The sequence below is a fragment of the Aedes aegypti genome, chromosome 1, assembly GCF_002204515.2.
Source record: "Aedes aegypti strain LVP_AGWG chromosome 1, AaegL5.0 Primary Assembly, whole genome shotgun sequence".
NCBI classification, from domain to species: domain Eukaryota; kingdom Metazoa; phylum Arthropoda; class Insecta; order Diptera; family Culicidae; genus Aedes; species Aedes aegypti.
In genome coordinates, this window is record NC_035107.1 from 102263738 (window position 1) to 102407916 (window position 144179).

Genomic DNA, 144179 nt, shown 5'->3' on the forward strand with positions numbered 1-144179 from the left:
CATCCTTACAAACTTTACTTACAGTGACCCCACAGTTATGGATCAACTAAGGGTCATTTTTTCAGAACAAAATATGATTAAAACACATGGTGATACTGTACAAATTAAAATTACCTTCCTGACCATGCAGAAAATAGTTGTTTTCGAGAATACAGCTCAAAATTCTCGGTTATTTACCAAAAAGTGTCGATTTCAATAGAAATTCCAAACGATGTCCACCCCACAGATGTGGATCAGTGGGAGAGGAGGATTCTATTATGGATCAAATCGACTCATATTATGGATCAAAACACTATAACAGCAATTTATCTGCGAAGTAAACGAATGGTGTGTTAGTGAAAGCATACGTTTTGGCGTTTCTTTCGGAATCGTCTTATCTTTGATTCATAACTGTGGTATGGGTTTCAATGCCCCAAAGATATGAATCAACGCTTCTGGGAATACGGTTGACATTTTATTTCATACGGACGGAAAAAATATACTTAAGCATATTATGATTGATTACGATGCTGTACAGATTTATGGTTAACGTAGGTAAAATGTGTTCTGCTAAATTGCACCTGTATTTGATGAGATATTCCCGTTTTATTCCAACTCTGATCCATACCTGTGTGCTATCCATAATTGTGGGGTGACTGTACTTTGAAAAATTCCGTTGTCATCGTCGCTACCTACATGCAAATGCATGCTAGAGCGATCAGAGTATCAATTTGTCAAACAAAGAGCTAAAACTAATCAGCAACAGCTAACTAGAAAACTAATCAACCAACATTATAATTGATAAATGAATTAATAAATCAATTAATAGTTATAGATGAAGTGTCTCTGGTTGTAACTCTATTACATCGAATGACCCGTTTTGTTTGAAATTGTGCTGCAATTTAATTTAAGCGCGTTCTCCACGGATACGACGAGTCAGTTGGATGTCCTTCGGTATGATGCTGACACGCTTGGCTTGGATCGCGCACAGGTTGGTAATCCTAAACAAACCGATCAGATAGGCCATTCGCTTCCTGCAGGACCATGACGGCCGAGCTCTGGAATCGCAGATTTGTCTCTACATTTCTCCGGATACCACTACGAAGCAGAAAAAGTTCTTCATGGTGCGGAACTTCTTCGAGTATAACGGTCTATCGGTGTTGAAGTGTTATCCGAACCAAACTTACACGACAGATTTTCTGTGCTAACACACAATGTCCACAATAGGACGGAATTGACATGCAACAAATAATATGAAAATTGATTGGATTTTTATCAGTAGAAATCTCTCATAAGTTTGTGCCGGTCTCGAGCCAGGAAATAGATGAAGCTAACGTTATCCAACGTCAACTTGGCGGTTGTATCTCGGAAACAACCTCTTACTTTTCGAATCTCATCTGTGTTTTGAGTTGAAAAAATCTTTTTTATCTCTAGCCGACCTACAAAAATCTTGGTAAAAATCTGTGTTGCAAAAAAAATAAAATTTCAACTTTATAGATCAAAAAGAACATTTGCAAACGTATGTTGGGTGTTCTTGGCATGTTAACAATTCTAAATTTGAACATACTCTACTAAAAGCGAGAAACAGATGCACAATAGGGTCCTAAAGCCCTGTCTCAATTTTGGTACCGAACGCTTGAGTTTAGACCAGAAACACATGTTTACGCAATTTGTAAATAATTATCGTTTGTTTAAGCCCAAAAATCGATTTTTGAGATTTTTTCATACCCCTTGGTTTAAACTCAAATTTTGGATATATTTTGTTTTCCATGTCCCTTCCGAAATGTCAGATAACAACAATCCCAGTGGTGAAACTAAAACCCCTGTGGCATTTTTGTCGACAAAGTGAACGTCAAACATGGTCAAAAGTGTCAAGGTTCATATTTGGAACTATTTTTAAAATTAAAGTTTAAAGATGTTATAGCAGTTATTTGAGCTGGAAAAATTGCTAAAGTGGCTGAAAGAACATGCTCTTTCATATTATTAAATAAAAACAAGAATTCATTTAAAGTTTTAGGACCCAATTGTTTCAAAATATTTAAAATACTTTAGAATTTTAGAAAATTAAACAGAGTAATGGCATTTCTTTTTATATCTTTCCACATCCATGTCCTAAACTCGTATTATATCCTAAAATCTTAAAAATCTTTTTGAACTCAAAATTCTGTGATCTGTGATCACAGATATCTGTAGGCAAGAACAAGAAAAAATCTGTGTAATTAGAGATAAATCTGTGTATATGGCATCACTGGTCAGAGGTTGCTACAGGTGCTTCGAGATGGCGGAATCGAATGGAATAATTTACATTTGAGTAATTTTTTTTTTAATTGGAAAAGGATATGAGTTTTGATATTTCGGAAGGTTTTTTGAGCTTTGCTTAGGAATTCTGAGGTTACGAAAATATTCGCCCCGCCAATTCTTAGATTCCGGTAAGATTACCGGTCCTAGCAATTTGTAATATCTGTGTGAATTCTGGCTTTACGATAATTATGTGATTTTCTAGGAATTTTGGGATGTCGGTGGGAATACATATATTTATAAAATAATTCTGAATTTTACGTATAAATTTTGACATCTCAGATTTCCTTTGGAATTCCGGGATTCCTTTAGAAACTTTGGGATTCCGATAGGGATGTCGGATTTTCAATGATAATTCTGGAATTTTAAAAGCCATTCTAGGAATATTGCGGAAATATTAGAAATCTGGTAAAAACTTCAGAATTCTGGTGGAAATGGGGATTCCGGTATTTCTGTAACAATCTATGAGATTTAGGTGGGATTCCTGCGAATTATTGTGTGAACAGTTGGAATTCTGAAAATTAATCTTTATAATTATTGTAAAAATCTTTAATATTCCGTTGATCTCCAGTTCCGTTGGAATTTCAAAGCAAAGCTTTAATATAAACCTTTTGAATGTCGGTAAATATTTCCTAGATTCTAATCGATTTTTTTGTGAAATGGATAAGAATTTTAATAATTTCAAATGGAAGCCTGGTGTTTTAGGGGAGATCCTCATCAAATTTTATCGACTACTATCGGAGTCACTACAATCTTCATAAAAATCGCTACATTCTATAAATTATAAGAAAAGGGTCACGTATATAATTTGGACAGGCTAGTCGTTCTATGCCTATTTCCAATGAGATGATGAAGAATATATGTACGGGAAATCATGTAATGCATTGTTAATACACTTTGCTACTTATTAATGATGACCATTTTCATAACAATTACAAATTGGCTTCAAAAATGTCAAAATTGTAAATTGTATCCACAGAACATCTAAGAAACCTACGAATGCAAGAGGATGTGCATTTCAAGAACATACATTAAATGCAACAATAGCGCTCAGAATTAGCATTCAAAAAAGTTTAAAAGGGGCAAAATGATAAAATATGTTTAAAATTTAAGCTAAGTTCATTTAAAATCTTAACATGAGTATATAAGGCATAGATCAGGTGATGTCCAAAATGGGTTATGGTTTTTGTTCAGTTGATATAATTTGGCCATCTGATGAAACACACTGGAATGTCACATGCATGCATACTTGCAGGCTAGGGCGGTTCAACATTTAAAAATGTTTGAAAATCCAATCTCGCATATCTCCCTTACCATCCTTACCATAAAAATAGTTTTCAATATGGGATGATAAGTTTCTACGTACATTAGGCAGCGTCCATTAATTATGTAACGCTAAAATTGGAAATTTTCGACCCCCTCCCCCCCTCCGTAACGCTTTTTGTATGAACAATTTTAAATTTTTGTATGAGTCGTAACGCTTGAGCCTACTCCCCCCCTCCCCCTAGAGCGTTACGTAATTTATGGATGCCGCCTTACAGTACTAGCGTGCTTGGGACATTTCTCAAAATTTCTCCATGGTAATTTCCATATAAACCTACATCATCTTTGGGCCACCTTTAAATCACCACCTAGAAAGCTGAGAATTTAACAGAACACTATTTTTATGGTAAGGATGGTAGAGAGCATATTGGAGATTGGATTTTCAAACATTTTTAAAATTTGAATCGCCCTATTGCTGGCGTTTTCGTGGATCTGATGATATATGCTTGCATTAAATGAAATTATTGATTATCACTAATATACATATCAAAGAAGCGAAAAAAATGCATAAGTCACATGTAAACTCTTAAAATTTTATGATATGATCGTCTTTTTAAGAAACCATTGTATGGATAATGGGTTCATTCACAAATTTCATAACGCCAAAAATGGGCATTTTTGATACCCACCCACCCCCTCGTAACGCTTTTTTTATGGATGCTTTACAAATTTTGTATGAGCTGTAACATTTTGAAGACACCCACCCATCCCCTTCAGCGTTATGAAATTTGTGAACAGGCCCAATGAGATAATGCACCTGTCCAAATTATATTCACATGAGGGTGCCCATAATGTATATTTGGTGTCCGAAATGTATAACAGACAGGCCGCCAAAAACGCTATTTTGGAAGATAATACTACTGTTCGTAAGCTTTTTCTCACCAGAAACTCAAAGCACAATGGACCACTAAGCATATCCAGCTTTTTACGAGCGCTAATAGCTGCCGCAAACTGGCTCGCTTTCTGGTAGGGGTTAAACGATTTGAAGTTTAGCTTGGGTCCGTTCAATAGAAAACGACTCAAGCCAGACGTCAAATCGACATATCCCTACCAGAAAACGAGCCTGTTTTCGGCAGCCATTAGCGCTTTTAAAAGCCTGGATAAGTGACATTACGTTATAAAATATTTGAATCTAATGCACTTAATCGATCGCCTTTTCCAGACGTATCGTTAGCCTGTCCAAAATACATGATTTACCCTATATCAGGAACCCCACCAAAATAACGAGAATATCTTAGAAACACTTAGAATTTCCGGAATTCAACACGCTGTTAAGAAAACACACGGGGAGCCTCAAAATTTGTTTGATAGCTGTAATCTCAAGATTTCTTCATAGGATCAAAGCTAAAATTAAAAAAATCGTCAAACACGGGCGTTGGCAAAGACCAAAAACCACCCAAAAAATTATTTGATACCGTCATCATAAAATCACACACACATAAAGAGAATACCAGATTAATCACAAAATTACACTACAAATCTTGTCAAATTACAGTACCTTCATGATTTTTTTTGCAAATTGCCACGTAATCGATTAGATTCCATGCATTTCCTTCATATGCATGATTGTATTTATTTTAAGCGTGGGTGTTTTGCTAGATGCTAAGTGAAAAAATATCCTGTAAACGATTAAAAATTTTCAATCACAATTCATACGGGTAAACATACAATCTAACTTACCATCCTTCTGCCTTTTCATTGCTTTCAATCGCATCCTCTTTCTGGAGGATCCTGACTCTTTAGTTTGGAAAATAAATTGTCCTTCCGGGCGGCGAAAAATGTGTCTGGCGTTTCTCACATGTTTTTGGTTACACTCTCAGGACTATATTAGCACAGACAAACAGACATAACACTTAGAACAAATCTCGATCAAAATCATAGTCACGAGAACATGTACGCCCAATGCTATAATTAGTGTGTTTGGCCGACGGGTCAACAGATGGCGGTAGTGTGTAAACGTCAAGCGCGAACAAAAACGATGCGAGCGCTGCGGGTGGCGGATTGGCCACCTATCATATTTTCGAATCGACCGTTAAAAAGGTGGTCGATGGACAATGATGAGAGTGTGACGTCTGTTTGTCTGTGATATTAGTTTCATCGCGGCTATTTTCATGTATTTCTCACTGTCGGATCAAGAAGGAAAACTTAATATTGCAGGTATGTATTTTCGGTGCACTTCGTTGATCACACCTATTTTCTTGCTCGGAGGCGGTTGCCAATAATAATTTAACAAATTAATTAAAAAACACACTTTTTCGACGCTATTCATGAAAAAGATCACATAACTGGCAACCTTGCTCGCCCTTCGGTTGTGGTGATAGACCAAAAACCAAAACAAAACAATGAAAGACAAAGGCAAAATTGGTAGCACGTGGCTTTGCATGACATTTCTCTTTGTCAAAATGCTGGTTGCACTTTGCCGTCACACTTCTAAGTGTCACACTTTCAAAGTGTGCTGTTCGATTTGGTGTGAACAGCGCAATATTCGCGAACACACATAAGGTTTTATTCACAAATTTCATAACGCCAAAAATCGTCATTTTTGACACCCACCCACCCCCTAGTACCGCTTTTTGTATGAATAATTTACAAATTTTGTATGAGCTGTAACACTTGTAAGACACCCACCCACCCCCTTCAGCGTTATGAAATTTGTGAATGGGCCCTAAACATTGTTCCTCCGGTCATTATGATATACCGAAACTGCAACAAAAAAACAAGTTTTTTGCTGAGATGGCCATGTGAGAGTTTGAACGACTTGCGCAAGATTGATGTAAACACTGAGTGGAATAAGAAAAATCCCAGCAATCGCAGAAAAAGAAGACCGTCTCCGCGAGTCTCGTCTCAGGTTTTAGCCATTTGACTATGCAATGTGTAAAAATATTTGACTGTGCAATCACAATGAATGAATTTGCCGCATCGTCCAAACGCAGGTGAGCTCATCTCGATTTCAGCTAGCGAGCGGTAGGTGGCGCTAGCAGCAGAACCCACGTAACGAATTTGAACACGCTGAACTCTTTCTACAGGGACCTTCCTTAGCCGAGTGGCTATGGGCTACAAAGCAAAACCATGCTGAAGGTGTCTGGGTAAGATTCCCGGCCGGTCCAGGATCTTTTCGTAATGGAAACTTCCTTGAATTCCCTGGGCATAGAGTATCATCGTACCTGTCGTTCTGTCACACGATAAACGAATGCGAAAAAAGGCAACTTTGGCAAACAAAGCTCTCAGTTAATAACTGCGGAAAGTGCTCATTGAACACTAATCTGAGTAGCAGGCTCCGTCCCAGTGAGGACGTAATGCCAAGAAGAAGAAGAAACTATTTCTACACATTCAATGAAATTTTCAGGGGAATCATTCTCGAAAGAACAACAAAGCGCATAATAAATATTTTTACAGATCGGATTACGACGTTTGTAATAAAAATGGAATCTTTAAACTATTTGCTTGAAATTTTATGCCTATCCTATTCATCGCATTGATTTTCCACGTACTGACAGCTTTCTTCTCCAATTGACACGTGTATCGTGTAACAATCATGAATACATTCTATGCCCTACGATGTCAAGGAAATTTCCAATCCAATGCAGTGCTGTTAAATGTCAAAATTTTGGAAAAATTAAAATGCTTGTAGCACTCTTGCTTGCGAAATATCTCATTAGAAAATATTGGCAACCGATAGTAATTTAGAAAAGGTCATCAGGAAAAACATTTTCCGATGACTTTTTCCACTAGGAGCGATGATATTAGCAATATTCAAATGTCAAAATCACGTGAAATTCATGACATTTTACAGCTAATAAGTCCTTCGATCATTGAAAAATCATTCACGACCAGTTTATTCTTGCTGAATAGATCAGTGTTACTCGCAACAGCTCTTTGAGCCCCACACTGAATACATATGGCATAAATAACTACCAGGTTTTGGTTAGGGAAAGATCGAAGCATTGAGTTGAACAGATCAGTATGATCAGTATAAGCAGATACACGAACGAATAATTTATTATTTATCTTATTTTTTAAACACTTCACAATATTGTCCTACCAGCAAAGATGTTTTTTATCTGATGTGTGTATGCATGGCAGAAGTGCATATATTGAATGTAACGATCGCTTCCTGGACTGCTTTTTCAAAAAAATAACATAAGATGATCTTCTCGCATAGCTTCAACTCGTCACACACACCTCTTCTCTAATGCGACTGGGGTAGAAACATTTGCGAGTAGAATATCATATTCAAGTAGAGCAGAATAGCAATCACCGTGGCTATTTTATCGTATCACTTTTTCTTGGGATCCTTCAGACCCGCGCCAGCGTTAAACTTGAAGAAGATGATGTCACCATCCTCGACAACGTAGTTCCGGCCCTGCTGTCGATACTTGCCGGCGGACTTGGCGGCCGCTTCGCTACCTTCCTCCTTGAAGTCCTTGTAGTGCATGACTTCGGCCATGATGAAGCCCTTCTCGAAATCGGTATGGATGCGACCGGCCGCCTGTGGGGCTTTGGTGCCCTTCTGGATTGTCCAGGCCTTGACCTCATCCGGACCAGCGGTGAAGAAGTACTCCAACTGCAGAGCCTTGTACCCGGTGGTAATGATCCGGTCCAACATGCTGGTGCACTTGGTTTCTTCTTCGTAGGCCTTACGCTCGGTGTCCGATTCCATTTCTGCCAGTTTATGCTCGAACAGGCCCGAGAAGGGAATGAGCGACGCTCCGGGATCGTGCTTGTCGATCCATTCCTTAACCTTCGGCAGCCACTTGTTCTTCTTGCGGATGAAGTCCTTCTCGGAGAGATTGGCCAGATAGATGCACGGCTTGGACGTCAGGAACAGATATTTATTCAGGACTTCGATGTCATGTGCGCTCCAGTCGGCGAACCGCAGATGCTTCTTTTCGTCCACCAACACTTCCTTGACCTTGAGAAGCGTTTCCTAAAATGACATGATGGGTGAAGATTAATTAGGTACGGAAGTCATTTTTTGGAGTTTTTCAAGGGTCTGGGTCATTTGGCATAAAAGGCATTTGGAATAAAAAACTTTCATCCAGAACAGGCACATTTCGAAAGAAGAGATATTATTCTGGTTATGCCAAATGGCCATTAATACCAAACGGCGTTATGCCAAGTTAGTTTGCTTGAATTTTCACATGATTCTTATTTCAAAATACCCTAGGTACCACAACAAATTCGGACCTAAGTCCAAATTTGCAATACATGAATCAACAAAATAACTCATTTGTGGCTTTTCCTGAAAAGAAAATATCAAAATCGATCGAACGATTGCGAAGTTACAGAATTTTAAAAATTCGATGTCAGTAAAGGTTAATAACTGTGGAAGTGCTAATAACACTAAGCTGAGAAGCCGTCTCTGTACCAGTTTGAACGTGAAGCCAGAAATAAGACAAGATTAATAGATTCAATAGATTTTTCAATTAAATCAATTCAATTTTTGAACGAGCGAAGAATTATTTCAAAAATCTATTGATAAACGATGAAGTTATTCAAGTTAAACACCAATCGCACAGGCCCCAAAATTTGAATTTTCGATCTATACCGATTATTTGCCGTAACACGTAGTTACGGAAAAATTAAAAAAAATGTTCATTCTTGAACTCAAGTCAAATTGCTGCTCAATTCATCAGAGCAGGAAGTCATAGTAAAAGAACCAACGCCAGGCAGGAAGTATCCCCGACTGTTGTCGATCTTTTCCCCCCCGAAGGCCCAATGGGCTGGGTTGAATGACTCTCTAGTTTATTATAATGATCAAGTCCAAACGATACTGCACCAGTTGTTGCTGATGTCTGGTGGTGACCGACCGACAAGAAGCATGCACACTTTATGAAACGTTTAATAACAATAATAACGCTGCCACACAATTTGGCCAACGGGCTTGCAGCACCACTTTGCGCAGATCGCAATCACCAATGGCGGAGTTGAGAGACGCGATCATCATCATATCTATAAAAAGATGCAAATTTCACCACTCGGCTGGAGTAGTTGGTATAGATAGACTATCGACGGCAGCGCCCCCATAATGATAACGACGTGACTTGAACCTAGCGATGGCCAATAAAGACAAGTACACGGAGGAAAGGGGGGGGGCCCGGATAACCGTAGCGGTGAACGTGCAGCTATTCAGCAAGATCAGCCAGAGCGTCGTGGGTTCGAGGCCCGCCGGTCGACTTCCTAACAGGGCATAAGTATCTTCGTACCAGTCACACGACATACACATGCAAAAATGGTCAATTGGCAAAGCAAGCTCTCAGTTGATAACTGTAGAAGTGCTAAAAATAACATTAAGCTGAGAACTCAGGCTCTGTACCAGTAGGAACGAAATGCCAGAAAAAAAAGAAGAACAGGGCAAAGAGGTAATGCGACGATAAAACAGTCCCTCGGGGTACAGTCGTAGTGCAATGAAAAATAAAAACGGGATGCAGTTATTTCAGTTCAAGGTTTTTGCGATGTACCTACGGTCTAGTATTCAAGGCTGGAGAGATCTGCAAACGTCTCGTTATCGAAATCGGCTATTCTAGTTTACTTTCCAATACAAAGCTGTTATCGTGACAATGAAAGTTGGTAACGATTTTCGCCTAAATTTATTGATAATTTTATTTGATATTCGCTCCAATGATTCAATATTTGATATTCCCTGGCCTGGATCATGGGGATTGACGGTGCCAAAGTGAAGGTGCACCATAAAATAATATCCGTCTGTATAACATATCACCTTTCCAATACTTTGGCACACCTCTAACGGATCAGATTTATCATGGAACGGCTGCTTGCAGACTGAGGATCTTTTAAAATGTTTCTGCATATTATCAGGTACTCTTCGAATGGAGGGACTGCCAGGGCTCAGTATGCACCACTGTTTGTTTTTGCAGTTTGTTAGATGAACTGTAGCATCCTTTGTACTAATCGGCAATGGTGGATAAGTTTCGAAGCTAACGCATGATCCAACTTTCTATGATATGACTTAAAAGTGAATATTCAATGAGTTTCTGTGTAACACTCGTCGTTACAAAATTAATGATTGTGAGGGTGATAATGATAATTGAAGAATTGCATAGTGCTGATAAACTGTTTAAATTGCATTTGAAGTGATTGTGATGGTTAATAACACAGAATAACAGTATGCATTTCGCACTTATTTCGTTGAACAAAAACACTAGTGCATGTTCTTTACACCTTTACATTGACAGTGTTCATAATAACATCGAGTGCGATAGAACTGCTCGAAGTGATATTGACAATTCGAGTGACAATTAGAAGTTCGGCAGTCAAAACTTCGGCGAAGTTCGGCGTCGGCATTCTAATTTGGTGCTTCGCCGACGCATAAGGATTGCCTTTGTCGGCGTAGCACTTCGGTAGAATGCCGACGCCGAACTTCGACGAACTTTCGGTGATATTTCATTTCTCTTATGGACTTCGGTCTAAAGTTAATCTGAATTGCAATAATTCGTAGTCTAAATAAACAGTAAAAAAATGAAATTAAACATGCTTCAATTATTGGTAATAAAATAAATTGGTATGGAAGTGGTATAACTTGTAGCTGAGGGATTCCACGGAGGCATGCAAGTCGATTCTGATCGACCATTTCAAAAATATCTGAAACTTTGCACTGTTTTTCAGTTCCATCTGAATCGTCATTTCCGATATCAAATCTTCAAGTTGAGTCACGACTAACTTTTCAAAAGGGTGTATGTGAAAATGGTTCAAAAATATTCAAAAAGCTGCACAGCAAAAACGGTTCGTTCGATTGTTAGACAACTAAAGAAACAAAGATAGACAACTAAATAAAGATTCCAAAAAAAATACACACGGTAAAAAAATTTTTTTTTTTGCATTAAAAAACATCATTTTTGTCACAAAAACTCAAATATCTCAAAACCCTATCGGAATACCAACGTAATTTTTTGAGGGAAAACGGTCCATTATATTAGCTATCTACCATAAAAATTTGGTGATGGTAAACCAATAAACAAAAAAGTTATGACATTTCAAACATGTCACAATTTTCACATTTAGTAGAAAAAAAAAATTTTTTTCGGTGTAAATTATTACGGGAACCGCAGTTTGTTGCTGAATTTTTTGTTAAGGGTACCACATGAGGTTAACAAGTTGTTTTCATGATATTTTATTTAATTATTCATAACTATTATAGCATCTATTAGAAAGTTAGACGCGATCCAGTGTTGTGATCTAAAGTCTTGATAGTGTCATATTTTTTATTGTACGTAACTGAAGAAAAATTCTCTCAATAGTGTTGAAACCTTTTGATAAAAGAAACCTATAAGAAATCTAATATTGAAGACAAAAGCTACAAAAAAAGTTTTCTATACAGGTATACGACTAGTTTACCTGCAAAAAGTTTACCTCGTAGAGAACAAGGCGGGTCTATACCCAGGTGATCTAGTATACGTAAAGCAGGTCGGTTTTCTCGGCGCTGGTTTTCTCCACAAAGTTAAAATCTGATTACACCTGGGTATAGACCCGCCTTGGTAGAGAATAGACTTTGTTAATCATATTTGGGAGAAAGCGAGTAACTTCAACAACATCAAAAACATGATAGGTACATACCATGAACATACTCACGAAAAAGCTAAAAATATACTACCACTATGGTTATAAAAGATTTAATTGTAAAATTTTTCTTCAGTCAAGCAAACGACACCAAACTAGTCAGTAAAAACTTAAAAGTGATTTTGTTTATTAAAATCTAACGAGCAACATAAGTAGTCGCTTTCTCAACTGTTGCAGGCCGTTTGCAGAAAAAAAGTGTTCGAAAGAGCTACGAAATCTCACCGAAAGCACCATAGATAAACTGAAAGCGGCTGGTTATGCTCCAATGTCTACATTGAATACAAATTTACGCATTTGTACGTCCTGCCGTTTAAACGTTGACAAACGGGCAATCTGTACATCATCGGTGGATCAGGTTGCAGGAAGTTCGAAAACAACAACAACTGAGGAATTACTAGATGCACCGACAACAACTGAGGAGTTACCAGAAGTACCAAGTGCAGATAGTCTTGCCACGGTACCATCAGCGACATCTGTTTCAACAAATCAATCAGAAGATGAGTGCATCCAGAAGGTCAACATCGAACGCTTCAACGAAGGGATAGCTGGAATAAAAGTGACTCCGATTAAATGGACGAAGATGGGTTACGTCAATTATCCCGAGAAAAAATACCGTGAAATCAACGAAGCTGTACGAACCTCTTCAAATTAGGACCTGAGGATGTGGAAAATACAGACTACGATGAGGTAATTATGAATATGAAGGAAAGGTTCTCGAATCTAGCCACGACAAGGAAAGAAAAATTATTGATTTTGTCGATGCTGCCAAGCTCGTGGTCTATTCAAGACGCCATTGATGAGTTCAAAACCAATAGAAATACAGCAAAAGAGGCAAAACAATTCAAAAATAACTGTCTTGCAATCAAAAATGCTAGGTCGAGTACTTCATTAACAGATGAGACAAAAGAAAAAATAATTCAATATTTTGAAGACGATGACGTAAGTAGAGCTATGCCTGGCCAAAAAGATTATGTATCTGTAAAAAAAAATGGAAAGCGTCAAGCAATCCAAAAACGATTAATGATGACTACTTTGAAAGAAGCGTATACACGCTTCAAGGAAATTAACGAAAATATTAAGGTAGGTTTTTCCTCATTTGCAAGCCTTCGTCCAAGGCAATGCAAGCTTCTATCCAATTCAGGAACACATAATGTTTGTGTGTGCACAACACACGAAAAGATTAACCTAATCTTACATAGTTTGAAAAGAATCAATTTATCAAAGGATATTAAAATGTTAACTGGTAGTCTTTTGTGTGAAAATACAACATCAAATTGCTATCTACGATCTTGTTCGGATTGTCCAGATTCTTCATCATTGGAAAATACTTTATTCGCTGAGTTTGAAGAAAATTATATTGATCAGTTATCATTTGAGCAATGGGTGACCACGGATAGGTGTGACCTAGAAACTATTGTTAAACCTGTAGATGAGTTTGTGTCATTTTTTTGCTTGAAATTAGAAAGTTTAATTCCTCACGACTTTATTAAAACAGAGCAATCCCGCTTTTTAAAAAATACGAAAAATACATTACAAGATGGTGAATGTTTAGTCATTTGTGATTTTTCTGAAAACTATAGCTTTGTATTGCAAGATGAAGTGCAGTCCCATCACTGGAACGTACAACAAGCTACAATTCATCCATTCGTTATTTATTTCAATGGAAGTACGCAAATTGAACATTTTAGTTTTATTGTAATTTCCGAAGATTTAAGACACGACTCAGTATCTGAAAATTTGTTCATTGCCAAAATGATTAACTTTTTACGCGTTGATAAGGATAAAGAAATCAGAAAGATATATTTCATGTCTGATGGAGCAGCATCGCAGTACAAAAACCGTAAGAATTTTTCGAGCCTATGTCAATTTAAATCAAAGTACGGAATTGATGCAGAACCATAAAGCGCATGGCCACAAGAGCAAGTTTAGCCAAAGAACGTGAGCATCCAATTAAAACTGCAAAAGAACTATTTGATTGGGCGAATCGCAGAAAAGAAGAAGATTTACCAAAATTATCATTTTGTTTTACTACTACTGAAGAGTACGAATTAACGGCATCAGAGCTCAGCGAGCAATATAATAACGCGAAAACGATCCAAGGAACCCAAAAATTTCACTGTTTCATTCCATTGTCAGAAAATAAAATTAAAGCAAAACTATACTCGAACTGTACTGATAATGATGCTATTGTAAAAAAAATGAATAACAATAAATAAATAAATAAGTATTAATAAAATGTTTTCATGATCTCATAACGCATACCCAAATCCAAAACTTTTAAAGTTTATATATAACATTTAGAAACTCATCGATCATACTCTAAAAAAAAATATCCTGGTAAAAAAAAAAATTATTTTTGTGTAATCTGTTAATTCATTTTAATTTATACATATATACATATACATATAATATTTATACATATACATAATATTTATACATATAATATACATAATACTAATGAATATATGAAAACGACTTGTTTAATTCACGCAAGGCCCTTAACAATAAAATCAGCAACAAACTGCGGTTCCCGTAATAATTTACACCGAAAAAAAATTTTTTTTTTCTACTAAATGTGAAAATTGTGACATGTTTGAAATGTCATAACTTTTTTGTTTATTGGTTTACCATCTCCAAATTTTTATGGTAGATAGCTAATATAATGGACCGTTTTCCCTCAAAAAATTACGTTGGTATTCCGATAGGGTTTTGAGATATTTGAGTTTTTGTGTCAAAAATTATGTTTTTTAATGCAAAAAAAAATTTTTTTTACTGTGTGTATTTTTTTTGGAATCTTTATTTACTTGTCTAACTTTGTTTCTTTAGTTGTCTAACAATCGAACGAACCGTTTTTGCTGTGCAGCTTTTTGAATATTTTTGAACCATTTTCACATACACCCTTTTGAAAAGTTAGTCGTGACTCAACTTGAAGATTTGATATCGGAAAATGACGATTTAGATGGAACTGGAAAACTGTGCAAAGTTTCAGCTCAATAGAAAAAAATGAATTAAAAAATTTACCAAATTTTGGTGCTGTTGCTTGGAATCACTCAGCTGTGATAGTGGAAAGTGATAACGAAAGATCATGAATGATAATCGGTTATAGAAGTGATAGTGTCAAAAACAAAAGTATCGACAGCATATGTGTGGCAATTATGTGACAGGGAATGATAAAATGAAATGGGGAATGAGGACGTTTTAATGAAACTATTTCGTTCTTCACTTTAACCATTTAGTAGCATTTCAGGCCTTATCATAGTTTGATAGTAGTCTGAACTACTAGACTGCAAAAGAGAGTAGAGTAGAGTTGTTTTGCGGTATTATAACAGTTAGTCCAGATTGGTACACCATACAACATGACCGGCCGGAAAATTAGTTTGAAGTTCAAAAGCTTATTCTTACGACAAAGTTTTGATGTTTTGTCAATAAGTGAGTACAGATGTTGAAATTTTTGAAAGTTATTTTTTATCTAGCATTATTCCTAGATACTCTACTACATCAATTTATTGGAACCCCTCTTATCGTGACAACATGTCTACTAGAAGGTTTCAAATAAAGAGGTTTATGTGGCAATATTATTAGTTGAGTTTTGGAAGCATTAGGAGAAATCTTCACCAAAACTCTTTTGCAATCTACTACAGATGACACGCAGGCTTCGTTTTTGGGCGGAGAGGCCTGTGTCATCCGAAAACAAAGATTTTTGACATCCCTGAGGTAACTCAGGTTAGTTAGATGTGAAAATATTATATAATATTGGTCCCAAAATGCTCTTACAGGAAGTCTTTCAGACCTGGAGTTCTGATAATTAACCTGAAGTGTAGATTTGACAGATAACTTTGTATAATTCCAACAATGTATGTTGGAAACTATTTTTTATTTTACAATCCAGCCTTCATACCAAACACTGTCGAATGCTTTTTCTATGTCAAATGTCCATGTATATGAATCAAATTTGTTACACGTAAAATTGGTGAGTGGTCAAATATCTATGTCGTAATCCGAACTGTTTGAAATGACCTTTTCAAAAAGTTTACTTATGGAGGAAATCAAGCAGATAAGACGATAGCTGGAAGCTTCTGCAGGATTTTTGTTTGGTTTTAAAGTTTGTACAACCTGGTTGGTTGGTTGGTTTGTTGGTACAACAATTTTTCATATGTTACGAAAATACGCCAAATGGAAACATTTGTTAAATATATCAACTAAGAATAATAAGCTACTTTCTGGAAGTTTCTTGATAAGGATGTAGAAAATTCCCTCATCGCCCTTAGGCTTTCATATATTTGTTTTTTTTAGTTCTCACTTATTCCAAATCGGTCTCCCAGGAATTTTCGAAAACGTTCCTTGCTTGAGAATATTTTTGAAGTCCTGGGTAACTTGTTTTCCTCTTTCAATGCCGATATTGGCTTCTGAGGGCTTTTTTTCAAAATTTTAGATATTTCCTAAAGGGCTTAGAGCCAGGGTCCAATTGAGAAATTTTTGTTTCTTAATTGTGAAAATCGTTTTTTAATTTCTTTCTGCAAATCCTGCCATATAATTTTCATAGCAGGACCGCGAGTGCGTTTAAGTTGCCTTCAGCTCACGTTTTTAAGCCAGATCAAGACTTTAAGATCACCGTCTATAATCACGGATTCAAATTTTACTTCACATTTTGGAATTGCAATCCTGGCTTTAACAATGGAATTTGTTAAAGTTTTAAGATCATTTGTCAATATCAAGTTTTATTTTTAAAGAAATGTTAAGATCAAGATTAGTGTCGATATATGTTTCATATATAGTCCAGTCGGCTCGAAAATAATTAAAAGTGGATCTGATAGGATTGAGAATCGCTTCATGGGATATTTGAAATGTAACAGGGACATGATCAGAATCAAAATCAGCATGAGTAATCAGTTGGATGGGCATCTTATTTTTTTTCGAAAGAGGTGCGTTTTGCGAAAGAGGACCACGTGATTATTGAGTTGAAATCGGATCCAGGTTAACATCTGCGTCTATGAGTCCTCTACCGACGTAGGGGTAACGCGCCCTATCTAGTGAACAGGGAGTCGCGAGTTTGATTCTCACCGAGAAAACGTGAAACCTTTTCGTAAATTTCACATCAATTTTTCCATTTAATCCAATTGCAAAGTATATGTAATGTTTAATTATTCGGTAGTTGTTAAAATGTCCACTCGGCTGGTTAGCCGTAAACCACGAATCATAATTACAGGGTGTCCATTCAAAATTAGTTTTCCAATTCCCGGATTTTTCCCGGGTGTCTAAAAGTTTAAAACCGGTTGAAATCATGGTACAGTGCCTTCATATTTTCAGACATTTTTAATGGAAAGTTTTCAAATTTGATTTGACTTTCAAAATATTCGTTTTTAAACCATGGTTTGGAGCAAAAGGTTTTTTTTTACCGATCAAAAACTCTATTTTGTTTAATAACATCAAAATATCATTTAATTTTTATCCTATAAATTGTCAAACATTGGACTATCACAAACACCATTGCAGTTTCATAAATAGTAAATTAAATAGTGTAGAGGATTATTTGATTTTAATCACTAAATCTCAGACGCATTTAAAAAAATCCAAGTTGCTTTTGAATGTCAAATTTTAAGTTCTCAATACAGAACATAGAGAAAGTATCGACCGTGATTGTTATATATTATTTCGTTAGCCGGTTAGAAGATTTATGCAAATGATGAAAAAAATAGATGTGTAGGCTTAGAGACTTACTGGTTCCCCGATGGCTTGTTAAATTTTCACCACCTAATAAAATATCAATCTTTCCTTGCGACGCCTATTCATTTGATCAATTGCAAAAATTCTACAGACTCCCTTTATATTTGAGTCGCATGACCGATATAGTCATAACAAAATAATCAAAACAGGTGCCATTTTTTGGTTTTGTTATACAAAATAGCCAACTTTTAAAAATCGATCTCTATGAAAAAAATAATTAAGAAAATCTTGAAATTCTGTGATTGAAACAGCTAAAAGCCCAACACTAAAGATCCTGTACTATCTAAACTGCCATGGATTGTCAGAACTGCAAGTTTGCTAATGTTTCCCTTAGATCAGATTTTTGACTATTTAAATATACCAATCCATTTTTTTTGTCAAAAAATCGCATTTGCTTTTGGAATCCGTCAAACCTATATAAGGTATAAAGTATATATTTTCAATCGAAAGGGTTAAAATAAGTTGGATGCCATGCACTCACTAGAATTCATAGAAATTTGGAAAAATGTTGGAATTGTACCTATCTTAATTCAGATCTCAAATCGACAATGCTCCTTATGGCTAAGCCAACCTATCTCCGGGTGTAATTTTCGTTGAATACAAGTACAGATCTTTATGGCAGAAACGAAATCTCACCAATATCATTTGACATAACTCCAAAGAAGATTCTTCCCAGGAATCCATCAAAGATTTTGCCAGGAATGTCGTCAAGAAACAAACAAAAGAATGCCCAAAAGAACTTGCCATTTATTCATCCATAAAAAAAACTATCCATGAGGATCCCACAAGCAATACGCTGCGAATGACAGGAAGAATTCGTTGTAATTCTGTAGAATTCCATTCAAAATCTCATCAGGGACCTCATGATCATAGAACATGGATTCAGGCTAAAAATCCAAATAAAGCTTCTTCAAAATCCGAATCAGTTCATCCGGAAATCCGCCAAAAAAAACAATCCTTATTGATTGTGTCCAAAATGTTTCAGCTCAGCTTTTTACCAATTGTTAGGAATTTTCCCAAAATTTCAAGAACAATCCGCCAAAACTCTTCCAAATCTCATGAAAAATGTGCTACTAATCATAATAGAAATTCATAAAGCATCTCATTAAGAACCTTGTCAACAATCCCAGATTACTTAAACACTTTTCAAGGATCTCGATTATATAAACTAACAGGAATCTATCTATTTAGCAACTTTTTTTGCATTTCTTATCGAAATTATCTAGCGGTTTTTCCCGGTGTGTTCTACAATTTCCCGGGTATTTCCCAGCCTTTTGTAATTCCCGGGTTTTTCCCGCTTTTCCCGGATTTCCCGGATGGATGGATACCCTGTAATTAAAATAGTATACCGTCGGACGGGGCTACTTTTGATTCCGGGGGCTACTTTGGACACTCATCTTTTGTATTTATTTGCAGCGTAAATATTATTCTGAGCAATTTTGTGTCTTCAGCACTTTTATTAACCAATGTATGCTTTATTACTAAGCATGATTTATTTTTGGAACAACATCAACAATAACAGGATAAACAAGAAAACATTTCTAAAAAGTCCGAATAAATATTCACAAGCTATAAAACATTTGGCTAGGCAAACAATTTTTAAATTTTACCCATGTCTTGGAAACTTATTGGGAGCATCAGAAAACTATCGAATCGTCATGTTTCAACAAATCTTGTGATTTGTTTTGCTTAAAATTGTTGTTTTATTAAAATAAATAATCAAAGGTCTTATTTTTACGACTTTTATTTTCTTATAATGTTTTGGTTTGTATATTTACAACATTAATGATACACCCCAACCTATTTTTACGACCGTTAAAAATCAGGGTTATAATTATGTTTTTGGATAATGCAACGTCTAGATGTGGAAATACTGATCCGAGATGGCCAGTCAAGTTTTCATATTTTGGTAATAGATGGCAACACTGCTCGATTGATATCAAAAGAGCCAATTATATAGGATTGTGATATGCAGATAACGATACGGAAGGTTCACCAAAGTTTAAGGTAGTGTTGAGTGCCATACAGTCAGTCGGAGCACAAATGTTCATGTGGCTGGCAACACTGTTTAAGAGTAATAGAGAAAACATCAAAATCATACAACTTGAATAATGAATAGAATGCTTAGCAACATAGCAATATTTTTCAACTGTAATCCAATTTTTCATGAAGGGTTCAAAATTTCATCGTAGCTGGCAACACTGCTCAAGTAATATTTCACCACCAGGCAGTGCTAGTAAGCATGCAACTTTTGTTTTGCGGATATCTCAGGATCCTGACCACTTAGAAAGATGGCCTCTTGGGCAAAGTTGTTCAGTAGCTCAAGGGCTATCATTATTATAGTAAAGAGATTCAATATTTTTCCACCAGGCGGCGCTACTGAGCATGAAACATTTGTTTTGTGAATATCGCAGGATCCTGACCACTTAGAAAGATAGTGTTTTCGGAAAAGTTGTTCAGTAGCTCAAGAGCTATCATTACTTAAGCCAAGAGATTCGAGATTTTGCCACCAGGCAGCGCTAGTCAGAATGAAACTTTTGTTTTGCGGATATTTCATTATCCTGTCCACTTAGAAAGATGGCGTCTTGGGCAATGTTTTTCAGTAGCTCAAAGACTATCATTATTCTAACTAGGAGATTTGAGATTTTGCGGTACTAATGAGCACTATTTATTTGTTTTGCATATATCTCAGGATCCTGACCTTATATAAAGATGGCCTCTTCGGCAAAGTTGTTCAGAAGCTCAAGCGCTATCATTATTATAGTCAAAAGATTCGAGATTTGTCCACCAGGCGGCGCTCATGATACTGACCACTTAGAAAGATGACGTCTTCCGCAAAGTTGTTCTGTAGCTAAAGGGTTATCAATATCCTAGTCAAGAGATTCAAGATTTTTTACACCAGGTGGCACTAGTGAGCATGGAAATTTTATTTTGCGGTTATCTTAGGATCTTCACCACTTAGAAAGATGGCGTTTCCGGAAAAATGTTTATTCTAGTCAAAAGGTTTGATATTTTGCCGTTAGGTGGCGCAAGTGAGCATAAAACTTGTATTTTGCAAAAATATCTTGGTTTCTTGACCACTTAGAAAAATGACGCTTTTGGCGAACTTGTCCAGTAAGTCGAATGTTATCATTGTTGGAGCCATGAAATTCAATATTGTGCTCCCAGAGGACACTAGTGAGTATGATATTTTTTTCCAATAAACTCTTCGCTGAATTCTTCTTTGTGTGATTTTTTTTTGACAATACATGCACGAATCTGGTGCATTCAGTTTTCAATTACTTTTTCTACACTAATTCTCACCCACCTACTGACATTCGGTGGCAGTAAATTCAATTTCGCTTGTGAAAAAAAATATTTCCATTAAAATACCCCAGAACAACATCCGCAAATTGCAAAAGTTGTATTTTTTTTATTAAAAGAAAATCATGATTCAGCAACTGGAGGCATCACATTGCCGTTTTCTTACACCAAAAAATTCATTTGTAATTTTTTATATTCAATTTTCAGTTTCAGTGCCTCTAGGTGAAATTGAATTTTGAAATGACACCAACAGTGGGTGAAACTGAATGTGTGCGTGTGTTGCACCCACTCTCTTTCTCGTCGCATTCGCACTCATAGTCAGATTGGCTTCATGCTAACGGAGTTTGTTTTGGTTCGTTTTCGCACAGATCGGGTATCATTCGGCTGAATTTTTACGACACTGATCCTGAGATATCCGTAAAATAAAAGTTTCAATCTCACTAGCGCCGCCTGGTGGCTAAATTTAAATCTCATGGCTTTTATAATGATAGCGCTTGAGCTATTGAATAACTTTGCCGAAGACGCCATATTTCTAAGTGATCATGAAAGTTTCATACTCACTAGCGCCGCCTGGTGGCAAAATCTTGATATTCATGGCTCAAACAATGATAGTCCTTGAGCTACTGAACATCTTCGCTGAAGACGCCATCTTTCTAAGTGGTCAGGATTCTGACATAATCGCAAAATAAATGTTGCATTCTCACTAGTGCCGCCTGGTGGAAAAATTTCGATTCTCTTGACTATAATAATGATAACACTTGAGCTACAGAACAACTTTGCAGAAGACGTCTTCTTTCTAACTGGTCAGGATCCTGAGAGACCCGCAAAACAAAAGTTGCATGCTCACTAGCGCCACATGTTGGCAAAATCTCGAACCCGCAAAACGAAAGTTTCATGCTCATTAGCGCCGCCTGGTGGCTAAATTTTGAATCTCATGGATTTCATAATGATAGCGCTTGATTTATTGAACAACTTTGCCGAAGACGCCATATTTCTAAGTGATCACGATCCTGAGAGACCCGCAAAACACAAGTTCCATACTCACTAGGTGGCAGCATTTTGAATCTCATAGCATTTATAATTATAGCACTTGAGCTACAGAACAACTTTGCCGAAAACGCTATCTTTCTAAGTGGTCAGGATCCTGAGATATCCGCAAAACGAAAGTTCCATACTCACTAGCGCCGCCTGGTGGCAAAATCTCGAATTTCATGGCTCAAACAATGATAGTCCTTGAGCTACTCAACAACTTTGCCGAAGACGCCCTCTTTCTAAGTGGTCAGGATCCTGAGATATCAAAAAACAAAATTTCGATGCTCCCTAGCGCCGCCTGTGGCAGAATTTCGCATTTCAATGACCACCATACATTAGCCCTTATTCTACTGAACAATTTTGCTGAACATCATGACCCTATATTTTGAATACTTTTTAAGATATTGATCATTTATAAAAACGGTCGTTAATCTGAATTTCGGTCGTAAAAAAGTGGTCTTTCCTTACTTGTTTGCTTTAATTTTGATGCGTTTAGCATCTTTAACCTATTTGTTGATCCAATGCTGTAACTATTGATAAACAATCGAATTGCTATTGATTTAAAACTAAAACTTGTTTTATGACTTCAATAAATTTAGACAATTGCCAGCAACTTTTGTTCAAGCAAATTTTATTTAGAACATTTTTTCCAATCTAAAACCCTCAAAAAAGTCGTGGACGGGAAGGAATTTAAACTTGTATGACCGGTGATCTCACAATACCCTATGTATTCAGCCCCGTCATTCCTTCAACTTTTTGTAAACTGTTCAATAAATACTCGAGCATATTAAAACTACATTCAACGACATATAACCCTTACAAACCTTGACTTGTTCATCATGTCCCACTGGGGTACTCACTTTGCCCTGCCTGCAATTTTCTGTTAGGAATAGGACATGTTCAAATGTGATATTTCACTATGTCATACAACATTTCTAACTATTTCATTTGATAGCGTGCGAAGTCAAAGCTTCAGTCAAAGCATACGATTTGAACATTGCAATCAACAATTGCAATTTTCAGGGAAGAAATCAGAAGCAAGCCTCGTTAGCAATTTTTCAGTCACGTCGAATAAGCAAAATTGGTATTTATCCCATCGTTGATAGAAACATAATTGGTTTGTAGTAGGGTCGATGTACCAATAGCCGCATAGCTAAGAACAAAAATTCGTATAAAATCGAAAAATAACGCTATCGTCATTATATTTTTATCATCTGAAAGCTTTTTATCTTGGTTTTGTAGGAAAAATATGAAAACTACGAAAACTCAAATGTTTGCATTTATTATCGCGTGTGCCACTATAGGAATGCATGTGCCTATAGTAGCACTATTTCTAATTTCTGTTCCTAGTGCTACTTAGCATCACGGCGTTGGCAAAATACTTATCAAACCGTATTTTTACAAAACTTTTATATTTTTACTACAAAGTGTGGATCAAAACCTTTCATTTTATGTAAAAAAAGTTCTGAATTTATCAATTATTTTGTGAAATAAAAAATAGTTTCTCTCAGTAGTGCTACTATAGGAACAATAGGTTTACTATAGGCGCAAGGGAGCTCAAAAACTAATTATTTCGATCATTTTTTGAACAAAATCAAGCTGTGTATCAATGGTACTTAGATAAATAGCTCCTGGCCTTTATGTCAAAAAATGTTTTGAAAAGGTTTATAGCAAAACGGCCGTAAAAACTGCGACTATAGGGGACTGTCCACTAAGGGAACACCGACCCTAGGACAAATCCAATAATTGTTCTCATGATTGCCCCGCAATCTGCATATACGCAACCAATCATTGGATTGGTTTTTATGAACAAAATTCATTTCAATATCAGTTATTTAGCGTATTATTTCTTTCACTGACAAGCTTTAGTCCTTTGATTTGATTGCGTGCACAGAATTTTGTAAAATTAACAAAATCAATTCAAATGACTCAATTCTTTACGACGCGCCCAAACATTTAGGAGAAAGGTCTTCCAAGCTTCGTCAGCTGGAAATTTCTCTCATTTATCATTTACTACTAATAATAGCTTGCGCCACAGGATAGTACATCATTCTTCCTCCGAAAACACGTTTTATTGCTCGATACCTAACACATCAAAACCAGGGGTCAAATGTCACCATGATTGTTGAAAATCGAAAACCGATGATTTCTCTTCGCGTCACCACACAACGAAACGAAACGGATGGAAATTGAATTTCAATCGGCGCAGATATTTAACTTTTGATTAGAGGTGTTTATTGAATTAGACCACCCACCTGACCGTTTTCCGACAGTCATCCCCGGCTAATCATAGGCATTGGCCACGAGTAATATGTGTGCAGCTACAAAGTGATTGTGGTGATTCAATCTTGACTATGGCAGCGAGAAGATCCACATCGTTCGTAAAACGCCGCAACAATGAGCTTATTATTAACTACAAGGCTGGCCAACACGAGTCTCCTGGTGTCATGGCTCACGCCATCTCATCAGCGGCAGGGAACCACACCGATCGGAACCCGATGCAAGGAACCAACAACAACGTGTTAGAAAGACACGGGATAGACGGTGTCTATTTCCATTCATGCTGCTTCTTGGAACATTCAAAGCCTTGTTTGCTGCAGCAGCACCCCCATACAGACCGCGTGATTTATTGAATGAGTCTTACCTTTCGTCTGCTGGTTATGACAACCGACATAAGAGGCGTTTAATTGAACTAATAGAATGAGCCCGGGATTACACCAAATGGGGAAGGGCACTTTCAATTTCTAATTGAATTCGGGAATGGCGATTACAATAGAAATGGTTGATTCACCATTAAGGCGGCGCATTCTTATATGAAAATAAAGTCGAACTGTAAAATCTTTGTATGACTTTTGAAATCATTTAAATAGAAACTTTCAAATGCAATTTACTTACATATTCGGGCTTGATTTTCTTGTCTCCGCCACGAGTGACCAGCTTCTCAACCTTGTCCAAGCTGATATTCAGCTTTTCTTCATCCTTTAAACGGAGCTCCTCGGCAATGATGGCCAGATCGCGAACTGGGTCTACCTCACCTTCGACGTGCGTCACATCCGGATCGTCGAATGCACCTAGGAAGCAAAAACAGAAAGATTAACCATTAAGATCTACTCACAAAACTAATCCCAACAGCAATGGCCATTAGCGAAAAATCAGATCATATTTAAATAGGTAAATGCAGAAGGTTTGGAATCCACGATCGAGATCAAAGACCAACAGAGCCGCCAAAGAGCGGCACATTCACCATTTTCTCTTCGCATCCCAACCACCCCCTTCTCCGATCCACTAGAGAGCCTAGAAACATAATCAATTTGAAACGATGTAAAAATGTTGCTTTTTCTCTCACTGGAAATTACTATCATCAGTGACCAATGGCAGCCCTGGCGGCGGCGACTTTTCTGTCCATAAAAACATAACCGTCCCATGTGGATTTTTTAACCCCCATATCATTTCAATGGAAAACTCGTGTTATATCCCATATTGTAAAATAATAGTATATCAGTCTCTAAAGAACTTTCATCCCCAATGGCATCTGCAAATCTTGAATGGTGATCAAGTTCATATTTTTTGCATACCAATACTATCAAATTGGAGACAAACTTTAAATTTTTGGACGACATCTTCTCAATGACTACCTTATATATATATGGGACAGTTATGTTGTTATTGGGCAGCTTTGCCCATAAGTAGAAAGAAACCCATAGCGAATTCGCTCGCGCGCTCAAAAGCGACAAACGCAATTCGACCGCGGCGTGGCTCCGGACCGGAACCGATAATGGCTGTGGGAACGTGCCGTTTTCATGGTCCATAAAACCAAGAGATTGCGGTTTTCTTCCGAGACGAAAGATCTGCAAATCAAACAAGCTTCGTTCTGCCCTCTCCTGGGGCGGCGTTGGTGGTTTTCGATCAAAAGATCTCCGCATGGAATGGAAGGCGTTGAAAATTGATATATTTTTCGATTGAGATGTGCGATTGCCAACAATTTATGACTTGAGGCGATTCGGATTACATCACTCAACTGTACCACATAAATTTTTGTTCGTCTTGTATTTCAACTGTAATCATTACCTTGGAAAATCACCCGATTCTGAATTGGTACTATTGAACGGGGATGGAATTTGAATAAACGACAAAGAGGGACTTTTTATTTGAAGATCGATGGATGCGTAAAAATGGAAGTTTTTCAACTTCGTCTTACCTCAACTGTAATCACCATCTTCGAAAATCAAACGAATCTGAGCATTTTGGTACTATTCAACGGGGATGGAAATTAAATGAGGGGCCTTCCTTAGCCGAGTGGTTAGAGTCCGCGGCTACAAAGCAAAACCATGCTGAAGATGTCTGGGTACGATTCCCGGTCGGTGCAGGATCTTTTTAGTAATGGAAATTTCCTTGACTTCCCTGGGCATAGAGTATCATCGAACCTGCCCACACGATATACACATGCGTAAAATGGCAACTTAGACAAAGAAAGCTTAATAACTGTGGAAGTGCTCTTAGAACACTACGCTGAGTAGCCAGCCTCGTCTCAGTGGGGACGCTAATGCCAAGAAGAAGAAGAAGAAGAAGAAGAAGAAGAAGAAGAAGATGAAAAAGAAGAAAGAAATTGAATAAACGACAAAAAAGGACTTGCGATTTGAGGATCAGTGCGTAAAAATGGAAGTCTCTCAACTTCATCCAAATCACACGTTACGAGATTTAAATTCTCAGGATTAATTGAGGAGATTTCAAAACGAAACATGTGGCTATTCGTAACACCAACTTTCAGCCCAGCCATCTATATTACTTATCTGGAGATCGCAGCAGAACAGAATTGCAAATCGATCACGTTCTGATCGATGGATAACACTTCCTAGTTTTACAGCAATGCTGTAAAAACGTGGAATAATATCCATTCATACAGCAAATCCGTCACTTAGAATAAGCGGAGTGCCAAAAGATGGAGCTGCTGTACCGTACTAAAGAAATCCGAAAGCTACCAGAAGCTCAATGTATCCTGCAAAGCTTCGACGAGCTAGACGAAAGGTACAAAAGTATAGACGGGAGTAACTTGAAGAACAAACATTAGGAGATCAAGAGGTGGGAATGGTAGTACGACAAACACCTGATTCACAGAACTTGGTGACAGAAAAAGAAAGTCAGAAGAGCGGAGTATGGATATGATAATACATGATACAACGGACAACGGATACCTACTTTTTCATATGACAAGGGTGTTAAGCAAGCAATAAGACAGTGTAATGACAATAAAGTATCTGGTAATGATCCGGAAATGAGGGACGAATGACCTTCGGGTTAAAGTGCCTCTCAAACAACGACAACCTGGTAATAACTACCGAAAAGCTAAACATTACATATACTTTGCATTTGGATTAAATGAACAAATTGATGTGAAGTTTTGCGAAAAAGTTACACGTCTTCTCAGTGAGAATCGAACTCACGACTCCCTGAATTCTAGTGGTGAATTCAACAACGGCCGTATAACTTCCGTCAAAGTCTATTTAATTCGTCCGCGTCGTATATTCAGTGTCATCCAACGATTTCAAATAGCTCACCCGATGCTCAGGGTACGTTTTCGATGGAAACTGAAAGCTGCCATCGCCGCCAGCATTACTGCCACAACCGTCCTTATCGTCGAAGCCAGCGAAGTTGTCTTCAGATCCCGCGTCATTGTTCAACGGATTGCCATTGGCCAAATTCCTGCATTCATTCTCGGAACTATCAGAAGTACCATAACTTTTAAAATAATCCAGAGCAGACATTTTCGCGACTTTGAATGCGGACACTAAACTGTCAAAACAAAAATAATTCATATGTGAAGACCGATGCATCATAGTAAGCACTGATACTGTTATGCGTTTATTCTCGTACATTCAAGAGCAAATAAACGCATATCATGCGTACATTTTCCCGTATATTAACCATATATTTGAAAAAATTGATAAACACAATGTATGTACATAATACTATTATCAATAGTTCATTGCACCATTTGAGTGCAAATTTGGGTGCGAAAACATCGCATTTTTAATTTATTTGGAGTAAATAAATCATAAAAGTGTTCACGACTTTTATAGCGTTTTTCTTAGGTGCACTGGTTTGCTGCCCATAAACGCATAATTGTCCCATGTGAATAGGAAATCCAGCAAACATGTGACTGACATGCGTTTATGGGTGCTAGTGGGATTGGTATGCATTTATGGGCAGTTTAGGAAGCCTATAAATCTAGACAAACATTTGAAAAGGGCCCAAGAGGTCCTGAGCCTTTTTTTCAGAAACGTTGTTGTTGAGCCAACTCAGATTCAGATAGATTGAAGTTAGCTCTTCCTGATAGTAGTATTGGTTAGCGTGATCGAGTTGAATTGTGCTTAACAGCTACTTGCAAAGCCAATGTTTACCAATGTCGATGTGCCCTTTTGAAATGTTTGCGAGTAATCCCCTACACATCGAATCATTCGTTCCAGCATAAGATGGCAGTGTTTCACCACATGGTCTACAGGATGCAGCGAAGATGAAAAAACTAGGGAACTGGAATATATCGAATCGAAGCGGCAAGGATCAACGGATACAAGGAAAGGACGATAGAGCCATCATCGGCAAAAAGGAAAGATAATAATAAAGTACTAAATTTGGTTTTCAATAACTGATATTTTCGTTTTTTTTTAAATAGAAAAGGTGGAGGACTTGACCAAACTTTTTCACGAATTACTTTAAATTGAATTTATAAAATACAAAAAAAAAAGAATTTCGAAAGAGTTTTGGACAACAAGGTTTAAAATATTTGTTGCAATATCTAAAAAACCATCTACCTCCTAGAATGTGAAGGAAGTTCACGAAGATATTGGAATTATATAAACAAATTTCAGCTCTGTGCATCTAAACTTAGACTAGCTAACCGCCTAAGAATGCCTTCGGAATTATGCGTTAGACATGTCCCATGGCTGGTTTCTGGAGAAATTCTTGATCTGGCCAATCTCATGTTGGATCCAAGGAAAGATATTTTCAAAGAAAACGATATCTCCAAATACATATTATTGTTCACCTATGAAGCTGACTGAAATTTTAGCCATCAATCGAAGATTGCATCTTCCAAGAAATCTATCAAAGATATGATGATGATATGAGCTGCCATCTATTGTAGCAAGGTATCCACCGGTAGCAATGGTCTTTTCTAACAAAACAATTTGTTCAAGACTGTATAACTCTTTATGTTCAATCATACTCCTGGCTGAAAGGCCAAACACGAATGCGGACCCGTAAGCAGAGACCCTTACACGAAACCCGCAGGGAAAAAAGAATCTCCTTCCAAAAGTAAGTTCACACAAACAGTCGTACAATCAAGCCCTTGCTTGCATGAAAGACCCAATAGATATGGAGAAGAGCCCGCCCTTTTTCCACGAAATGTTAGCGATAGGAAGTTGACAGTTTCACTCTTTCTATCCATCTCGTTTCAATCGGGTGCCCTGATGGTCCCTCCCAACCCAAAATGCATACATTAGACATATAATCAATAAAATAGTTTATGTATTATGAATAAAATAAACATATGTGGTAGAAAGTGGAAAGATCTCACCAAATTAGCTGGAACCGTTAAAAGCTGCTGTCCAGTTTGTCAATAGTGAGCCAAAATGTTCAAGTCAAGTCGTAGTATTTGCTACGACTTCGAAATTAAATGGCATTTCTCATTAATGTTTCCTAATGATGCATATATTCACTATCTTCTAAAAGTTGATACTCCAATCTTACGCATAACTAACACTTTGCTCGTGGATTTGCTTAAAGCTTCATTAAAATTCACATTAACGATATATTGTCGTACACCCAATTCTTCTCTCGCTTTACACAAAACACGATAGACTCTCCCATGAAATCTATCAAAGATATTATCAAAAACATAACACATATCTGGCCAAGAGTACCTAAAAGAGCTCGCTATTTAGTTATCCATCAGACATATTACCATGAATTCATGAATGAACTTAAAAGAAATTTGTTGAAGATGATTGGAAGAATTCACTGTAAATTGTAAATATCCATACAAAATCTTGTCATGGGCGTCAAGGACTAGTCAAACTAGAAGCGGACTTTGGGGCAAGTGTGCCGCAGGGGTTATAAAAACTACAATATATATTTTCTCTTTGAGCTTAACAATATGTTCACAGAAACAAATATTTAATTTTCAATGCCATGTAATCTGAAGTCTACTGTAAAAATAAATCAAATTCGTGTGTATTTACAGCATCATGTAAACTTAAATGAATATACATTCAATTTTCAACTAAAAATGGTTGAATATTACATGATCGTGTAAATTTAAAGTGAATTCGATTGAAAAATAATGGTTTGGTCGTTGAAATTTAGGTTTATTTTGATGCTCCAAATATACGAAAATAAACTTAATATTACAACATATTTTTAGCTGTGTTCCCTTATAGTACAATGATCAAAATATGATGAAAATTGCTCTATTTTTCACGTATTTACATCGACTTGAGCAAAAACAACCAAATTTGAGTGGATTTTTATAAAATTTCGTGGTTTCTAAATAGCATGGTGAGAGATAAATTATTAACAGATTTTTCTAACGATGTACAGCGTGAAACTAATCAAATGTATAACTTATTGTGGCATTTGAACGAAAAAAGTATTTATTTTTACACACGAAATCCAGTTTGGTTGAAATGTATACTTATTGGGGCAAGTGTGCCACCTATTTGGTAAACAAAAATTATTGGAGTGAAATTGATAAGAATGTAAACATCATCAACAAACTCTTAATAATAAACTAAAATGAGGCACCAGTAGTAGTTTCTGAAGTATAGTAGGGGAGTAACTGACATGTTTGCCCCCCAAAGCGATTTTTTCTCAAAATATTCAATAATAACATGTTTTTCGGTTGTTTAAGTACCGTTGTACATATCTACATCATTATTTTACCGTTATTTAGTGCTGATCTAGTTTAAAATTATACATATTTGTCATAATATAAAGGTAACCCATATATATATATATATATATATATATATATATATATATATATATATATATATATATATATATATATATATATATATATATATATATATATATATATATATATATATATATATATATATATATATATATATATATATATATATATATATATATATATATATATATATATATATATATATATATATATATATATATATATATATATATATATATATATATATATATATATATACATATCTTAAGCTTTCGTTTGATGTTATATATATATATATTTTGAGAAAAAATCGCTTTGGGGGGCAAAAATGTCAGTTACTCCCCTACTATACTTCAGAAACTACTACTGGTGCCTCATTTTAGTTTATTATTAAGAGTATATAGGGTCGGTGTTCCCTTAGTGGACAGTCCCCTATAGTCGCACTAGTGACTTTTCACGGCCGTTTTGCTGTAAATCTTTTCAAAACATTTTTTGACATGAAGGTTAGGACCTATTTATCTAAGTACCATTGATATACATCTTGATTTTGCTCAAAAAATGATCGAAAAAAATATGTTTGCTTAAAATTTGAGCTCCCTTGCGCCTATAGTAAACCTATTGTTCCTATAGTAGCACTACTGAGAGAAACTATTTTTTTATTATATGAAATAATTGATGAATTAATAACTTTTTTTTACATCAAACGAAAGCTTAAGATCCTTTGTACTTTGTAGGAAAAATATAAAAGTTTTGTAAAAATACGGTTTTGATAAGTATTTTGCCGATGCCGTGATGCTAGTGCTACTATAGGAACAGAAATTAGAAATAGTGCTACTATAGGCACATGTATTCCTATAGTGGCACACGCGATAATAAATACAAACATTTGAGTTTTCGTAGGTTTTATATTTTTCCCACAAAACCAAGATAAAAAGCTATCAGATGATGTAAAAATAATGACGCTAGCATTATTTTTCGATTTTATACGAATTTTTGTTCTTAGCTATGCGGCTATTGGTACATCGACCCTATATATTGAATGGAGACAAAAATAACCATTTTAGTTATTCGAATTGAGTAATAGGGAGTTACGCATGTTTTGAACCTTGTTATAAAGCCTCCCCTTATTACGGTAAACTTAAAATTACTTTTTAAATTATCGATTAGCGTCTGCTTGGTAAGTAATATTAATAGGATATAAAGAAAATTTCATTACAAGTAGAATTACATGCGATGTTTATTCGGTGGCCGTCTTGCTCCATAGTGTCGAAAAAACAGGTTATTTTGGATGATATTTGAGAAGCTCCAAAACTAATACTTTTTGAAATTATTTTCATTTTAATTGGCATAGTGGTTATAAAAAGATGTGAAACTATCCTCTTGAGCCTAAATTAGTGGATTTTATAAGCTTTAGGCCAGGTTAGAGAACAATTTGCTTAAGGTGGCACACTTGCTCCAAATTCCACTAACCCAAACAAGGCTTCATTGGCCCGTATAGGCCTGAGTGAAAGTAAAAATTCTAAAACCATGACCACTCAGCGAATTCTTAATGGATTCAAATGATTTTTTGTCAGTATACTGGCACACATATCTAGTTTCTAGAACTGGACAAAGGAACGCGGAAATATTCTTGTGGCCGGAGTTATTCCGGTGGATTACTGGGTCAGGTCGGAAGGGTACTGAGCGTTTGTGCCCCTGAAGGTAGTCAAATTTCAAGTCACAGATAATTTTCGGAATCGACTATAATGTGTCCACTTTATCACGGAATTTTAAGAAAATTGCATCAATGTAAACTTTTTGAGAAACGTATGAATTGGATAACTATGAGTTTTGCATTTGATTAATCCTACAAATGACCTTTTTCAGGTCCAAGGACGCCTCAAACTTATGATAAAGTGTCCAATTTGTATCTGAACATCTGTGCCAAGCTTATGGGAGCGCATTTCAGTGCACAATTATCTTTGATTTCTACTTTTCGAGAGTTGAAACGGTTTAGTATCCAACAAATCTAAAGCCGGTTATTCCGGGCATTACGTCCGAATGACCACATCCGGTATATTTTAAACGGTGCAAAACTCTTCATTCATAATGTTGAATATCAGATCTTAATGATTTAGGCAAATTAATATGATTGTCATTGCAAATAAATAGAGGTAACTTGGAATGTCCCAAAAGATAGCCCTTTTTCACCCGACTTGACCCAGTGACCCACCGGAATAACTCCGGCCACAGGAATATTTCCGAGTACCTCTGGCCACTTCCAGAAACCAGATATGTGGGCCAGTGAACTGTCAAAAAATCATTTAAATCCGTTACGAATTCGCTGAGCGGTGAGGGTTATAGTATTTTTGCTTTCACTCAGGCCTATACGGGTTAAGAATCAGTATCATCAACAATCTCACAAATCCTGGCGTCTTAATTGGAGACTGTTATTCCTCATCGTTTGCTAGTGCATCTGGAATCCCGCAAGACAGTCATTTGGGACCATTGCTCTTTCTGATCTATTTCAATTATGTGTACTTGGTAATTGAAAGACTTCTATTATCGTATGCGGATGATCTTAAACTGTAACTGTTACTCCATCGAAGACTGTTATCGCTTACAACGACAATTGGATGCTTTTTCGGATTGGTGTATCCTAAACCGAATGGAGGTTAACCCGTCTAAGTGCTCGGTTATTTCATTTTCGCGCATAAAACAGCAGATATTGCACAAGTACTCTGTCAGAAATACAGTCACTCTATACACAGTCTGGCGAATAGAATATCCCAAGAACTGGCAACGTGATAATCCCACTAAAATCTCTGGTAACTGAGCAAAAAGTTTCAGCTTTCAAGTGACTTTCTTGTTTGAACAATGACAAAATTGTTTTTTCTCGGTCAAGCAATTCGCTTCATTGAGGTTAAATTTCACCGAATATTTTTTAGCTGCCTTTTGTTCTAAAACCAAAACAGTATTGTTAATTTGCTCTTTAGTGCGAATTATTTCTTATAATTCTTTGATTTAAATATATCTACGGTCACAATACTGACCAATGATTCAAGCACTCTCTACTTGTTCAAATCAAACGTGTCAGCCGAGTCAAGGATTGAGGAGTGATCCTGGATGCACAATTGTCTTATTGTCTTTCAAACAGCATGTGGACGACGCCGTTTAAAAAGCCTCTAGAGTGCTTGGGTTTATCATCAGAACTGCTAAGAAGCTTGCGGAAACTTACCGCTTGTATCCTTGTTCTCTATCGCGGTCCATCCTAGAATACTGTTCAGTTGGTTGAACTCGCCATTACAACAACGGCGTTATAAGGATCGAGTCTGTTCAACGTCGATTTTTGAGATATGCGCTGCGACGATCATCTTAATTTATCTCGAGCCACTACTGCAGCGCTACTGTTATCGGATGAACTGTAGGGGCGTATAGATTGTCCGTACATTTAGGAAACGAAGCTAAATCTCTGGCCAAATCTGGTTCTAGGGGCCTATATTGACCAATGAGATTTTCAAATCGAAAAATGGTTTTAGCTTAGTTCGATATGTTTCATACATAAAAAGGGATTAAAAGCTTGCGTTTGACATATCTGTTGTTTGAATAGGGATTCCCATATTATTGGGAGAAGTTGTCTCTAATTCGATCAAACACATATTGAGAGCAGCGTATGCGTAACGTCAGCTTCAATGCTGCAATATTTTATTTAAATTCATATCTTTCCATTCATATTACAATTTAGTAGCTTACATGATAGTTTCACAATCTTCACTTTCAGAGACACTTACTCTCCAACCGATTCCTTCACACTACCTACCAATTAAAGCACAATCGAGTAACTGACTTGCAAATGGCAGTGTCGCCAGTTCCACTGAACTACTCTCTAAGCGGTCGCAACACATATATTTTCAAAAACATGTTCTCTTAGGCTGGCCAAAACTGGTGCTTCTACCCTAAACAAATCCATCAAATGTAATTCATAATGAATCTGTTCCGGATTTCAGTAGATTTCCAAAGAAATATGCAAACTATATTTTATGGCTTAGCTTTTTACAACCTCTAAGAATATACTAGGAATTTTCTAGAATCCACTAAAAACCTTATTTGCAATCTAGTAATAACCATTTCAGTGATCTCTCAGAAATAACATTTAAGAAGCTGATCAATTATCGGTTCGATTCCCGTTAGTATTCCAGCTCAGATCTCATTTAAAATTTGCTATCTATTTAAAATCTAACAAGCATTGCACCAGGGATCCCTTAATACCCTTCTACAAATAGTTCAAGGACTTTAATCGTTGACTATCTCTATATGTACTAACTAATCAAAAGTTAGTCAAGATGTGAAGTTCGAGTGCCAGCCAGTCGACTGGCAGTCGTGCATCTCCTAGAAAAAATAATCTAATTTCGCCCATAGAAATTGAAACAAACCAGAAGTCTGATGCTTGAAATATATACTTTCGCGATGTGTTATCCAAATTCCCGGGTATTTTCCGTATTTTCTCGGTCATTTGTAATTCCCGTGTTTTTCTCGCTACTTCACCGATTTCCCGGATATATGAACACTCTACAATATGCATACAAGGCGACTCACCACTAGTTGTCCTCAACCAGTGCTGGTGCCGCTGGATATAGTCCTTTACCTGAAGAAACCGATTTGGGATGTGATGGGTGAGGTTGCACGAACTATATGTTATATATAACATATTATATATACTATATAACATATGTTCCCTTGAATACTGCTCAGTGTCAATTTCATGAGATTCTTGTTCAGGGATCATCCACATGAAGATGTTTGACTTACGTCATTGACGTAGACATCTTCGGAGCAGTTGGTTCTCCAAGCAGCGCCCAATATATCCAGAACATCTGGAATGACAACGAAACGGGTAATCTGCATTGTATTGTGGCAAACGCCAGCTTTCCGAAAACCCGGTGCCGATTTTTTCTTCTTTTTTAAGCTTTACTAATGTGAATTTATTGATCGGTGTTCAGACAGACCGGACTAGATGATAAGACAGGTAGTCCTCTACGGGCATGAGACGTAGACAATGCTTGAAGAGGACCTGCAAGCGCCAGGAGTTTTTGAGCGACGTGTGCTCCGGAGGATCTTTGGCGGAGTATGCGTGGATGGCGTATGGAGGATAAGAATGAACCACGAGCTTGCGCAACTCTACGGTGAACCCATTACCCAGAAAGTCGCCAAAGCTGGAAGCGTACAATGGGCGGGGCACGTTGTGAGAATGCCGGAAAATAATCCCGTAAAATTGTGTTTAACTCGAATCCAGCCGGTACAAGAGAAGTGAAACGATCTAGATGGTTTGACCAAGTGAAGCTGGATCTTGGAAGTGTGGGGCGATCGAGAAACTAGAGGCTAGCAGAAATGGATAGAGTTTGTTGACGTAACACTGTGGCGCATATCATGTCTTGAAGAATGTAGCGCCATCAAAAGAAAATAAGGAAGGACCTTGTAAAGAATTAAAAATGAAAGTCCTTCGAGCTGATAGAATTGTCTTTATCCTCATCAAGAAACTTCCAGAGAGTAGCTTATCATTTTTGGTTAATATAACAAATGTTTGCAGTTGGCACATTTTCCTGACAAATATTTTCCAATTTGGTAAGGTTGTACCAATTTTAAAACCAGACAAAAATCCTGCAGAAGCTTCCACCTATATATATAATATATATATATATATATATATATATATATATATATATATATATATATATATATATATATATATATATATATATATATATATATATATATATATATATATATATATATATATATATATATATATATATATATATATATATATATATATATATATATATATATATATATATATATATATATATATATATATATATATATATATATATATATATATATATATATATATATATATATATAATCAGCTTGCATTCCTTTATCAGTTAACTTTTTGAAAATATTATATTGAACAGAATGATGGTCCACATCCATGAAAATTCAAGTTTTTGCCAATGAACAGTTCGGATTCCGACATGGACATTTACGCACTTTTACGTGTAACAAATTTGATACGTCCAACAAATCTGAAGGCTATTCTACTAATATTCAGTTTAATGTGACGGAAAATTACATCATTTGTAACTTAAATTTACGTCATTTTAATTGCTTTAATATGTCGGGCACATATGATGTAAATTTCAATTTCAATTTTTTTCTCAGTACACATTTCAGGCTAATTATCAGAACTCCAAGTCTGAAAGACTTCATGTAAGAGTTTATGTTTCTCAAGGCAGTATTTTGGGGCCAATATTATACAATATTTTTACATCTGACTTAGGGGAACTTACGTATTCTCGGCAGCTTAAGCCGATGCCGTGCTTCTTTTGTAATTTTCTCGGACATCAGCAGACAAAGTCCGTGTTTGTTTATTTACATTTATGCGTTGCTCAATCCTCTATCGATTCACACCGACAGATTTGTCAAAATGCTTCTAGAAACGTTTTCACAACGCTGCAAACATCTCTTGTCAGTGTGACTATTGTCGGCAGCCTCAATCTCTTCGGCAACTTTCCCATAACAACTGCTGGTGAATCTCTTCGGCAGCTCAAAATCAGTCGCATTTTGAGGCGTGCTCATTTGAATTGATAACTTCTCCGGCGATATCGTTTGTTTAGTCTCGGAAATCTCGCCAGCGGGAAGCGGGCAGAACAAAGAATCATCTGAATGTTTCCACTAATGTGCTTTGACAGAAAAATACTGTGTATTTGGCGTTTTAAATTTGGTTGCCGATAATAGTCGAATGGTGCCGAAGCCGTAAGTCTCCCTACCTGAATTACCTCAGGGATGTCAATTTTTTTTTTGCAGATGAAAGGCTTGACGAAGCCTGCGTGTCATCTGTAGTAGATTGCAAAAATGTTTGGATATTTTTTCTTCATACTTGCAAAAATGGAAGATTCCAGTAATCAGATGGATCAGTGGAAATAAATTGGCTCCACAAGAAACAGTGTTCGATAGAGATGCATCCCCCACCAATAGGACCATGTATAAAATGCTTATAAGTCTTGCACAAACGTCGTGGAGTGATTGAAAGGCGGAAAAAGCATTACGACGAACACCTGAATGGCACGTAGAACACAAGCGCGGAGGAAATTACTACGTCAGCACGGCGGATGAAGGAAACCAATCTTCCCACATTGAGGAAAGGCGATAGTTGGAAACGAGCGTGAAAGAGACCGCCTAGGAAGCTGTGTTATGATACTTTGGAATTGGTTGATGAATTCGTCTACCTCAGATCCTAGTAAACGGCTGATAACAACGTTAGTCGTGAACTACGGAGACGCATCATCAGTGGTCGAGAAAGATTCACCGCCGCACCAAATGTAGCATTATAAAACGCTCATAAGACTGAGATCCTCTATGGACGTGGAGCATGGATTATTCTGGAAGAGGACCTGCATGCACTTGGAGTGTTCGAAAGACGGGTGCTTAGGGTCATCTTTGACGGTGTACTACGAGCGCGTCAGGCTCTACGGCGAACCAGGCAGATCAAGACTACACTGAGGCAAAAATCTCGCATGATTTTCATAATTTTCATAAGCATCATCGATCTAATGAACGCGTTTTTTCGTTATTTTTTTGTTGGTTTATAAGAAACTTGTATATTTTATACGACGAGATTGAGATTTATACGACTAGTGTAATTTTGTCATAACTTTCAATTGTCAATGTCATAAGAACGCTTATGAACCCCATTGCTCATCATTGTGAAAAACTACGTGAGGCAAATTTTATCGGTACAGGCATTTCACTATAATAAATTCAATATGGCTTCTGAAATTGATGTGTTTGCTGATTTGTCACTGGCTGACTCCGTTTTTATGCATTGAAAGGTAAATATTTTCGATGCGAACTGAAAATCAACAAGCAGCCAGGCTGCTGTCAAACAATTTTTTTTCGGTCATGATTTCGTTACGCTAAAAATTATTAGACAATTTATATAACACAAGACTGCCGACTGTTAAAGCAAAGTTGTGGTTGGTCCAAATTATGCAGAAGTCTCTTACAACTTTTCACAAATACATGTGTTTCTAATTAAAATATGGCCGAATCTTTCTGATTAAGTCTGTTTATTGGGTTTATCGCATGCATTGAATTTATGATGCTTTGTGTGAAGCATTTTAAGGGTGCAATTTGAATGTGGTTTCCTGCGAGACAAGCAAACAACGGTTAGCGCTCTTGGAAAAGATTATGTTCAATTTGATTTCTGTTAACTCAGATGAGACAGAGTCTGCCTTTCCGTTTTGTCTGCGAGCACTCTCAAAAGTCGTTCGCTTTCTTTTCTAATTTATCATGTTTGCATTATATACACTGCCGTGAATCGCTAGTCAGTCCCATCTGCATTTTGGTCAACATTGAGTTGAGTTCTGTTTTCAACATATCTTCCAATGCGCTTTCAGCTGCACTATGAAAAAATATGCTTTGTTCGGAAAAAAATACAAAAAAAAATCAGCAAGTCAAATTGTTCAACAATGAAATGTAATCGCATATCAGTTATACTACAGAATTCCACACGGTGTTACACAAAAAGGAGTCGCGTTTGGACCATCTTTATATTTTTCTCGGAAAGATATCGTAGTGAAAAGCAAATTGTGAAAGTTTCAATAGGGGAAATCAGGGTAAAACCGACACTGTGGGTAAGATCGACACTAGGCTCGATTTGGCGCACGGGGGTCATCTACATCTAATATCCTTAAGGTCGTTGGGGGACTACTTAGCGTCCACGTACGGACTTCAAATTTTTACCTGATTTTTTTCTTACCAAGACGAACACTTTACAATGACGAACTTATAACATTTCGCATTTTCGAAAAATAAGGGACGGCCTAATTGACATTCTTTGATTTTTCATGTTTTGAGCATTTTTATTTTTTGAGCGCTCTATCTTTACTTGTGAAATATTGTGTTTCGAATGACATTACAACTTATTAAGTTTCGATTAAAATGTTCCAATCCTCTGGATTTTTTTGAATATTCGTATGGAAAACGAGTTAGGAAACTTCACAGCCCATTTTTTTAAAGCCTACTTTTTACATATGGGACGACTGACTTGCGATCACGGTACCGTCGTGCGGGGTGACATTGGGCCATAAGGGTGACTTTGGGCCAAGATTTTTACAGCAAACTAAAACCAGAATAATGAACACAATGTGGCAATACTCAAGAATACGGTCTAAATAGCCACTGGATAGTCATGGATTAGTTTTTTGACTCCCGTACTAGCCATGAGATGCATTGAAAAGACCGGTCAAAGTCAACCCGCACGACGGTAGTACATATGTGTGAAAAGGACGAAAGTCACGCATTTCTATGCCGCCCTCTGCATGATCTGCATTTTCGGCTATTTGGGCCCCAAATTAAGCATTGTAAAAACTGAGCTAGTGAACTTTGATGGATACTTACGGCACAGATGGAAGATGGCATCGCACGCGTTGATGTGTGAGAGGAATGCATTGCCCAGACCCTGTCCTTCGGCGGCACCCTTGACCAAACCGGCAATGTCCACCACGTTCAGATAGGCAGGCACTTTGCTGTAAGTAGAGAGAGAAGAATCACAGGTTAATAGCGATAGGAAATGAGGGTCCATCAAGAAGATTGTCAAGTGCGGCGGTAGCAAAAATTTGAATACACACATCAAGGAATTCAATATTTTCCGGGCTAAACGTGCCCTGTATGCAAAACAACAAGTTTCTTATAATTTCGAAGGATTGAAACGAGAAGGACACGACGAAAGTCATAAACATGACCCACGAACCGAACGGCGCAATGGGGAAGGAGAGCAAATAATTGCTTTCCGAGAAACAAATCTGACAATTTAGCAATTATTATAATTACTTAAACCACTCGGCCCACCTCTTTGCCCGGGAGAAACGTTTCAACACTCCCGAGGCATCGCATCACTGTGGCTGGTGTGGTGGTGGCGTTATCGATGCAGTATTAGGGCAGTTCATATTACAAAAAAAGATGAAAATCCTATCTCTCATATCTTTTTTGCAATACTTGATGACAGCAATAGTGTTTTATGAAATTTTCAGCATTTTTGGCGGTGATTTAAAGGTGGACCAAAGAGGAGGTAGGCTTTTATATAAATTACTATGGAAAATTTTGAACAATGTTCCAAAATCGTTAGTACTGTAAGGTAAGTTCAAATTTATCAGCTCAAAGTGAAATCTCACTCTTTAACCCTGTATTTGCTCTTATTTAACTTCATGTACGATTGTAGACCAGTAAACATTTGAAAAAACTTCAAAAAAGGTCAAAATAAATATACATCAACTTTCTTCATTGAGGTAATTATGGAACGAAGCCACACTTCAAATTTTCAAGAGCACAAGACTTGAGAACTAAACAGAGCTCCGCTAGTTTCAACGCGAACTGTTGTCAGATTCTCCAGTCTTGTGCACTTGAACATGCACAATGCACTTGAGAAATAAGATTCGATAATTTACACTAGCATCAATTCGATAGTTTAACCGGTGTTAGAAGCATTATTTTTGTTTTTTTTTTCATATAAATTATCAAATAAACCTTCAATAAATGGCTGAAAATTTGGCGAAGCTCTGTTAAAATCATAGGGATTGTATAAAAATATATGGGAGAAGGAATATCCAAACATTTTTTGTAATTTAAACCGCCCTAATGCAGTATACAACCCGAACGGGAATGAATTTGCAACTCACTCGACTCGGTAGCTCGTTTATAGTTAGTAATCGTGGAGGAGCCCCGATTGGTTATTTTGTCGTCGTTACTCTCCCGCAATAGGGTAGTTTATTTTAATTTTTGCCCTCGACGTGCCACTAAGGGGCGTGGCCAGTTTCTCTGTATCTGCGAAATGGGAACGGAATATGGACGGCGGTGGCACGAATGTGGGCACTGCAGTAGCACACAGGTTGATCAGGTTCGTGACTAAAACATTGCGGTGTAATTAGTTCGATTGGATCATTGTGTATCGCATTCGTGCAGGCAGAGCCGGTTTAAGGAAGATCGAAGTTTTCAGATGGAGGTGATCTTCTAAGTCCGATTTTTATATTCTTCTATGTTATTTCGAGCAGTCCCGGAGTAATCTTGTTTCAGGGCTGTTCTTCTTCTTTTTCTTGGCATTACAGCCTGCTGCTCGGCTTAGTGTTCTTATGAGCACTTCCACAATTATTAGCTGAGAGTTTTCTGTGCCAAACTTGCCATTTTCGCATTCGTATATCGTGTGGCAGGTACGATGATACTCTATGCCCAGGGAAGTCAAGGAAATTTCCATTACGAAAAGATCTTGGACCGACCGGGAATTGCACGGCTTTGCTTTATTGCCGCGGACTCTAACCACTCGCCTAAGGAAGGCCCCTTATACATATATCTTTACTATCGACCTTATATACCTTTCACGATTCTTACACTAATGCCAACGTCCATCGACATTCGAGAGATTCAAATCTAATTCAGGCAAAGAGAATCAAAACTAGAGCTAAAATGTTTTTAAATTCAAAAGTCGTTAAGTTCTAAATGTCTATGTGGAGAACATGTTCTTAGAAGAAGCCTTTCCAAAACACAGAAAAAAAAGGAAGAGTGCATTCATATTTTGCCATGTAGCGCCATTTTCCGACATCGCGTGTTGTAGCGAACCGACATTCGTCGGCCTGTCGGAGTTGTTTTAGGTCTTCCTCTTACTTTGCCGTGGTGCGCAGAAGAACACGGCCCGCAGCATAATTTCGTGGCGAACATGATGTTTCTGCTGCAATAAAATAAAGTAGCGAATAAAGAAGCTAAAACAACAAGCCACTAACAAAGCTGCAGCAGCAACGCGACTGGCCGGTCTTTAATTTATGTATAAATGCGCATATAAACTAGCGAAAGCCAAGAACGTGAAAAACATGGTTACTTCCACCGTTCGGCGGGACCTTGTTTCTTTTTGTCCGTCCTTGCGATTTGCCAACTGATGAGGCCTCTGGCATGTGTAAGCAAATATGGACGGGCATGGGAAGATGGCGAATGTCCCGGTTTGGAAGCAGTCATTGTCGAATGTTGAAATGAAGATTGAATCATACATTTTTTTTTGTGGAACAAATATTGCCTACTCGGAAAATTGATTTTCGAACGTTAGAAGAGGTTAGTACAGTTACTTAATATATTTTGGAATAAATGGACAGTTCTTGATGATATTAAGTAAAATTTATTAATCTGAATTTTTAAAAATTCTTAATTTCTCGATGCTCTTCAGACAAATTGAGTTGATACATCACTTTCGTTTCGCTATTCACCACCTCACGTAACATTTGCACCTGCATGCAAGGCATGAAGGCTACACTCGTTAACAAAAAAACCCGCAGCTTTTCTCCATTTTGCCTTTTTAACTCCATCGCAAGAATAACACCCTAATTGGTAAATTACAAATGCACATATTGCATTTCTGACGTGAGGCTGAAATATATTAATATCTACACCTAATTATAATAACATCATGCACGTGGAAGCACGATAACAACCTACCGGTGGCGACCTGTCGACCGTGTGTTGGGGGTACTCCTATCCTCGCCGCTAATCACCTCTTGCCTTTGCGAAGGTAAATTGGTAATATGCAGGGAGAGCAACGTGCAGTGCAGACCAATCAAAGAATGTAATTAAGGCAACACCTTCAGCCTTCATGTGTTTTATGATAATTGTCTCACCACACAAACGCACACAACTACATCTATAGCCCTGGTTCGTTATATTGAGCCGTCGTGGAGAGGAAAATCTCGTTTGCAGGCTATGAGGAAAATATAAGATTTACATGTAGCCTTATCAATTCAATTAGGACTGGTTTTTCTTCAAAGTTGAATGTTTAAAAATAGAATAGAGTGGCTGTTACTGTGCTAAATTGACCAGTCTATGGACATGCCCTATATCAACTGCAGCAATTTGCAGTAGACAGGATGTCCCGGGCCCGATCCATATGACAAGCCAATCGACCCCTCTCTCACCATAGAAGATGGTGTCTCAATCGATGCCTGAAATTGACAGATGGAACTTCAGGGCTGTTACAAAAACTTCAAAATTTTATCCGCGAAAATCGCGCCTTCTAAGACTCGATCTGCAACTGGAAACACTAAACCGAGCCAAAACAATAAAAATTTACAAGGTTATTGAAAGTTTGCTCATAATGAAAAATTCAAATATTTTGAAATGAACATTGTATTTATTAAACAACAACTTTTAAGTTGGTTCATACTATGTTTTGTGTCACAATGTAGCTCAAAGTAGTACGGCTTCGGCACCATGCGACTATTATCGGCAACCAAATTTCAAACGCCAAATACACAGTATTTTTCTATCAAAACACACAAATGAAAACATTCAGATGATTCTTTGTTCTGACAGCTTCCTACTGACGAGATTCCCGAGACTGAACAAACAATTTCGCCAAAGATGTGATCAATTCAAATGAACACGCCTCAAAATGCGACTGATTTGAAGCTGCCGAACAGATTCGCCTGCAGCGCTTATGGGAAAGTTGCCGAAGAGAATGAGGCTGCCGACAATAGTCACACTGACAAGAGATGTTCGCAGCGTTGCGAAAACGTTTCCAGAAAGATTTTAACCAGTCTGTCGGTGTGCATCGATTGAGGATTGAGCAGCACATAAATGTAAACAAACAAACACGTAATTTGTCTGCTGATGTCCGAGAAAATTACAAAAGAAGCGCGGCATTGGCTTAGACTGACGAGAATACGTAAGTTCCCATATATGCAATCAGCGGCAAATGAAAGTGAATTTGCAATACTTCCAGGACAAAAAAAAGATTGTGTTGCATTTGTTGTAGCGTCTTAGTGTTTATATTCCCAATCACGTTAAAATTCCTGATGGATTGCATTGCTTCGAATTTCGTTTTCAATTTTGATACTAATTTTTAGTCAAGCCATAGCTACAACAGTAATAAAGAAAATTGTATACAAAAAATAATAAGTAATTAAATTTTGTACAATTTTCTGCCTGATCGGTAGTTGGAACACCTTACATAGTCTTATGGAGTTGATGTAAAACACTATTTTGACAACTGAAAACAATGTTAGGCAGCTTCATTCGAAGGTCGTTGATGTGGCCAGAATATATCCATGCGAAAAAGATCGCAATTGTACACGAAAAATCGATTGTTGCTCCACTGCAGGTATTCCACTAAACAGCTTGTAGATTTTTTATCTACTATTTTAATACTTCAAGTCATTTTCTCAGCCATTTTTTGGCAACAGAGGTGCAGACTCTAATACACGTATTTGTTCAACCAACACCGAGGGAATTAATTAGTGACTATAATTGCTATACAAAAGGTATGTGTAAAATTACATGGAGAATTCATCAGAAATGTCTTCAATTGTCTTAGATAACAGTAGCAAGTTTCGTGAGTCCCAAAAAATGACAAATTCATACATTAGGTATGACGAAACCACGACGGCACATCAAAATTTGCATAATTTTATAGTGAATGGTCTAGATCACAATATCTGTTGGCTACAATAGGATTAAAAATGTATTATCCGATAATTTTAGAAATCCGTATAGGTATTTGGTCGAACAAAGCATCATCTGGTCACAATATCAAAATTGAGAGAAATCATTAAAAATATCTTCGGTTTTCTAAGATAATGTTGATGATTTAATTGATCAGGATATTTCCTAAATTTGGTTCAAAACCAAAGAACATATAAAATTCATAATTCTCTATACAGGTATCATAAATCAGTTCATCTCTGTATCCGGGCCACTAAGCTGAAGCAATTGAGAAACAAAAACCGTTTTAGGAGCATTATTCGTTACATTAAATTCGTTAATTATCATAAATTTAAAATGATTAAATTATAGAAAGTTTCGTAATTCGATATCTGTACTACAGACAAAAAGGTCAATATGGTGCTCTGTAAGTATAGTGATTTGTGTATTTAAATCAATTATATTTTTCTTGATTGCATTCAAAGGAAATCGTGCAAATTTTTTTCATATAATTACATATTAGATTGAAAAGTGAAACATTTGACTGTTATTGGACTACAATTCTGATAGTTTCAAGCTAACGATATACCAAATTACAAATTTAAAAATCATCTTTTGAGTTGACAATTCATTGTATTTTGAATGTCAAAAATATTTACATAAAAAATTTTGAATCGAAAACATTTTTTATTATAGTAGTACTCCAATAAATTATAACTGTTTTCGTCACATCATTTGTAAACGTCACTAGGAAACCAAACGAATTAGGATTCGGATTCAAAAGTTTACGTCTTTAAATTCTTTTTTTATTACCACATAAATTCTAAAGATAAGGTAGATCAGCTTGACTGCATTAGACAAATATATTTTTTTTCTATATGAAATATTTAATTGGAAATGATAGCCCAAAATAGAAATTTGGTGGCCATACTGCAATAGACGACTTTGCACTTTTAGTATACAAAATGAAGAGCGTGGCTTTGTAGAATAGGAAATTTCATTATTAAAACCTACACAATTTCTCGATTACTTCTTCAAATCGACGTAAGTAACTTTCATACGGTTTTGAGAAAATTAATTAAGAAACACAACTGTCTTCTAAAACTGTTTTATAATGAATCCCCTTTTTAACATTCGTTCCTTGTGTACATCGCTCAAATGTTGCATGCAATCAACTAGCGTTAAAAACTAGGTAATTTCTATTATTTCCCACAAAAAATTATGCAAAATGATAAGCCGTTTTATTCAGTTACTTGTGACGTTTTTGTAGGTACCAGTGTAAGTTGGGCTCAAGTAGTGCTTTGTTTTGATTGATGAAAGTATTGGCTAGGTTGCGAAAGTTGAAAATCTTACTTTCGACGTTTTGTAAATCCTGAAATTAAACGTTCTAAAAGTGAAAAATCGAGTTGGTTTAGAGCAGAAGGTCTTTTGTTTACTTTTTATTAAAAGGGATTTTCTGCCGTAGGCAGGTTCATCCCCAAAGAGCGGAAGGTGTATAATTTCATCTGCGCAACACGTAGGATCGTAAAGTAAGTTTATTTACTTGTCAGACTTGAGGCTGTTTGATTAAGTTTCGAGATTCCGCGATTTTCGCGACAGTATTTTGTTCATCCGCGAATTTTGCGACTGGTGGCACAAATTCGCGAAAACCGCGAGAATCGCGAAATTCGCGACAGTTGTAACAACCCTGGAACTTGTATTTTTATCAGGTTCTATAAAAAGTAGATGCTGGGTGACATTGATCAGCTATTCAGAGCCATATCATTACTAGCTTGGATGTCAAAAACCTAACCGATTGTGATCAAATCAAGTGACTATTTCAAGTAATTTCAAGAAAGTGGGGCAGTTTGGTCACCTTAAGGAAAAGTCGATAAAAGTGCTGAAAATATTATGAATTTTTCGAATATTTGCATGATTTTATGTTGTTACTACACTTGAAAGTTATAAGTATTTATAAACACTCCGTGCAAGAAGATATAATTTTTTAAGAACTGTCCAACATCATCGTTCTGAAATGATTAAAATTAAAAGAGCCATTCGGGGCAAAATGGGCAGTTTTTTCGAACATCATTTATTTAATTTTCTTTGAGTTTTGAACACTGACTTATAACATGCCTATTGCTTCATTTCCTCATCTGCTTTGGGGTTGCATGTTATTTCAGATGACGTCCTAGAATTTGTATAAAGTGAGCCAAGAGTTTCTTTTTAAGATTTCTGGCTCAACCCAAAACAGAATTTATCAATGTCATGGTGGTGCGCTGCTTTAAGGTGTAATAGTTTTTGCATGAATGCTTGGAAGCTATTTTTGGCCCATAGAGGGGCAAAAATTCGAATCAGCGGGGCAATAGTTCTACCCATGTATAAACTAACGGAAAAAAAATGTCTAAAATCCACATATTATCTTCATATTTAGCAAAATTTGTCGGATCGTGCGAAAAATGTCACCAAAATTTTACATTTTGACTTAGGTTTTCGAAAAACTGCTATTTTTGAGTACATTGCAATTAATTCTGTTTTGGGCAATGTTCTATGCAAATTTAGTCTGTATTTTTCGGCAAGCATAATTTTACGGCTGGTATAAAGTACGCCTGTCATAACAGTATCGATATTTTGTGTTCAAGCCAGCGAAATTTTGCCCCATACTAGATTCGAACTTCGTTTAAGACAATCAATTTTAAAACGGTTATAACTAAAAATGGGTAAACATTTTGACACAAGTTTGTTCAGCAAAATTATAGCCAGTAAGTTGAAGATTAACTGTATGGTATTTATTTTGTTTCAACTGCTATTGTTTTTCTTAGGAAACTTTGATTATACCACTAAGGTCGAACTTTTTCCCCACCTTACTCTACCTACATGGATCTAGAGGACCATCAAACGGGTTGACTTGCAATTTACAATCAATTTTCAATATAAAACATGTATATCAAAAGAAAATTTGTTATGAAACGTTCCTACAATACGTTTGACCCGTAATTCAAGTTGTGGTAACAATTAAAGCTGTTATTGGAATTATTTTTTGCGGCATACATAGTTCTTTTAAATGTATAAAAAAATGATACTTGATGAAGGTTCAAAATCGTGGCCTAAAAACATGAGATAGAATTAATTTACAAAGCTAATACTCTACTTGGTGTTTCTATAATAAATCCAAGTAATAATATTTTGCATTTTATTTTACGGAATTGTAGCAACAACATTTCAATAAAAAACACTTTTAATAAACATGCCCCTTTGCGGGGTGACTTGCAACACTTAATTTCCAAGCAATTTGGAGTTCTATAAAAGGGAAACACTTATTTGTTACGTCTACTTTATATTGAAAAGAGAGATAACTCATCAATCAACCACAAACACCCGGAAGGCCTGTTTCAGAGCTTAAAATAGTTATTATGATTTGTTTATTATAGTGGCTTATCGCTTTTGGCGAGTTCGCAACTAGCTTGAAATAGTGCCTCGTGAGGCCTCCCGCTTGCAACTTTAACTGCGCACATTTTTTTCTACAATTTATGCGACTTTGGTGTTAGGTAACAGAACATCCGGGAGATCCTAATGTTTGATCTGTTTATCAAATTGTAAATAATGGTCTCACAGAGCAAAGTGTTCACCAGTGTCGGATTTTTGCACCACTCCCAAAAAACGCCATTTTCTTCTCCGGAAACCACAGGAAAGTTTATGGCATTCCTCATTATCGCATCATCAAACATTTGAAGATGCTAAACAAAGCGATTATCTGAGCATCATGCTGTTCCTCAACCTATTCCCTTTTTATATATGTACGAATAATTGCGGGGTCAAGCGGGACTCATCGCACTTTGTTTAATTGAAAATTGTATTTCATATAAATAAATATATATTTTTTGTAGTTTCTATTTATGTGGTATAATTTTTAAGTTTTGTTTTCATTTTGCTATGGAATTTTTAATGTTTGCCCATTTTAAACGATGATTAAATGTTATGTTCTACAGTTTTTGTCAAAATTTGAACAGTTATATTTTTTAAAGTAATATTTATTTTTCCGTGTATCTGACAGCATTTTTATAAGTGTATCAAAGTGCTAAATACCGCTATAAGATTATAATCAACTGTTCAACTGATTCAACTGTACAATTTGATTGTATATACTACAATCTTAGTTATAAAAAATAATTGAATTGCACTCCTGATTGATAATTGATGATAATGATTGATGATAGCATTCGATACACTTGAAAAAAATCCAGTAATTTTCCCGAAAACAACAACTTTTCCTCTACAGCCATGTCAAATTGAAACTTGTACAGTAAACATTATAAATTAGCCGTTCGTAAAATGGGCCAAGAGTTAAATATCATAACAAAACATAAAAAAATAACAGATAGAAAAAAAAAACAATAATTAAAATTTAGAAAACATACATTTATTTATAGGAAATACAATTTTCAATTAAACAAACTGCGATGAGGCCCGCTTGACCCCGCAATTATTCGTACACATATAAAAAGGGTATAGGTTGAGGAACAGCATGATGACAAAATTAGCTGCAACTACTAGCAACTTTACAAGATATGCACACTTAAATTTTATGTGGAAAAATCAGAAAATCGTTCGTAGATCTTCAAAATGAAGAGCTAGCGCTAAAGTGTCTTTGGCAAAAATGTATATTTTTACAGCACCTTAAACATTGTAGAACATTGTAAAAATGTAGAAATTCAATTTTTGGAAGTTATGGAGAAAATATGAGTTTTAAGGGGGTACCCATCTATTTTACCCCCTAACTTCGTCATTGTAGGAGATAGAGCTTTTCCGTCTTCGACAAACTTTCATGAAATGATGTCGCCTACAATACTTCTTTAGGCAGTTTTCAATTTTGACAATAAATAAAAAAGTTAATTTTCTTTCTCAGTGTATATCACTTTAAGTGAAATTTTTTTCAGTGTCTAAATAAAGTACTCAATAAATGACGAAACTTTGTAGAACATGTCGAAACGCTAAAACCAATAGTTTCAGCACAAACACACATATCCCACTTTTTTTGATTTCGTCTCACTGTGGGCCCGGGGCATATGCTCCCTTGGCTACCCCTAGAGCCGGGTCTGGTGCTCACAAAACTTATATTCTCCACTTCTGAGTATAGAATAGAAATCAAGATACGGGTGTGGATTTGAAAATCCAAGACCTTTTTTAAAATGTGAACTGTTTTCAGGCTGCTGCTCATAATATAGTTTGAACTTATTATGTTGTCTAAACCGATTTGCTTTGCTGATAATAACAGTCATGATAAATGACCAATTTAAACAAAATATCGCCTGAAACATGCATTTTAGAATTTTCTTCACTTTCTACAAAGATGTTCATTTTGACTATTTACATAATGTTGAAGAACATTGTTTTTTTTTTTTGTATGGTATTCAGTTGGAGCTGCCTGACAGCTTAACTTGTCAAGGCTGAACCCTCGGTCTGGCTTTTGCCAACTTTCCCCTCTACCAGCACCAATACTCAGACGGACTAGGCAATGGCGCCCACATGAACACTGCTTTTTATTAGTATTGTGACGTGGTAGTTTTTGAAAAGTACCCATATTCCCTTGCTTCTGAGAAAAGGAAGCATTGTGAAAATCAGCAGCTCCATCAGAATTTTTGAAATAGTAGTGCAGTAGTGTCATTACTAATACTGTCTAGTCGAAATGGTTTTGAATAATTTGTCATTCAAGGGCTATTCTGATTACTCCTGTCTTTTACGTAAGATTAGAGTCTTAAATGTCAATTTTCGTCAAGTCTTAAAAAAAGGCTGTTTAGTAAGAGTTCTAGTTAATTTCATTTTTTGTTTGTTAAAAGTATTTATTGGTCATTACGTTCATATATCCTTCTGGAAAAAAGTCGCTTTCCTTGTCTGTTTAACATTTTTTTGAAACTAGCAAGTGTACCTTAATGATCGATCTCAGCGTCTTACTTTCCATAGTCATTGAAGAGTAAAGTTACCTTAGGCTTCTATTACAGTCTCCTACAAGATTTACTTTTCGGTGGCAAATGCAATGCTTCACAACGCCTACTTTCTACTTGTAAATTTTGCGAAAATGAAGCTGGAATTAGATTATTTATACCGCTGTCACAAAAGAGGTATTATGGCAATATAAAAACCATATTAAAATAAGATTGTCGCCACTTATTTCTACTCAGTGAATCTACTAGTCATTTTTCTAAGAGTTCCTAAGTATTCCCTATGTCGTATACGATAACGATGTATCTAGCTAGCTAATAGTAAGAGTGGCTACGGATCATTCTGGTTAGCAAAAGGCAAACTGAACGTCACCAATAGTATTAATGTCCACTTCGAATAGATCAATTATTTGAAATGGGCATCAATTCTATCAATGACGCAGACTGTCCGTTGGATCACATCCGAGATATTATTGCGTCTATGCCATATGAATTATGACGCGGCTTTAAGCAAAAAATGCCAAAATGTGATACCACCACTACAGGTTACGCCTTTGGTTTCCATCATATGGGCTAATGGATTATGCCCTCCCATCGCGGCAAGATCGCATAACCAAGGGGAGGGACATAATGTTAAAGAACATTGTTAACGTTGAAATACCTATAAAATTTTGAAAAAAAAAATGTAATAAATGAATATTTTGGAATCTTTTTTTGAAATACGTTTATAGACCGGATGGGGAATTGATTAATGCAAATTTGTAATAATAAAATAATAAAAAATAATCAATCTAAAATAAAAAATACGGAGATATTACATAAATAATTTATCAAATTACTTATTACCCTTTACAGTATTTACATCAAAGTTTCAAAATTTTTTAGTTTCGATATCGTTATTATCGATTTTGATAATATTTTCAGGAAAAATCACAATTTTGCATCAAACATTTTGAATTTAATGATGGCTCTGGATACAGGTCCAAATTTTCTGGGATGGCCTATGTTATTTTAAAATGTAAATTATGGGACAAATGTAAAAAAACTCGGTCAAAAACTTTCAAAAATCAAATAAATAATAATTTCTTCTTCTTCTTCTTTCTGGCATTACGTCCCCACTGGGACAGAGCCGGCTTCTCAGCTTAGTGTCCTTATGAGCACTTCCACAGTTATTAACTGAGAGCTTACTGTGCCAATGACCATTTTTGCATGCGTATATCGTGTGGCAAGTACGAAGATACTCTATGCCCTGGGAAGTCGAGAAAATTTCCAACCCGAAAAGATCCTCGACCGGTGGGATTCGAACCCACGACCCTCAGCTTGGTCTTGCTGAATAGCTGCGCGTTTACCGCTACGGCTATCTGGGCCCCAAATAATAATTTATTTGATAGAAATATCAACTGTTTCAGTTTGAAAGACGTTAGTTTCTCTTTTTGTATTTCAATAAATTTTCTCACAATTCTGACGCCATCAACCGCGCCAAATCAAGCGGGTATTCATGAAAACTGGAAAATTACTACCCCGACCGAAGCACCAAACAAGTCCAGAAGCTGCAGAAATTTTCACGCCCCACAATTACGCCACCACGACAATCATTTTGTGCGGTAGTTGGCAAAGGAGAATTTGCGCCACCCCATCCTCTGCGGAATCATCTTTAGACGGTCAAAAGATTCCTTGCCAAGGAAAATAAAAAGCAAATTCCAAACCATACATTTTCTTACAAAAACCCAAGGAACGCGGTCTCGGCAACCGCAGCCCGAAAGAGGCGAAAGCCACGTAATTGAATCCTTATTATATAGAATTACGGTTTTCCTTACCACGATAATGACAATAATAAATTTGCAACTTGAGGAACTTGCCACACTACACACTTGACTCTTTTTCTCTACCGCAACACTGTACCGATGCGGGGAGGAAAGTTCACGAGGTCGTCCTTGATCGGTCGGTCGCCGCGAAGTGTTCAGGGCTGGTAGTAGATCTCTTTCTAGTGAATTTTTCACTATTTTAATGCAAGTCTCGAAACAGTCAATTTTCATTGTAAGGTCTCTTACTTTTCTTTTTAATCAAAATAATCTCTGAAAAATGTTTTTTTTTCGAGGCTTTTTCACGATTATTTCACAGGTCTTTAAGACTTTCTTTGCTAGCAATACCTTCAGGAGTTTTTCTAGTAATGTCAAAAGATTTCTCCTCTTTTTTGTTCAATTCCTTTATTAGTATTATTTCAAACATTACATTCATTTCTTATATCTAGGTGTTCTGTGTTAGGCAACACTATCATCCTAATTTGGAAAATAAAATTAAGCTTTTATTAACATTTTGTGAACAACATATTACATTTCATTTGCCGTAGCAGATCAAAATTTTTACAGGTGATTTCAACTGCTTATAAGAGAAAAAAACCGCTTTCAATTAACTTAACTTAGTCTAAAATTATTAAAATTTTTATTCGACATTTGTTCCAAAGTTTCAACATTGTTTACTCTATGTAACTCATTAGTATTATACCAAGAAGGAAGCTTCAGAATCATTTTCGAAATTTTATTTTGAATCTTGTGCAGAGCTTTCTTTCTGGTATCACAACAGCTAGTCCAAATTAGTACAGGAAACAACATGGCCGGCCTGGCAATTTGTTTGAAGATCAAAAGCTTATTCTTAAGTTTCGATTTTCTGTCAATAAGTGGTTACAGTCATTCAAAATATTTGTTACATAAACATGAGATCTCTGAAGCTTCTATTTCAAAGACACTCAGTCGCTGCCAGCCCTGATAATTTGATTAGATACTCAGATAGGCTTCAATTTCAGGGCGTCAGTAAAGGAGGAAACTTAAAGTTCCACATATCCGTCATACAATCCGATAAGATCAGTAGAATTCATTCTTCCGGATTGCATTTCAATCCTATGCAAATGATCATCATTATGACCTCGAGTAGGTTTATGATACTTGCCCTCCAATTTTGTTATCTCTCACCTGTAGAAACATCCACTTGCACCTAGTTGCTACAATTTATTGTACAGCCTCAGAGGATGGTAGGTCTAGCGAGAACAAAGCGATGCGTTTTATGAACTGGAAGTTCCAGTTTTGATTTTCCATAATGAGCAATAATGATACGTTTCATCTGACGATCATCGTCATCGTTCCGATTGATTGGATTGTTGAGAACGATGAGGTGGTTATTCTAGGTTAACTATCAAGCGTAGTGGATTGTCCCTTGGGTGCATGCAACAATGTTGCAAGATTGTGCGGGATGTTGCAATGATATTGATTGTCCTTTTGAGAAAATGTTGCGACAAATAAAAAAAAAAAACATGTTTGCCAGCTAAACGAGAAATGTTGTGCAATCAACTAGAACTTATTGTTGATTCTATAATCCTGATAATCATCAGTAGTTTGCTTTTTGTTATATTAAGAATCAGTTTTTTTTTGGATCAACAATAACATTTGTAAATTCAACTAACCGAACTGAATTTTACTGACAGTTATAATTTCTTTTACTTTTTTCTCTTGCTATGTACATCAAACAGGGATTTTAGCAGGTCGCTTTCTAGATACTTGGTCACTGTTTTAATGCTAGTTTCTATTTTTAATGGATGATCTCTAAGGTCACCTTTTTTTTAAATAAAATGGACAATGGTTTGTCTACCTTAAGCACTACAACGTCACTAACTTTAACACTTTCAACATGGATAACTCTACAAACTTTCCAATGACCTATCCCAGAATTTTCTATCAATTTTGACTGTTGTTACCGTCGTGAAGGATGACTTTGGGCCACTATTTTACCTGCAAACTCTTATTACCGCAATAATGAAAACTATTTAGTCAGCTTTAAGAATACGTTATGATTAGCCACTAGACAGATGGTCGTAGATTAGTTTCTCGACGTTCATATTAGCCATGCCATGCATCGAAAAGGCCAAAAACGTTCCATTTTTTTTTAATGTTTAGGGATTCTTCCAGGCTACCGTATAATGATTTCTCAAGAGTTCCAACTCTGATTTTTCCAGCTATTTTCATGTGGAACCACTAGTTTCTGCCATAGCTTGCTCCTAAAATTCCCGCACATTATTCCAGAAAGAAATTCTTTTAGAAGACTTTCAAAAAATCCTCGATACACTTCCTCATGAATTGAGTTCAGAAATGTCTCCACCATTTCATCAAAGGATTACTCCTACAGTTCTTACAAACATTTCTCGAGAAATTCCTCAAGTGAAATTTTCACAAATTCTTCAAAAGATTCAACCATCAAATATTGCAAACATTATTCTAGTTGTCAGGGTGTCCATTCAAAATCAGCTTTCCAATTCCCGGATTTTTCCCGGGTGTCCAAGAAATTAAAAAACAGATAGCAAAAGAATCCTGCGTTTTGATATTTTTGTTTTTCTTTTTTTTTTATACGATGTGGACAAATTTGGAGGACATGATCTAACATAGGGGGCCCAGATAGCTGTAGCGGTAAACGCGCAGCTATTCAGCAAGACCAAGCTGAGGGTCGTGGGTTCGAATCCCACCGGTCGAGGATCTTTTCGGGTTGGAAATTTTCTCGACTTCCCAGGGCATAGAGTATCTTCGTACTTGCCACACGGTATACGCATGCAAAAATGGCCATTGGCACAGTAAGCTCTCAGTTAATAACTGTGGAAGTGCTCATAAGAACACTAAGCTGTGAAGCAGGCTCTGTCCCAGTGGGGACGTACTGCCAGAAAGAAGAAGAAGATCTAATTTATTTATGAATTGATTTTAATACAATTCAAAAAACGGTTTACATTTCAAAAGGGTTCTTCTTTTTTTTTGGCATTAACGTCCCCACTGGGACAGAGCCTGCTTCTCAGCTTAGTGTTCTTATGAGCACTTCCACAGTTATTAACTGAGAGCTTTCTATGCCAACATTGCCATTTTCGCATTCGTATATCGTGTGGCAGGTACGATTATACTCTATGCCCAGGGAAGTCAAGGAAATTTCCATTACGAAAAGATCCTAGACCGACCGGGAATTGAACCCAGACACCTTCAGCATGGCTTTGCTTTGTAGCTGCGGACTCTAACCACTCGGCTAAGGAAGGCCCCAAAAGGGTTTTTGGACAAACATATTTCTGGACATCTTCATCGATCCTCTCTTCCGCTAATAACTTTGCTAAAATAAATCTGCAATATTTCTTATTAATGAAGAAGATATAGTGATTCTTCATCCTACGACAACAGAATCAGATTTTCTGCAATAACGCAAAGGAAACAATGATGAAGAGAAATCGATGAATGCAGATAGGCCCTTATGAATAAACAATGCTGATCAGCTGAAATATCTAAAACACCGTTACCCCCTGGAATTCGTAGGAAGTTCAGAGAAATTATGGAATAATATAAATGCCTGCTTTGTACATCTAAAATTCCACAAAAGAGCAAAGTTCAATAGCCAACCCATTACCTTCTAAGAATGCCTTAAGAATTATGCGTTAGACATGGCTTATGCCTGATTTATGGGGAAATGATTGATCTGTGATGAATCTCATGTTGGATCCAGAACAATATTTCCAAATACTTGTTATTGTTCTCCTATGAAGCTGGCTAAAACTTATCACATGAATCCAATATTTCTAACCTTCAACAAAAGTAGGCATTGAGTAAATTGAATATCAAGTGTGCAATTTCATGGCAGTATGGGAGGAAACCAAAGTTTCAAAAAATTACCAGGAACTCAAAAGTGCTTATTTGAGGCTGATATTTTGTACAATTCATATCGCATACTAGGTGAATAGTCAGAAAATAATTCTGATAGATATTTCATTGCTATTACATTACGAGGCTCATTAATAATCTCAATGTGACTGTTATGCGGTTATAATTACCAATGTGACAAAAAACTTGGTATTTTTTTTCGAATTTTCAAGAACAATCTCACAGATTTTTTTAAGTTGATCGAAAGTTTTTATCATTTGATGACTCTCCATGGTATTAACTCCAATTTGTCAAAAATGTCGAATGTGACTGTTATGCAGTTATGGGCAGTAAAGGACATCTTTATTTATTTATTTATCAAAGAACTAGCCATGGCATTTGTTTTGGATTATTGAAAGAATTCACTGTCAATCTGCAGAAACCTATACAAAATCTCGTCAGAGGGCTTATAAGAACCGTCTAGGCCAGTGGTTCCCAACCTTTTTGGAGCTGTGGCTTCTTTCAAGTTCTACAAATATCCCGCGGACCCCTGCAAACAAAAATTGTAGAAATCTTTTTTTGTTAAATACATTAAAAAGATTTGATTGGTTTTTAGTATAATGTGACTTAAATGCAGATCAGAAAAAGGATCAGATTCAATTAACTACAATTACAAAAACATATTCTTTCTCGTTTTTCCCAGCATATCTAAATAGATCTCACAAAGGATTTGTCTATGATCAATGATATTGAAAAAAAAAACTGTCAATGAACCAGTGATAAAGCTGGTGAACATGTCTGTTGAACCAGAACAAAAACAAGCAAAATACTCGCGAGTATAAAAGTGCTGTAATCTGTCGATGATAAATCGTTTCGTGTACGTATTCGGAGCTGTTCGAAGTCAATTGGGATTTTGGTAGTAAAGGCCTCTGAGTTTTCTAGACTTCAAGGGACTTTTATTACAAACTTGTAGTTTACTGTCGATTTGATGGATGTACACTTGATTTGTCTGTCAAAATCATAATAAATCTCACCTTGTTTAGTTGCACGCGAGTAAATGTTCACGAACATTTTAATATTTCGTCTGGTATGTTCTCCCGTGCTAGCGGGTGCAAACCTACTCTCATCAAGTATGTTCGCGAGTCTGTCGTGTTTGTTTTGCACTGGTTTAAGATGCTGGTAAGATGCTTCGTGATTTCCACCTTGGCAAGGAACCTAATTAGCGGTTTAGGGAAATCCTTCGAAAATTGTTACATTTATCAATAGATATCCTTGACAGGGTCTCACACAGATCACGTCTACGTTCCATATAATATCTTCTATGGTCTTCTGTATGGATCTACCCGTGAAGATATTTTTGCCAGGCAATTTTTAGACGATATTGTAAGGAATATAGCAAGCATCAACTTTGGTGGCTTCTGTGAATATTTCAAGACACTTTCTAATGGGTTTCATAGCCCATTGTATACCGTGGGATGAATTTCACCGGGAACTATCAGAAAATCTAGTCAGATAACCTTCAAGAATCTTCCCAAGAAGTACTGCTGCAGGAATATGTTAAAATCTCACAAGGAATCAAATAGAATTCCAGTTAACTGTATGCGAGTTGCGCCAAGGATTTGGGTACAATAAGTAAAAATCCACCGAGGAAAATCAAAAATATGTCAGTAATTTTCTGCGCATTCCTCAAGAAAATATCTTAGTGTAAATTTTCAATAAAACAATTTTAAATCATATAAATTGGTTTGTTTTTTTTCTTAAATTTACAATGAATTAATATGATTTTTCTCAGGAAACTGCCATTTAAAAAATATGTATCAGCATTTATGCTGTATGAATGAACATTTACTATGTGGTTTGTGATTGAAATTTTGAGTAAAAAGTGCTCCTGTGAGAAAAACATTGAACGGATAATATGTAAAAAATATATTTTTAACACACAATCTACTAATAACCATTTCAGTGATCTCTCAGAAAGAATTTTTAAATACTGGTCGAATATCGGTTCGATTTTCGTTAGGATTCCCGCAAAGATTTCATATGCCATGATTTCAAATGGAAATCGAAGAAGAATCTCGCCAAGAACATTGTCAGAAATCCTAAAAAAATTTCAAAGGATCTATTAGGATCGTTAAGTATCTCTCTATCACCTCACCAAAAAATAATCATAATGCGAAGTACGAAATACAGACGGTGGTGCACCCCTTGTTAAAAATTCTAGTTTTACCCCATAGGGGAAGACGGGGTAAGAGCGCCCGCCGGGGTAAGACGGACCACCTTCAGTTTGGCATAAAAATAGCGGTTTTCTTGAAAGTTTATCAAGCACTTTGCATAAAGACAAGATTTTTGTCATTCCGCAGCATTTAGGATGATATTTTTATGACATTTTCCATAACAAATATCAAAAACAAAGTTTCTGCATGTTGATATTGAATTTGATCTAAATTTAACAGATACTCACTTAAGGATTTCGGAAAGGATTTTTTTGTAAAAACATTACAAATTATCCGTCCATGCTTGAACAACAATGTGAAATGTGCATTAGTGAAGTGAAAATTGAATCGTAAATATTTAGCTTTGAAATGAAGCCATAGTTCTAAAATTTGCGTAAGTGGTGTAAAACCGACCACTGTTGATGGGGTAACAGCGCCACCCCTAATTTATACCAAATCAAATGTCTTAACCAACGTAGTTGTAACTACGTTGTACATTACTATTCCAGTAAAATTAAATCAATTTTGTTAAAAATTCAAGCCAAATCCGCATATTTTTTCCAAAATATGGGTGTTTTAAGGATATGATAAATATATATATCTAAGTTTTTTGAATTCATTAACCCTAAAAATGATTCAATATCCACATTAATCAATGTAGAAAACATAAAACATTATACTTTTTAGAATTACAGCGAACTGATATATTTTTTTGCAAAACTGTGTACGAAAATCGTGGTGGTCGCTTTTACCCCGTGGGTGGGCGGTTTTACCCCGTCGCTTAAAATAATCGTGATAAGACATCACTTTATCAAGCTTCATGAAATAATTAAATTTTTACAAACACAACACCTGTGATATTTTTTTATCATACCTAAGGCTTCAAAAAGCGACATGCCAAGCAGAAAAATAATTTATTGATTCTTGATTTTTACATATGAATTAAATTGCTTAGGCGGGCGGTCTTACCCCGCCTTCCCCTAGTACTTAAAATTTAAATAAACCGGTAGTCTTATGTTTTGTTTTCCCGGGGTGTTCACCAAATTCCCGGGTATTTCCCGGTCATTTGTAATTCCCAGATTTCCCAGATGGATGGACACCCTGAGTTGTTTCATATATTTTGTTCTTGATTTCCTGTTTTTCAAGGACCTATCTGTAAGACCAACCAGATATTATCCTGATTTTATTTTATTTTTTCAATTATTATCTCAAAAATTTATTTAGAAAATCTTCCAACACATACTCACGAGTCCAGGAGTTTATTTAGATTCCTTGGAGATATCCCTGTTTTTTTTTTTTTTTTGATGAATTGTTTGAGAATATCATGGGGGAATTTCTCAAAGCTAATGAAATTCCTGAAGGAATCTTAGAAGAAAATGTGTAGAGAAATTCCTTGTTGAAATCTTGAAGAAATCATTAACAACAATTCTTGTAGAAATCCTAATAAATCGGAGAAGACTGGTTGAATTCTTGGAAAAATTCTAAACTAAAATTCTAGAGACATAGAAAATGCACTGAAGACTGAAGACTTTGTTGAGAAATTTATAAAAAAAATAGTTTAAAGAATCCCTGGTTAAGTCTCTTGGCTACATTTTTTTTTGTTATCCTAAGAAACATTCAGATAAATCGCTCAATGAACTTCTGAAAAAATCTTCGGAATAATAACTGTACAGGGTGACTACTATTTCCTGTCAGTAAAGTAAATAAGCGTAGAATAAAGATGCTTGTATGAATTTCTTTACTAGTATCATTCCAAACATTACATTCATTTTTTATATCTAGGTGTTCTGTGTTAGACAACACTATCATCTAATTTGGTAAAAAAAAAATTAGATTTTATTACCATTTTGTTAACAACATATTACATTTCATTTGCCGTAGCAGTTCAGATTGTTTACAGGTGAGTTGATTTCACCTGATTATAAGAGAAAAAAAAACATATTTTCAATTTACTGAACCTAGTTTAACCTTAATATATAACGCATTAATCGTGGCAATAGACGATTGTAACGATTTTTGCCTGGTATTATTAATTATTTTATTTGACATTTGTTCCAATGTTTCAATATTGGATATTCTATGCAACTCAACTATACCAGGGAGGAAGCTTCAGAATCATTTTCAAACATTTGTTTTGAATTCTTTGCATATTGGTATAACATACTTTGCATATTGGTTCTCCAGATCCGTGCTCTTGAAAATTTGAACTTTGGCTTCGATTCATCTTCACCTTAAAGCTGACATTTAAAAAAAAACACACTTACATAACACAACAATTTTGTATGTTGTTGAGGGGTGAACCCCAATGTATGCAGATTTTGCTGTACAGGGGATAGGCAAAAAGATTGAGATAGGCAAAATTTTGCCCAAATTCAAATGCTTATAACTTTATGAAAAATGAATGAAATTGGATGCATCTGGAAGCAGTCGACGGCAAATTTGGTCCAGTTTTAGGAACTTCCTTGGCCATGCATATTGGCCACTGGACACCGGAGATGTTCCGGATTTTCTGAGGTCATGTCCAAATGTCATTTTTTCTGTCGCTTGTATTTTTGTGTGGTGTAAAGTTAAATAGATGTTTGCAATTTTCCTAGAAACTAGAACTAATAGGAAGTTGAATGCCACCGGACACATTAAGATTGGTTGGAAATCTTCAGAAATATGACCATTTCCGTAAAACTGGTTCCGGAAAGCATGGTCAGTCATGTTTGTATTTCCAATCATGTAAATATTATCCGGAGCTATATCCAAGCGGACACCAACCTTAAAAATGATGTTTCCTGCAGCGTATTCAGAACCATTAGATGCACAGACCACTCTATAGAACGTTCCAGGTGCCCTGGGGGAAGTGGTCAATTAGGAACATATCCGGAACCATATCAATATGGGCATCAAACTTCATGATTTTCAAAGGCTATGCTTTCCGAAGCATTTCCAGCATCACCGGCTGCCATAACCACTTTATAGTAGGTTCCTAGCACCTGGAACCTTCTATAGAGTGGTCTGTGCATCTAATGGTTCTGAATACGCTGCAGGAAACAACATTTTTAAGGTTGATGTCCACTTGGATATAGCTCCGGATAATATTTACATGATTGGAAATACAAACATGACTGACCATGCTTTCCGGAACCAGTTTTACGGAAATGGTCATATTTCTGAAGATTTCCAACCAATCTTAATGCGTCCGGTGGCATTCAACTTCCTATTAGTTCTAGTTTCTAGGAAAATTGCAAACATCTATCTAACTTTACACCGCACAAAAATACAAGCGACAGAAAAAATGACATTTGGACATGACCTCAGAAAATCCGGAACATCTCCGGTGTCCAGTGGCCAATATGCATGGCCAAGGAAGTTCCTAAAACTGGACCAAATTTGCCGTCGACTGCTTCCAGATGCATCCAATTTCATTCATTTTTCATAAAGTTATAAGCATTTGAATTTGGGCAAAATTTTGCCTATCTCAATCATTTTGCCTATCCCCTGTATTAGGCCATAATGTCTAAGAAACAATACCAATATTTCAATATCATGACTAGTTCATAAATCTGCATGCAGCACTACAGTGCTATCATATGCTCCTACTTCCCCGAAACATAATTCAATGCATCAATTCATCTATACCGACTTCGGCTGCAAACGACCGCTCCAAATCAAAGGCCAACAATTAATGTTGATTCCGGCTACCGTGTTTGGTGCGCACATCAAGCCCAGATCACCGGTTAATGACTGTCGGTCGGGATAGTTGGTCTCTCCGAGTCTGAACGATGCTTTTGAGTTTCGAGATCATGATCATCACGTTCCAGGTTGGGAACCGTGGCTGCCGTTGATCCCGCACTGTATACTTTAAAGGTAGCCCCTCGTGGTGAACCCTACAATTGCGCACTTGATCCGCGCACTTTATTCTTCTGCTCTACGACTTGCGCCTAAGAAGAGAAGCACAAGAACCTACTCGCAAAGTTACAGTACAGCAGCCTCAGTGGAAGACGTTCAGTAATAATGATCATTACCGGGATGGATCACGCAGAATGTATTAAAACGTTAAGTGGTCTGTGGCTCTCGCAAATGCGACCATACGCATCTCCGAGGTGGATTCATCCATTCTGGAATGGTGGTGATCTTTGTGGTAACAACCCCCGCTGGCAGTGCAGACTATCATTATCATTATTGGGAATTATTACGATATAATCAAAGTTATTAAGTATTTAAATTCGCCATCAATATCTGGTCTATAAACGCGGTTAGTCGCACAGAGCATCACCAGCCGCAGCAGAATCGATTTGCGGAATCCTTTTGCTTTTCGAACCCTTTAACCCTTTGTGATCCTGTGATCCAATGGTTGGCACTTGTTGAGTTTCATGTTCAAGGTACTGAACAAGTTTGCCCAAGACGCCATCTTTCTAAGTGGTCAGGATCCTGAGATAACAGAAAAACAAAATTTCGATGCTCACTAGCGCCGCCTGGTGGCAGAATTCCGCATTTCTATGACCACGACATGAACAATTTTGCTGAACATCATGACCCTCTATTTTGAATACTTTCTAAGATATTGATTATTTATAAAAACGGTCGTTAATCTGAGTTTCGATCGTGAAAAAGTGGTCGTAAAAAAAGCGGTCGTAAAAAGAGGTTGGAGTGTTCTGGTATTATTAATCAGCCATACATTTTTTTTAACCACAAAAATAATGAAAAGATTAAAAATTTCTCCATTTTTCTAGCATTAGTATTCATTTTATTCTATAAAATTGTGAATCTGAAGCCGTAACTAAATGTGATATTAGATTTTTTCTTCAAAAAATAAGAATGGTTTCCAAAAATTGTAGCCATCTATTCGTAAATCTTTTTGTAAGCTCGACTTTGGTTCGCAGTGGGTTAACGTCTTTAGGGATTGGTATATCGCTCGCTCAAGTAAGAGAAGGATGCATATTTTCCGTCAGTTTCAGCAAATCGTTGCAGTTAGGGAAACGTTCGACAAAATCGAAGGAAAACCCCGACATTATAGCTGCTGGGGCTTCGCCGTTTGAAACGGTGATATGCAAATTTGAATCCATTTTCGGCGAAGTTGCCGATAGCTTCTCCAAATAACTCTTTCATTATTGGTTGGTGCCGATTATGTGCTTAAAATTAGCAGAACAAAAAAATCATTCCACTAAATTGTTATTTTTTTAAGACAAATAGAATGCAATATCGTTTCATAATTATTTATTAAAATGTTTAATTCCATAATTACATTGATCGGCAAGTTTTTTTTTTGTAAAACATTTTTCATGACCTTTCTGACCAACAAGATTTTTCCGAATCCGATATTGATGTGCGCCGATGTTAGAAGGACCCCTTCCGCAAGTACCGCAAAACGGGGTAACTTTGATAGTTTTTTTGGAGAAAACTTCAATATTTATGCATGCTGTTTCAAAGAATTACAATTTATATTTTTAAAACAAGTACTGACATCCTAGCTGTCGATTGCACTTGATAGATTTCCAAAAGATTTATTCTGAACGGATATATTATTTTTCATATAATCGAAAGTCGGTTTTCTGTTTTGGGGTAACTTTGATAAGAGAGTATAAATCGAACAAAATTGAATGAATTACGGAAAAATTATAGGGCGTTGCATACCTCTAGGCGTTTAACGCTATATGGAAATTTCTGACTTAGATTACAAAAATGGTCCCAGTTTGTAAAAATGGTTTTCGCTAAGAGATTTGAGACCGAATTCATGTTCTACTATAACTAGGCTGCCAAGGATAAGCGACGAACTCATTATGACTATATCAAATAGTGATCGTAGAACAGATTGTTTGTAAGCGTTGCAAAAATACTAAAATCTTGTAAATTTTTAATATTTGCATATAAATCCTCAAATGCACTTGATTCCAACGAAAATAGCTTTGACATGAAGTGTCATACTAATACCGTGTGGGACCGAAATTCGTGCACTTGATTGGATTTTCATTATTTTAATATTAAAATGAATAAATATACAGTTTTAAAATTACACATCTAATAACAATAAGTTATAAGTTGTTGTTCATGCTAATTTGATACAAGTAGGCCATGATTTGAAAATCGTAAAAATCAAAATGTGAGGCTCATGTTCAGGCTCATTTTGGGATCAATTATGTCTTAAAAGACGTGAAAGTCAGAAAAAAATAGTGATCAATTGCCTTTTACAATTCCATATATTTTAAACAGAGGTTTTTATTTGGCTTAGTGCTTAGGTGTACGGATTTCGGTCCCACACGATACTCTTTACTTTTGCATTCGTTTTGCTTAACTGATTATCAGAAACTTCGTTATTTGTTCGGAGTTACCCGCATTATAAAGTTACCCCGTTTTACGGTACTTCAAATTTGCAAGAATCCCTTGAAGTTGATGACAACAATTTATAGCAAATTTTCGGCCAATTTTTTTATTGATCTTTAATGAGTTTCCATCGAAATTCTTGCCAAACTTTTGAATAATCTTATTGATGATGATTCATTAGCAAAAAATCTGATCGATTTCCCAGGGTGTCTACTCATTTACTGAAATGAAATTCCCTGATATTTCCAGGTTTTACCAAGTTCTCAAAAATAATTCCAGGTTCGAGAAGCTTTTAAAAATACTTAAATGATAAACGAATTGTTAATTATAGGTAACTAAACATTAGTTTTCAAAGATACGCATTTCAAAAGTTCAAATAAGGCGAAGAAAAGCTTAAACAAAAAAAAAGTATTTTTTAATTTAACAAAAAAAAAAAAATGTCTGCTTCTTAAAAAACATAAACTTGATGATTTTTTATTCAATTTTCGCAAAAAAAAAATATGCTTTTGGAATGATATGAAAGTTCCTTCAATCATCAAATGCAGATATGGAGAAAATAATCTATTCGAACTTAGGAGGAAAATAACCATCACTGTTCTACAAATTTTCAAAACTTCTCAAAATCGATGCAATGCTCTAGAAAATATATCATCATTTTCATAAGGATTGATTGAAATTTGAACAAAAAACTAATTTTCAATTTTTGATTATTGCTGATGATTGAATGATGGACGACGTACATAAAATGTTTCTCTGGAGGGCGTTTTATATTTTTTCCTAGATAATGTCTTAAGAACATCAGAGCTGGTAGCGTCTGATCGTCTTGGAAATTATAACTTTAGATACCATTTGCCTGGAAAGAAAATATGAACCTTAAAGAAACCATTCATGGGTTATGAATACTATGGACTTCGTGGCCGTGCGGTTAGCGGCGTCGGTCATTAATGCGTAGTGTGCCACGACGTGTGGGTTCGATTCCCGCTCTTGTCGGTGGATACTTTTCGTCAAACAAAAAATGCATGACTGGACTATTGGGTGTTTCCTGTTGTCCGTTGCCTAATGTTAGTGATCGTTCAATATGTCAATACAAAAAGAAATCTAACAGGCATTACAACATGAGAGTTTGGTTTCTCATTTGAACAGACATTTCTCTGAAAATATTTTTAAGACTTTTTTTTAATTCCTTGTGACATTACGACAAGTATTAGTGTTCATTTTACTGTGGATTTCTTTCACATATTACTCCGAAGATCTCTCCAGGACTTTGTGTGAACTTTTTTGAATATATCTGAGTATAACCACATAAAACACTACGGATATTCTATCAGAAATCTCTCTAAAGGTCGTTTCCGTTCCAGTTTTTAAGGAAATCCTAAGTTCTAAAGAAATTTATCCATTATTTTTTTTCCAAATCAATAGACTTAGAACTTCCTGTAACATTCTCGATTAGGACATCTTCAAGAATTCAAAATTCCTTAAGGAATTTTTCTTTTCTTATTTCTCAAGGAAGTTCTCAAAAAAATTTCAGTCATTCATCAATGGATGTCTCCAAGGAAATGTCATGGAAATTTTCCAGATATATTTGTAGAAAATTAGTAAGAAAATAAAAACTGCGAGGAATTCCTGAGGAAAATCCTTGTGTGGGTTCTAAGTGGTATGCATTGACGAATTTCTACGAGGATCTCCGATAGAATTCCTGAATTCTATATGAAATTCTTCTTTGGTGATTCTTCTGTGATTCGAATCGAAAACATTTGAATATGTAAATAATGTCCTACAAAACTTTTTGAAGAAATTCGGACAGAACCCCTGAAGAAATTTATGCAATAATAATTTCAGCTGTAATAATTGCTGTAGTATTGACAGGGGTAGAATTTTAAATAAAGTTTTGAAGAATCCATGGGATTAGTTAATTTTATTTGAAAAATTATTAGAGAAATTTCCGAACCACATATTTTGATGAAATACCGTAATCTGGGGGCAAATTGATCACTGGGCGAATTTGATCACGTCGGTAACAAGAAACATTTCCTCCCGAGTATGCCGAAGGTTTCGTTGACACAACAGATATTCCTTCTTTTCAAGTTTATAGATGCCTAATGATGATTTTGATCTATTTCATTTTTATTAAAGTCAGTTTTGCATAGAAATATTCACACTTTTTGAAGGTGTAAACAATACAGTTAGAAATGTCGATTCTAAACAATCCACTGGTGCTATGCCTACATGTCAACTTTGAGTGTTTAAAACGTTGTGTAAGCTTAAGTATGAACCACTGAACTCATTTTAAATATCATACAGCATAACAAGTATAGCATTTTGCTCATAAAACCATTTATTCTTAAATAAATTTCTTATTTCAAGGTAAATTGCCTACATTTAGGCGTATTCTCCAGATTATCAAAGATTAGTTTTGTAATAAAATGATCAAATACTCGAGTTGTAAGAATTTTGGTATCATATTCAGATTCAGGAGATCTAAATTAGGTAGATAGGGATTTTTTTTATTCTTAAACCTGCTTTGCTATATGGCGATCAATTTCGCTCCAATGTGTCATTCTAATTTTTTGATATTAAAACTATTTTGAAGACATGTTCAACATTATTTCACGAAAAGTAGATTGCATAAACGGATAAAGATCAATGGTTTTGTCAAAATTTATTTGACATTATTTGAATTAAGAAGGACAACACAGCAAAAAAGGAATCCCAGGTGGAATTATTGAGCATTTTTTAGTATATGTTAGTAGATTTCATAGAATAATGCCAGGAGGAATTTTTGGAGCGATTCTTGAGAGTAATCGCGCTAATGAACGACACCCAACTGGAACTATGAACTGAACTGTACCAACGTGTAAATCTTAAGTTTTGTTTCCTTACCTAAACATGTTGTCAACTAAATAAACATCACAAAAAAAGTAGTGAACATCTTAAATAGTGTTTTGATAGCGGCGCAGCCGAAATTTTTTTTATTGAGAATATTTAGTACCATAAAAAGGACATATTCTACTATGTATTACATATTCAAAATAATTTACCTGATTGTGGCCGGAATTCCTTGAGAATTCCAGGTTTTTTCTAGGTTAAATAAAATTCCCTGAGAATTCCAGGTTTTCCAGGTTTTTCCAGGTAGTAGACACCCTGTTTCCGTAATCATTTCGGATTCTTACGAGATCATTTGTGGACAACTTTCGTAAACATTGATAAATTTCTGGAAAACTCTATAGTGGAGTGCTATTCTAGACGGATTTGTCCAGAAAAAATCATTTAAAGTTAAGTTTAAGTTTGTCCGAGATTTATAACTTTGCTTCCGGATAGCAAAAAAATGGATATGTTTTCTTCATACCTACGATTTTTCCTAATGCTTTCAAAACTCAACTTATAATATTCCCACATAAACCAAAAGATTATAATTGAAATCTTCAGTTTGACTGAATGGTGTCACGTTGTTGAACGGGGTTCCAATAAATTGATCAGATGAAATTAAACATCATACCCCGAAAAAATTATTTAGTATATTCAATAATGAAAAAAAAATGCTCAAATAAGCAATTCGACAAAATTCGTATTCTCCACCCTCGAATTACTGTCCAGAACCACATACAAACTTTCCGAGAACCATCAGCAAAAAAACCCAACTCCTTGAAAACCCTTCTGTTCAGAACATTTTTTCCCTGCACCTCACAATTTTGCATATCAAATTTCGCTCACTCATTAAATCGAATTATGATTCCGCCGAGGCCGAGGAAAAGTCCTCGCAAAAAGCATTCTCGCCTAAGTTCCCAGTCCCAGGTTGTTTACGTTCAGAAAGTTTCACTCATTGTTTCAGCAGCAAGCAGACTCTGTTGACTGATTTGCGCACCTTGACCGTCGTCGAAGGATGGGAAAGATCTCCCATCGTATCACGTAGCAGGTCTTTTCCACTTGCAGCAGCCATCCAGCCACCAGCACCACCGCCTGTTATATGTTGCATGCAGGCCCGGATTTGAGGGGGGGATAAGGATGCGATTTTTCTGGGCCTCGATCGACACGTTTTCCGATCAATGCCTATATTTTTCCTACTACACATGGATTGAAAGCTATTATTTCACATATTAACCGTATTTAAAAATCTATCGAATGATTTTAAATAAATAGTTTTCTTGGAAGGAATACTGGTACACCTTCCCTATCTAAAAACATGTTTGTTATTATACCAACAAGATCATTTGTTTTGTGTTTGTCTTAATAGAGAACAACTGTGAAAAAGTGCAATTTTTTATACATTCAATATGAACATCCCTTCCAAATGACGGGGTTTGTGGTCTGATGGCTACCGCTTCTGCTTCATAACCAGAAGGTCATGGGTTTAATCCCAGGCCCGTCCCTTTCCTCGTACTTTGTAGTTGTATATCTCTCACTTGCTTCTATCTTTTATTCTAAATCTATCTATCTCAAACTATTCGTTCATAGCAAACGCTAGAACCAGAGACGGACAAGAAACCGTTTCCCTAACGCTTCCATTCTTCCACGCGCATGCCTTTCCTTACGCCTGATTAGGCAGTCTGCTAACCACAAAAGCAAACCTCTCTGCCATGCCTTTCCCCCAATCCATACACTCCCGCATGAACTGGCGTAGATGCAGTGGTATATACGGTCTACGTGGGAGCCAGTTTAATGCATCATCAATTCCTACCCCTTCCCCACATTGGTCTGCATTCTGACGTGGCAGGCACCATTGTCGCCTAAAAATAGAAGATCATTAGCACTTATACACTGAGGATGCCTGTTAGTCCCAAGCAGTCATTCAGTTGGTTTCTTGTGAAGTCCAGCTGATCTGGCGATACTGGAGTAGCAACGGGCGGCCAATCAAGCTCAAGCTCAAAATGAACATCCCATCCAAAATTCAGTAAGTAAGTTTGTGCGATGGGAAACGCGCTGAATTTTATATTTCAGCCCCCCTAACCCGAGCCCCTCGAATCCGGCACTGGTTCCATGCACTGGTTCTGTTGTCCTTTTTTCCACCCCGCAAAGTCGACAACGGGCGCGCGGCGAACTTGGTCTCGAAAAATTTGAAGCAATTTGACGTAATTTTGACCAATTTTCTATAATTATGCTTCCCCGTTTTCCACCCGGGAGAGGTGGAGGTCTCACATCACGTATAGCCGAAAAATGGCATGGCGGTTCAGTTGGAATTTCTCTGGATGGCTGGCTGGCGAGGAGCCACCTCGCCAGCCAAGTCGAGTCTGGTTTTTGCTGATTTTGAAACTTTTGACGCAACACACAGAGGGCGAAATGCGCTATTGCTGATTGTAGGTTACAATCACCCGCTTTTTGCGGTGGTGTGCTTCAACATTTTTCAACGTACGCCAAAAAAAAAAAAATATCCGGAGACCAGCCAAGAACGACGTTCCTCTAACTACAATCGTGCAGCAATTTTCTTAGAATTTTTGCGATTTGAATAAAAATGCCATTGAATATGCCGCGAGCTGTGTGTCAGGAATACAAAACAGATCGGTTATACAGGGAGTTGGTTGGTTGCTTATTTTTCGCTGACTTATCGTATGAGGCGATGAAGTCATATTGCTCGTTGCATGCAATGATTTTTATCTAACATACTTCAAACAGAAAAAGTTACTACCTCAATGTTCGTGAATGCTAACAATAAAATCTCTGTTGTACCTTGAATTAATTTCTGTAATGATCTGAAATTCAATTTATGGAGCTTGTACCGTTAGATGCAAAGAAGAGTTGCAACTTTGTTAATATATTTCGACAAATTTTACATTTTATGGAGAAAACCTAAAAGAAATTACTGTTTGGATTCGTGAAGAAATCGTGATAGAAAATCTTGATCTTGATCTTGATATTTCAGAATGAATGGAAGTGGCATGGACAAATTCATGGAGGATTTTCTTGTAATATTTCTAAAAAAATCATAGAAAAAAAAATATGTTGAAATTGTGAGGCATGAAAAATAGGAAGTTTGAAATAATCGTTTGAAACGTGGTTGACGATCGAAAATCGCGTATTGGCGCAATTCGTCAATTGTCAATTCGTATTCCGAGCTAGTAGCACCCTCTCAGATTTCAATTCGCTGAATAAATAAATATATATAGAAATAAGCCACTTTTTTACCGAAATGTTTTTTTTTTTCAAAACAATTTAATTGAAAAATGGCAACTCTTACAAAATGTTGAATGACATGTAGACATGCTATACTCAGCAATTGTTAAGCAATTGTTGTGTCCCATAGAATATATACATCATCATGTCTCATAGGGGGTCATGCACCAATCACGTCACGCTCGGAGGGATGAGGGGAGGTGATCAAGCCGAGCGTGACAAGCCTTACAAAAATTTCGAAGGACTCATACCAAAACGTGATAAAGGGAAGGGGGGGGAGGTAGTTGTCGAAAAAGTCGAAATTTAGCGTGACATAATTTGTGTACCATACCTAGAATGTATGCATGCATTCGGACACAGCCGGCGCCGTTCTTCTTCTTCTTGGCATTACATCCCCACTGGGACAGAGCCTGCTTCTCGGCTTAGTGTGCTTATGAGCACTTCCACAGTTATTAACTGAGAGCTTTCTTTGCCAAAGTTGCCATTTTCGCATTTGTATATCGTGCGGCAGGTACGATGATACTCTATGCCCAGCGAAGTCAAGGAAATTTCCATTACGAAAAGATCCCAAACCGACCGGGAATCGAACCCAGACACCTTCAGCATGGCTTTGCTTTGTAGCCGCGGACTCTAACCACTCGGCTAAGGAAGTAACAGGGTTTCTATGCTGTTATTAGGCGTGTAAGCATTTGTAGTGCTATGTATGCATATGTGATGCTGATTTAAGGCTTATTATTAGTAATAATGATTACTTGCAGGGTGTCGACTCAATTTTGAAAATAAAATTCCCTGACTTTCCCTGACCTTCCAGTCGTTTTCCAGAAAAATTGCAGGCCACTCAATTAATTAATTTGAACCGAAATTAGTAATTCAAAAAAGATACATATGCGAAAGTTTGCATGATGTAAAGTTTCACATACACATCATACTCATATTCAGTTTATTCATACTAGGTCGTATGAAGAAACTGAACAAAAGCTATTACTTTACTGAAATATATTTGTCAGATAACATTTGTTAGCGTTTATTCAAGTTGATATGATAAAACTGAGCAATTGAACAAAGATGTGCTCGGCTACTGAACTACCTCAAATATAGTATCACAAATTTCAGCCATAAACGACAATTCTGGAACCTTTCCTAATTATACCTGATTACAACTTTTTTTATATAAGAAGCAACACTATTACGATCATCCACCATGCTTTTTAAATGCAAGAAATTTATACTGAAATTTGGCTATTACTTTTCCAGGTAAAATTCTAGCCAATGCCAAAAAACTTTTTTGGAGAATGGCTTCAAGAAATTCCACATATATTGCTCAGAAATTCCTCCTGAAATTCTTAAACAAATTTTTACAGATATTCCTTCAATTCTTTTCCATGACGATTTCCTCTAAAAGCTCCCAATCTCCAGGGTTTTCTAAAAATTGTTAGAGTATTTCTTATAATCTTGAATTTCTCCAAGAATAGAATTTGGATTTTTCAGGATTATTTCAAGAATACGTCTAAAGATATTTTTCAGGAATCACATAGAGTTTTTCCCAAAATGTATTCATTTTTTTTTAATATTTTTAATAATGCTTCACGATGATTAGTTACAGGTAATTTATTTTAGGTATCATTTTAGGATTCCGATATGAATAACGCCTAGGTTTTCTCCTCAAGGAGTTTATCTAAGTATTCTTAAGATGAAGATGCAACGAAGCCACACCTAAAATATTCAAAGCACAAATCTAGAGAACCAAACAGCTGTTCATGCTCCAAACTTGATCGATTGGTCACATGCTGATGATGATCAATCGATCCAATTCTCAGAGCGAACGATTACTTGGTCCATTAGATTTATGCTCTTGAAAATTTGAAGTGTGGCTTCGTTGTATCGTCAATTTAAGGTGATTATCAACAAAGCCAAATTTCGAATTTTCAAGCTCACAGATCTAGAGAACCTGATAACCATTCGCGTTAAAAATTTGATGGGTTGGTTGCATTCTGGAATGATCAAACGATCACATTTTCTGTTCAGAGCGCTGTTTGGTTCTCTATTCTATTTTATGAGCATCTCCAAGTAATCTCACAAAATGTCAACAGCTTGTTGAATAGATTATTTCAAACAATATTCTTGAAATTTCTGCTTTTCAATAATGTTCTGGATAAAAATAAATCGAGAAATTTTAAGAGGCATCCTCAGAATTTCTAGAGTATCTCCTGATTATTGTAAGAAAAAAAGCTGGTCATATCTATAAGACAGCTCCTGATAAAAAAACCTGAAGAAAGGCGGTATTATCTGAACAAACTATTTTCAGAAACAACTTGAAAAAAAAACAAGAAATATCCTGCCCATATCCTAATATTTGAAACATACGTACTTTCGACAAAATTCGTATGTATTTATTTTCTCATGCTGCTATTTTACATCAAATAAGAGTAAAACTGTCCAGAACATTGAACCGAAAAACTGTACCATCATCAGGAACACAAATCTAGAAAACCAAATAGTGTTTAGAGCTAAAAAATTGATTGAGTCAGTAACAATTTTTTTTTTCAAATAAATTATTGTTTGATTCATCAGATTTATGCTCTTAAAATTTTGAGATACGGCTTTTATTCATCATCACTTAAATACGAGAATCCATATTGGTTTTTTCTCTATACTTAGTTTCATCAGTTCTACTTGATATTTTGAGCAATTTGATATATTTTTTGAGCAAAATGCGCCAAACTAGGCAATTAGTTGATCTAGGAAACTTAACAACAAAATATTTTTAAATTAATCCACGTCAATTTCGAAGAAGTTGTTCGGAGAGTACTGTTGATGCTTTTTAATTCTGAGGATAAATATAAGCAGTATAGTACAGTTTACTCTATTATGCATAAGAGCATTTCCTCAATGGTTCTGCAATTTTGAAAGATTGATTACAAATTTTTATTCCTTATATGGTATTGCTGACTTAGCCTGAACAATATATTTTCAGACAATCAACTCGTTTGATGTTGTAGCATTGATATTTTTTCCCTGACCTCAAGTGAAATTCCCTGACTTTCCCTGACTTTCCAGGTCAAAAATTGAATTCCCTGACATTCCCTGACTTTCCAGGTTTTTCCAGGTAGTCGACACCCTGACTTGGACTAATTATGAATTTCGACAGGCTCAATAACACTGTTCGACAAAAAAAGTCGATCTGAATGCACAGAGACCGGACACCCCGGGCTTGAAAGTATAAAAATAAACAAAAATAATGGCGTTTTCAGAATTTTCGTGTCTGCCCCAGGACTTTTTTAAAATGTACTTGAATATTTTGCATTTTTTATTTAAAAATCCAATCTAATCAATAACCCGACACAGTGCTTTATTGTCAGGACAGCAGAATTCATGTGCCATATTATGTTTTAAACTTGAAATTCAATATGAAGAGTTGTATTAAGATTTGTATGGACTCCCACATCCCCCCCCTTTTTGTACCCTCCCAATTTTTAAAGTATTGCAAATGATGGAATATTTGATATAAATAAGCGATTTTAGTGATTCTACCATCCACCAGCTATCTCTCCAGAAATATCGTGGTTTATAAACAACCCCTTTACTATACTATGGAGCCATCCATAAATTGCGTGTTCATTTTAAGGGGGGGGTGTCTGTTCAAAGGTTACGGTTCATGTAAATAAAAATAAAAATTTGAAGTTGACCACAAGGGGAAGGGGGATGAAAACTACCAACAATATAACCACGTGGTTTATGTAGGACCTCTTGCAGGTTATTTTGTGTCTTTTTTACAATATCGAATTTTACATCAAAGGGCTCTCCATAAACCACGTGACTTTTTTTTAAATTTGTATATGGACAAAAGGCCACAATGGGGGAGAGGGATCTTGATTTCCAAAAAAAGTCCATGTGCTTTAATGTTCCCTGACAGATCAACCGACTATGAACTATTTTTTAATTAATCCTATGCTTGTATGATGACTATACTATTCTTATGAATATCCTATCGATATTGTGCCCGTAAGCTGCTTTGTTCTGGGTGTTGAACATTTAAGGATAAACAATGTTGAAATTGAAGCAATTGGAAATCGGTACATTTCACATTGATTAATTGTAAAACAAACAATACTTGTGCCTCCTGGCCAACGATTTTTAGGTAAGATCAATTTATAAAAACATGCTTCTGGCACCACAATACTACCCCATGGGAAAAAACGAGCCACCATCTTCGGTTCCCACTGGGAAGTGGTTGCTAAAGACAATTCAATGTTAGTAACCAAATAGTCGTTTCGGGAAAAACAATCTAGAATGGCGAAAAAAGATGTACGCTAGTTTAAGCAGACACACAGTTGCAAACGCTTGAAGTTCAATACAGAGTCAGAATTAGGGCGAATGTGAAAACTTATACTTTCTCAGTAATATCGGTTTGAAGTTAAGCGGATATAATTTCAATTCTATATTATGTATCTGATCGATTTAACCGCATGATGCATTTTTGTATGATCCATTACAGTATTACCTCTGTAGTAAACCATTTTGATTTATTTTCATAATATGAATAACATGTTAAAAGAAATAAAAATGCATCATGCGCCATGCATTAAAATTCAGAATGGTTGCGCCCTCGGTTTTTCGTCTCCTTCAGTTTGACAGCAGCGATTGCGCCTTTAGGCCTCGTCTTTCTGGTTTGACTATCATCAGCTTCGCCGTTTTGCTACGCTCTTTCACACGAACCATCATCACTATCGCCCTTCTGCACTCTCAGTTTTAAATGCGCCCTGCTGCCACACTCAATCTCAAATGCGCCCGGGGAGAAGATGGGCGAAATTGACATCAGAGTTCGTATAGAAAGATAAAATGAAATGCGCCTTTATGTTTTTCTCATCTATTTCGTATAAAACGTTATTTTTGAGAAACAGATGTGCATTAAATGATTGTAATTTATCAAATAAACTGTTAGGTGAATAACACTAATTTGAGGCCGTTATTCTGTATTGAAACATTTAATACTGAATCGAATTGTTTTTCTATGCTGAGACCGCAAACAGTTTGATGCTCACTACAAAAATTTGGCTACTTAGCAGTGGGCTGATAAAAAACGGTTGATTTTTGTTGTTGTCAAACTTGCGTTTTTTCGAGTGGGTAGCTATAAATCATTTTTTCAAACATCACCACACTTTCGGCCGTGATATGTTTCTTTATTCAAGTGAAATATCAATGCAAGGTGAAAATGGATAACTCAAAAAGTGATTTGGTTAGAAGTCTTTTGTGTAACATTTGTGGTTTTAACATGCCAAAACACAAGCAAATCAACTTCACTCCACTGGAAATTGACAAGTACTAGCAGTACTTTAGAAGGGTTTCACAAATCAAAGATTTGTCTAAAATTAATCATTGTGTTTGCGATTCTACCCCATTACCCTGAATGCCAAAATTCTAAAGTGACGGAGCATCTGAAGGATCTTTTGCCAAAATTAAGTCACATGAAAGTTGAGATGAGCCTAAAATTCGAAATATATTCAAAAGCACTGATTTTGGTAACATATTAACAATTGATGAAAAATCTGCTTACCAAAATTTCAAACTTGTTTGTGCTGGTTTCCTGGGGAACCATAGAGCTATCAACTACAAAGAACTTATAAGCAACATGATGGCTAGCTATAAAAAATAAGACATTGATGTTACATTGAAAATGCATTCTTTGATTTGTCATCATGCAAGATTTCCTTCAAACCTTGGAAGTTTTGCAGACGAGCGAGTACTTTTAGATTTCAAGGACATCGAACAACGGTTCAAAGGAAAAATAACGTCAATGCAATGGGAACATATTGTTGGGAATTAGTTTGACAAAAATATCCAAAAGAACATAAAAGACAATCACCAATCAAAACAAAAAATTTCGTCGTTCAATACATTTAGAAAAGCATAAAAACGTGATGTACAAAAAATAATGCCGAAGATAATGTAGCTGCAATTAAACTCTACTGTTATCTCAAGGAATTGTAGATCTTCATGAACAAAAAATAAATTCGTTTTGAAAATGTATATTTTTGATATTTGTGAAAATGCTTAAATGTTCAATAACAATTAAAAGGCATTTTTTTGACTAAATGAAGTATTATCAGTCATTATAGCAAACAAGACACAAAATAATCTGCAAGGTGTCCTCCATGAACCACGTGGTTATATCTTTGGTAGTTCTCATCCCCTTCCCCTTGTGGTCAACTCTTCAAATTTTTATTTTTATTTACATGAACCGTAATCTTTGAACAGACACCCTCCTCCCCTTAAAATAAACACGCAATTGATGGACGGTTCCATAGTATAGTAAAGGGATTGTTCATAAACCATGATAATTCTGTAGGGATAGCTGGTGGATGGTAGAATCACTAAAATCGCTTATTTCAACCATTTATATCAAATATTCCATCATTTGCGATACTTTTAAAAGGGGGAGGGTACAAAAAGCCCAGATAGCCGTAGCGGTAAACGCGCAGCTATTCAGCATGACCATACTGAGGGTCGTGGGTTCGAATCCCACTGGTCGAGGATCTTTTCGTAAAGGAAATTTTCTCGATTCCCAGGGCATAGAGTATCTTCATACCTGCCACACGATATACGCATGTAAAAATAGTCAATCGGCAAAGAAAGCTCTCAGTTAATAACTGTGGAAGTGCTCATAAGAACACTAATCTGAGAAGCAGGCTTTGTCCCAATTGGGACGGAACGCCAGAAAGAAGAAGAAGAAGGGTACAAAAAGGGGGAGGGAGTCCATGCAAATCTTAATACAACTCTTCATATTGAATTTAAAGTTTAAAACATAATATGGCACATGAATTCTGCTGTCCTGAAAATAAAACACTGTGTCGGGTTATTGATTAGATTGGATTTTTAAATAAAAAATGCAAAATGTTCAAGTACATTTTAAAAAAGACCTGGGGCAGACACGAAAATTCTGAAAACGCCATTATTTTGGTTTATTTTTATACTTTCAAGCCCGGGGTGTCCGGTCTCTGTGCATTCAGATCGACTTTTTTTTGTCGAACTGTGTAATTAGCACCAGAATTCAATGCAAGGGAAAATAGGGAAAATGTTACTTCAGATTTCATTATGAATAACCCGTATTCGCCTAGCAAATGGGAAAAAGTTCAAATTGCTGCCATTTCGGCAATTCTTAACGGATTGCCTTTATTTTAGTTCGAGGAATCGCCTGGATGTCTAGATTTTCGATCGTCATTGGAATTTTTGGAAATGCCCAACCCTTTGTCCAGATATGTTTTGATGTATATTCTCAGGACTACTTTCATCTACCTTATGCAGAGGCGTCCCGTGAGGAATTTGATTACCTGTGCACTGACTCGCACAAACCGTTTATTTTGAATTATGAATACGAATTTTTCAATTGATTTTTTAAAATGTATTTTAGCTTAAATGTAATTTCTTATTATTAACATCGTAATATGTAATTTCCAATACTGTATGCAATCTTGAAGTGTCTGGAAGCTATTATATTTGTTGCTTATTGGACGTATTTTTTGTTTGTTTTCTTCGTTTCAATCACTAGTTGTAAGTTTTAAGAATTTTGGATGATTCCAATATACAATGTTTAGGGAAAAGGAAAATTCTCAAAATTTCGCTGATACCAAGGCGATGAAAGAAAAATTTTGCGTATTAATCGCGGTCCCATAGTTTGATAATATTTGACATAAAAATGTATATTTACAGTAAAAATGACCTTTATATGCATAAATTTCAATCATTTTTCGTATTTTGCGAACTGAGATAATAAGTTTAATATCATATTATCAAATTTAAAGCAAGAAGAAGGACGTTTAACTTGAAACTAAACGATTAGCACATTTTTTTATATGAAACTCGGCTTACAAATAAATTAACCATTCTTATGAGCAAAAATCTGAACTTTTCTGAGATTATCATATAAACCTTCAGAATTCAACTATTTTCGCGTTATTTTCCAAGTTTCGCGATGAAGGATAAATTCCGTGGATTTCGTAGCTTTCGCGAAATTCCGAATCTCCATTATTCCTAACGTTGTTATTCTAAATAATAATTCTTATTATTTACAACTTGTCAATTGTATCACGATATCTTAGCTTTTTGACGATGTCCAGCGCTGGTACATCTCTTTGTATACTTTTGTGGATACATCAAAGCTTTCAAGTGAAATGATGACTGACTGTTGAACGCTGAAACCCACTTTACGCCCACCGCAATTTATCAGTTGTCGGTCTGTTGAGCAAGAAAAACTATATTCACACGTAGTTTATAAATCAATTCAAAGCCACATGAATTTTGTGTATTTAATAAGATAAAACATAATCAATTTGGCCAATATGTTTATAAAATCTAGTATTGGTTCCAATCAATATTGCGCCTACTATCGCGCGACACCTGGAAGCTCCATGCAACATACATACACACAAAGCATGTATGGCGTTGACGCTTCCTCTTCCAACAGCAGACGTCGTGACGCCAGCTGCGCGCGCTTTTTCAATTCTTGCAAACCAATGCGAGCGTCATGGGCAATTTCTCTCTCGGGTGCACAAATTGGAGTGAACCAGATTTTACCTATACAACGCCACTGTTGCTCTAGAAATGTCAATACAAATGCACATTCCTGCTGTGTCCATACACGCTATTTTCGTGCACAAGAAAGAGCGCACGGCTCAAATGAACATTCTCTGCAATACAGTGACCCCACGCAGATGAATCACCCACAATTTATGAATCAGCTGATTTAAAAAGACACAATTATTATCAAACTTGTCACAAAACATCACAGAATTATTTTTACACATAGGTTCTTATCAGTAAAAATAATTCTGTGATGTTTTGTGACAAGTTTGATAATAATTTTGTCTTTTGAAGTCAGCTGATTCATAAATTGTGGGTGATTCAACTGCGTGGGGTCACTGTACGATGGAGACGCATGGCAGTTTGTCTTGTTTGCTTCGCTGTTTTCGCTTGCTGGTTGAGCAAGACCATGGGGGGGGAGAATCAAACGGTTTGTTCACTGAGGGCGATGGACCAGTTGAAGGTGAAGAAATCAAACATTTTCAAGCCACTACACATTATGAATGTTGGAAGTATTGAGAATTATAATATATATATTTAATTTGTTAGTTTGAAATCTTTGACTGTGCAGTGCACCAAGTGCACCTTAGGACGAGACGCCACTGACCTTATGATCTTTTTTTTTGTATGGTTTTCAGTTGGAGCTGCCTGACAGCTTCCCAGACAACCAGAAGTCGCATAGCAGTTTACGAACAAAATCGCTTACTCGTACAAACTGCATCACTCTCGCACTATATGGTGGATGTAATCGTTTGATTGGTGAATTTTGTCACATAAAACGAGTTCGTATGTACATTCTATTTCGTCCCGTATACTTGTACAAAGTAAGTCAGATCAATTCGTAGCAGCTGTCAAATAAATTTTGTTATCATAAATTAAGTCGCATAAGAGTACAAACTAATTCACAAGAAAATCTACACACTCGCATTGCATGTAATGTTTCATCATATAAAATATGCACATATATCGCCTCCACTTATGTACGTATAAGGCTTTTTCGCGACATCTTATACGTGAAACTTTGCACATAAAAGCGTCGCATAACGTAAAAGTTTATTTGGTTATACGTACATTCTGGTTGTCTGGTTTAACTTGTCAAGGCTGAACCCTCGGTCTGGCTTTTGCCAAGTTTCCTCTCTACCAGGACCAATACTCAGACGGACTAGGCTATGGTGCCCGCATGAACACTGTTTTTTATTAGTATTGTGACGTGGTAGTTTATGAAAAATATCCATTGCTTCTGAGAAAAGGAAGCATTGTGAAAATCAGCAGCTCCATCAGAATTGGTTCGAAATAGTAGTGTAGTAGCGTCATTACTAATACTGTCTAGTCAAAATGGTTTTGAATAATTTGTCATTTAAGTGCTATTCTGATTACTCCTGTCTTTTATGTAAGATTAGAGGCTTAAATGTCAATTGTCGTAAAGTCTTAACAAAATTAGGCTGTTTAGTAGTAGTTCTAGTTAATTTCATTTTATATTGTTAAAAGTATTTATTGGTCATTACGTTCATATATCCTTAAAGAAAAAAGTCACTTTCCTTGTCTGTTCAACAATTCGAACCTAGCAAGTGTACCTTAATGATCGATCTCAGCGTCTTACTTTCCATAGTCATTGAAGAGTAAAGTTACCTTAGGCTTCTATTACAGTCTCCTACAAGATTTACTTTTCGGTGGCAAATGCAATGCTTCACAACGCCTACTTTCTATTTATAAATTTTGCGAAAATGAAACTGGAATTAGATTATTTATACCGTTGTTACAAAAGAGGTATTTCTGTTTATGGCAATGTAAAAACCATATTAAAATAAGATTGTCGCCACTTATTTGTACTCAGCGAATCTACTAGTCATTGTCCTCAGAGTAATATTCCCTACGTCGTACATGATAACGTTGTGTCTAGCTAGCTAATAGTAAGAGTGGCTACGGATCATTCTGGTTAGCAAAAGGCAAACTGATCGTCACCAATAGTATTAATGTCCATTTCGAATAGATTAATTATTTGAAATGGGCAACAATTCTATCAATGACGCAGAATGTCCGATGGATCACATCCGAGATATTAGTGCGTCTATGCCATATGAATTATGACGCGGCTTTAAGCAAAAAAATGCCAAAATGTGATACAACACTACAGGTTACGCCTTTGGTTTCCATCATATGGGCTAATGGATTATGCCCTCCCATCGCGGCAAGGTCGCATAACCAAGGGGAGGACAACTTTCATCTACCTTATGATCTAGCTTCAAAATTCAGGGTTCAGGGTTGTTTTAGATTTCATACAGAAAATATTCTAAAGATGCTTCCAGGAATTATTCTAAAAATTCAGCCATAGTTTCTACCATTAGTTGACCATTTTTTCCATTCCATTCCATTTTTCCACGAACTTCAGAAGGGAATAGTTAAATACATTTTTCAGCACCTTTTGGAAAAATAATTAAAAACCTGGATGTATTTCTAAGGAAATTCCTAAAGTTATTTCATTTCTTGAGAAAAAAAAATACTGATCCTAAAAGCATTTCTAAATTAAATTGTTGACCCTTAAGAAAGTCATGGAGGATCTGCTATTGCTGGAATAATTATTTGCAAAACTAGAAAAACGATACCCTGGATAATATTCTGCAAGATTTTCTGAAGAAATCTCTAAAAAATGTCGGGTGTGATTTTGGGACGATCGGAGGCATTATTGGTATTATTATTGCATTATCATTTGCTAATAGAAAACCCTAAACAAACTTGCTAAAGAATCTATTTAAAATTTACTTGAAAAATAACTCGAGAAATCCTTGGTCGATATGGTAGATTTCCTAAATTAAGTTGGATAAATTCTCAGAGAATTGTTTATAACGAAGGAACTGGATAGACTTCATGAGGAAGCACGGGAAGAATTTATAGAGAAGTAAAAGTCATGTGAAATCGGTAAAACAATCCTTGCATGAATTTCAAGATCGGTTTCCAAGAAAGTAACCTCTGTGAAGAATTAATTACAACATCGGCATAAGAACTTCTGAAGACATTCATGGAATTCTTGGAAAACTTTAAACGTAGGTATTTCTTCATCAACAGAAAAAAAAGCTTGAACAAAAGTTTATCGGTTCTCACAGAATGTTGGCCATGAATATCAATTCGCTTAGAAAACTAGACAAGGTTTTGGGCAAGATTTCACAGAAAACTTAGACGGAATTTTATCAGATTGTTTACAGGATTTTACACTTTTCTAGTCAGGATTGCCATTAAATCTAGAACATGGTTCATAAACAAATATATGAAGTTTGCAGAATCCTCATAGATAACGTCAAACAAAACTTCAAAAGGAAAAAAAAAACGTCGAATATGGCTTGGTTCAAATATAGTTCAATAATAATAATTTACCTTGTCCGGTTTCCTTTATGTAGTTGTGTAAAGACTGTTCATTTTATAAAGTGGACACCTTGGTTTCTCTAGATTTTTTCTAAGATGCTCGTTAAGAACATCTTGAAGATCTCAAAAAGCAATTTTTTCAGAGATGCATTCAGAGATTCCTCATAATTTGCAACAAAGTTTTTCGTTCACAACTTCTTTAACATTTTAAACATAAGAAATATTTAGTATTTCTAAAGAAAATCTTAAACTAAACTCTGATGAAACTTGTGTGAGTTCTAAGGTAACCTTTGATGACCTTCTGAAACGATCATTGAAAAATCTCCATTTTTTTGAAGGTCTTAGAGGGTTTCCTGGATAAAATGCTAAATAACCAATCGAATCTCTGGATAACATCCTGCATGATTTCCTAAAAGAATTACTTGCAAAACATCGGACGGAAACCCTGAAAAAAAAAATGTGGCGATGATCGGAGGCATATTACAATACGGTACTAGAGTGGTGGTGGCGCCTTCATTGTATGTACTTCTGAATAATCCATTAGGATTTTTCTACTAAATACATGCTTGGGAGAACGGCAGCAGTAACTCTAGAACGAGATGCCAGAGAAACTCCTAAAAAATCCTGAAAACTTTATTAGGAATCCCACTAATCCCAGATAAAATTTGTTGGGATATTAACACTTCTTAACACTTCAGTAGTCGCGCGCTATCGTGTGAAAAAAAATAAGATGAGATGAACCAGCCTATGGCTGAAAATTTCGATAATAAAGACAATAATAATAATAATAATTGTGAAAAAAAAACTCACTTTTCGTATACAGCGTTAACGCGGTGCTTCTAGCGGTGGCCAATCGTACGACAACCGGAAGGGTAATAGATTTCCTGGAGGATTTTCGGAGTAACTGCTAGATGTAACAATTAATGAATTATTAAGGGAATCTATATGAAATAAACCTCTGAGAAATTTATTGAGATCTCCCAAAGAACCTTCTAGACCTAGAGTAACAAGTGGAGAAATCGGTGGAAAAATAAGTGAAAAAATAGTTGTAGGAAAACAGGGGATAGTCCCTAGAAAAAAATCAGAGTAATTCCTGTGTAAATTAATGGAGGTGGCGTGGCGTTGGAGTGCTATAGAATATGAGCGATTATCGCTGAAGACAGGCCGCCATCGGCACTCATAGTTAGAATTCCAATTTTATGTCACTGATCGCTAGTAGGGAGCTGGATCCAATTCTTGGCACTTTTCATTCACTCCGGCAGTGGGTTTTGTTAAAAGCTACTGAGCTTATATTTCTCGCATAATCTGGGATAACGCCCTAAAAGCCATTGGTAACCCCGTGTGTAGTTCGTTGTTTCTGAGCAAATAAATGAATAAGCATCGAAACAAACACCACATGCAGGTAGAGAATGATACTTTCTTCTCCATGACGTTGTTAAATAACGTGTAACTCCATTCAAATTCTCAGAAACAACGTGCTACACACATGGTTACCAATGGCTTTTAGGGCGAGATCATAAGTTATGCGAGATTTGGCCATAATATGCGTCGTATTAGAGTGCTTTGTATTGCAAAGTTACAGACAATTCGACCGAGGAAAACCCCCCATGCCAAAGTAAATCATGGAAGTGCCCAAGTAGCTCTGCACCCTATATGCTGAAACTAAAAGGAGGTTTTCTCAAATTGGTGGACCCCTCGTACGCCAGCTAGCTAAACAGTTTGCAAAAAAGACCATTTTTGATGAATATTAGGTATTTTTTCGCGTGATATGTCCCATATTTCCTTTGGAACACATAGCAAACTTAGTGGCATCGTATAGAGGAAGGATATAGCATTCATTTAAAGCTAAAAATTCATTTCGAATTTGGCCGCCATCTTGAATTTCGTCAGAAAACCCTTTTTTTCACCATTAGCGCACCGCTCATTTTGTCAGATGCATTTGAAGTCAGTGTTAGCTTTGAGTGTTCGGAATATGAGTCATAACGGTAGCTTTTTGCATCCTCTGCTTGTATAACTCGGTAGCTGACAAGATGCGATGCCACAATAAGGTTTCGATTGAAAATCTTTTAATAGATCGTATGATTGAACAGGTTTAGTAAGGGAGCACAATCTGAAAACCACTGATTTATGTATTTATAAGGTTCCGATTACGCCTGAATAGCCATGGTTTTTAAGCGGGTCTAATATGCAGTCCAGGAAAACATAAATTTTCCATTTGTGAGTATCTTTAGGAACATTTCCCACATAATGTTGTGTTTGTCAACATGTTTACTTCAAACTTTGTACTGACCTTGCCGGTTTGTGGTACTCGCACAGGTAATCAAACCTGGCATCGGGCACCGGAACCCTGAAAGGAAAAAAAGAAACAACGGAGAACAATGTTTAAAAAATTAAAAATAATTTATCCATCTGAAATTCAAATTAAGTATCATTAAGTTGGCACCAGAAGACTAAGAGACAACCGCCCTGGAATGAAACTGGTTTCCCGCTGCAAGTAGAAGAGAGATCACTGAACGGAACAATATTAATCGCCGGGGGCCATTCGATCGCTCCCGGCTTGACCATCGACGTTTACGGTGTTTCGTCCTTTCTTTTTCCCGGCGATGGCCACTTTCATTAAACTTTGGATCAATTGTGCGCATCGCTGCAAAACATTTCCCATAATTGAGGTTTAATTTTTGCTAAAAGTGCATCCTCGCACATTCACCGGACGAAACGACTCATTGGTATTTCCCGGGAGGGTAGCAATTTGCGTATTCCAGTAGCCACGGTGGACGACATATGCAACCATGCGGAAACCTGCCGGGTGACAATTGGTTTTGCGGGAGCTTCTTCCCGAGCAGAATCGGGTTTCGAAATCTCATCAAAAAGATATCAAATTTTATTTTTGATAACATATTGGTAACAGTTTTCGATAACTCTTTTCTAATTCTAATAAACTGAGCCAGACTCCAAAATTTGATATCATTTTGATAATACTAAATCGAAATTGATTTTTTTTTCAGTAAAAGTTCAACCTTAGTGGAAGAATCAATATTTCCACAAAAAATTTAACAGTTGAAAAGAAACAAATACCACTCAGTGAATCTTCAACGTATTGGCTTGGTTTCAACATAATACTCGGCTTCGAGTCTAGTACACGACTCTGAAGACAGGCGTACAATTGAGTAGATGTGGAAATACGTATATCTGTCAAAGGATACAAACTCTAGTGGAATTTAATGGCATAGTGCTATATTCAGTTTTCATTCGTTTATCAAAATTAGTTTTCAATTAGTTCTCATTCCCTGCTCGGGTTCTCGCTCCATATGTTTCATATGCATATGCAATCGCACAGCGCATGCATTTTCTTGAGACATCATTACGTGTTACGGCGGCCATTCTCCTGTTTCCAGAGAGGAAGAGGCAAATGGCAATGGAGCCTTATTTTGTTTTAAGGGCCCCCGTTCGACCATGGCGGCAGCCAGTCGAAACCGGTAGCCGGTGGATAACGGGTGACGGGAAAGCGGAGGATAATTTTCGGTGTAATTTCTGCACCGTCTCGCATTTTATTATCTTTTAGCACGTCACGGTCGCCATTGGTCAATCGATGCGGGCAGCGTTTTTATGAGTTAGGATCCGTGCGCTTAGCTTAGAGGCTGGCACTACATTTTTATGTTAATGGTTCGGTTATATGTGTATCACGACTTTAATGTATGCACGGCGTTAGTCATTCTTCTAAGTTTGATACTACATGCAATCACAATCGAATAGATTTGTTGTTTTTCGTATCTGTGCATTACATTCTCATTAATTTATCTAAGTTATTTCTTCCTTTTAGCTTAACTGAGAAGTCGAGAAAATATTTAATTCTATAAGATTCTCGAGATAGTCATAGCGATAAACGCGCAGCTAAGACCAAGCTGACGGTCGTAGGTTCGAATCCCACCGGTCGAGGATGTTTTCGGGTTGGAAATTTTCTCGACTTCCCAGGGCATAGAGTATCTTCGTACCTGCCACACAATATACGCATGCAAAAATGGTCATTGGCACAGTAAGCTTTCAGTTAATAACTGTTGAAGTGCTCATAAGAACACTAAGCTGAGAAGCAGGCTTTGTCCCAGTGGGGACGTAATGCCAGAAAGAAGAAGATTCTCGAGTGGTGGGATTTGTTTGAATTTTGTTTGATTACTTTACCTTACATAAACTTTAAGATAAGCACGGTATATGGACTTTAAGAGTGCTTTAAATCGAGAAAAAAAACAAGTTTTTCATAAGCATTTTAGTGATTTTCAAATCGACTTTTTTCTTGCCAACCGAACTAGATCAAAAAACTTAATATGACGTTTTGTAGGGCTCATGGGCTTTCATTTGAGGTGTGATCCAGGAACGCTGTTTTAAAAATTTTCGTATTTTTTTTTCGGTGTGTTGTGTGAACTTGAGCTAGTTTGCGAGGATTTGTATGAAATTTGACGTGTTTGCTTTACGTTATATGAACTTTGAAATGAACATGGAAAATGTTTCGAATCGAGAAAAACCTGTTTTTTTATTACGGTCAACTTTCCCTAACTCGATCAGGGTGTCGACTCAATTTTGAAAATAAAATTCCCTGACTTTCCCTGACCTTCCAGTCATTTTCCAGAAAAGTTCCAGACCACTGAGTTGGTTAATTTGAACCGAAATAAGTAAGATTTTTACAAGAAGATACATATTCTCGGCTAGTGAACTACCTCAGACCTAATTTAAAATTTTAGGCATGAACGAAAATTTTGGTCCTCCTTCCTTTTTTATACAAGAGGCAACACTATTACGATCATCCACCATACTTTTTTAGTGGAAGAAAGCCATCCAAAAATTTGGCTTCTTCCAGGCAAAATTCTAGCCATAGCCATAAAACTTTCTTGGAGAATTGCTTCAAGGAATTCCACATGGATTGCTCAGAAATTCTTCTTGGAATTCTTAAGATGTTTTTCCAGATATTCCTCCAATACTTCTCAATGAACTCTTGAAAGATTTCCTCCAGAAGCTCCTCATTTCCAAGATTCTCTAAAAATTGTTAGACATTGGGTGATATGAATAAAAAACTTTGAACTTTACTACATGTAGCATCTACTCAAAAACAAAATCCACAAAGTTTACTACACTTTTGGTATGAATAAAAAACTTTTCGAACATGTAGTGCTTACTACTTTCGAACATGAGCAGTGACTGAAGCTGCACGTTAAGAAATTTCCATTCAGAGTGCAGAGTGATTCTGCACGTAAAGAACAATCTATTCAGAGTGACGCCTAAAATTAATACAATCATGCATATGAAGAAAATGCATGGAATCTAATCGATTACGCGACAATTTGCACAAATCATGAAGGTGCTGTTGTAGTGTAATTTTGCGATTAGTCTGGTATTCTCTTTATATCTATGATTTTATGATGATGGTACATCAAAGAATTTTCTGGGTGCTTTTCGGCTTTCGTCAACGCCAGTGATTGATGATTTTTTAAATACTACCTTAACATCTATGAAGAGATCTTGAGATTACAGCTATCAAATTTGGAACCACATATTTTCTAGCACCAGATTCTGGTGAAATTGCGGTAGAATTTTGATGCTCCCCGTGTGTTTTCTTAACAGCATGTTGAATTCCGGAAGTTCTAAGTGTTTCTGCGATATTCTCGTTATTTTGGTGGGGTTTCTGATAGTATCCTTGGAATGTCTAGAACTTAGAATGTCGAGATTTTTATGGGAATTGTAGTGATTCCATTGGTAGTCATTAGAATTCAATGAGGATCTCCCCTAAAACACCAGGGTTCCCTTTGAAATTATCAAAATTCTTGTCGATTTCACAAAAAATCCCATTGAAATCTATAAAATATTTACCGACATTCAAATCGTTTATATTAAAGCTTTGCTTTGAAATTCCAACGGAACTGGAGATCAACGGAATCTTAAAGGTTTTTACAATAATTACGAAGATTGATTTTCAGAATATTCACACAATAATTCGCAGGAATCCCACCGCAATCTCATAGATTCTTACAGAAATACCGTCTCAAAGATACCCACAGAATTCCAAGAGATTAATATTCGGAATCCCATTCCCACCCCAATTCTAGAGTTTTTACCAGATTCCTAATATTTCCGCAATATTCCTAGAATGGTATTTAAACTTCCAGAATTATCATAAAAAATCCGACATCCCTATCGGAATCCCAAATTTCCTACAGGAACTCCGGAATTCAAAAGGAAATCTGAGATGTCAGAGTTTACAAGTAAAATTCCAAATTACATTATAAATATCTGAATTCCTACCGACATCCTAAAATTCCTAGAAAATAACATAATTATCGTAATGCCAGAATTCACACGGATATTACAAATTGCTACTGCCGGTAATCTTGCCGGAATCTCAGCATTGGCGGGACGAATGCTTTCGTAACTTCAGAATTCCTAAGCAAAACTCAAAATACCTTCCGAAATATCAAAACTCATATCGTTTTCCCATGATTTTTACTCAAAAGTAAATTATTCCATTGAATTCCGCAATCTCAAAGCATGTGTAGCAACCTCTGAAGCTAACTACCAGTAGCTTTGTAGTAAATGCTACCTTTATTCATAGCAATGCGTTGTTTGTAGTATGTTCGAAAGGTGTAGAAAGGAAAATGACACAAACATGTTCCACTCGTGTTCCACATATAGCGTTTACTACCGAGAATGAAGTAAACTCAACTTTACTACATTTTATTCATACGGAATGGGTGATATGAATAAAAAACTTTGAACTTTACTACATGTAGCATCTACTCAAAAACAAAATCCACAAAGTTTACTACACTTTTGGTATGAATAAAAAACTTTTCGAACATGTAGTACTTACTACTTTCGAACATGAGCAGTGACTGAAGCTGCACGTTAAGAAATTTCCATTCAGAGTGCAGAGTGATTCTGCACGTAAAGAATAATCTATTCATAGTGACGCTTAAAATTAATACAATCATGCATATGAAGAAAATGCATGGAATCTAATCGATTACGCGACAATTTGCACAAATCATGAAGGTGCTGTTATTTGACAAGATTTGTAGTGTAATTTTGCGATTAGTCTGGTATTCTCTCTATGTCTATGATTTTATGATGATGGTACATCAAAGAATTTTCTGGGTGGTTTTCGGCCTTCGCCAACGCCGATGATTTTTTAAATACTAGCTTAACATTTATGAAGAGATCTTGAGATTACAGCTATCAAATTAGGAACCACATATTTTCTAGCACCAGTACTGAAATTCTGGTGAAATTGCGGTAGAATTTTGATGCTCCCCGTGTGTTTTCTTAACAGCATGTTGAATTCCAATGTTCTAAGTGTTTCTGTGATATTCTCGTTATTTTGGTAAGGTTTCTGATAGTATCCTTGGAATGTCTAGAACTTAGAATGTAGAGATTTTTATGAGAATTGTAATGATTCCATTGGTAGTCGTTAGAATTCAATGAGGATCTCTTCTAAAACACCAGGGTTCCCTTTGAAATTATTAAAATTCTTAACGATTCCACAAAAAATCCCATTGAAATCTATAAAATATTTACCGACATTCAAAACGTTTATATTAAAGCTTTACTTTGAAATTCCAACGGAACTGGAGATCAACGGAATCTTAAAGGTTTTTACAATAATTACAAAGATTGATTTTCGGAATTACAAATATTCACACAATAATTCGCAGGAATCCCACCGCAATCTCATAGATTCTTACAGAAATACCGTCTCAAAGATACCCACAGAGTTCCAAGAGATTAATATTCGGAATCCCATTCCCACCCCAATTCTAGAGTTTTTACCAGATTCCTAATATTTCCGCAATATTCCTAGAATGGTATTTAAACTTCCAGAATTATCATAAAAAATCCGACATCCCTATCGGAATCCCTAAGTTCCTACAGGAATTCCGGAATTCAAAAGGAAATCTGAGATGTCAGAGTTTACAAGTAAAATTCCAAATTACATTATAAATATCTGAATTCCTACCGACATCCTGAAATTCATTGAAAATAACATAATTATCGTAATGCCAGAATTCACACGAATATTACAAATTGCTACTGCCGGTAATATTACCGGAAACTCAGCATTGGCGGGGCGAATGTTTTCGTAACCTCAGAATTCCTAAGCAAAACTCAAAATACCTTCCGAAGTATCAAAACTCATATCGTTTTCCCATGATTTTTACTCAAAAGTAAATTATTCCATTCAATTCCGCAATCTCAAAGCATGTGTAGCAACCTCTGAAGCTAACTACCAGTAGCTTTGTAGTAAATGCTACCTTTATTCATAGCAATGCGTTGTTTGTAGTATGTTCGAAAGGTGTAGAAAGGAAAATGACACAAACATGTTCCACTCGTGTTACACATATAGCGTTTACTACCGAGAATGTAGTAAACTCAACTTTACTACATTTTATTCATACGGCCCATTATCGACTGATTTGAACAAACATGACTGAACTGAAGAAAATTTAAATGGGGCCTAAAATGTTGAATGAAATCTTGTTTTATTTAATAAGTAATACGAAAGAGAATGTTCTTGCAACTACTTCAGCATTTTTTCATATAACTCAAATAACGGCTATAACATAACACTGCGGGGGCCTTCCTTAGCCGAGTGGTTAGAGTCCACGGCTACAAAGCAAAGCCATGCTGAAGGTGTCTGGGTTCGATTCCCGGTCGGTCCAGGATCTTTTCGTAATGGAAATTTCCTTGACTTCCCTGGGCATAGAGTATAATCGTACCTGCCACACGATATACGAATGCAAAAATGGCAACTTTGGCAAAGAAAGCTCTCAGTTAATAACTGTGGAAGTGCTCATAAGAACACTAAGCTGAGAAGCAGGCTCTGTCCCAGTGAGGACGTAAATGCCAAGAAGAAGAACATAACACTGCGGAACACGTTTTTGTCTCAAGCACCAAAATATCGCTGTTTACTAAATTAAGGGTTGCTGAATCCTCTGCCGCTTTCAAAAATATCATAGCACGTCTAGTTTTTAAGATATTGACTGTTGGAAATGCAAAATGTGACTATTTTAGCCAACTTGGATGCAAGTATGCCAGCTTGTAAGTTATTCCCACAGAATTCAAACTTCATGTGTATAACAATTATTATCAACAATTCATAATACTTTTGATGTTCAAAAGTTATTTTTTGATGGTACCGTCAAACGGGGCTTCTTTTGACATTATTTCCACATTCTTCAACTTTGAGGATTTGTAACTTTTAGAATTATGGATAGATATTGATAATTCTTGCATATATTTAAGTTGTACATGTACGTAACAAATGTGCAAAATATGAAGCAAATCCATCAAGAAATAACAAAAAGGCTTGAATAGTGAAAAATGTATGTCCTTCAAGACAAAAAATGGGATACTTTATACATTTTAACAATTTGATGATGTAATGATTTTTCCCTATAAATTTCAAACTGATTCTATAGATTATCGTCCATTGTGATGTTATTGAACTTTTTTTTCATTGATAAACATAATTTAGAATGATTGCAAAGCAAAGCTCGAAACAATTACACATACACAACAAGTTTCAGCGAAACATGCTATTCACTATTTTCAATTTGCAGTACAAAATTAAAACTTTCAACTTCCTCTTAAATGGAACTATCAGTTAAGAATGCTTGATTTTTAAATTGACATACACGAGCAATGTAATTACAAGTTACTGCGATGATTAATGAGTTATGTATAAAAACTGTCTTTTCTATTTTTATTGTTACATGAACGATTTGTGGAAGGATCACATTAATACCTGTAACTAAGAAGTAATTTTCATCAAAAACGCAATTTAGAGCTGGCTTAAGAGTAGTTTTATTAAGCAATTGAAGGGTGCAATTGTTTTGTACTGCAAATTCATGTAAAACACGACGGAAAATATTATTGAATGATTATGTTGTGAGCTTGTCATTGGTACATATTGAAATATGTGTGTTTTATGTATATTCACTTTTCGAAATATTTATTTTAATTTTTTTTTTATGTTGTAAAATACACAAACTTTTTTTTCTTGTTTTCCTTCATCAATTTGAGAATTTTTACAAGCAGTTTTTCATTCAAAATTATGGAAGTTTACATGCAAATGTGTTCACTGTATTCTATTCTCCAAACGAAAAACAATGAACACATTTTTGCTGAATGAATTTCGGTTTTGAACAGAAAAATTGCTGTTGAAGTTTCGTTGATGTCATTGATTACTATGACAGATCCTTGAACGTTAATGAATTCTGGACGCAATTGTCATAGAGTCCAGGGCAAAATTTCAAGGAGCTTCTGAAAATTTTCACGGAATCCTGCGCAAGATTATCCCAAAATTCTGGTATTGAATCTTACTTATTCCTGAGCAAAATTTTTGTTTCAGTTTACGAAATCTTAGAAATACGTTTAAAAAAAGTTGGCCCGTCATGTAATATTGTCTTTAAGATTTGACCCGCAGTTCTGAAAGGTTTGTCAGAAATCCACACAGGAATTATTTGGAAATCGGTGTTATGTGTTGATAAATTCCGGGATAGGAGATTTTGTACGAATATATCGCAGAGTTTTTAAAAATGAGAAATGTCTGAACAGTCTCCTCACAATTTCGTCCCATATTTATCCTGTTATTAAGTCTGCAGACTGCAAGATTCAATAAAAATCCTATTCATCTTGTTTCAGAAATTTGGATTATGTAAAAACACTCTGAGATTCTTTTTCAACGAATCCTGTTCAAATGTAATTACTATTCCTTCTCGGGATTCCACTGAAACTGCGGGCCGTACGTTGGGCAGCCCTGACCTATACTCTTTATCTATGTCTAAAAATCCAGATATATAAGATATCAGAAAGGTCCCAAAACTGGTATTTTCTCAACTCTATTGCTAATCAGTAAAGTAGATAAAAAATTCTCTTGACATCGTTCAATCAAATAAAAGCTTAATCTAACGCCAGAGAGTGCGCGCCTGAATACCATTAATTATCACCTTTTTCGGTTAAAGCTCAATCGAAGCGTTGGCAGTCTGTAATCATCTGCTAGAAGCAAAACCAACCGTAACTAAAACATTTTGCCTTTTATATGCAAATGTGGCTTTTAGTGCCAAAATTTCAAATTGCTCTCTGTGAAATCGGTTCCTGATGCCCGTTTAATTGGTGTCCGCCAGTGACAGCCCAAACCCTAATTGAATCAAACGATACGATCCGAACCGGAATGCAGTACGTACCTGTTCTCGTTGGGGTCAATCGTGCAGAAGGGGAAGTTTTCCGCCGGGGCCGCACTCTTGGTCAATACGTTGAAAAAGGTTGACTTTCCCACATTTGGCACACCCACAATACCGATGCGCAGATTGGTACCGATACGGCCAATCAGGGGTTTCACTTCCGGTTCCAGGATCTTCTTGGGAGGCATGATTGGCTGTAACGGTCGAGAGTAGAAGTGGATTAATTGGGGTTGAATTTAGAATCTAAGTTCGATGAATTGTGTGCCACTTCGCACAGAACACAGTTTAAAATTTAGATGTTTTATAACGATTCTTATTACAAACAGTAATTTAAACGTTCAAAATCACATTGCGCCCGAGGTCCTATACCATAAAAGGAATTATCCTACCGGCGCCGGAACAATCCGGATGCTACAAAACACACATCTAACCTTACAATGAACACAAACAAAACATCGCAAAACTACGTTAAAATTGCACAGATTTTGAACTGATTTCACATTGTTCTATAGCACTAGTAAATCTTATCACAATGTTCCAAGCATACCTGATAAAAATGCTAGTTTTCACCAGAAAAATCACTCGAAAAAGCAAAACTTTTACGCGTTCGGTATATTCGCGAAACTTGCGTAGCCGCAAAGAAGGAAACAAACGTGGATCGGTCTGTTTTGGAGTTTTTGACGTTTCTCCGCTGTTTCGCTTTCGCTGCGGCTGTCGTCCCGCCGATGAGTGTTCATCGGCACGGTAAAGCGAAGTTGCACAAAGCTTGGCACGATTCACTCAAATAAAAGGCCACTCATCAAAACTGAATATTTATAAAAACGAAAAAAACGCGTTTCTGTTCGTTTCTAGTTTTCTCAAACTTTAAGAAAAACGAAAAAATAAGCATGTCTCCAAAAGCATTGATAGACCAAAAATGGTCACTAATTTAAACCATGTATTCTAACAAATAATTTCGATAATTTATCTCATTTATCCTGTAAAGGTTCTTAGAATATTAGCAGAATGATTTTGGAATCAGATCGGCAATTGCATAACTTACGATCTCGCCCTTGCCAATGGTAACCATGTGTACAGCTTGCTGTTTCTGAACAAAAGAATGGATTTACACTTTATTTAAGGTGAAGATGAATCGAAGCCAAAATTCAAATTTTCAAGAGCACGGATCTGGAGAACCAAACATCCGTTTGAGCTGAAAACTTAATCGATTGGTCACCACCAGCTGATTACCAATCGATTAAGTTGTCAGCTTAAACGGATGCTTGGTACTCCAGATCCGTGCTCTTGAAAATTTGAAGTTTGGATTCGATTCATTTTCACCTTAACAATACTACGATGAAGAGAAAATCTTGCTCTATCTCCCAGTGGTGATACACACTCGCTAACCAATGGCTTTTAGGGCAAAATCATAATTTATGCGCGTTCTACAGAGATTCATTAGCCAAACAGTCAAAATTGATTAATAAAATTTCAAAATTGATTTTCGCTAAACTCTCGCATAACTTCTGATCTCGCCCTAAAAGCCATTGGTAACCATGTGTGTAGCTCGTTGTTTCTGAGCATTTGAATGGATTTTCATGCTATTTAACAACGCTATGGGAAAGAAAGGATCATTATCTACTTGCCCGTGATGTTGGTTTGGATGCTTATTCTCTCTTTTGATCAGAAACAACGAGCTACACACGTGGCTACCAATGGCTTTTAGGGCGTTATCTCAGAGTATGCGAGAATTCGGCTGTCAAAATGCTACCAAAGTCGACGATCTGGAGTGCATTCCAGGAATCAATCCTGATGTCTTTTTTGTGAAAGTTTGCTTTACCGTGCGTTCGGCTTTCGAGCAGATGAGGCACTCACGGCAAGGGGCACGTGGATGGAATTCTAGCGCAACATGCACGCTCAACAAAGTTGAAACAGCATTTAAAAGGTTTTTTCGTCTTTGGTTTGATGATAATATATAATACATCAAAAAGCGATTTCTTCACCATCGCTTAGACCTTAAACCTAGTTTAATTATATGAGTAAAAGATCTTCCAGCTAGCAAAAATTCCTAACACAATTTATTTTAGAGAGTTCACCGACAGTTTTTCCAACTTTTCTTTTGAGGTTCTTCCTAAAGTTTCCCTGCAGCTTTCTCTACCAGATTTTCAAGAAAATCTCTCGGAAATTCTTTAAGGATTCCTTCAAACAATCGCAGCACAAATTATCCATGACTTCCTGTAAACATAAAACATCATAAGCAACTGCAAAGGATTCAATAGTGAAAATGTATTTAGCGATGTCTCAGAAAGTTCTCCGTAGACCCAGCTGCACAGAAAATTCCTTACATTTCTCCAAAAATCAAATTGACGTTTCTCCCTTCATTCCTTCAAAACTCACTCGAAAATAATACTTTAAAATTTCTGAAAAATTGCCTGCCTAAGAAACATTAAAAAATCAAACATTCCTGTAATGTCTATTGCAGAATACTTCCAATTGTTCCTTCAAAAATTCCTACGCAAAAACACTCAAAAGTTTCCCAAGGAATTTGTTCAAGCATTTCCTCAGAGAATTCTATTAGGGCCCATTCACAAATTTCATAACGCTGAAGGGGGTGGGTGGGTGTCCTCGTGCTGTTACGGCTCATACAACATTTGTAAAATGTTCATACAAAAAGCGTTACGAGGGGGTGGGTGGGTGTCGAAAATGGCCATTTTTAGCGTTATGAAATTTGTGAATAAACCCTTATTGTTTGTCCTAGGATGTCTTCTCCATTCATCCAAATACTTTTATTATTATTTATTTATTCATTCGATTTTACCTAATGTTTTTACAAATTCGTTTTTTTGCAGAGATTTCTCGCATAATCTGAGATAACGCCCTAAAAGCCATTGGTAACCACGTGTGTAGCTTGTTGTTTCTAAGCAAATGAATGAATAAGCATCCAAACCAACACCAAATGCTCAGAAACAACGAGCTACAACCAATGGCTTTTAGGGCGAGATCATAAGTTATGCGAGATTTGTGTCACTTACAGCTGCGAGTAACGTCAAATACTATATCAGGAGGTCGATTATTATTTCCAATATTCAACTAACAGGGAAAAATTAAAGAAAAAACCCTCGAATTCAATTTTACTCTATTCTTACAACTTGTGGGCTTCGTAGCCGTGCGGTTAGTGTCACCGAGGCATTTAGCCGCATTGTGATAAGGAGTGTGGGTTCGATTCCCGCCTCAGGCCGAAAAACTTTTCAAGAGGAATGTTTTCCGACTGTGCCACTGGGCGTTGCATGCTAGTCCGTTGTCTAGTGTGGTGCTTCCTTCAAAGGGCAACTAGCCCACTGGAAGCATTAACGTGTAGTGTCTTTTTTAATAGTATCATAGCTATGCTTAAGGAAAAATGGCAACAATTTGTGGATTATTAGACATTAGCCCCGGTTGGTAAATGACTGGGCATGGCGTACCATTGGTGCCTCGCGTACCTGAAGGAATAAAATAGACCCCTCTGTGCGGTCCTTAGCCTCCTGCCCAGCAACTCCTATCCCTACTTCCTCGCGCTACTGGCCGGGGTACGAGTAACCTTGGGGTAGATCGGGTAACCAACCCCCGGTGGGAACATTGGTCGTATGCTGACAGGGAGGGGGGGTTTGCTTTTGCTTTGGCTTCTGCAAACCTTGAGCGTCTGTACTCCATGTTAGGAGCGGCTCACAACAGCGTCTGTTCCCCATGTCAGGGGCGGCTGATCATCGTCCGAGTGCCAGAGAAGGACTCTAAGCTAAACTGCGCACTATTGTTCTCCGAACATTCAGGGGGAATGGTCCTCCGGAAATCTAGGGGGTTGGTGTCAGGCTCTGCAAGCCAGCCGTAAAAACATCAAGCAACGAAGACCACAACGACGGAAAGGGACTAGCGATTGGAAGCTCGGTACGTGGAAATGTAAATCTCTCAACTTCATCGGGAGCAAACGCATACTCGCCGACGCGTTGAAGAACCGTGGATTCGGCATCGTAGCGCTGCAGGAAGTGTGTTGGAAGGTATCAATGGTGCGAACGTTTAGAGGTAACCATACCATCTACCAGAGCTGCGGCAACACACATGAGCTGGGAACAGCTTTTATAGTGATGGGTGATATGCAGAGGCGCGTGATCGGGTGGTGGCCGATCAATGAGAGAATGTGCAAGTTGAGGCTCAAAGGCCGGTTCTTCAACTTCAGCATAATAAACGTGCACAGCCCACACTCCAGAAGCACTGATGATGATAAAGACGCTTTTTACGCGCAGGTCGAACGCGAGTACGACAGCTGCCTAAGCCACGACGTCAAAATCATCATAGGAGATCTAAACGCTCAAGTAGGCCAGGAGAAGGAATTCAGACCGACGATTGGAAAGTTCGGCGCACACCGGCTGACGAACGAAAACGGCCTACGACTAATTGATTTCGCCGCCTCAAAGAATATGGCTAATCGTAACACCTACTTCCAGCACAGCCTTCCATACCGATACACCTGGAGATCACCACAGCAGACAGAATCACAAATCGACCACGTTCTGATTGACGGACGGCACTTCTCCGACATTATAGACGTCAGGACCTATCGTGCCGCTAACATCGACTCTGACCACTATCTGGTGATGGTCAAATTGCGCCCAAAACTCTCCGTCGTTAACAACGTATGGTACCGACGACCGCTCCGGTATGACCTAGAGCGGCTTAAGCAACCGGATGTCGCAGCTGCATACGCGCAGCACCTCGAGGCTGCATTACCGAAAGAGGGTGAGCTGGATGAAGCCCCTTTTGAGGACTGCTGGAGAACAGTGAAAGCAGCCATCAACGATACAGCTGAGAGCAATGTCGGGTACGTGGGACGGAGTCGACGGAACGATTGGTTTGATGAGGGGTGTAGGCAGATTTTGGAGGAGAAGAACGCAGCGCGGGCGGTCATGCTGCAGCAAGGGACCCGGCAGAACGTGGAGCGTTATAGACGGAAACGGCAAAAGCAGACCCGCCTCTTTCGGGAGAAAAAACGCCGCCTGGAGGAGACGGAGTGCGAGGAGATGGAACAGCTGTGCCGGTGTCAAGAAACACGCAAGTTCTATCAGAAGCTTTGACGGACGAGCGTGAGGTGATCGAAAGGTGGAAGCGGCACTTCGACGAACATCTGAATGGCGCTGAGGGCACAGGCAATAAAGGTCGGGACAACGGAGGAAATGCCTTTGTCGGTACTGCGGAGGATGGAAACCAACCAGCCCCTACTTTGAGGGAGGTTAAGGATGCCATTCACCAGCTCAAGAACAATAAAGCTGCTGGTAAGGATGGTATTGGAGCTGAACTCATAAAGATGGGCCCGGAGAGGCTGGCCATTTGTCTGCACCGGCTGATAGGCACAATCTGGGAAACAGAACAGCTACCGGAGGAGTGGAAAGAAGGGGTAATATGCCCCATCTACAAGAAAGGCGACAAGTTAGATTGTGAGAACTTTCGAGCGATCACCATTCTAAATGCGGCCTACAAAGTATTATCCCATATCATCTTCTGTCGTCTATCACCTATAGTAAGTGAGTTCGTGGGAAGTTATCAAGTCGGCTTCGTTGACGGCCGATCGACAACGGACCAGATCTTTACTGTACGGCAAATCCTCCAAAAATATCGTGAATACCAGGTCCCAACGCATCACCTTTTCATCGATTTTAAGGCGGCATACGATAGTATCCATCGCGTAGAGCTATGGAAAATCATGGACGAGAACAGCTTTCCGGGAAGCTCATGAGACTGATAAGAGCGACGATGGAAGGTGTGTAAAATTATGTGAAGGTTCAGGCAAACATTCCAGTTCGTTTGGATCCTGCCGGGACTACGACAAGGTGATGGACTTTCGTCGGGGTACGATTTTTACGAGATCCGGTCAATTTGTTTGCTTCGCGGATTATATGGACATTGTCGGCCGAACATTTGAAAAGGTGGCAGACCTGCACTAGAGATGGTCGGGTTTCACTTTTTTCAAACCCGAACCCGACCGGTACCCGACTTATTTTATTTCTTCAAACCCGGACCCGACCCGAACCCGAGACAATAATTGAAAAGCAAACCCGGACCCGACCCGGACCCGAAAAATTTTTGCTGTTCAAACCCGAACCCGACCCGCAATTCGAAAAAGTTTTCTAAGGGGAACCCGAATAAAACCCGAGCTCGAAAAGATAATAAATTCATTGTTTCCGATGCATAGAAACGCTTTCAGGTTGTTACTCTGTTCACAATTCTCATCGAACCCGACCCAAACCCGACTTTTTTCAGGGTCACACGATCTCTAACCTGTACACCCGCCTGAAACGCGAGGCAGCGAAAGTTGGACTGGTGGTGAATGCGTCCAAGACAAAGTACATGCTAGCTGGTGGGGCCGAGCGCGACAGGGTTCGCCTAGGTAGCAGTGTTACGACAGACGGGGATACGTTCGAGGTGGTCGTCGAGTTCGTCTACTTTGGATCCTTGCTGACGGCTGATAATAACGTTAACCGTGAAATACGGAGGCGCACCATCAGTGGAAGTCGGGCCTACTATGGCCTCCACAAGAAGCTGCGGTCAAAAAAGATTCACACCCGCACCAAATTTACCATGTACAAAATGCTCATACGGCCGGTAGTCCTCTACGGGCATGAAACGTGGACGATGCTCGATGAGGACTTGCAAGCACTTGGAGACTTCGAACGTCGGGTGCTTAGGACGAGAGATGCGGCCACGAACCGAGTTTTGTGGCGTGAAATTGTTGATTCAGTGTTATCTGTTTAGATGTTAACTAAATAAATGAAATGAAATCGGTTTTTAATTACTTTTTGCAGATCCTGCCATATATTTTTCATAACATAGTGAGTGCATTGAAATTGCCTTCTCCTCACGTTTTTAAGAAGGATCAAGAGTTTAAGATCATTGTCTATAATCACGGATTCGAATTTTACTTCACGTTTCGGTATTGTGATGTCCCTTGCTTCAACAATGGAATTCGTCAAAGTTATGAGACCATTGTCAATATTAAGTTTTGATCGTAAAGAAATTTCAACATAATTACTATTGTAGGGGGTGGGATTTCGTCTCACTAAATCCGGATAGCAAACACCTTGATGTGGATTGTGTAAGCTTCAAGCTACAAATATCATTTTATTATTTATTTGAAACATTTGATAAATACAATGTTTACTCACAATTTTAGTGAACGTTCTGTGGGTTTAGGAAGAATCGTATCAGCTACCCGAGATTCTATGTTTGCTATAAGTACAATTTGCATGTTAGTTTTAAGTTCATTGTGTTTGATTGAGCTACTTACAACAGTTTTTAATTTCTAGTCACTAGGTTTAAGTTCAAATTCAACAGCAATTCCGTACTAGTATTTATAAGATTAAGAAATAACTCAATTAGATTTTTAGGTGATATTTTCCACAACGGTAGATCAACGTGATGACTTGCAAAGATCATTTGCTCGATCGTTTGGCATTTCTCCTGTCTTCTGTCATGTATGACGGCTTGATCAGGTAAGACCAATAGCAGCGTCGCCGCACCGAGGGGTGTTGTCGGCACATACCCCCGCCCGTGAACCTAGGTCATGTCCCTGATCCTTCCGAAGTCCTATAGGTTCACGTTTCTCTTCGACGTCTAACACCGCTAGCCTCACAGCAGGTCGGCGCAAAACTCCGTTGGCTGTTCGCACTAGCGCTTGACGAACTCTTCCATCGGAACCGACAAAGGTTTTCTCTACTTGTCCCCTGATCCACTGAGTTCGTCCAGATCCGTTTACAACAAGGACCAGATCTCCTTCAACTATATCCTTGGTTTCCTTGAACCACTTACACCGGCGTGTTATTACTGGTAGGTATTCTTTTACCCACCTTCTCCAAAACTCTCCAACTATGTATTGAGCCATCTTCCAACTACTGCGGAGTGTAGCTCGTTCGGGTATGTCAGCTGGCTCTATTTTATTACCCGTGGAACTGCCCAAGAGGAAATGATTCGGCGTCAGTGATTCTTGGTCTGCTGATTCTAGCGGGATGTACGTGAGAGGTCTGGAATTTATCAGCGCTTCTGCGTCGTAAATAATTGTCTCCATCGTTTCGTCGTTAGGTTTACGTGGATGTTCGAAGACTGAGCCTAAGGCTGTTTTTACCGACCGGACCAAACGTTCCCACACACCACCCATATGCGGAGAGGCTGGCGGGATAAACTTCCATTTGGTATCGGCGTTTGTGAAGGTGACCGCGACCGCTTTGTTCATAGCTTCAAGTTCCTCCTTAAGCTGATTGCTGGCCCCTTGAAAACAGGTACCGTTGTCCGAGAAAAACACAGCTGGTGAACCACGGCGTGCAATAAATCTCCTGATAGCCATGACGCACGACTCTGTGGACAAACTAGGTACAACCTCCATATGGATAGCTCGGATTGAAAGGCAAGTAAATAGCGCAATCCATCGTTTCGCTTGAGATCGACCAACCTTAACCCGTTAACGCCCAAGGTATCTCACAATTGGAATTCAGCTCCGTTTTTGTTATTCATAGTCGTATTCCCATAAATTAAACCTTATTTCACCAAAAAATTTCAAGTCTATGGTGGGGTTCCAAAAAAATTCTTGAAAGTGTGTCGTCCATATCTAGCTGTTCTATAAGTTTATTTTCGAGATTAATCAAATATATTTTCATGCAGTTCGACCCATTACAATGTAAACAAGTTGGAAAAAAAACTGCTGGTGAGGGGTAATTCATAAATTATGTCACGTACAGAAGAGGAAGGAGGGGGTTACAATGAAACGTGACTACCCATATAAAAATTGGAATCCATACAAAAGTGTGAAACAGAGGAAAATTGAGGAGGATGAATATGGCAAAACTTTGCGTGACGTAATCTATGGACGTACCCTGATAAAGAAATTGCAACATAAAGAATAAAAATTTCAGAGGCGAAAGGTGCATGCCAGAACTAAATCATTTAGTGACTTCAATTCAATTTTCTGCTCTACCACGTAAGTAAGATACAGACATACATACATTTCCATACATGTACATGTACAATTATGCAGACTTAAACCATTTATACCAAAAACAAAATAAAATCTTACATCAAATATTTTGATTTAGAAAAAAAAAACCTACAGATGTTTCAGAAAAGTCTTTCAAAAGATTATATAAAACTTGCCAGCTGATAATGGAAACATAACTATCAAAATATTTTTCTGGGTCAAGTTATTAGTATACAATGGGACTCGGATCTGACAGTGATCGAAATATATATTTGGCAATATCAGAATTTCGTTAGTGCTGATCAAAAGCTAGTCCTTCAGTCCAATGACAGTCAAATATTGGACTCCAACTATTACATGCTTTACAGATGTGAATATTTGAAGCCAACATTATTCGGCTATAACGTTGAAGTTACTGTATCACTGATGCATATAGTCTTATTCACCGATAGAACCAAATCCACGCGGTCCAAGATTTTTGACACTAGAGCTGGCCAGAATACCTGGGGAGCATACTGAAGCGTGTCCGCTCAAATGTCACAATTCTTGGTCCGAGTGAGTTTAGCAAGGAAGGCTCTTTACTGCTACCTCAACGCGTCGCTGGTTCTAAAAAGTAAACAACCATACAAAACTACAACCAAACAATGGTGTAGGCGTAATCAATTTTCTCGAAAACATTCATATTGGGAATTAATAGAAATTTCTGATTAAATTGGCAACAACGCACTGCAGTAGCGCGTAGTAAATAACTGCTTGTGAACAATATTTTTCAAGCGCATTTATTACCTGTAATTTTGCGAATAATAATTTTTACTTTTCCACGTTTAAGTCATAAAACTGGTTCTGGACTTAGGTTGGCGGCTATTCAATTTTACTCTCGTTTGGCAGCCGCCCTTCACCCTTGAAGTTCAGTTCATGGATGGATAAGTCAATTTGTCGGTTTTTTCGTTCTTCACTCCCTTCCAAAAGATCTAAATGGTGTCAAGGTTCATCTGAAAATGTAAGGAGCATTGCATCCGAAATAAGCGATTGTTGCTCGAATCGATAGTAAGTATCCATTGTTTCGATCTAGGCAGACCAATTTCTTATTGGTTGTTTCCTTGATGTTTCGCACATAATAGCAATTCCCAGCTAATATGTTTTTTGCGAAAATATCTCCTTTAGTTGATCATCGTTTTCGAAGATACCAAATTTTTTATCACTGGACTTCAATCATGAGAATGACGTCCGAACTAAGAAGGTTTTAGGCGAATAGTTTTCTTTGGATTTAATCAGTGGACTGATATATAAGCGAATAAAATGTGTGCCTAGTAGTGCCATTTAGGTGATTTCCGAAGTAATAAGTTTCCAGGCGAATAGGTCTCATGCAGTTCTCCAACTTTGTCAAAAACACAAGCTTCGTATCCAATCTCTAGATTGAGATAAAAGCAAATAATATGTTTGTCTACTAGCGCCACCTTGGGAGAATTTTCCAAACTACTATGTTTCTGGGCGAATAGATCCCATTTAGTTGAACACTTTTGTCAAAGATACCAATTTTGAGAGTTCGATTTTTTTCAGTCTCATCGCTGGACTGACCACTTGACCACTAGCGCCACCTTGTGAGTGTTTTCCGAACTAATATGGTTTTAGGCGAATAGGATTCATTTAGTTTTTCAACGTTGTCCATGACACAAACTTTGTATCTAATCACTTGACTGAGATATTAGGAAATAAAATCTTTGCCCACTAGCGCCATCTTGTGAGTGTTATAAGGTTTTATGTGACTAAGTATCATTTAGTTGTTCAACATTGTCGAAGACAACAATTTTGTATCTCATAACAGAACTTAGATACAAGCAAATACAATATTTGCCCACTAGCGCAATCTAGTGAATGTATTCCGCACTAATAAGTTTTCGGGCGAATAAATCTCATTCAGTTGAACACATTTGTCGAAGACACCAATGTTGTATCTAATCACTGAACTGAGATATGAACAATCAAAATGTTCGTTCGCTAGCGTCATCTTTTGAGTGTGTTACGATCTAAAAAGGTTTTAGGCGAATATGTCTCATTTAGTTGATCAACTTTGTCGAAGACATCAATTTTGTATCTAATAACTGGACTGAGATACAAGCAAATAAAATCTCTGCTCACTAGCGCAATCTAGTGCCAACTAATAAGTTTTCGGGTGACTAGATCTCATTCAGTTAAACACATTTGTCGAAGACACCAACGTTGTATATCATCACTGAACTTAGATATAAACAATCAACATGTTCGACCATTAGCGCCATCTTTTGAGTGTTTTCCGAACAAATAAGGTTTTAGGCGAATAGTTCTCATTTAGTTGATCAACTTTATCGAAGACACAAATTTTGTATCTCATAACTGGAGTAAGATATAAGCAAATAAAGTTTTGGCTCACTAGCGCCATCTTGGGAGTGTTTTCCGAATTTATATGGTTCTATGCGAATAGATATTATTTAATTGTTCAACTTTGTCGAAGACACCATTTTTGTAACTCATAACTGGGCTAAGATATAAGCAAATAAAGTTTTGGCTCACTAGCGCCATCTTGGGAGTGTTTTCCGAATTTGTAAGGTTCTATGCGAATATGTATTATTTAGTTGTTCAACTTTGTCGAAGACACCATTTTTGCATCTCATAACTGGGCTAAGATATAAGCAAATAAAGTTTTGGCTCACTAGTGCCATCTTGGGAGTGTTTTCCGAATTTGTAAGGTTCTATGCGAATAGGTATTATTTAGTTGTTCAACTTTGTCGAAGACACCAATTTTGTATCTCATCGCTGGCCTGAGATATAAACGAAGCAAATATTTGTATGCTGGAAAGTTGTTTCATATGTTGCTTATAAATGCGGCATTTGTTGGCGTCTGTGCGCCACCTGGTGAGTTAATTCTGAATTAAAATAGTTACCAAGTGGAAGTCAGCAGTCCTGTGATCAACTTTGCAGAAGACAGTTTTCTTCTAAACCTCTTTATTTTCAAGATATTTGCACTACAAGTACTGTCCTATTTATAGGACGCTGGGCGTTCGGGGCTTCTGTCCTATTTTTAGGACACTGGGCGGATATGGGTTAACATACAAAGGCCCAAAGTAGTCCACGCCGACGTACGTAAAAGGTCGCACGAACGGTTCTAGCCTTTCTCCGGGGAGCGGCGCCATTACCGGCGGATTCGGTAATGCTTTGTTAATCCGACACCATGTGCAGTTTTTCGACACTTTTTGCACAAGCGATCTCAGATTTGCTATTTCAAAGTGTTGACGAAGCTCATTGATCACGGTTTCGCGATTGGCATGGCGATAACGGCGATGAAACCAGTCAACGATCATGTTTGTTATCGGGTGCAGCTTAGGAAGAATTACCGGATATCTTGCTTGAAATGGTAGGTAATCTGCTGCTCCGATGCGTCCGCGCATTCTCAGGATTCCTTGGGCGTCCATGTAAGGCCAAGTTTTGTATATGGAACTGGATTTAGCAACATTACCATGTTTGGCATCCGGGGAACCAGCCGTTTTCATCAACTCTTTCCGTTCCTCTGAAAAGGTCTCTATTTGTGCCATTTTCCACAGAAGAACCTCAGCACGCGCTAGCTCTTCTTGGGTTAGAATTTCCCGCTGCAGCTTTTGGCCGACATTCTCTCGTCGTAGGCTGTTGATAAAACGAACAATGTATGCAGTTGCTCGTTGTAACTTCGACCATTTGTTGAATCGAGAGTATTCTATGAGGGTTTCAGGATTCCAATGTGTCTGAACTCTTCGTAGCTCTTCATGGGTTGTGGTTGTAATACGTTGTTCTGGCCACGATACTTCATTCCATCGTAGAAATCCAGGACCCTTAAACCAGACACTATTAGAATCTAAGTTCGGTCCATCTTTCCACTTTGTGGCATCATCGGAAATGTTGGACCTTGATTGCACCCATCTCCACTCTTGCGGTTCGCTCAATGTTAAGATTTCACCAACTCGTACCGACACAAACTTGTGAAATTTGCGATGATCAGACCGGATCCACGCCAGTGTAGTGGTTGAGTCGCTCCAGAAGAACCTTCTAGATACAGGAAGCGAGTGATACTCAACAATCGTCGTGGCGAATCGTACTCCAAGGACTGCCGCCTTCAGTTCAAGTCGCGGAGTGGACAAAGTTTTAGGGGTGCCACTTTGGTTTTGGAGCCTACCAGCGCTACCTGCACATGGCCATCGTGTACCAGCCGAAAATAAATCGCGCAAGAATAGGCGATGTCACTAGCGTCCACGAACGTATGGACTTGCAGTTCATTGATTACTGACGGATATGGTGAAAAGTAGCACCGCGCAATCTTTAAATCGTTCAGTTTTGGAAAAAGTTCAACCCATTGCCGCCATTTTTTATTGAGTTCGTCGTTGAGAGGCTCATCCCATCCCGTTCCAGCCGCCCATGTTCCTTGTGTGATAACCTTTCCGTGGACGAGGAAATGTGAGATAAGCCCGAGGGGATCGAAGAGACTCATTACTACCTTCAGGACCTCACGCTTGGTAGGAACATGTGTTTCGTCGAGAATTGAGTGGAGATCGTTTCGCAGATTGAAGGAATAGGAGAAACAATCATCGACAGGATTCCAGGTCATTCCTAGCACGGACTCAGTAGTGGAGTTCCTTTCTAGCATCAAGTTCTTCGGCTCGTCATCGGTTGGTTGACCTATTTCCCGGAGAAGTTCTGTTGAGTTAGAGCGAAAGCCTCGAATCTCGAATCCTCCCAGCGAGTGTACTTGAGTTATCTCCTTCACTACTTCCACAGCATCTTCAAGGGTCGCAAAGCTGTCCAAGTAGTCATCCACGTAATGTTTTTTTACGATTGCGGTGGCGGCACGTGGATAAACTTCGGAGAACTCCTGCGCGTTAAGGTTTTTTACGTATTGCGCGGCAGCGGGAGAACAAGTCGCGCCGAACGTCGCTACGTCCATGATGTAGAGTTGAATAGGTTCCGTAGAGTTGTTCCGCCATAGGAAACATTGTGCTAAACGGTCCTCTTCGCGAATTGAGAGCTGGTGAAACATCTCTTTGATGTCACCGCAGACCGCAATGGGAAATTGACGAAAGCCACTAAGCACTGCTGGTAATGGTGTTAAAAGATCAGGACCCTTCAAAAGCTTGGAATTGAAGGAGACTCCATCTACCATGGCTGCGGCATCCCATATTAATCTTATTTTGCTAGGTTTCTTGGAATGAATGACCACTCCAAGCGGCAGGAACCACATACGTTTGCGGTCTGCCCTTTCAAGCTCCGAATCAGTGGCAATGTGGGCGTATCCTTTTCGTAAGTACTCGGCAATTTGCTCCAGAACACGATTCTTCAGCAATGGGTTCTTTTCTAACTTACGCTCCAAAGACTTCAACCGCCGAACTGCCATTGGATAGCTGTCGGGGAAATTCGGATCGTCTTCTTTCCACAGAAGTCCAGTTTCAAATCCCCGTCCTGTCCGTCGCGTGGTTCGTTGTAATATTTCAATCGCACGTCTCTCTTCATCCGACTCTAGTGTTTCGCTTAGCCCCTTTATTCCGGCATCTTCCAATGTAAAATAGTCTCGGAGCTGATCGTTCAATTGACAGTCACTATTTGCTGGTCCAGCTACATGAAAATGAACGACAGCTCGCGGTATAGATGTTCCAGCTAAACTCCCGTAGACACTCCAACCCAATCGGCACTTAGCAGCTATCGGGTCTTTAGGTCCACCTTCGCGGACTTTTAACGGAACGGCAAGGTGAAGATTATCCAAACCAATTAGTAGCTTTGGCCGGATCAATTCATAATCTCTCAGTGGAAGTCCACGTAAATGTGGATAGCGGTTGCAGAGATCGTTGTAATTCATTGTTTGAGAAGGCAAGACTAAACAACTGACTGTCCTAACTTCGCTCAGCTTATAACGGGTTCGACCATTTTCACCGGTGATATCCAGCTGAATTCGTTGGGAATTTCGTTCTTCCCGTTTTATGTTACCCGTCCACTGAAGGGTCAACGGTTCTACGTGACCAGATACGCCTAGACGATCAGCGATGGTTTCCTCCAAAAATGTTGTCGACGATCCCTCATCGATGAACGCAAATACGAGTTCCTTCTGCGATCCCGCATATAGTACCACTGGGAGCACCCGAAACATAGGGTACGATCCATTGTTTTCCATGAGATGATTGACAGAGACATTACGAGGTGGAAACGCCGAAGAGGAGTGAAGGAGTGTGTGGTGTTTTTGGAGACATCCCTCAATCCCACACCCTTTCCAGGACTTACACGCCCACTTTCCGTGGCTATTAAGGCACGTACAACATAGTCTCTTTTGATGGACGACCTCCCACCGTTTACCGACATCCAGTGATTTAAACTGATGGCAATCCACTACGCGATGACCATCACGTTCGCATGCTGCGCATGGCTTACCTGATTTCACTGGTTGATTTACCATCCCTGGAGCAGAAGCTGCGATCGACGAATGGGTGTGTAACAGACTTCTTTCTCTTACTCGTTGTTCACCCTTGGAACGGCCGTGGTTCGGCAGTTCAAATGTTACCTGACTTGCTGCGTCTACTAATCCAGTCATGAAGTCACCAAACGTAGATAACGTCGCATAAGGTTGTCGGCTTTTATAGATGGCCCAGTCCATCTTCAGTGCTCCGGGAAGCTTTTCTACCAATTCTTGCATCAGCACAGGGTTTGCCAAGTGCGTGTACTGCTTCGCTGCCTTCAAGTGGTCCACGAGATTTTGCACCACTAATCCGAATTCTACCACAGTCTCCAAGCGATCGTGTCTGGGTGCAGGAGTACGATGAACCTTTTCAATAAGCGTCCGTATGAGAAGCTCTGGTCTACCATACAGTGTTTGTAGGGTGTTGATCACTTGACGGACGCTCGATGGAAGTAGAAGTCTACTCCGTACAGACTCAAGCGCATGTCCTCTTAAACATCGCTGCAGTCGAATCAAGTTTTCGGCATCGGTATAGCCGCAGGCCGCTGTAGATTGCTCAAAGCTACAAATGAATATTGGCCAATCTTCGGGATTGCCAGAGAAGTTCGGTAATTCCTTCCCCATCACTTGTCTGGCAGCTAGTTGGCTCGCACTGAGCGTCACAGGAATCGTAGATGGGTCTGGATCCATATTTCGCTGAGGCAACGAGTATGGCAATTGTTGATATTGCCTGTCCATATTTTGTTCTAGTTCCGGTTCTGCAGGAGGCATCGGAAACTGTCGTCCAGCATTCGGAAGTGAGTCCATCGGATGATTGACATAATATGAATGGAAATCGTGGTTGAATCGTTGACTGGCTGAGTTTGCATTTGTTGCTTGCTTCTGCGGTACGTCTTGATTCGGCTTAGGAATCGCACGTTCGTGAACGTCTTCAAATCGGTTGTAATTTGGAGCGCCGATCGAGAGCCGAGAAAATTGCTGGTCCACATGCGACTGCTCATTCGGGTTTTGATGTTCAGCTGTGTTGGTGAATGACGGTTTTTGATTGATCACCGGTAATGCTTCTCGGGGTACACTCCTTAAGGAATCGATTTCATCTTCAGCTCGTTCGGGGGAACATTGTTGCAACCACAGGGATACTTGTTGTTCAGAATCCGGAATTGTGCCACCTCTGCTGCTGCACTCACTCAGTTGTCGTGCAATGGTGTTTTTTTTCTCGAGCGATTCCTTCCTAATCATTTGCTGCTTCCTTTGGTACTCCCTTTCTTCCTGCAATTTACGTTGTCGTAGCTTGGCTTCAGCTTGCAAAAGCACCTTTTTCTCCTCAAGCTGGCGTTCCTCTTCTTCCATCTCTTTCTTCCTAATCGCTTCCTGCGCCTCCAACTCTTGTTCCTTTAGCAATTGCTCTTCTTCGACCAGCTTCATTTGAGCCTGCAAACGGGCAGCTCGGACACTCGAAGTCGTGCTGTTTGCGCTTCGAGAGAATTTCGATGCCAGTTGAGTAACCTTATTAACCGGCTTCAGTGCAGATTTGGCAGAACGTAGGGATCTGCCTTTCGATGGAGGTCGTTTGTGTGTAAGAGATGAGGACGTACCGTAAGGGGTTGCTTTCGTCTTTGCATTGCACTCCTTGCAAAGGTAGGTTTGGTTCTTCACCGACTCGTCTACCCCTGCGCAGTCAAAGTGTTCCCAAAGATTACAGCTGTCACAGGCAACCCACTTCTCGTCTTCAGCATCTGCCCTGGTGCAGGACTTGCAGCTGTATCCAGCGGGTCTCTGATGTTCCTCCATTCCACGACCCCGCGTAAATAAAATTCTTGAAGATTTTGTAGGGGGTGGGATTTCGTCTCACTAAATCCGGATAGCAAACACCTTGATGTGGATTGTGTAAGCTTCAAGCTACAAATATCATTTTATTATTTATTTGAAACATTTGATAAATACAATGTTTACTCACAATTTTAGTGAACGTTCTGTGGGTTTAGGAAGAATCGTATCAGCTACCCGAGATTCTATGTTTGCTATAAGTACAATTTGCATGTTAGTTTTAAGTTCATTGTGTTTGATTGAGCTACTTACAACAGTTTTTAATTTCTAGTCACTAGGTTTAAGTTCAAATTCAACAGCAATTCCGTACTAGTATTTATAAGATTAAGAAATAACTCAATTAGATTTTTAGGTGATATTTTCCACAACGGTAGATCAACGTGATGACTTGCAAAGATCATTTGCTCGATCGTTTGGCATTTCTCCTGTCTTCTGTCATGTATGACGGCTTGATCAGGTAAGACCAATAGCAGCGTCGCCGCACCGAGGGGTGTTGTCGGCACAACTATCGATATCGCCGAAGTGCTGATTTTGTCAAAATTAGTTTGATACAAGGTTTCTGCATTCTTAGAGAATAATTCAAAACAAAGTTCTAAAGTAATCATCAATTTGCCCCATTTAAAAAGATTTAACTTTCTACATAGACCTACCTGTACGAGTGCAGTAGATGCTTCAAAGTCCAGAAGTACCGATCATAATCCATTTCTCGTGCTGCTTCCGACAAACAAGGTTCGCCCTAATAACAGTGTTTTAGCAGTAGAAGTTTGTCCATCAGCCGCACCACCCTTCGCTCACTGACTGGAGAGAATAAATCTATAAATTAGTTAATCTTTTTGACAACAGTAATGATCGTAAATAATTAGTGTGCCAACGTGCCCGCGCAAAAGGCTCGTGTTGGCCATGGGTGGAAAATGAGAATGAAATTTCTATTTTTTTCTGGTTCTGCTATGGGAAGCCTGCTGGATCTTTGTCCTATGCAGTTGTGGTGGGCTGACCTTTCTGCCACTCCCCGGAATCGGTTTATTTTTTTTCGTTCGTCGCACATTTCCATCAATGCATCCATTGCCAGGAGGACCAAAAGCTATTGGCACCCTCTCGGAAGGACGCTGGCTGCTCTCAAAAGGACGAGTTCTGGTGTTTGCATTCATATATACATTTTTGTTACACTCATAGAGGTATATTAATGCATCTGTCGCTTAATTATACGGTTTCACGGTTTCAGGCTGTTGTGATGTTTTTCGACCTTGCGCTAGCTGGCGGGCTTTTTCCCTCTGATCTAGTTTTTCAGCTGACTCCAGTGTCTAGTATCTATATGGGAATGGTGTGGGATGAGGCGTGTGCTCCCTAGCGCTTACCTACTATTATAAACCGGAGGCGTGCGTCTCAATATGTATAACTGACAAATGGCGATGAATCAATGAAGGATGGTTTGCTTTATGACATTGTGTATATCAAATATGCTTAGGAACCTAGATTAGTAAGAAAGTTTTCAACATTTTTATAAATGATACTAATCGTCTCAAATTTATCTAATTTATTCAAATTTATCTCCTGGATCAAAAATCATGTTGATTATCGCTTATTGTAAAGTAAACTGATGTCCCATTTTTCGCGGGACAGTCCCGCATTTCGACCATTTGTACCATGCTGAAAACTGTCCCGTGAAACTTCTCACATTTCACTCAAGACATGCAAATGTCCATCATTTCTGAAGAAGTGCTGATAATTTAATAATTTTGCAGCTGTCGCTTTAAAGATGTAGTTTTTAACACATCTTTAATTAAAAATAGTAATCATCCACCGGAAATTTATAATGATTATGTATTTAACTGTTGCCAAACAGTTTTTTTCAGAACTGAACAAAGTTTTAGTGATAAAAATTAGGCATGCGCTACTAAAGCAAACTAAAGCTTGAATTATCTTAAAATCTGGAAAACAAATTTGCTCTTTCTGTCATTACTCACTGGGACAGAGCCTTCTTCTGAGCTTAGTAGTCTTATGTACATTTCCACAGTTGAGCAATTCTCGCTGAAACCAAGCCGCCATCGGCACACAACGTTAGAATTCCAATTTCATGTCACTGATTGCTAGCATACGCTAAAATTGAATGATGGTCGTTTCGGTTTTCTCAAATTGGTGGTTTTATAAATCTTAGGTGTTGCATCACGTGAAATGTGTCATATTTCCCTTGGAACACATAGCAAACTTAGTGCCATCGTATAGAGGAAGTATGTAGCTTTCATTTGAAGTTAAAAAAATGGCGGTCGTTTTGAACTTGGCCGTCATCTTGAATTGCGTCAGAAAAAAAAAAAGTTTTTTTTCATCATTGGCGAACTGCCCGTTTAGATCTCTGAGATAAACATCAGAAAGCAGAGAAAAAACTGAGTAAGATCAGCTACAAAACCTAGGTGAGCAATGGTATTCATTCCATGAATAATGAACGATTTTTTAAATCATGTTCTACGATTTTGACGTTCATATATGGCGAGTGCAATCATTGCAATCATACTTTTTTGCACTACAAAGAAACAAGTTTTCAAAGTTTTGTTTGATCTTTCGATCTTGACGCTTGCTCCTGCGGGGGCGGGTGACGAGGGCAGGATCAAACATGTCGAGCGTAGATCGAGTAGTGAAATGAAAAAGCGCCGCGGATCGTTAGTAGTGTTTGATCTATTGACCGAGTCGCTTGCTTTTGCGTGGGCGAGTGATGAACACTTGTTCGGGGTACAATGCGTTTATCGAATTATATCGCGAATCCGATTAGGCGTGATTATATCATGGATCGCATCACCAACCATTGGTGACTCCCAGATCTTCACCTTATCCCACTAACCCAATATCCTTTCCGTGACAACTGTGGAGATGCAGAGGTATACTTGGTCTCTAGTAACAACGGTTGCCTAACTAACATTCCTTCCCTTCCCCGATGACCGTATTGACGTGGCCGGCGCCGTTATTGACTTTTAAAATTTGAGCTCTCGATTTGTGCACATTGAAGAATGGTGAGCTAATCCCAAGCCCCATTCATCAATTCCCTGTGCAACTTCGATTGTTCTGGTCAATCACGGAGTAGTAACTACGAATTGTACGGTCATCTATGCTCATGCTCATACTCATGCTACAAAGAAACAAGTTTTCAATTGATGTTTTTTTTCTTTGAGTCTAGTGAGAAATAGGAGTATGGTATGGGGAGTGAAATAAATCTGGCGTCAAACGATGCGCGCGCCTCTGGGTGTAAGATTTGAAATATAAGCAAATTTGAAATGATCATCAATGGTTGATGGGAATTTCTACAGAGTTACGTCTGTTTGTCTGTGATATGTATAATGAAGTTGATTTCGTCTAAATTTATTTGACAATATTTGAATTCTGAAGGATAATGTACCAAAAAGTTGTAAAATGGTGGCCAAATTTTCCCCGGACTACGGTACTATTGCGTTCACTCGTGTTATCACTTCACTGTTTTAAAATTATTTGAAAATCGTAGGTACTCAGGGTGATGTTAGTCTTGTGTCTGCCTATCTAAAGAGATATTCTCTATTCTACCTCATGATTTTTAATACCTTTTACCTATGGTTTTTCTAAAATAGAAATACTGGATGCCAAAGGCACTGAAGAGGAGATTTCCCGGATTACACATATTGTTTAATTCTTTATTTGCGGGTTAAAAAAGTAAGGTTGTCTAATAATCTTGCTGGGGTGTCTGTAACAATATGGCTCAGGACTCAGGAATTTTCCCACAGGATCGTAAAGGACTTAGTAAGAATGATATCTAGGACCTAGCAAAAATTAATTCTACCAGAAACTTTTTCACATTTTTGTACGAGTAATTCTTTGGATTTCGTAATTAATTAAAAAAAATAATTATGTAACCTTTCTGAAAACAAGTACAGGTCGGACTCGTTTATCCGGAATTTGAGACTCAATCAAGCTTTGGAAAATTTAACGATCATTGACACACGAGTCATAATTTCATCCCATTCATCCGCCTACATTCATACAACGTGCATGACATTTATCGTTCGTTGAAGATCACGAGCCATGAATGAAAACAAAACAGACACACACCACCTACTGGTTGGCGCCGATCACTGTGTGTCAACACTTGTAACATACGCTGACCCACTCTTATGCTGATCAAGAAACAGAGGCGAATATTTTTTTTATTTTCTGTGCTATGTTTGCAAACAAAGGGGTGTTCAATGATCCAATAGATTATAATTAGGTTGTAAAAGGCTGAATTACCAGGAAATATGAAAGTTATTACCAATTTTATGCAAAACATAAATCACCCGAGTGGCTCGATACTGTTGAGAGATACTGTGAGAGTTGCTGCTCTTGAACGCTTTCGTGCCACGTGCCAAACGAGAGAGTGAATGTTTACATTCATAGGGCTCCGCGAATGCGATGTGCCACGAACTGTAATGATTCGCGAACTGTTACACTCTCCGAATATGGTTCGATCGGCTTATTCGGATCAAAATCCAAACACTGGACTCGATTATCCGCAGTATTGTTATTTGCGATTTTTTAGGTTTTTTATGCAGAAATTTGAAGTAATTTAGTATTAAAATACACAATATGTTTGTTTTAGCAGTATTACAATAGGCAGGAAAGGAGGATAAAAACAGGGACGAAAACACTCAATTTACCCTCGCCTACATTGATACTTGCTGGATAGAATCTTCGTTGATTTTTATTTGTTTTTATCCTCGCCTTGACAACACAACAAAGATTGGCAAAGCGCTTGCCGCAAGATTGTCAGTTTCCTTTTAATCTGCTGACACTCAACTACTTTGTGATAATCGGAAACAAAAAATTATATTCATTCTAAACAGCTTGACTTTTTTTATATTCAGCTTCGGGAAGTTGTAGTTTTTGCGTAAAGCACACTAAAGACGGGTCAATATCATAGATTTCGTGATCGGAGATTCGAAATCGGATCGTTCATTACCCGTAAAGCAGCATATTTTTAAATTAATATGAGCCTCATTGATAATTAATTTTCTAAAACTGAAACTCTTCTGCTACTGATAATCAAAAACAGCACTTTTGTGCCATCTTCATTGGTACAATCTTGTTGGTGGTGGTGCGGTTACTTTGATGGTGGCATAAATGTCAGTGAATTGAGTATAGTTACCTAAAGTTGTGGCATTCCGTCGATGGGGGTGACAATGGGTCTAGGGGGTGAGATTGGGTCAAAACGGAAAAATATGATTTATGAAATATTTCAGCTAATAACGCTGATATTACTAAAATAAATAATTAATAATATTATGTTAGGGAACATATTATTACACGTTATCATCACAATATACATTTTTAGAAATAGTAGTTTTTGTTTGCTATATCAATAAACTTGTACGTTGAAACTAGATAAAATTTACAACATTAAATTTCTCCTGTGTAAAGTATAACGCATGTACTTTAACCTCTATCATCATATTAGTAGAAGGTTGAAAGTCTTTTCATTACACTTCACACGTAAGGACTGTTCATTTAAGAAAGTGGACACGTGTTTTTTACAGTAAACTGTTTATTTTCAAACAAATTCATGAGTTTACCTAAAATACATGGAAATCAACGTAATTTCGATCAAATATTTAAATACATAAATTTGAAAATTTATTGAGCATTGCTGGAGAATGCTCTTACTTTTCTTTTGATACCTCCCATAAAATTCTGCACAACTTTTTTCGGAACTTTTCGAACTGATTTTTGAACTGCTGACCACACCTTCCACCCTTCTTAAGATGCCGTTTGATTATTGCCCAATATGTTTCAATGAGGAGTAGTTCTGAGCAATTTGATGGATTCGATCATGTTTCTACAAATTCGACTTATTCCTTCTTGAGCATCTCCAAAGTAGCTGAAGCATAGTGAGCCGATGCTAGGTCTGGCAAAAACAATGGAGGCATGGTATGCTTTCAGTAAATGGGCAGAAGCTATTTTTTAATGCATTCAGTTCTGTAATTTTCGCCGTTGATTGAACCCGTCGTGAAATATGTAGTACTTTCATACCGCAGGAGCAAATTGCTTGCCATACTAAATCATTTTTCCCAAATTTTTCTGTTGGGATGTGTGGCGAATAGAGTTGTTTTCAAAACTGGCTTCTTTCCCGCACAGTTCTCGTTTCGCCCGTTTTGCCTAATCTACTTTTCGTTCATTTTCGCTCGTTGTTTGACATCTCTTGTACACGCTTAGCATAATACAAGCAGAATCGAAAACAATTTACTTTATTTTTTTTATATTTCAATCTATAACAACTCTATTCGCCACAGTTTTCGCTCGTTGTTTGACATCTCTTGTACACGCTTAGCATAATACAAGCAGAATCGAAAACAATTTACTTTATTTTTTTTTTTATATTTCAATCTATAACAACTCTATTCGCCACATTCGCCATCTTCTCCACACTTATGATTATAATGTAGTTAAACTTGATAAATTGGTTTCTTACATCAAATCCAAAACCAATCCTTTTTTTAACCAAAATTAGAGACTAATCAAATCAAAATTCATTCGTAATTCCAATTTATATGTAATCAAAATTCAAACAAAATTCAATAGAAATAGTATTTAAATCCAAATTCATAAAATTCTAAACCTGATGAAATCCAAATTTGATTCTACCTTAAATAAAATCCAATCAAAATGAAATACATTCTAAATCACATTCAAATTCAATCGGAGTTGAACGAAAATCTAATCTACTTTTTTACATTGCTCGAAAAGCTCTTTCCGGCAATTTGCATTCGCTTTGGAAAAACTCTTTACCAAATTCGGATCGGAACACTCTCTTCCCGGCAATTTGGATTCATTTTGGAAAACTCTCTTTCCAGCATCCGGCTCGAAAAACTCTCTTTCCGGCCTTGGAGAACTCTCTCTCCCTAAAACATTTTTCACATTGCTCGGAAAACTCTCTTCCCGGCTATTTGGATTCATTTTGAATTTTTTTTTTCAAAATCTCCTCGGAAAACTCTTTTTCCGTCCTTGGAGAACACTCTCTCCATAATCAACTTTTCACATTGCTCGGAGAACTCTCTTCCCGGCAATTGAGATTGATTTTGGAAAACTGTCTTTCCAGAATCCGACTCGGAAAACTCTCTTCCCGGCCTTGGAGAACTCTCTCTCCATAATCAACTTTTAACATTGCTCGGAAAACTCTCTGCCCGGCAATTTGAATACATTTTGGAAAACTCTCTTTCCAAAATCCGCTCGAAAAACTCTATTTCCGTCCTTGGAGAACTCTCTCTCACACTTTTCACATTGCTCGGAAAACTCTCTTCCCGGCAATTTGGATTGATTTTGGAAAACTCTCTTTCCAAAATCCGGCTCGGAAAACTCTCTTTCCGTCCTTGGAGAACTCGCTCTCCATTTTATTTTACATTGGCTCGGAAAACTCTCTTTCCGGCCCTGGAGAACTCTCTCCATAGTCAACATTTAATATTGCTCGGAAAACTCTCTTCCCGGCAATAAAAATACATTCGATGTTTATCTCCTGTAGAGATAAACACAACTTACCTTGAACCGACTGCGCCATGTAGTAACCGAAACCTAACTAAGCGGCCAAACTTGAGCCGAACCAACAAATAAACACACTATAGCAAACACCGTCCGTTCGCTACAAAAGTTGTCACCAAACTGGATCGAGTTGTTTTCAAAACTGGCTTCTTTCCCGCACAGTTCTCGTTTCGCCCGTTTTGCCTAATCTACTTTTCGTTCATTTTCGCTCGTTGTTTGACATCTCTTGTACACGCTTAGCATAATACAAGCAGAATCGAAAACAATTTACTTTATTTTTTTTTTTATATTTCAATCTATAACAACTCTATTCGCCACATTCGCCATCTTCTCCACACTTATGATTATAATGTAGTTAAACTTGATAAATTGGTTTCTTACATCAAATCCAAAACCAATCCTTTTTTTAACCAAAATTAGAGACTAATCAAATCAAAATTCATTCGTAATTCCAATTTATATGTAATCAAAATTCAAACAAAATTCAATAGAAATAGTATTTAAATCCAAATTCATAAAATTCTAAACCTGATGAAATCCAAATTTGATTCTACCTTAAATAAAATCCAATCAAAATGAAATACATTCTAAATCACATTCAAATTCAATCGGAGTTGAACGAAAATCTAATCTACTTTTTTACATTGCTCGAAAAGCTCTTTCCGGCAATTTGCATTCGCTTTGGAAAAACTCTTTACCAAATTCGGATCGGAACACTCTCTTCCCGGCAATTTGGATTCATTTTGGAAAACTCTCTTTCCAGCATCCGGCTCGAAAAACTCTCTTTCCGGCCTTGGAGAACTCTCTCTCCCTAAAACATTTTTCACATTGCTCGGAAAACTCTCTTCCCGGCTATTTGGATTCATTTTGAATTTTTTTTTTCAAAATCTCCTCGGAAAACTCTTTTTCCGTCCTTGGAGAACACTCTCTCCATAATCAACTTTTCACATTGCTCGGAGAACTCTCTTCCCGGCAATTGAGATTGATTTTGGAAAACTCTCTTTCCAGAATCCGACTCGGAAAACTCTCTTCCCGGCCTTGGAGAACTCTCTCTCCATAATCAACTTTTAACATTGCTCGGAAAACTCTCTTCCCGGCAATTTGAATACATTTTGGAAAACTCTCTTTCCAAAATCCGCTCGAAAAACTCTATTTCCGTCCTTGGAGAACTCTCTCTCACACTTTTCACATTGCTCGGAAAACTCTCTTCCCGGCAATTTGGATTGATTTTGGAAAACTCTCTTTCCAAAATCCGGCTCGGAAAACTCTCTTTCCGTCCTTGGAGAACTCGCTCTCCATTTTTTTTTACATTGGCTCGGAAAACTCTCTTTCCGGCCCTGGAGAACTCTCTCTCCATAGTCAACATTTAATATTGCTCGGAAAACTCTCTTCCCGGCAATAAAAATACATTCGATGTTTATCTCCTGTAGAGATAAACACAACTTACCTTGAACCGACTGCGCCATGTAGTAACCGAAACCTAACTAAGCGGCCAAACTTGAGCCGAACCAACAAATAAACACACTATAGCAAACACCGTCCGTTCGCTACAAAAGTTGTCACCAAACTGGATCGAGTTGTTTTCAAAACTGGCTTCTTTCCCGCACAGTTCTCGTTTCGCCCGTTTTGCCTAATCTACTTTTCGTTCATTTTCGCTCGTTGTTTGACATCTCTTGTACACGATTAGCATAATACAAGCAGAATCGAAAACAATTTACTTTATTTTTTTTTATATTTCAATCTATAACAACTCTATTCGCCACAGGATGTATCGTACGTCGTCAGGAATATCTGTTTTGGCCACAGCGTTGAAAAAATTCAATTTGGACACTTCGCGATTTAAGCCAAATCTCGGAACGGCAGTTTTTCTGTACACCATTTGTGCAGAAAAAAATTGAGAGTCATCATGTCAATTCGACCCATCGTTTAGAATTTATAATTTTTTTATGTCAACTTTTGTCTGCTGTCAAAATAAACACTTGAGATCACACTGAAACAAAATTTTATTTGTTTTTTTTTTATGGAATTTTTACACCAAAATGCTAATATTTAGGTGTCCACTTTCTTAAATGAACAGTCCTTATTTTCCGGAATCTATTTGATTTTTCCACAAAAAATCATTTTTTTTCGGTGCGGTGTCTAAAACATCGAAAATAAGGGTGGGATTGGGTCAAGCAAGAACGATAGTAAATGAAATTGCAAGTCCACTTTTTGGACATTTTACGGTGCCGAGTGATTTTTTTTTTCAATAATATGTGTTCATTATTTCTAAATACAGTATCTCTGACACATCTAACAAGTATACTTGAGTAGTCCGTAGAAGCATTCTCAAACCAGCAACTGTGTTTCGTGCGCAGCAACATCGTAAAGTTTTAGCAAATGGATTTATTTTTTGGAATTTAATTATTTATCAGTATCTTCATATCATAGAAACATCTCACGGAAGTACACCTTTGAGGAAACTGAATAGGCTTTAATGGCAATGAGGACGAGACTTTGAAGACAATTTGAGTGAAAAGACAAGAAAATTTATGTAAACTTGACGATAAATGTTGAATTTACATATGTTTTCTCATAGATCTTCAATTTTTTGGTATAATCGTTCTTTTAAGTGGGTTTATCATACCTGTGAAACATCTTAGACATCTTTTTGCATCTTATTTCATCAATATTTTTCAGCTGTGAATGGTTTTGCAATCATTTTCTCAAAAACGCACGGTGTGTTTCGTAGAGCAATTTCAAAACAAAAAAATCGGCATGTCTGAAAATTTGACACAGGAAAGCCATGATTTTTCACTTTCATTTGTAACCAAAACGAAAATAATCGGTCGGGGGCCTAGAACAATTTTTTTTTGTTCAATTTTTTACGGAGTTTGGGATATAGGTTTACCTTAGTAAGGACCTTGGGTCGTTTTAGACCCATTTCAAAATCCATATCATTGTAACTTTTGATTAAAATAACCTATCAATTTGACGTTTTCTGACAATTAGGTATTTTTTGTGGGAACATTTATTTTTGCGGAAACAAACATTTTGAATGGCCTCTTAACTTCCATAAAATAAAAGTTTCAAGGGGCGGTCCATTAATTATGTAAGGGTTTATGGGGGGAGGGAGGGTCTGAGATTTCTTACGCGCCATACAATTTATTTTAAATTTTCATACAAAAAATCTTACCATGGGGGGAGGGGGGTTTTGAAAAACACCGAAAATTGTCTTACGTAATTAATGGATCGCCCCCAAATTGTGACTTAGGGTCGTTTTCGACCCGAAAATTCAAGCAGCTCGAAAAAATCAGTGTGTTGACCGAATTTAGTTCTTTTGGGCTGAAATGAAAGGCACACATGGCGATTTTCGGAAATCCATTCTGAGATCCGGAATTGCGTCACTGTGGCCACCGGGAACCAGCTACATCTGAAAAAAAGTCTCTTTAGAGACCTTTACTTTGACAATCCGTAGTTTCGTAACTAAACATGTAATCTGAAGCGTCCTCATATTGTTGAACAGGTATTAACGTGGACTGTAAATAGAAATTCTCAAATCATTTAGTTATTCATACTCGGTTCCAGAAATCCGGAACATCCGAAAAGTAAGTTTCCATCGCAGTTTTGTGTATGTGTATCGGTACTATTCGGTTGATGGATATTTTGTCATAAAATTTCTCTGTAAAAAGAAACCAATCAACGGTGGTGCACATCCCTTGAAAAACTCGGTCCAGTATGGTACATGTGAAACCGGTTCCTGGAGACCCGGAAGGTAGCCAATTTTGTCAATTGGATATAATTACTTGGAATAATGCCAAAAACACAAATAAATTGTGCCCAACTCATAAAGATGAATGATGTTTGAACGTATTTTACCAAAATAATGAATTGATGATTATTCTGGTCTCTTTGGAACACCGAAATGATCACCGGAAAACCCGTAATATGGGACCATTAAGTTTTAGCACCAAAACTAGGCATGCGAAGGCTCAAACTTCATGATTTTGAATCCCTGTGACTTTTCTTATTCAATTATAGCGCCAACTCGAACGTCTTTTGATGGAAGATTAGCATGAAAAGTCGTTCGAGCTGGCGCATTTATGAGTTTTGAACACAACAAAGCTATACAAAACATAGTAGGGAGCCGGATCCTATTCTTGGCACTTTTGATTCATTATGGCAGTGGGGTTTTTTGAAAGCTACAAATCTCATACTTGGACACAATGTGCGTCGTTATTGCAAAGTTTCAGACACTTCTGCCGAGAAAAAACCCCCATGCCAAAGTGAATCATAGAAGTGCCCAGGTAGCTCTGCACCCTACTTGATATCTGTTGGATATAAATAGCAAACAAGTCTGAATGCACTAAAGTTCACTATTTTGGCTCCTTTTTGTAATCGGAGATTTTTATGATTCACCTGATATTTTTGTTAAAGCTTCGTATGATTTCGTTGTTGAGCTAGTTAAATCGTAAAGTTAATGAGTAACATTTTCAAAGCTGATAGAATTTATTTGTTTTATGAATTAGTATAGAATTCCGTACAACTCTAATAAAACTATGCTAAAACTGAACATTACAGCACTTATTGAGATCTCTATGCAAAATGTTACGATCACACGACCAATCTTTCACAGGTAGATTTGTTATGAAGGAAACCTTTCGATGTTTGTATGAATTTATTTGCACTTTTTCTACCATCAATTTAAAAGGAAGTGTATATTCGTCAGCATTATTATTAATATTCTTATTTTTATTTACGAGATTTTCAGCCCTAGACTGGCTGCTAATCTGAGAATATTTGTCAGCAATTCTGTTTGTTTTACCATCGCAAACAAAAGCAATGTTCTGTCAACTCTCACAACAAACACATGGACAATTGGGTCAACATTGCATTGCTATTGCAATTGGGTTGGAATATTGGATTTATGAAATGTTATATTGCGTCTGTCATTGGCACAAATGTGAACTTGTCAATTTTCTAGAATCTATGACATAAGGTCGAAAGGGCAAAAGATCGAAGAGGAATAAAGAGGGGATAAAAAATCAAAAGTCTTCTTTCAAAAATGATTTACTTTCCCATAATGCAAATCACTTTCAACCTTTGGTCCTTTTGCTTTTTCGACCATTTGACTTGTCTTCCTTTTGTCTTTCGACTTATTGTACTTTCGACCTTTTGTCTTTCGATCGCTTGTTCCCAGGCAATGGACATGCCCTATATCAACTGCAGTGATTTGCAGTAGACAGGATGTCCCGGGCCCAATCTATCTGACAAGCCAAGATGGTGTCTCCATCATGACGATAGCCTGGTTGTTCCTAAACCAAGTCAGAAAGATGAATATTGCTCTTGAGGTTCAAATAAAAATTGAAAAGAGTTTGTTTGACCTACTTAGTTTTAAAGGCAATGCAAATTTCAACAAAGGATGAAATCAAAAGAGAGGCAACTCGAAAATTTAAATTTCGGCCTCGACCCCATGATACTGACACTAGATTTTTGCAACATTTTCATCTGAAACCGTTCAAACAGTTCACCTCATCAAAATTTATTAATTTACGTTGCATTTAAAATGATTTTAAAAATAACAAAATTTAAAAAAAAATGCACTAGACCCCCCGATGGATTATTTTCATTTTAGCAGCAAATGAAAGAAGAAGGTCTTGTCTGTCATTGGTCCAAATTTGAGACATGCCGATTTTTTTGTTATAAAGTTACATGAAAAAGACACCGTGTAAACAAGCTAGTTCAATTACAGTGACTCAATGTCACACCCTCTATGGGGTGAGATTGGGTCATTTTTCATTCACTTGTGGTGCCGCTGTGAATAAATATTTTTCTTTAATTTTTTGAACGGTTGTTGTGTATCATCAAAGTACATAAACACCAAATTTGAAGTTTATTGGATTTAAATTGCAATAGTTATTCAATAAATAAATCGTACATATCCCTTTTTGACCCATTCTCACCAGCAACGACGGTTTATCAAAAAAGATGATGAATTTTCTCAGCATTTCCTTGGATTAGATCGACCAAAGTTTAATTAAGGTGAAGTAGGCCGTCATTGAAATTTGTACGCGTGATTGATGATTGTTGCCAAATAATGTCGCACATTCGAATTAAGGCTCAAGAATCCATCATTCATTCATCAGAAATAATCAAAAATGAAAAACCAGTTTTTTTGTTCAAATTTTCATCTTTGCAATCCAGATAGCAAGTATAATGCAATGATATATTTTCTTGAACATTGCTTAAATTTCGAGCAAAAAAAACCCTGGTTTGAAAATTTGCAAAACGATGATGGTTGTTTTCCTCTTAATGAAAAACAGTTGGAACTGCACTGACGTAGCTGAAAAAGTATTTGTTTATTTAATAAAGTGGACACCTTGTGCATGTTCTTCTTCTTCTTCTTCTTCTTGGCATTACGTCTTCACTGGGACAAAGCCTGCTTCTCAGCTTAGTGTTCTTATGAGCACTTCCACAGTTTTTAACTGAGAACTTTCTATGTCAGAGTTGCCATTTTCGCATTCGTATATCGTGTGGCAGGTACGATGATACCCTATGCCCAGGGAAGTCAAGGGAATTTCCATTACGAAAAGATCCTGGACCGACCGGGAATCGAACCCACACATCTTCAGCATGGTTTTACTTTGTAGCCGCGGACTCTAACCACACGGCTAAGGAAAGCCCCTAAAACACCTTGTGCATGTTGTATCTTTTTAATTTATCAATGAAATTTCAATCGGTTTTCTGTACATTGTTCGACTAGTATTGTATAATGTTGTAATAATAAAAAAATCTCCAAAATAATTAAATTTCAACGTTTAGAACGGTCGATTTTTGGAGGTTATTAAAATCAAGTAAAAAATAAAAATAAAATAAAAAATATATATAATCGAATTTTCCAGCTAATTTCTAACATGTTTTTCGAAAGCATCATCAATCAGAAGCCTGATGGAAGAAATCAAGTTATTTTTGGAGCAACAATTTTACAGATATAATAAATTCATTTTCCCTGATATTTTTAGAGGAAAATATTTTAAATTTGAAGTGAACAGATATGAGTAGTATTTGTTGGTTTAAAGTACGTCCTGACGGAAGTACTAATATTGTTCCCGGACACGGCAACAATAAACAGCAGACTTCCGATAATTTAAACAAACGCACCGAAATAATTTTATTGGTTTGTATTGTTAAATTTCCCCTGCAGATTATACACATTTTAGTAATTTTCTATAGTTGTTTGATCATATAAGATGCATAAGCTTAGTCTACCAATTTACTTACGTTTAGTGTCTTATCGCAGTCCCGTTCTGTCCAGAATGTGCTAGCGTACGGTATCTTCGTAGACCCTGAATGTTAAGGTTAATTATTTTCTTTGCCAAAGCTTTTTCATTACATTATTTTACCTGAGCGTTTAAGATAGCTTCATATAATAGAACTAGTTAAATTTCAGCGTAACAACTGCTGTAACAGCTATACGGTTGTCCTGTGTTAGGATTTTAGGTTAAACTATAGTAATAATAATCATTCTTTTTAGGCTCAAATTACCTTCTTGCACAGTATAAGTTTAATTCTTCTCACTAATTTTAAGCTTTAGGTGCGCGAATTCAACTATTGAAATTAACTATATAGATTCAGATAACGTAATTGTAGTAATAATTCACTTTAGTTTAGATTGTAGCACGTAGTACCAATGAACGTTTTGTTTTTAATCATTTCTCCTATCTATCCTTTCGATCGGTAGACACGGTTTTTCGTATTTGACGGTTCTCTCTACTATCAATCGCATTACCCTGTATTGGTGACGGTACATCCAGATTGAGGCTCATTGGTAACGGAGGCGCGTTCGTAGATTGCGGAACAAATATAGTATTCATATGAAAAACAAATAACATCTTCATAGGGTTACTTATTTAGTCTCCACGTCACATTTAATGCGCAAGAGAAAAACGATTGCTTTATTTTTAGAAGACTTTTCAAAGTACATTGACAATCATCAAAATTGGCAACATTGCTGTAATAAAATCGATTTTATTTTCCACATATTATTTTCATAATATGTTATTCTGAGATTATCAATTGAAATATTCGAGGAAAAACGTTTACAATTTGCTGTAGATCGATAAATATGTGTACAAGATTTTAAAAGTATGAGACTTTTTAGTCAAACGACTATAAAGAGTAAAATTTATACTTAAGGCTGCGGTTTAAACTCACGATTCAGTTCTGGTTTATACAAATATAATTTCTTTAATAATCTAAACTAGTTTTGAACACGCTTTTTACTTTTCTCCTTTGCTGTGAGTGAAAGGATAGTGTATCAGCAAATTTGGCCACAAATGGATCAATCACTAAAGTTACCTAATGTCAGTGGAATATAATTGATCTTTTTAAAGCTATACTTTTAGTAGAATAGTAAAGGATACAAACATACAATTTGTTCATAAATATGAGAATTTTTGATTTGCGAAAAATAATGTTAAACTTTGACAATTAGCTTTTTTAGGAGTTTTTGGAAAAAACTATTTAGCTCTTCAACTAAAAGCGTTTTCTAAGATCTTATATTTTCATAGCATTGAAGAATAATAGTTGAACGATGCACTGAAAACCGATTACGATTTCATTAATAAATAAAAAAGATATAGCATAAACAAAGTGTCCACTTTATAAAATGAACAGTCCTAATACTTACATATACAGTGACCCCACGCAGTTGAATCACCCACAATTTATGAATCAGCTGACTTCAAAAGACAAAATTATTATCAAACTTGTCACAAAACATCACAGAATTATTTTTACTGATAAGAAACTATGTGTAAAAATAATTCTGTGATGTTTTGTGACAAGTTTGATAATAATTTTGTCTTTTTAAATCAGCTGATTCATAAATTGTGGGTGATTTAACTGCGTGGGGTCACTGTAGTGATACTTTTCCGGTTCATTGGTAACTATACGGACTGAGTTTTATTACTTTGAAATTGCGAGCTGCAATGTCAACATGGCTTAATCCGCCAGATGTTAGTCATCTCAAAAATGTGTTCCAGCAAATTCAGAAAAAAAGAGCTTACGACGAAGAAGTCTAAAACTCGTTGCTCCTTTGTATGAACACGTCTAGCTTTTAGGATAAACTTCGGAAACATGCTGACAATCAATATTTTTTAAGCATGTTTGAAAAACTCACATCCATAAGGATCGTAATGCCAAACGACTGCCTTCTTTGTAGGCTTTGCTAGCTGACTTGAACGACACTGATCAGTCTGATCCAGTTGAAAGGAGTCTGTTCCAACTCCTTCCACATCAGTGTTTCTCAAACTTTTGTTTTGGCTTTCGTCCCTTCAAAACCACAATTTTTTAATCGATCCTGATATGTAATTAAAATATTCGTATTGAACGCTATACATTTTGTTCCTATCATAAGTGTACCGAAAATTATTCAAATGGTCAAATTTGCTTTACTAGTATTTTAATGTTTTACCACATTAAACCACATGTTAAAAATGTGAATTTACGGCTTATCTATATAAAAACAAAAATATAATCGACTCGCATATCCTTAAAAGGATCGTGCAATAACTATCAAATTTATTATTTTCTTGTGTTAACAAACCTATCAGCCATACTCTCCTTAGTTGGTTAACTATACCGACAAATATTAAAACAATTTCTTCTTTTTGTGTCCTCGTTGGAGTAGAACCTGTTCTTCATTTCAGTATCCTTTGATCGTTCCACTATTGCTGACGGAGAGTTTTCTATGTCAAAGTTGTCACTTTTTGCAATCGTCAATCTTTTGGCAGGTATTTCATTACGAAAAGATCGTGAACTGACCGGGAATCGAACTCAAATACCTTTAAGGCCGGTTTGCTACTGACAAGAAAAGGAATCGCCTATCTCGATGCGTGGAAAATTTCTCCCAAGAAATGGTCAAGAAAATCACTTTTTTCTGATCGCAGTACGCAGTTGAGAAGAAATGTCACTTCAAAGGGGGCTCTCTGTAGGAAATTTCTTGACCCTTTCAGTCAAGGAATTTCTTTACTTTTCTTGAGCGAAACAGCATACTTAGCTTTAGGATGGGTTTGCTTTGTATGGAAAGTCCCTAAGTATTATATCTAACATTTCTTGCGTTATACAGTGGACTCTCCACATATCGATGTTCCATACCTCGATATATCTCCCTATGTCGATGATTTCTTCGGTCCCTTCATTCTGCATACGTTTTCAGTCTCCGTATCTCGATATCCTCTATATCTCAATATCTGTGTTCCTAGTTGATTTATGTTCCCCATTTCCTCTCCGTATGTCGATATGCCCATTATCAAAGGTTACTAGACCCGATTTCATTGATTCAACACAGTACGGGAACACGAAGTGACGTTTGCTTGTTTATTATTTTCCTGGTAACGGAGTGGTTTTCATTCTAGTATTCATTGAAAGTGAATTCTTTGTCTCGGTCTTTCCCTATCTCGATGGTCCCTTCAATATAGAGATGTGGAGAGTCGACTGTATTCATAACTGACAAATGTCGATGAATCAATCAAGAGAGGTATGATTTGCAAAACGTGTTTTGAACATTTAATGAGTGATAGTGAGTGTCTTATAGATTCATTCCAAAGTCATTCAATACTTCTATTAGCTTCTGGATGGAAAGATTGCGCATTTCCACAATCAAACGATCGTTACAACAAACCATGGGGCAACAATTCGTGATCCATTGATTGCTGAAAATTCAAAATATCGTCCCGGTAAACTATCATTCCGTCTTGCATTCTGAAACTGCTTATCATCTGGTGATTATCGCCACGATTTCGATCCCTTACTGTACCCCCATGCCCGACCAGAAAGAGTCCGATAGTAAAACAAAAATAATCACTCCCTTCCAATAGTTATGAGTGAATGAGCCCGGTGGGCACGATCCAAGCCGTAGGCCTCATTAGACATTCATGGCCGACCAGCAGAGATCAGTACCAGTAGCTAGTCAGTGGTTCGGTTGCACACCAAAGAGAAAATATTATTTTTAATGAGCCTTCGAGCAAATCCAATCGCGCGTGCGATTTCAGTATTGGGTGCCGTAAAATGTGGTAACTTTATCTACGGCCTGCACACAAGAATTTATTATATAATGCACCTTCCATCGATCAGTTTAGCAAGACGATTACATGAGTTAATGCTTTTAGCATTACAAGGCATATTATTATTATTAAATAATTACATCAGAAAAACTTGAAACTTTTTTTTGGATAATTGAAGATGTTTTGACATTTTTATAACACTTCCAAACAATGAGTTAAACTATCACTACTTAATATATTTTCATGAGTTGATCGCTTATTATTAATAAATTAGTTATAGTAGTACAGAAAACCAGCATGGCAATGCATTGGATTTCTCAACGAATAACATATTTTTGCAATTTTGTATGACTGAGTACAAACATCTCCATATAAGATTAAAACGCATGAATGTTTGCAACATCCATAAAACTTCATTCAATTTAAACAATCTTGTACAAAATATATCGTTTTTTTTTAAACGATTAAATAAACTAGAAATTGATATTAACACATAGGAATGAATTGATTTACATTTATACAAATAGATCTGTAGCAATAATTTTTGATGTTTCATGTTTTTCGATAAGAATCTCAACAAAAACTCATCCCCAACACAGAAAACCGACTTTGAATTACATGAAACATCATAAATCACCAACTAATAAATCGATGATAAATCTTTCCACGCTGTTTTAAAAATGTACAATGAAAAAAGTTAGAAAAGATAGCAGAAATATTTACATTTTATAATGAAAAAAATATATCATAGTTACCTCATTTTATGGTACCTACGCATGCAACTCCCTCTCTTGCACAAATGACGGAGACCGGCTGTCACGTTGTTTCACTCATTGTGTACCGATAGGCATTAGTCGCACGTTTTTTTTGTTTCGAAAGTGCAACTCCCACCGGAACCGCCCTTTTCCTGAAGCACGCTTCGAAACGGGATAAAGGACACGAGCGACATCGGAGAGTGTGGGATGCTGCAAGAATAGGTAATTTAACACCTATTATGATGAATTCATTGGATTGTTTAGGTCCACGTTGCAGCTTACAGCTATGTGCGGATTTTTGAAATAGGGAAACAACTGAACTTTTGCCTCATTTTATTCTATGTCTGTTCTAATAGTTTCAATAATCAACTTAAAATGTTCCCACAAAATCCAAAAGCACTCTATTTAAAACCTACAAGTAGTCATGCTGTCACGCTGAAAGGGGTTCCAATCAATTTGTCAGATGATGTTAAGTGTCTAAGTCTTATACCAGGTAAAACTTTACCTTTTTAAAATCACATTGAGGGTATTCGCCAAATTCAACTAATACATGAATGTCTGTAGCTGTGTTATCAGTAAAATTGATGGTTAAGCAAAAAGCAAAGATTAGCATACCTGATTAGTACAGAATATAATGTTTTACATTTTATACTGATGCCCCATTGGTTCTACCACGTAGAACATTTTCTAGGGGTGTGTTCAATATTCGACATCTTGCTTGACGCTTTCAAACGACTCCAAAATGGCCACAATGTTGCCGAACACATGACAATATCGTAAAAAGTCGTTAACCATCACGAAACGATCTGTTAACGGTCATTTCCGTTTGCGCAGATTTTGCCGCTTTGCAGTGGCCCCATGTTCGCCGTTATTAGTCGAAAAACCATATAATTAATCCAGGGTAATTTAATTTTCCACCATTCATCTGTAGAAATGAACGTCACAGTCAAACCGTTTCTTTGGTGGTACGTGCCACCCAAAGCTTTTCTGGTGTTCAGAATAGAAACATCAAATAAAATCCCCCTCAGCATGACGGTTTTACGGCGATTCCATGTGCCAACTTCTACTGAAGGGCGTATAGGTTCAGAACGCTGCAAGTAACACACACGTGCGCTCGAAAATGCGCAACAGGATCCCTTTACTGTAGCAGTTCGCCGCGTCACTTGGCCAGCCTCGGATTTTTGCGTTGGTAATTTGATTACCGATTTCCTGTTGCGCACAAGCATTGAGCGGCATTGAGCGACCGACTAGAAGGGACTTGTTTGCAATAGTGCGTATCATGATAATTTTCGCCACTGGAATGTTGGTAGCCCTGCTGTGGCGCCCAGGATGGTGTGTAACCAACCACCAGCCAAAGGGTGCCCCTTTTAGCGACCCTAAATTTAGCAATCAGGTCAAAGGATACGAGCTAGGGTATTTGACAAATGGCAGTTGAGGATTGGATGAATATTTTGTATAGACGTTGTCAGAACTATCGAATTTATTTGCATTGACGTTATCTGAAAATATCGAGATTTTGTGGATCAAAAATTTCTTTTTATTACAAAGTGATTTAGTGCATCCTTCAAAGGGCAAATCGTCCACTGGAAGCATTAAAATGTGGTGCAGACATTTATTTTAAGACAATTGGGTTGATTGCCTTCAATATGATTTTTGTAAGTTTAAGTTTTATCTAGCATGAGCCCTAGATACTTAACTTCATTTGAACAATTTATTGGAACCTCTTTCATGTTGACAACACATCTACTTGAAGGTTCTACTTGAAGATCTTTTGGTATGTTTGGAAAGTTTGGGTCGTGATTAGTGCTAATTAAGACTAACTAGCCCATCATTCGTATTAGTTGCTATGTTGACAATGCAGCTCGCAATTTCAAAGTAATAAAACTCAGTCTTCATAGTTAACATTGATCCGGAAAAGTATCACAATGTGCTCGTACTTGCAGAAAGTATGCTGATACTTTTTCAGTGCATACGTGCAATAACAACTAATTTTCATGATTTCGAAATTTTAACTTGCTTTAGCAGCAATCATCAACGATGCGTACAAATCTCAATGACGGCATAGAGGAACTTACGTATTGACGACAGCCTAAGCAGCTGAACTTTTAAGAAGGCAATTATACACAACAATTAAGCAACAACAATTAGCAGGAGATACCTGAAGTATACTTGAGTACGCTTTATTTATTAATTATTATACACAAAACACTATTTCGTTCTCTAAAACATCTATTTTTCCTCACCAAAGTCACGAGGCACTTGTTCTTTTATCGGCAATGCAATTACTATTGTCGGCAACTAAAATGTTCTCTTCGGCAATCCAAAACTGTTCAAAAACTTGGTTATGTATTGGTAACTTTTCATAAGGTACCCCGGGGAAAGTGAGACATAAAAAAACGATAGTTCAAACAAATTGTTCAGAATAATTTTCAAATGTCAATATTTTCAAACCAAACAACACGGTCACACCTTGGCTACATATTTGCTGGTGTGTGTATGAATTTGATTGAAGAATTTCGAAATTGTGAAAACCTTAGGAGAAAGATGTACAATGAGTTATTAGACGCAGTTGCCTCGCAGTTGCCGGGGCAAGTGGGACACATCCAGTTTCGTGCGTAAAATCACATCAGTAAGTCCACCATTGCAGCAATATGATTGATAAATCATAGATATTTTATTTTGAGTACATATTTGATGTACATAATGGATCAACCATGAAATACGTAACGTTTTAGGAAGACACCCTACATTTAATAATATGTCACATCGCATTTAATTTTAACTGAAAATTTCTCACAAAAGGCGTAAAGAGGTATAAAACAAGTTCAAAATTTATCATTTATAAGTTATCAATCTATATGGAGCAAGTAAACTTTCAATAATTGACGAATTTTTGAATATATTCTGTTATTATTGTAATGCATGGCGGAAAACCACTTAATGTGGTGGAATTGTTTCTGCAACTACTGAATTTGGTAGAATAGCAAATAAAATTCAATAAACATAGAAGAGTAATCGTTCTCATGATATATTTTGAATTTTATTTCTATCTTCGCTCAATTTTAAATTTGTATTTCAAAAATAAAAATTAAAAACAATATTCGAAATAAATGTAATGTTTTCTCCCTTTTCAGCAATTATGTAATATAAGATTGATTTTTTTTGGATAAAAATCATTCGTTTGAATGTTTTAATGCTACTCTCTAAGAAAATGTTTGAAACGTGTAGGAAAAGTTTTAATTCGGGTGCTTGTTTTGATAGGTCCCACTAACCCCGAGTATTAAGATATTTTGGGGTAAGCTAGGCCGTATAAATTTTCATATGAAATGAAAACAAAATACCTGTTTATCGTAAGCAGCTTGTAATAATACTTAAAGTTGAGACTTACCGATGGTAATTCGATTTATGACACATTTTTTTTTGCGAGCCAATGCAGAACGTGAAACGTGTCACAATTTATCATGCAAGTTGAAAATGGTGCTGAGCTGACAACTGTTACAAGGAGCACATAATAATAAAAATAGCAATATATTTTGTACTAAATACATTCCTTATAATTGTATTTTAACTTTCTAGAAGAATATCCCCTTGAATAAATTTTCCTTAACGAGCTGTGACGGAAAGTCCCACTTACCCCGTATTCTAACTTGCCCCGGGATACCTTATTTGTTGACAATGCCTGAAATTAAACGTCATTCATTATATTCTATTCGTTGAAAGGGCCAATGCAGAAAAAAACAGACTACACTGAGAACAGCATTGCAGTTATAAATAGAATAGCAGAGAGTCAAATTGAATATACAACGTCACTAAATTTGTGCAAACTAATGCGCCGTCCACAAATTACGTAACGCTCTAGGGGAGGGGGAGTAGGCTCAAACGTTGCGGCTCAAACACAAAATTATTGTTTTTTTTTTCATACAAAGACCGTTGCGGAGGGGGGAATGGTCGATAATTGTACATTTTTGCGTTACGTCATAAATGGACGCTGCCTAATTTCGTTTTCTTTTATTTCATCGAATATTTTTTGATTGGCTCACACTTTGACCGAAATGTCTGCTTCCGCAAATCTGTCTTATACAGGATCACTAGCCCAATGTCATCCCCTCGAAGGGGTGAGTTTGGGCTAATTTTCATACGTTTCCTATTTAAAGGAAAATAAAAAAAAGTTCAGCATTTGCAACGTATTCTCATATTTAGCCGAACATATCAAGTCAAATTGCGAAAGTTGTTTAAAAAATTAATTTGGCCAAATCTCATCCCCAACGACGGTACTTGCACAGTTGTTTTCAAATTTCGTTAAATGCGAGAGATAAAGAATTTCACCATGAATTGAGCTATTCGCTGAATGGCTCGATATGGTTGTGGTCTGTAAAGGTTGCTGCTCTTAGGGCCCATTCAAAAATTTCATAACGCTCTATGGGGTAGGTTTCTTTGAGGTATTATAGCTCATACAAAATTTGTAGATTATTCATACAAAAAACCTTACCAGGGGTCGGTGGGTGTCGAAAATGGCCATTTTTTTGTGTTATGAAATTTATAAACGCTCTATCACCAAGTTATTACCGAGAGAATGAATGGTAACATTAAAAAAAATCTGATTGCAATATTCCATGTTTTTGTTTTGTTTATGAATAACACCGGATCATCCAGATCAAAATCCCAGCTTTGCCAGTAAAATAATTTACGTTCATATTATTCTCAGTGTATGAGAAAATCAGAATAGACCCTTTTCAGATCAATTCACTTTTGACTATTTTGATATTGAAATAATGAAAAATTTAGTTTTAGATTCTAGAATAACGTTGGCATCCTCCCGATTTGTCGTGATAAATTTTCTGGATTTATTAGACTGATTCGATAAACACTAATCTGCTTTACAAACAAAAATTTTGATTTTTTTATTTAAATATTGGAAACTTTCACCAACATGACTATGACAGTATTGGGTACATAATCTTAAATAACAAGCAGATTCAATTCATCACATACACCCATATCTTGAGGCGTCACCCGGGAGCATCCTCCGAAACAAACGCTAAGTGTCCTTTTGCACACTTTGCCCTGAGGAAAAACTAGTTCATGTTTGCTGTTGCCCTCACACCGAAGAGGGACTATCCTTTTGAGCACCGTCACGCTAGAATAGGATTCACCTACTTGCATGACCCATCCTTAAATCCAATAAATCAGTCTGCCCTGAGACAGGAGAATGGCGCCATCTCAAATATTGTATCAATCGAACACAAAAAAGCGAAGAAAAGAACACCATCGCCGCCGCGGAACGAAAACAATTGGAAATTGAGCCTTAATTTTAATTGACCGGAACCGAATAATCGACCGGTCCCGGGTCCCATCGTCGTCGTCGTTATCGACCGCCCTCCGGATTATGTGAGTGACCATCCCATAGTGGTCCAGATTTAGAAAATCATGGAATACATATTACATTCTGAATACTTTACTATATCTAGCCATGAAAATTGGTTTCGAGTATCATTTCGGGTAAAAGATTCTTTTTTGGGCCTAGTCACATATTTTTGGTCCTTAAACTAAAGTTTCTTAGTAAGATTTCTAGTTAAATTCAAAACAAATTTTATAAATGTCATGGTGGTTTGACTTTTCAACTATTCAAGTAAGAGACTTTTACTTCAAATATTGTAGTACCCGATTGAGATTTGGAAAAGTTATGACTGTTGCTTATAGACGTGAAATTTGTTATGTACGAACTTTCGTAGCAATACAAGAAAATCTTATTCCTCACTCTAAAGAAACGGTCTTTTAATAATTTGAAAGACCTACTATACTAAACTGTTAATGCACTTGAAAAATTTGCATCCGAAAATGCTGAATGAGTATAGATCAGCAAAATATATGCTTAAACCTAAATTTTCACGGGTTTTGGTGTAGATGGTCGAATAGTTAAACTCGTCTATTTCGTGTTTAGAAGCAAACATTAAGGTTTTTGAATATATGGAGTTATTTAGCTTCCAAACATGATTTTTTTTAATTTTCTTAAGCATTCTTAACTGTCTGATATTGTAGCTGAACGATTGACGCTCTTTTTGATCATAAAACAATGTTTTGGAATTGGATTTTCGCCAGATTTTTTAAAAACTGGACCTCTGTACGTCCGGATGACGGACGGTACGCGGCGCAACTTCACAAACCGAACCCAACCTGCATTGGGTAGCAGCAATTGGTGGCCCTTTTCCCGGTTCCATACGTTCATTCCGGTGTGATGGACGATCGGTTTCTTTTCCTGTATTTTCCATAAATTACTGCCGTTTTTTGTGGGTCTTCCACGCTTTATGGCTATTGTTTCCTCTGGTTTTGGGTTTTATGATTTATTTGTCTAGTTCTAGGGATTTGCTAGATAGATAGTTGCCGTATACGGGTGAACAACTTTCAGCTTGTGCCTTTTGTTTGCTACAAAATATGCTCCATAGTATCTCAAGCAGGTGACGATCTGCGACGCCTCGCTCAATTTCATGCTGTGTATGGAATCATATTAGGTTTTATTGAAAACATATACAAACATATAGTCAGGTATATAAGACGCTTTCCTCCCAACGCAATCGATCAGCATTTCTAGAGGGACGACAGCTTAGAAATTTCGGTTAACGTTGAGTAGGTGGCCTTCCTTTGCATAGTGGTTAAATCCACAGCTTCCCTCTGGGTTCTATTCCCGGTCGGTCCGGGATATTTTCGTAATGGAAATTTCTTTGACTTCCCTGTGCATAGAGTATCATCGTACCTGTCATACGATATACGAATGCGAAAATTGCAACTTGCGCTAAGAAAGCACTCAGTAAATAACTGTGGAAGTGCTCACTAAGCTGAGAAGCAGGATCTGGCCCTGTGTGGATGTAATGCCAAGAGAAAGAACAAAGTTGGCGGCAGCCTTCAATAGGAGACCTGATTGTACTTTCATGGCATGACATTTTATTTCGGTTTAGGAAGATGATTTTTCAGGCTATACCGTTCGTCTTAAATTTCGAATAGACTCATGAACACTTGATTTTGAATGAAGATTTCTTTAAAATATAACATTAAAACATGTCATAAAAACTATGAAATGGTGGCGAATTTCTACTCAATTTTATTATTCAACACTATTTTAGATATGTATCGCAATTTGGGGTTTAGTTGATCATTCCTATATCAACATGTATAGACTGCCAAAAGAGCTAGAAATTCATTTCCAATAATTAAAATTTCTGTGATGTCGCATTATCTGTTTACAACTCTGGATTTTTGTATATTTGGTTTGACATTTGATATAATTAAACCATTGATAAACATACTTTTAAGGAAATGTTTGATGAACTGTTGAAAGATGTTTCTCCACAAAATTGACATTTCGGATTTGTTTGCTGAACTCAGTTTAGAATAGGAAAATAAAAATTAATTCCAGATTAGAAAAACTGTTCTTTTTGTGAGAACAGGTTGTCACTCCCAAAGAAAATTGCCTATCTTTAGGCTTTTAATGTTCAGTAATTTACAAAATTCAATTCTAAAATTGACTGACTTATCATCAAGTTGTAAGAGTTTTGACGCTTAATTCAAAATCAGTGACCCCAAATTTAGTGAGTAGCATATATCTTTTCTTTTGGAAACCTATCGCAGTGCTTAATCAACTTCACCCCGGAATCAAAAACTTCAAATTTTTGATTTGTAATTTTTTTTATAGTGATAGCATTTTATAAAAATTTCGTTTATATAATTTGATAAACATCCAACTAGTATGTATTTCAAAAATATGTATATGCAATCCACAAGATATTATAGAACATAATCGCTCAAAAGTGATAAATTTCACCCCATTTTACGGTATCTACGTAGAGTTGTAATCATTGTTCTATTTAAGATCAGTAAAAGTAACCGACTAGTAAATTAGTTTTCCAAACTACTTCAGACTCAGATTGTACATACCCTCCAATAGCTTTTTACGACCACTATTTTTACGACCGAAATTCAGATTAACGACCATTTCTCGAAAAATTATTCAAACAGACTCATGTCAAAAAAGTATACGAACCTTCTTTATCGATTCTACGTGTTTCGCAGACGAAATTCTACACGTTTCGCTCTGAACCAACTCGATTTTTCACTTCTAGAACTTTTTATTTCCGGATTTACAAAACAACAAAAGTAAGATTTTCAACTTTCGTAACCTAACCACTACTTTCGCCGCTCCGCTGCATGGAGAGACAAAGTGACTTAACCACGAATCAAAACAAAACCCTAGGGGAAAAGCACTAATTTTCGACCTGTGCCAATTTTTGGATTTTCATACAAAGTAGGTCAAAATTGTATGGATGGGTTGAAAATTAGTGCTGGGTTGAAAATTAGTGCTGGGTCGAAAATTGGTGTGCTTCCCCTACTTGGTCGATTTTACACTGGTACAAAAACGTCGCAAGTAACTGAATGCAACGGCTTATCATTTTGTCATAAAATTGTTGTGGGAAATAATAGGAAATAGTTTTTGAATGTGAGCTTATTGTATGCAAAATTTAAACAATGTACACGGCGAAAAATAATGTTAAAAGGGTGATTTATTTTAAAACATTTGTAGAAGACAGCGTGTGATTCTTCTGAATTAATTTTCTCAAAACCGTGAGGAAGTTACTTACGTCTATTTGAAAGAGTAATCGAGATTTCAAATAATGAATAATATCTTAAATAGGTATCAAAACAGAGGGTCATGATGTTCAGCAAAATTGTTCAGTAGATAAAGGACAAACATGCGGTGATATTGAGACTGGGAATTTTGCAACAAGGTGGCATTCTCACTAGATAAAATTTTTGTTTTGTGGATATCGCAGGAGCTTGACCACATGGAAAGATGGCACAAGCTTGAATCTCGTGAAACTTTGCCGAAGACGCCATCTTTCTAAGTTGGCAGGATCCTGATAAAATCTCAAATCTCTTGGCTCATTATTTAAGCTATACTCATTATTTGGTGCTATACCTAACTTTGAGTAAGATGTCACTTTTCCAAGTGGTCGGGCTTCTGAGTTTCAGGCTCACGTATGTAACATGGTGCCAACATATTGAATCAACTAGCTCGAATAATAATAGTCCTTGACTAACTGAAAGACGCCATCTTCCTAAGTTGGCAGGATCCTGAGATATTTGCAAAACAAATATTTCATGCTCACTAGCGCCACCTATTCACCAAATCTCGATTTTCTTGGATAGAATAGTGACAGTACTTGAGCTATTGAATATCTTTGCGAAATAAGCCACCTTTCTAAGTGGTCAGTTTCATGTTCACTAGCGCCACCTGTTGGCAATCAACTTGCTCGAAAAAATATAGCCCTTGACTGACTGTACTACTTTGCCGAAGACGCCTTCTTTCTATGTGGTAAAGATCCTGAGATATCGGCTAACAAAAGTTCATGCTCACTTGCATCCGCTTGGTGGCATAACTTCTAGTGTCTTGGCTTAAATGTTAAATAAAGATAGTCCTTTAGCAACTAAACAATTTTGTCGAATACGTCATCCTCCTAAGTGATCAGGATCTTGAGTGTCATGCACACTAGCGCTGCCTGGTGGCGGGATTCCGTATCTAAATGACAAACGCATGTCAGCTTTTGAGCTATTGACTGTTTAACGATAAACTTGCGACGATCGACGTGCCACCATATTTCATATAACGGAGGTTATAACTTCGCCTAAACAGTACTATGTTAACTCGTATGCGATATTCAAAAACACTCTCATTCTTGATGACATCCTATAAGCTCTGGATCTCCTATAACAAGTATTAATGATTTTATTTGAGCAAGGACATAATTTTAAACACTTTATGAAAAAGTGGATTACAGTGGAAGAGTATTCCCATCTTGCAGAGTATTATATGTTTTGTATTCCGTTCAAATTTAATGATTTTGTACTTCTTTTAATTCTGTTTAAACAGTGTTGCCAGCCAAATCAACGTTTATGATCCGACCGACTGTGTGGCATGTAACACTTTCTTCAACTTTGGTGAACACTTGGCATCGTTATCTTTAAAATTTAATGATACCGGCAATTAATACCTACATATAATTGGCTTTTTTTTATGACAATTGAGCAGTGTTGCCATCTATTATCAGAATATGAAAATTTAAATGGCTCATTGGAAAAGTTCTCAGTCCATGCTTCAACTTTGCCGAATATCTTGGATAAGTATTTCCACATCTGTTTTTTTTACGACCGATTCTTTTTACGACCCGCGGCTGACGGACGTAAAAAGAGGTTGGAGTGTTTATAAAATCTCCTTTTGCGTTATGCGATGCTTATATGGTCGGTGGTCAGACAAACTGGAGCCTAACAAACATCTTTCGAAGAGCCTTATGGAAGGGATTATGCCAAAATCCATGAAAAATCGAGTGGTTGAGTTTCGAACATAGACTCCTACCAGCAATATGTCAAAGAGAGTACTATGTAGATTTCTTCGAGAACCATTCAAAAAAATCGGGTATCCCTAAGGCTTCCACTAGAATCCACGAAGTTCTCGTCAGCGAGTTTTTCAAAAATAGAATGGTAATCCATCAATCATCAACTCTACAATGTGTTCTGAAAAATAAAAAAACTTGCTAATTGGCTTTTTAGGAGCCAACTAACGTCTGATAGATGGATTCGTTGAGTAAAATCACCTTTCCAGATATCCGTCAAGAAACTTCGCACAGATGTCAGTCGAAAATCTCATCGAAAATTTTATTGATAACGGTTGCCAATCTACTGCCAATGGTTTTAGGGAAAAATTAATAGAATTTCTATATTCTTCAATCCCGTCAATAATTCACTTAGGAAATTTGTCGAAGATCTCACTAAAAAGCTTGAAAAATAGGATTAAGTTGAAAATATGCTAGGAATCGCTTATGAATAACTATAGTTCAATTTTAATGCTCAAAAAATTGAGCTAACTTGTTGCGTTTTCGGCAGCTATGTTCTCTGCGACATTAGATGTTTCCTGAATCCTATTGGGCTCAGCATTGATATTATTAGCATAAAATGCATCTTCTTTCTAAAATTCTAAATTTTATTTAGAAGATTTGGTAGTTAAAAACTCCCCATGAAGATGCGAACAAAAATGAAGAATACACACAAGTCTTTCCATGCCAATTAATAAAAATGGCTTTCAAAATATCAAAATATGGAACCCGCCAGGTAAAAGATTTCTCACATGTTTTAATTAATTACGAAAAACACTTATTAACAACGCACGGTGCTTTATTTACCGTTATTACCACGAAAAAATAGTCATCAAAACTTGTAAAGTCAGTTTGTTTATATAGTTATTCTGCTCCTCTGGAACGATTTCCAAAAAAAACGTTAGACAAATTTTTGAGTTACGCTCTTTTGAAGGCGTAACCATCGTTAATTTATACAACACTAATGTTGTATTTCAGTTCCACTGATCATCTCTAAATGTTTTCAATTACATGTAATAATTTAATCTCGTTAAAGCTTATCATAGTTGATTGTTTATATGCAGGCTCAAGCACTCTGAGGCATTACGGAGCCGACCTCATTGGATAACAACGTACTAAAACCACTTTGAACATAACAATCTTAATAATTAATATCATAAATTCAAGTGTTTAAAATAATAATTATTACATGCACTTAGTGAGTTGCAAGTTGTATTACAACACGTACGTTCACTTCAAAGAATGTTTACAGTTCTGTAGTTCACTTATTTTTCTTTGTTCATAAAATTTTGTTCAGTCTTACTCTGATTAAGTCTAACTCTGATTAAGAAATCCTTTGCAAAACTGTATCGTGGGAATATAATAATAATTGTGAAACTTTACTAATGCATGGTTTTTCATAATATTTACTTTATTTTTTGTTCCGATTAATCGATTTTTTGAATCGATGTTTGGAGTACTCAAAATCGAGTGAATCGATTTTCTTCATTCGATTTTTTGTTTCGATTCAAAATGATGTAATTGATTAGAATTTTTCAATGAGTTGACATAGTTTTGAATCAGCCTTGAAGTGTTTAATATATAATTTTTAATTTCAAACGTCATTCAATTGGAGGAATTTAACAATTACATGCAATTTCATTTGGTCTTATTTAGAAAGCTTGTTTTTGTAAATTTTCATATGAGCTTGATAAACGAATCGATTCAAAAACATCGATTCAAATGATTCGATTTAATCGGTGAATCGATTCGACATATTGAATTTGAATCGATTCAGTAACATCGATGTTCTGGTCAAATATGCCCAAACCACTTTTAGCCCTTCAATAGCTTTTCCAGTCAGGATTCACGTTTGAAACAAGGAGAAACTTGAAATCAGCAGGCAAAATTTGTAATTAAATGACCAACTGAAATGTCTGGTCTGTGTGGTATTCAAACGCAAGGCTTCGTATATGCTAGACCAGTACTTCAATCCATACCCACATAATAAGTGCTGTGGAATAAAAAAAATCAATTTGAATCAAAAGCAACAATGCATTTTTTTCTGTCTTTAGTTTTGTTCTGGTAAAATGTCAAATTAAGTTCATTTTCTAAACAGACTTATAACCTATCAAATCAATGTGATTTTTCACATTTTTT

At 36.9% G+C, this 144179-nt stretch overlaps 1 protein-coding gene across 1 annotated transcript; it reads right to left on the bottom strand.

The window, feature by feature from the left end:
• Window positions 1–7565: 7565 nt before the first annotated feature.
• LOC5580070 (obg-like ATPase 1) lies at window positions 7566–95757 on the bottom strand. Its single transcript, XM_001654773.3, has 6 exons — window positions 95603–95757; window positions 95059–95249; window positions 86124–86180; window positions 40649–40776; window positions 25132–25307; window positions 7566–8527 (listed from the first exon to the last, which is right to left on the bottom strand). Exons 2-6 carry the CDS (start codon window positions 95241–95243, stop codon window positions 7877–7879), a joined length of 1197 nt encoding a protein of 398 aa, XP_001654823.1. The 5' UTR covers window positions 95244–95249; window positions 95603–95757; the 3' UTR covers window positions 7566–7876.
• Between the last annotated feature and the right edge of the window lie 48422 nt (window positions 95758–144179).

Coding starts and splice junctions, on each gene's coding strand:
- LOC5580070 (XM_001654773.3), bottom strand. CDS start 95,243: ATGCCTCCCAAGAAGATCCTGGAACCGGAAGTGAAACCCCTGATTGGC. Junction 40,777..86,123: donor GAGTACCACAAACCGGCAAG/GTCAGTACAAAG, acceptor CTCTACTTACAG/CAAAGTGCCTGCCTATCTGA. Junction 8,528..25,131: donor AGAAAATCAAGCCCGAATAT/GTAAGTAAATTG, acceptor ATGTCATTTTAG/GAAACGCTTCTCAAGGTCAA.